General features: G+C 39.7%; 6 protein-coding genes across 12 annotated transcripts; 3 read left to right on the plus strand and 3 right to left on the minus strand.

Moving 5' to 3' along the window:
- The first annotated feature begins 2,910 nt into the window (after window positions 1–2,910).
- Window positions 2,911–11,293, plus strand: rab21 (RAB21, member RAS oncogene family). The gene is made up of 7 exons (XM_026362452.1): window positions 2,911–3,390; window positions 7,947–8,006; window positions 8,097–8,204; window positions 8,557–8,620; window positions 8,940–8,994; window positions 9,152–9,240; window positions 10,004–11,293. The coding sequence occupies exons 1-7, from the start codon at window positions 3,244–3,246 to the stop codon at window positions 10,141–10,143; spliced, it is 663 nt and encodes a 220-aa protein (XP_026218237.1). The 5' UTR covers window positions 2,911–3,243; the 3' UTR covers window positions 10,144–11,293.
- Window positions 11,294–11,790: 497 nt separating this feature from the next.
- Window positions 11,791–16,206, minus strand: LOC113163659 (tetraspanin-8-like). Its single transcript, XM_026362451.1, has 9 exons — window positions 15,994–16,206; window positions 15,134–15,205; window positions 14,876–14,983; window positions 14,557–14,631; window positions 14,274–14,369; window positions 13,528–13,632; window positions 13,405–13,440; window positions 13,100–13,183; window positions 11,791–12,864 (listed from the first exon to the last, which is right to left on the minus strand). The coding sequence occupies exons 1-9, from the start codon at window positions 16,051–16,053 to the stop codon at window positions 12,721–12,723; spliced, it is 780 nt and encodes a 259-aa protein (XP_026218236.1). The 5' UTR covers window positions 16,054–16,206; the 3' UTR covers window positions 11,791–12,720.
- Window positions 16,207–17,170: 964 nt separating this feature from the next.
- Window positions 17,171–20,374, minus strand: LOC113163658 (zinc finger protein OZF-like). Of its 3 annotated transcripts, none has more exons than XM_026362449.1 (3): window positions 20,092–20,374; window positions 18,711–19,337; window positions 17,171–18,542 (listed from the first exon to the last, which is right to left on the minus strand). In XM_026362449.1, the coding sequence occupies exons 1-3, from the start codon at window positions 20,261–20,263 to the stop codon at window positions 17,935–17,937; spliced, it is 1,407 nt and encodes a 468-aa protein (XP_026218234.1). In that variant the 5' UTR covers window positions 20,264–20,374; the 3' UTR covers window positions 17,171–17,934. The 3 variants fall into 3 exon arrangements, with proteins under 3 accessions (XP_026218234.1, XP_026218235.1, XP_026218233.1); XM_026362450.1 differs by having other exon boundaries at window positions 17,171–18,220; window positions 18,557–19,337; XM_026362448.1 differs by having other exon boundaries at window positions 17,171–19,337.
- A 149-nt stretch (window positions 20,375–20,523) lies between these two features.
- Window positions 20,524–25,742, minus strand: LOC113163657 (zinc finger protein OZF-like). Of its 3 annotated transcripts, XM_026362447.2 has the most exons (3): window positions 25,467–25,742; window positions 23,475–23,750; window positions 20,524–20,980 (listed from the first exon to the last, which is right to left on the minus strand). In XM_026362447.2, the coding sequence occupies exons 1-3, from the start codon at window positions 25,636–25,638 to the stop codon at window positions 20,832–20,834; spliced, it is 597 nt and encodes a 198-aa protein (XP_026218232.1). In that variant the 5' UTR covers window positions 25,639–25,742; the 3' UTR covers window positions 20,524–20,831. The 3 variants fall into 3 exon arrangements, 2 of the variants coding, with proteins under 2 accessions (XP_026218232.1, XP_026218231.1); XM_026362446.1 differs by lacking the exon at window positions 20,524–20,980 and having other exon boundaries at window positions 21,007–23,750; XR_004463366.1 differs by lacking the exon at window positions 20,524–20,980 and having other exon boundaries at window positions 23,636–23,750; window positions 25,387–25,569.
- Window positions 25,743–26,039: 297 nt separating this feature from the next.
- ptprr (protein tyrosine phosphatase receptor type R) lies at window positions 26,040–59,024 on the plus strand. The gene is made up of 18 exons (XM_026361223.1): window positions 26,040–26,193; window positions 27,632–27,727; window positions 29,406–29,813; window positions 33,434–33,753; window positions 42,505–42,618; window positions 42,709–42,858; window positions 47,025–47,132; window positions 48,107–48,229; window positions 48,320–48,441; window positions 48,733–48,852; window positions 52,361–52,550; window positions 52,823–52,907; window positions 54,108–54,187; window positions 55,470–55,607; window positions 55,988–56,098; window positions 56,188–56,345; window positions 56,448–56,561; window positions 57,544–59,024. The coding sequence occupies exons 3-18, from the start codon at window positions 29,648–29,650 to the stop codon at window positions 57,635–57,637; spliced, it is 2,193 nt and encodes a 730-aa protein (XP_026217008.1). The 5' UTR covers window positions 26,040–26,193; window positions 27,632–27,727; window positions 29,406–29,647; the 3' UTR covers window positions 57,638–59,024.
- Window positions 59,025–64,601: 5,577 nt separating this feature from the next.
- Window positions 64,602–92,795, plus strand: ptprb (protein tyrosine phosphatase receptor type b). 3 transcript variants are annotated; one of them, XM_026361676.1, is made up of 40 exons: window positions 64,602–65,050; window positions 67,642–68,011; window positions 70,261–70,398; window positions 70,678–70,818; window positions 70,899–71,156; window positions 71,232–71,498; window positions 71,803–71,919; window positions 72,042–72,188; window positions 72,390–72,507; window positions 72,939–73,084; window positions 75,339–75,605; window positions 75,836–75,894; window positions 76,343–76,547; window positions 76,620–76,717; window positions 76,822–76,987; window positions 77,093–77,223; window positions 77,336–77,483; window positions 77,572–77,841; window positions 77,958–78,097; window positions 78,285–78,435; window positions 78,689–78,789; window positions 79,171–79,336; window positions 79,434–79,715; window positions 81,051–81,329; window positions 82,384–82,533; window positions 82,957–83,111; window positions 83,388–83,521; window positions 83,609–83,715; window positions 85,108–85,213; window positions 85,949–86,029; window positions 86,545–86,562; window positions 86,661–86,742; window positions 87,056–87,146; window positions 88,103–88,179; window positions 88,251–88,385; window positions 88,527–88,649; window positions 88,740–88,903; window positions 89,235–89,370; window positions 90,883–91,003; window positions 91,688–92,795. In XM_026361676.1, exons 1-40 carry the CDS (start codon window positions 64,985–64,987, stop codon window positions 91,708–91,710), a joined length of 5,934 nt encoding a protein of 1,977 aa, XP_026217461.1. In that variant the 5' UTR covers window positions 64,602–64,984; the 3' UTR covers window positions 91,711–92,795. The 3 variants fall into 3 exon arrangements, with proteins under 3 accessions (XP_026217461.1, XP_026217462.1, XP_026217463.1); XM_026361677.1 differs by having other exon boundaries at window positions 64,603–65,050; window positions 82,969–83,111; XM_026361678.1 differs by having other exon boundaries at window positions 64,603–65,050; window positions 82,972–83,111.
- The last annotated feature ends 10,420 nt before the right edge of the window (window positions 92,796–103,215 follow it).

The following is a 103,215-nucleotide window of genomic DNA, read 5'->3' on the forward strand; positions in this document are numbered from 1 at the left end:
GTTTAAAACACTGTGTTTTTATTAGTAACTCACTTGTTACTGAAGTACTGATACCTGTGTACATTCCACAGCAAACACTTGGTACCTCAACTTGAGTAAAGAATTTGAAGTGGTACTAGAAAAGTACTTCAGACTGTGTGTTTTCTATTAATGAGCTCTTGAAGTGTGATCACGGAAAACACAAAGTGCAAACTAATGTTTACAAAATGTATGTAATAGATTTATAAAAATGTTTTTTTTACAAACACCTTCATAAAGAGTTTCTACTGGTTATTATAATATGTACATATCATCATATATGATTTGTATGATGATATGTACGGTGCTGCCTTCATTAATCGTTCTTTCACTCAGACACTTTTAAGACTGTGACCCACAAAACACGGGATGTTCGTTAAAGAACTTGATGATGACTTTAGTTTAGTTTCAGGCCACTTTATGCACAGACATCAACAATATGACAGGTTTTAACATCAGTTCTGTGTTTAATCGAACTATAGATTAAACATCTGGAAACGACGTACATTAAGTTTACAGGGTTTTTTGGGTCCTTAAAATGTCTAAAAAGCTCAAAAATCTAAATAAAAAAAAAGTCTCAAACTTGATTTTGATGTCTTCAAATTCTGCACGTTGCTGGACATCAGGCAGGTTTTAATAAAAGCTGTGATGCTGTGAACTTTACAAACCGACCAAAACATACCTGTGAAATGATTCATATTCTAAAAGACAACACAACTTTAATTCTTCTACATATTCTTCATACTTGTTTCCCTGTGGGTATGAAATAGGTCTTAAATTGCATTTGTCATAGTCTAAAAAGTCTTAAAGTCTTAAATTGGACTTGTTGGAACCTGCAGAAAATTGTTTCACTCTCTGCGTTTTCTCATATTAACATTGGGAATTAAATCTGATAAATCACATTTTCTTTTAGGATTTAAGTCATTTTTTAGAAAAAATAAAAATAAGACAACACCTGAAACAAATCTATACGGAGAGGCTCAAAAGTTCTGTACAGCTGAACATGAACACGCACTGAGCTGTGGTTAATGTTTAAGTGCTGCGGTGGGCAGGTAAAGGTGAGATATGATGATGATTAGCACGCTGCACTGGGCCATGATGCAACAGTTGACACTATGAGGCAATCTGTCTTCTTTACTTCAAGGAACAGTTCAACATAAAACTACTACACTGACAGACGGATGTACTGCAAAGAGATGTAGAGGTACTTCAGAGAGATGCAAACCACCACAATATACACAAAAGTACTACAAATAGATAAAACAACAAGAAACAGAAGTAGTACACTGAGAAATAAAGTACTACAAGTACACAGACTACAAATAAACAAAGAAGTACTACAGAGAGCACACACTACAGATACCTTTAAAATATTTATTAATTAATAACGTGATTAATACAACTACATGTGAATAACTCCAAACAGACACAGAGTTACTGCAAAGAGATGTAATATTACAACAGAAGAGACAAACTACTATAGAAACACGGGAATATTACAAGAGTACTACAAGAGTACTGCAGTAGGACTGCAGGAGTACAAAAAACTCTAAAGAGACACGTAAGTACTACAATTACACGGAAGAACTACAGAGATTATGACCCCTACAGGAAACCAGACGTACTACGTCCTTTCTAAACTCCTTCACATGTGAACTGCAGAACTGAGGCATGCTGGTCTTTGTAGTTTGAAACGCTGCTTGTTTAATGTTCTGTCCGGCTCTGACCTCTAGAGGCCGCTCAGCTGTACTGCAGCCACAGATTTATTAATTAACTAATTAACTAATTAACCAGCTGCTTTTTACACTTCAGAAAATCAACAGCTAAACCTGGGATGTTTTATACTTTAACTTAACTCTTAATTTATAGATTCACATTAATTAGACCAACACTAATTATAAGTGTGGGTCCTGGGTTTAGTCCCAGGAGAAAAACACAAACTACTTTTTATTTCACTTATTCGAAGTAAATGAAGTAACTTTTAATGTTCTAAAGTAAACATAAAAACTCCAAAGAGAAACAGAAAGACTACAAACAGACAAACAGACCCCCCCCCCCCCCCAATAAAAAAATGAACATGATGCTGCGTCATTCAGTATCATAATAAATCATATGTACTAAAATACCATTACTTAAGTAACACTGCAATCCAGAGTATTTCTACACTGTGGTACTTTATCTAAAATAAATATCATATCTACATCACCCCCCCCCCCCCCCCCGTGACAGGTTTTCATCATGTGATGCTGCAGGAAGGAACAAAACAGAGCTCTCACTCTGCGGCTGCTTCCGAGTACTAACTGCAAAATGAAAACTAACTTAACGTAACTTAAAGAAAAGAACAAATATATTATCTGCAAACTATATATAAGAAATATAACTAATAATAATCTGTGACATATACTACCACTACTATTAATAATAATAATAATATAATTACAATAATAATGATGAATCATATTTCAAAAGTAGGATTCATCTTTGCCAATTAACAGTTTTACAGTGTTTAGTACTTGTACTTGTTCTACTTTCATTTTAAACGTATTTTATTATATAACAGTGCCGAGGCCTTAACCTTTTAGTGCAGTATTTTACTTGTAAAAGGTTATTTTTACAGTACTGTGTCATTTTTAGTCAATGGGTCCATGTGTTTCTTCCAACAGCACTAAATTAAACTACATTAGAAGCACTTTAAGTAGAAGGGTAGAAGAATACTTCTACTTTATCTATTTAGCAATTAGCGTGATTTTCCTACACTTTACATTTCAGAGTGACTGATACAGAATATTTAAGTATTTTATGATGATAACTGATGACTTTATTTATCACAGCAGTAAGTAGCTGCATCAGTGACGTCTCTCCAAATAATCGCGTGATCCATCTCTCTCAACACAGACGATCTTCGGTGGTGCTAGCCGGCTAACTGTTAGCTCAAACAGACGCCATTAGTTGGGTGAAAAGCAGGCATCGCATCGGTTTGAAGGGGGAATTAGCTCAGTGTCTGGACTCATATTTCTCAAATCTGTTGGTTAATTCCGATAAAAGTCGAACTCTCTTATGCTGTCGAGGTGGTTTTCTCTTGAATTTTAGCCCTTTTCTAAAGTCGGAAGCCGATGTGAGCTACGCAGGACTTCAGTTCCGACGGGGGTTAGCATTAGCATTAGCAGCGCTAGCTTGGCACCGCTTGTCTTGATAAAGGAGGATTTCTTTAATAAACTCTCAGCCATGGCGGCCGGAGGGTCGGGCGGCAACAGTGGCAGAACCTACTCCTTCAAGGTGGTGTTGTTGGGGGAAGGCTGTGTGGGGAAGACGTCGCTGGTGCTGAGATACTGCGAAAACAAATTCAACGACAAACACATCACAACGCTACAGGTAAGCTGCTGCTAACCCGCGCTAGCTGCCGGGCTAATCTGCCCCAGAGCCCCGACACCGAGGGAGGTGTTGGTTTTAGTGGAAATCAAAGCACAGGCTGGTGGTGCTGCTGTTTTCTCGGGGTGGGGGCATTTTGTTGCTGTCACTTGTGTGTGGACGCGTGTCGCTTAGCCCGAGTCGTCCCGGGAGAGCGGAGCGATTGCGAAACTGAGGTTGCACTGTGGCTACAACAGGAGCGTCCCGCCCATCCGGGATGACGGAGGTGAAAACCAAGCGTACGGTGATGTGCCAACACCGAAATACCTGTCGAGACAAACAGCAGCCTGGAGACGACACCGACACCGGGTGATAAAAGACAGAAAGAGGGGTTTAAAACCAGATCAGAGCATCTCAGGGCTAATGTAGTCTGTGATCTGTGATCTGCACCGAGTCTGTGATGGAGAAAACATCAAAATCTCTCTTAAATATGGTAAAATATTTACAATCTGAGTTTTAGTTTCTTTATTATAATCTAGTCCAGATCTGATGGGTATAGTGGGGATCTGGTGTGATGTGGTCTGGAAAAGGAAAAACGCATTGAAATAGACATTGTTTTGTTAAATAAAAAGTGTTACTGAGTTGAAACTTCCTTTTAAATCAGGCAGCATGTTCTCTGGGTTAATGAAGTCCACATTAGATCAGTCTGAAGATGGATCAATGCCAAATTAAAGTCAAGTTTCAGTTTCACTTCAGTCATATCTCGTCCTCCCACCCGCAGGTGTGAACTTGTTTTTCTGAGTGTTGGCTGCTTTTCTTTGGTTTAATTTGTGGTAGACTGAATATTTGTAGTTTGTTTTTCTAGTCAGACAAAAAGGAGGCATCTGAAGGTCACACTGTTTTTTTTTAATGATGATACGACGCATTAGACTCAACATTTAATTGAAAAACGATTAATCAACAGCAGTTATTAGTCACAGCTCTGACACTAGTCTGTCGCTTCTTCACTTTGCTTCATTTGAAGATGGAAAACAACACGTCACGCGCCGTCAGCTATAGCTGGAGGTAAATGGAGGCAAACGTTTTCAGCTTTTTCAGGTGGTTCCTGCTGTCGTTGGCTCAAATAAAGCTCCACTTGGTTCAGTTTGGACGCTGTGGGTAATGTTACAGGTGCAGGTGTGTTTATGATTCACTCAGCCGGGAGGACACCAGCGTCAGTGTCATTACACTTATCGACAATGGATAATTCTGAGCAAAAACAACCACGTTCTCATACGTTCCAGCTTTTTATAGGTGAAAATTATGTTTTTATAATTTCCTTATGTGTCATATGTGACAGCTGATTGTGTTTGTTTGTTGTTCTAAAAAGGATCAGAAAATAGGAACAAATGATTTATAAACCTGAGTAATATTAAGATACAAGTGTCAAAAGTGAAGTAACTGTTTTAAAGGTTTATTTTTGTTTATTTTTATTTTTGTTTCAACCTTTCTAGAATGGCCCACAAGTGTTGATGGAAACTTTTGAAATGTAAAATAGTTTAGTTTTGAATTTATCCAAATAAAAGCATAAAAGGCTGATAAAAAGCTCTTTGCATATCATATTTCATTCGTCTGCTCCGCTGCTCTGACTCGGCTCCGCTCAGGTTACAGAAACTCTCGCTGACTGTAGAAGAGGAGAGAGGAGGAAAACTGGGAAAATCCACCACGTATGATGCAGCGTTTCCATCCGAGCAGCCAGAGATGGAGCATCAGTAATGACTTACAGCAGCTGTCCGTGACTCTTTGTGCTGTTCAGTCAGAGAGAGTCTGGGCTTCGTGTTTACATTTGATCACCTCCGACTGCATCGACGACTCAGCTCGCAGCACTTGTGGCTTCTTGTGTTGAAGCTCGAACCTGAAGCCGAACTCGATCCAGAAATAATGGCGATAACTAAAACAGAATAAATAAAAGTTCCTGGAATAGTTGAACTTAACACAAATACTTTTACAGCTCTTTATCATGAGATGTTGGACCAAAGATGATTTAATCTGCAGATTATTTCTTCTGTTATTCAGATAATTGTTTTATAAACTGTTAGAAAGTCTAAACGTGTTTTCATATCACATTTCAGAAGTTGTGAGTAAAACATTTGATCTGCGAAAAACAGATAATGTCCATGGTTTCAGTAAAGCTCATAAAGTGTGTATGAGCTCACATTAGGTCAAATAAACTGTACTATGTATACTATTAATATAATACTACTAATTAATTTCATTATTACTTCATCTGTCAGTTATTTTGTCAGTAGTTTTCTATAAAATCTTAAAGTAGTGAAAAGTATCATCATGATAATATTCAGAACAAATTAAATTGACCACACAATGTAGTATTTCTGCTTGAAAAAGAATTAATCTTAAAGTAGTTGCACAGTAATTTTCTGTGACTCATATTTATTCTTATTGTTGATTTAGTTTGAACGGTATTATGGGAATTGTAGGAAATCACCAGTTGTTGTAGTAAGAGATGGGACAGACTGAGAAGCCAAAACACGATTAACCTTCCTCTGTAACTAAGGAATGAGTCGTAAAATTAGAAGAGGAGGAGGATTCATGCTTGAATTTAATTAATGAGTAATTTGTAAAACCCAGGACACAGAAGGAGCTGATGGGTGTTGAACGTCTCCAGGTCCACTAGACTCCACAGTCCCAGTCACATGGTGCTGACTGCTGCTCGGCCCTGTAGCTGCAGGGATCAGGCCCAGTTTACTGCCTCCCCCATGTGACGTGCACAGTTCTGTTATCGGGACACATCGGGCTGCAGAGACAGTTAAACAACACTTTTACTGTTGGTTAAAGTGAAATTCTCTGCTGTGTTTTTCACAGAAATAGTTGGAGAGGTTCAGTAAGATGCAGTCACGTCATCAGGGGACCAACACGATCTGAATGCTGGTTCTGGTTCAGAGGTGGTTCAACGTGTAAACTGGTTAAACTGGCATCAATCACAAGGGCCAGTGAGTCCACGCTGGCCTCAAACCCGCCTGCTCCAACACATTTGTGCTGCTCTGTGATCGCTTTGGACCCCAGTTACGCTCAATACATTTTGATTCTTGTTACAACTGAATGTGGTGGATACGTGCCCACATCAACACTGTTGAGAAACGTGGGTTCCATGAGTTGATATGTAGAAGTCCTCTGTGATGAAGAGGGTTTGGTCATGTGGCACAGCCATGATTGGGAAACTATGTGTGTGGTTCGTTTTTCTGGAACCTCAGCACGAGACTTTGTGTTAACGCTTCAGTCTCGGTTTCAGAATCGTGGCACCACTCATACGTAATGTGGACGACCCAAAAGAAAAGACGCAAAGCTCGGCTCTATGGACTCTTCTGAACTGTTGGATCCAACAGACGCAGCTGAATTGTCCTGTTTTCAATTCTGTGGAGTGTGTATGACCCTGATCTACTTGATAGTAGCTGTGGTTTGGAGCTGCTCAGTGTTGAGGTTGATAAGAGGTCACAGCAGCACATGTCCAACAACACACCCAGTCACCTGACAGACTTCACACACCCATTCCAGTGTAAAACCACATAGTATTCTATCTGTGCTCTCAGGCGGCCTCTCACTTCCTCACTGATAAATCTGTCTTCATCTGCTGCTTCTCACTCGTTCAGATCTTCCTGATGAATCTCAGTCTGTGGAGACTCACGCTGACTTTCCCACTGAACAGTGCAGTAAATCAGAAAAAAGCTCGGGGAAATAAAATCTCTTTTACCCCGACAGACTTTGAACTTTTGGTTCTTATCAGAGCCGCGTTGGACTGAGGTTAAAATGAAACTAAAGCTTGTTCTGTGGCACAATATGAGAAGTTGCCAAAGTGCCTGGAAACTGTTGCAGAAGAGTGGATTCAACACTGAGCTTTGAGTCTTTACTGTTTCCACATTTTAAATCAAGTTTAACAGCATCTGTACATTTCTTGATCTGGTTTTAGCTGCAGCTGTTTCTATTAGTGAACATTTACCATCAGCTTTCCTCAGAGGAATATTAGCGTTCTTTCACTTCCTCTACAAACCGTCCTGCTAGTGTCTGTAAATATAAATTGTATCTCCACCTTTTCTGCTTCACGGCACAGTGCTTCTGCTGTTAAACAGTGTTTCTTGAGGTTCATTTGTCTGTTTTATACATAATTGTTTAGGCTCAGTCTCGACTTCATCATGAAAAACAAGACGTTGAATATTTTTATTGTAGTTTTTGTTGTTGATGTTTGTCAGACTCAGAGAGGCGACTGTAGGTTTCTCATACACTTAAGAACTCTTCGTCTCAATTCTGGAAAACAAACTAGAGCAATGATCATTTGTCAGTTTCCCTTTTTGTGCAGTTCTACTTATGACATATGTGGTTGAAACCCCCTGTTTTTGTCCTGTGTTTAAATCAAATCTGTTGAAACAAGTCTTTGTTAGACCTGAAATCTTTTGACTTCCTCTGATAGACTTGAATCTTGACCTCCACTTATTTGAAAAGGTACTGAACTGATCACATAAGGTTTCAACCTGACTGATTTTCTCTCCGTCCAGTTATTAATCATCACGTCTCCTCTCCCTCTGCAGGCGTCCTTCCTCACAAAGAAGCTCAACATCACAGGAAAGAGGGTGAACCTGGCCATATGGGTGAGACAGAAGCAGCCTCTCTGTGTTTTCATGCATCATGCTGCACAAACGTCAGCGTTAACATCGGTGTCTGTACGTCTTTGTCTGCAGGACACAGCAGGTCAGGAGCGTTTCCATGCGTTAGGTCCCATCTACTACAGAGACTCCAATGGAGCCATACTAGTGTACGACATTACAGACGAAGACTCCTTTCAGAAGGTAACAGCTCGGTCGGTGTGTGTGATGGAACCTGCAAAGTCATTTAATTAAAACATAAATAATTAGTAAGTAACTGTCTCACATGTTTCCAACAGAACGTTTGATTATTATTCCACACAGAAGATTTTTCTCTGAATTTTTCACCAACACGTTATTTTACAGATACTTTACATGATGGTTTTTCTGTGTAATGTCCTGGAAATGTTTCTCATTTCCTAAAATCTTCTTGTATTTAGTTGTTAATTACTTGGAAAGTCGTACGGAACATGAAAAAACAAGTTCTTTAAGCAAGTTTCTATATTTCCTCATGTCCATCTACAGAACTTCAGTCTGTGTTTTTGTGTCGTTGCAGGTGAAGAACTGGGTGAAAGAGTTGAGGAAAATGTTGGGGAACGAGATTTGTTTATGTATAGTAGGTAAGTGACCACAGATCACTTCCTTTAGCACAAATACGCTGAGAAGAAATCAGCATCTATAGTTCACTGGTACGTTTTCTTTACAGTGAATGAACTTCAGCTACTGAACATTTGTTTCTGTAGCTGATGCAGAAAGTTTATTTGTGTGATAGATCTAAACAACAGGGTGACTTAAATCAAGAGGACGATCAACTCGGTTCTTTGTGTTTTCCCTAGCTTATGTTGGTGCTGAGTCGTTCACACACTTATTAAATGTGCTGTTTTAGGCTTTTAGCTGCAGCAGCGATCGAAACCATGTGACCTTTTCTTTTCTCTGCAGGTAATAAAATTGATTTGGATAAAGACAGACACGTTTCAGTGGAGGAGGCTGAGAGGTACAACGCTGCTGCGGTTACTGCAGAACGAACAAACGAACACACACACAGACGCTGCACATTGATTTTTCCACATGGCGCTGTTCTACAAATAAGAGACGATACTGATGAACTCTGACAGGAAGTGATGACACAGTTTGTCTCTGTTTCCCTCCAGTTATGCAGAGTCAGTGGGAGCCAAACACTACCACACATCAGCCAAGCTAAATAAAGGCATCGAGGAGCTCTTCCTGGATCTGTGTAAAAGTGAGACCCCACAAAAACACCACACACAGACGAAAACCAGACTGGAGTCTGCTGGTGATCACGTTTCCTTTGGCTCTGAGTCCTGGTCCAATACTTAGACCTCCCTGCAGTGAAAGCTGATTAAATCTGTAACAAACACACATCATGTCAAAGTTTATAAGCATTAAAGGTTATCAACCTGAATGAAAGAAAAACGCACAAGGTATGAGACCAGACATAGATATCAGTGACCTTTGGATTTTTCTATGCAGATAGATGAGATTTATTCAAAATGTTCCTCTTGTCATGAAGATTTAAACCTGAATAGTGGAGACGTTATTGAAAGTGTCTGATTAGTGATTAAAACTGCTGCTGTGGCTCAACGTCACACAACATGGGACCAGATGAGTAGGGAAATGCTCACTTAGGCACAGAAATGATGACGTCAGACACGTCCTGCTGTAAATCTTGACTTCACAGGAATCAGCCGGCAGATGCTGTGCAGTATTTCTAAAGCTCCAGTTGTCAACATTGACATGAATAAGAAACACGGGGAGGTGTGTAGAGAGAGAGAGCGTTCACTGATGAACCCTGACACCATCGCAGTTCAGTGCAGACTGATGTGGACCCAGTATCAGAATCACAGGAAGTACGGTTGCTGCAGCTCCTCCGCCGGGTGCTGTGTGACTGTCCAGGGTTAATTACTGTTGAACCACAGGACGAGAAACTCGATTGAAGGAGTTCGGACGTGAGTTTGAACTTTTCTTCTTCTGTGTTTTTTCAGGGATGATGGAAACTGCTCAGGCTGAGGAAAGGTTGAAGGGCAATGGAGCCAGCCAATCAGCATCGGGACGGCGGGGGGTACAGATTGTCGACGACGAACCACAGGCCACACCTGCAGGGGGGTGCTGCTCTTCTGGCTAACACACACACACACACACACACACACACACACACACACACACACACACACACCTTCTCTGTCATACATGCTTGCACACAGATTTATCAGTGTCTCTGTTGTCTGGTTGGTCCGCTCTAAACTCCTGAAATAATCTACTGTGTTCATTCGCCACCGCCTCTGCTGCTAAGGAGCATGGGAAATCATATTTAAATTCCTTTATTCTGTGTACCCTTTCAAAATAAAAGTAACAGAAGTCTTTATAATTGAATTCAGTGTTGTTTCAGTGACTAAATTCTCTAAAAAGCACTTTATTTACTATAATGTCTTATAAAAAAATACTGTAATTAAACAGTAATTTGGAACAAAGCATCAACAGAAGTTAAACTAAAACAACTCTCAACAAACATTCAAGTTAATCATACGTCCAATCTGCAGCTGTCGTAGTTTATGCTAAAATCAGTTAATAAAACTGTTTTGAAGACAGAAAGCTGCAGCTTGATTTAGTTTTTGATTTCAGAGGTAAAAACACACAGTCTGTACAAACGTCCATTAATCTTTATATTTATGTAAAACATCAGCAGAGGAGGGGCAGTTTGTGGTCGAGCAGCTTCACCTGCTGGACTAAAGTCAAACTGCAGGGAAGTAGTCAAACGGATCTGAGCTGCAGAGGGTAGTTGTGATGAAGTTAGAGAGGACTACAGGAGGTTCCCAACTCGCAGCGTGTTTATTCCAACTGTAACAAGGTTCTGGGAAAACAATGAGTGATTAAAAAGATGTAAAACAGATTAAAGCAGCCGTGTGAAACCACATAATTAAAAGAATTTAATTTAATTAACTTTATTAACTAATTGTTTGAGCCCCAAGACGGGATACTGTGCAGCCCAAAGTTCTCAAAGCTCCTTCATCCTCCTCTTCCTCTATGTGATGCTCTGTTAATCAGAAAAAGGAAAACGGTGCATGTTTGATTTCTGTAAAAGCCTTTGTTTGTTGGACTTTTAAAATTAATAAAAAAAAAACAAACTTTTTAGCGATTATTTAATACGTTCTATCCACGTTGGCTGGATGGAGTGTGTACATGAAACCTCTCGGTACTCTACTGTGGACTTTACTGTTGTTTTTCACCGTAGCTCCAGGAATCTCTGTGTCATTGTACAAAAAAAAAAAAAAAAACAGGTGGAGGTTTTATTTAATCTGGCTTCACAGCAGCGTCTTAGTGTCGCAACCAGGAAAGACATCCTGAGAATAAAGTGGGAATATTCTCACCTTGATCTTGGAAAACTGTGAGTGAGGAAAGCTCAGATACTCCAAGCTGAATCTCAGAAATTGGCAAAACAACACCTGAGAAGAGACGCTGAACAGAAAAGGAGGAAAACTGATCGATGTACTGTTGATTTGGAATCATGGGGATAAATCGGCACACTTTTTGGAAATGTAATTTTTTAAACTACTCGTGTGAAAGTGTTTTGTAAAGATAATAGAACAATTATAATGATTTCCACAAAACATGGATGTGTCGCACACTTTTTTAATCACATTTTCACTCTTAAAAAAAGTTTTACAGGAATAGAAGAGCAAATTGTTGTATTTCTGCAGAAATAGAGAAAATTCAAAAACTTTCTATGACTATGAATTTGCATAAAATGTTAAAGAATCAGGAAACAAACACGTCCCCATCACCATTTACTGAACAAGAGGAAACAGAGACGAAACACATTCTTAGTTCAGTCTCAGTTTAGTTTGAGACGTTTCCCTGTTTCTTCGAGTGACTTTAAGGGGACTTGTTTAGACACGGGCACAATTTATTTTCAGCGACATATCTTTTCAGTGACTTGGATCCGAAGTGTGACTTCGCAACATAAGAAACAAACATACAGAGCTTAAAAATCATTCACCATTTCAAGGTACCTTTCCTCAAAAAACATTTTTTGTTTGTTGCGTCGTCAAACGCAGCACTTTCCTATTTTACACTAATAACTAACAAAACGTTCACAATAGTACAAGTAAAAAAAACTAAACTAACGAACTCTGTGTCTCTTTTTGGCACTTAATTGCATTTGCTAAACAAAATGGAAATTAAAGATTATATAAAACTTAGAAAGTGCAACAGTCTTTAGGAAGCTGCGGGAAGAATTTGAAGATCCCGTGAAACTCATAATGAAAAGGAAAAAACAAACAAAAAACAGGAAGTTCAAGATGTTTTTCTTCTTTTTTCATGATCACAAGAAAAACAAGTCAATTCAAATGTTTTACGATGAGTTGGTTTCACAATGTCATGATGACAAACATTTATCTACAACCCTGTCTTCATGGTGTTTTATTCACTTGAACGCCTGCTCTGTGAATTTAAACATCTTTTAATTTTCCATTGTATTCAGCATAAATTATCTTGTGATCATGAACAGATGAAGAACAGCACAGACGATCCTCTTTGGTCGTATGAAACTTAACTTGAAACAAACTCAAAGCAATTCTATATGGAAAATACAGCCAGTGGTGTTTCAGGCTCTTTGTCGTCATGTTACCACTGATGGAAGAATGGAGACAGTCTCACACAGGTGTTAAGTTGCCATCGCCTTAAATTCAAGAGAAGCAACATGCTAACAGTAGGCGGGGGGCTCGTCCTCGAACTTCTGGTACTTCGGTGGTGATATGAAGGTGGTGGGGATCTTCAGCACCACGGTGGGTCTGGTGGTTTGCCGCATCTGGTGGATTATGATGGAGGACAGGATGGTGCCCAGCAGCTGGAAGGAAAACAGAGTAAGGTTAAATCAAAGGTTAGTGTGTTTAGTGTGGAGCAGGTTCAGAAAGACTCTTCATGCTGAGATAAGATTCTGAAAAACTTTAGTCTGTATTTATAGAGGTGTGAACTTGAAGATGACGTCTTTATGCTGAGCTAACCCACAGACGTGAGACCGATGAGCCATCTGAACATCTCTCAGCGTCTTATAAAGACATAGAATATGTTGAAATACTCACTGCCAGTGAAGCCAGAGTGAAGAAGATTCCAATGATGATGTCAATAATCAGCTGGAATTTATCACTGAGGAAATGAAAGCAGGTCTGGAGGTGGGAGGAGAAAAAGAAGATCCCCTTTAATTTCTATTCGCTAGTCTCCAGACAGCAAACGGCGACAACACTGAGTTCATGTTTGGCACCGCCTTCAAACCAGCCCTCAGACTAGTTCGGTGTTACAGAGTAATAAGGAAACTAAGACCTGCATGTGCCCTTTTATAATCTGCTGACAAATCATTCATTGTTGGCTGGTTGGTTGTTTTACTGACCTCGGAATAGACGAACCTCTCCATGAAGCTAAGGTCCTGGAAGAGAAGTACGAATAAAAACGTGATTAACCTGCATTTAAAACCCGGTGTGTAGAGATAAAGTGTTTGTGGGACGACACTTACTGAATAGCTGATACTAAGACACTTGTCCTCTGACGGGTTGCAAGTGCAAGACTCTGGGATGTTGTTCCCCCAGTCGGTGTAACTGAACAGACCACAGCAGTGCATCTAAACACACAGAAGATGAAGAAGAATTAAAACAACAGCTGGGACTCAGTTTCTCATCTGACAGAACCAACAGCAGCGATGAGCTGAACTAATGAAGGTTAATGTTTAAGGATCTAAATGTGAAACCTCAGAATGTTCTTGCATGTTTTAGAAAAGAAGGAAGTGAAACATTGAAATGTTATTAATCTTCTGCACTCAGCTGTTAAATTAGCTCCTGACGAACTTCCTCTTTAAACACTTGACTAATATTAAAAGTTGCAGCGATGACATGATTAATAAAATAAAAAGAATCCACGTCCTCCTGACTGTACCTGACTCTCATATGACTGATTTGCATTTAGCCTGGTAGCACACCGGCCCTTCGAACAGCCAATCAGACGGCACAGGACACACCTGGCTGCCCTTTGAGGAATTATGGTAAACTGGTTTGTCTTCATAGCAACTGTCTGCAGCGAGTTTATCTCCAACAGGACAGCCTAACTAATCTGAATCAGGAGCTAAAAACTAAATTAGTCCTTATTATCCATTTTATTTCCTGATGGTGAAGCAACACAAAACATCACCAAAATAAATTAGTTTTAGAATTAAAGAGCTGTTGAGAATTAAGACCTACTAAATGTAAAACAATCCTTAGATCTTACCTTTGTCTGTATGGTTTCAACTTCATTCCTCAGGTCTTCTGGAGCTTTGTCCAGCGGCAGAGCGGAACGCATGAAGTTCTCAAATATTCCTTCCACCTACAACAATCATAGATTAGGTTCAAGTATAAATGTTGCGTGTGTGCACAAACCACAAACAGGATGAAGTGATAATAAGTATGAAGCTAATTCATCGACTTCATCTGTGTTTTTCCATCTGTCAACAGAATTACAGTATTTTGCCATTTAGTTATCAGAATCCACAACAGAGTGTCAGGTTTGTTACCCTGGGGCGGGAGATGGCAGCAGGGATTCCATATATGAGCATCACCAGAGTTCCAGTCACCATGCAGCCGAGGAACTGCAGAGAGACACGGGAAATTAATCTGATGTGTGCAAACAGCCGTTTTTCACAATCACAAGATTAAACAGATGGATTTTTTATTTTATTTCCTCTTAACACAGATGACCTGGAAGTTTCTTAAAATTGTCATCTGAAGTGAGTAAGATGAATTCAGATGAAGTGATTTGGAAATATCTCATCTCAAAACCTTTAAGTTTCATCATCCTGTGCAGCCCCAGTGTCAGCTGATCTTTGCACTCACCACAGACAGACACACTTTGCTCCCCCTGTGGGCTCCGTAGGCGCCCAGGATGGAGATCACCAATGTGACAGTGCCCACAATGTAGAGGCAATAGATCCCAACCTGGACCTAGAGGCAGAAAAGATGATTGACAGATTCCTGTTTTAGAGATTTTACAGACTGAGTTGTCAGTTTTTCTTGTTAATTCCATGTTTAAACAGCTCTAGTTCCCCTTTAACCCATGGCTGTGTAAAAAGGGCTCGTGTTTGCTGTTCTTACATTTTCATCATCATTGAAGTTGGTGAAGATGTGACGCTGGAAAGTGAGTAAGAGGATGAGCCCACCGATAATCTGAAACCAAAAACTTTGATTAAATTCAGACGGCTGCAAAAAGAACAATTATACAACTAATTAACAACAGTTACACATAAAGCACTAGTTATTACAAATCAAACCTTACAATGGTAACACCATAACCTGCACTATGCAAAACCAAAGCAACTATTCGGATAATATCATCATTAATTATATTATAGGCACTTCGCAGCTTCCTAAATATATCTAATTTAAGTATTAATGTTGTTTTCTATTATAGTCATTTTAAAAGCTCTAATAAATTAATCTGTGTCTCTTTCTTTTACAGAAGCCCTAGAAACATGTTAATTATAAATAATGTGCAAAATAACTAATATGAGAAAAAGACAAAGAGAAGAACAAACAAAAAGACTGAAGCAGAAATTAATTAGTGGTAATTAGACAAAACCTTTCACTGAATTCAGATGAAATATTTGTACTTTTAATCCATTTGTTGGTACTTTTCTAAAGTCTGTTAATTAGCTGCCAGAAGGAAACAGATTGAAATAAATTAAAGTAGCAGCATTAAAATATAGAAGTTAATTAATATATGTACGTAAGTAACCAGTGCTCCAATTAATGAATTAATTAACTACTTCTAAGTATAATTTAGTAAATATACAGCATTTCCATCTGAATGAACATACTTTACATACGTTTCGATGTTAGACTTTAGTTCGGTGACTGTTTTTAAAGTTAAATGTTTAATTAGCTTCCTCTGAACTTTACTGCGCACTTTTCGTTCCTGACAGACGGCGGCCATTTTGAAACGGTTCCAAACTTACCGCGAACAAGATGTTGAAGGCGGTAAAGGTGTGTTTGAGGCAGCTGTTGACGGGAGCCATGTTCCACAAACACTGGACAACACTGGACAATAATGGACTTCTCTTCGGTGCGGGGCCCGTGGAGCGTCGACTGCAGCGAACTTCTTTCCTAAAGAAACCGAAAGGCTGAGCGACTTTAAGGTGAGGGGGAAAGGCCGGGGACGGAGGGCGGAGCGGGGCTTCCAGTAAACCTAACGGAGGAGGAGGCGCCGCCGCCGGGGACAGCGATATAAAGAGTTCCGGTGTGTGTTCGGAGGAAAGCAGAGGGCGGTTCACAAAGACAGTAACTTCCCATCAGTGAGTTCATCTGGAAGACATTTAACTGGAAGAAAGTTTGGGACCAGAGGGAGGGCACGATTTAACACGATTAAAAAAAGCTGAGGTCCGGGAAAGTTGTTATTTCCCGGACCTCAGCTTTTTTACAACTTTCCTACGAGAAAATCTGCAAACATTTAAACATTTGTATTATCAGAGGCCGTGAAACTCTAAAATCTTCGTATTCCAGTAAAGGTGTAAATGCTCCTCTGCAAGAGAAGCACTTTACTCAAGTTGAAGACTTGAGCAGAACTCCATTAAGAAAACGCGGTATTTTAGACCGAAAATGCTGCAGTGTGTATTAGAAACTATTAGACATCAAGACATGAATTGTACCCAGCACCATGGTAATTACAACACTATAGCTCTCACTCTATGATAAAAACAGAAGACAGAACCTGACGGATTTAGATGTTAAAGGTCCCCTATTTTACTAAATCCACCTTTTGGACATGTCAGTACATTTATATGGCTCTAGAGAGTCTGTATGTTAGAAGTGCACTTCCTCCTTCTCTCACATTTGACCCTTTAGTCTGATCCACTTTCTGAACGGTTCTGAATTCTGCCCCTTGTCGACGTAGACTAGGGTCGGACCTCACACAGTCCCACCTCAGGCTCCCTCTATGAAATGGTAACAGCGAGGGCTGCTGGATTCACATCAAGACTGAAGCTCAAAGATGGACTTATTCTGACTGCTACCTAACTTCATTCAGAGTTTGAAGCCGTAAGTGTTGTAAAGATTGACCAACTCACTGTTTCTTTAAGGACAATTGATTAAAAAGTTGGCAGTGAACCAGATAAAAATGTAAAAATACCAAAATGATATGATTTCATACTACAGACTTTATTAGATAAAATAGTAAAGTAACACTGCTGAAGAGAAATATATATAGCGCATAATCTAAGAACAGAGCCATCAATATAGTAAAAAACAAACAAACAATAAAACACTGATGAGGTACAGTAAATAACAGTGTGTTAGATCAGCCTACAATCATCAGAGTGACTTGAGTTTTGTGGGAGCAATGGAAGCCAAAGTCTGATCACAACCCACAGGTGGAACAGCCTAGTTTGACTAGTTGCCATCAGCAGCAGATGAAAACTATCCAGGCGAGCTGGGACTGAGTGCATCAAGCCTCGTCCCAGACTGGTATATGATCAGCAAAGATAAGTCGTCAGTTTTTCTGTGAGAAATCATCTGTTACTCTGGGTGCTTCACTCCAGCTCTGCATTTTTGCCTCCACACATCTTTTGGTGGATCACAGATCTCTGTCTTGAGAGCAGACTTGTTTTCCAGGGCTAACAGCTAACAACAGATTAGCTGTTGCAATGTGTAAACACTAATATATTCATGATAACGTGTCCCTTCTGACACAATCACAAAAGCAACTCGACAGGTGGAATTTGTTTTCCTACAGGTGTTACAAAAGTACAACATCTGAGTTTCCTTCTGCTTTTTAAATAATGATGCATAGGTAAATACTTTCAGGAGCTCATCTTCTCACCTGGGTGAGTTCTTCTATGTTTGTTCATGCTACTGCTACATGTAAAACCTTCCCAACCTGTGTGAAACCTCTTGGGGATGTCCTATGAACATGTTTTCACACCTTTGTGGGTTTTCATGTGGCGCATTAAGTTAGGTCTTGAGCTGAATCTTTTTTCACATTGTTCACAAGAATATGGCTTCTCACTTGTGTGAGTTTTCCTGTGAGCCACCAAGTTCCCTTTTGATCTGAAACATTTGTGACACTGTTCACATGAATACGGCTTTTCGGCTGTGTGGATTCTTGTGTGAGTTGCCAGTGCAGAAGGCTGTTTAAATTTTTTTCCACAAATGTTGCAGGGGAACGGTCTCTCACCTGTGTGAGTTCTCCTGTGGACCACCAAGTTCCCTTTTACTCTGAAACATTTGTTACACTGTTCACATGAATACGGCTTTTCGGCTGTGTGGATTCTTGTGTGAATTGCCAGTGCATGAGGCTGTTTAAATTTTTTTCCACAAATGTTGCAGGGGAACGGTCTCTCACCTGTGTGAGTTCTCTGGTGAGCCAACATATTTCTTTTTGATCTGAATTTGTTTTTACACAGTTCACAAGTATACGGCTTTTCGCCTGTGTGGATTCTTGTGTGACTTACCAGCACAGAATACTGTGTAAATTTAGCTCCACAAATGTTGCAGGAGAACGGTCTCTCACCTGTGTGAGTTCTCTGGTGAGCCAACATATTTCTTTTTGAACTGAATTTGTTTTTACACAGTTCACAAGAATACGGCTTTTCGCCTGTGTGGATTCTTGTGTGATTTGCCAGCACAGAATACTGTGTAAATTTAGCTCCACAAATGTTGCAGGAGAACGGTCTCTCACCTGTGTGAGTTCTTATGTGAACTATCAAGTTTGCTTTTGATCTAAAACATTTTTTACAATGTTCACAAGAAAACAGTTTCTCACCAATGTGAATTTTTTTGTGCTCTCTCAGTGCAGAAAACTGACTAAATTTTGACCCACAAGTGTTGCAGGAGAACGGTTTCTCACCTGGGTGAGTTCCTCTGTGCCGCAATAAAAGACTTTTAGTTTTGAAACATTTGTGACATCGTTCACAAGAATATGGTTTCTGTCTAGTGTGGCTTATTAAATGGTAATTGAAACGTGACCTGTATTTAAAATGTTTTCCACAAATGTCACAAATAAAACATTTTTGACCTGTGTGAATGTTACAGTCAGTCTTTGACCTGGAAAAGTCCACGTGCTTGTTTCCTCTATGGTCTAGTCTCTCATCTTCAGCAGAGATGTTATCCTCAGTGAGAGTCAACGTAAAGGTCTCAGTCTCCTGCTTCAGTACAAGCTGCTCTCCCTCCTGACTGATGCACAGATTCTCTTGATCCTCTTTAAGTACTGGAGGTTCTGGATCTTCTTGGTCTGGGCTGGAGTTCCTGTCCAGCTGCTGGTCAGTGAGAATCTCCTCCTCCTTATACACATGTTGCTGTGGGAGCTCTGCAGGGACACACGTTAAAAACAGATTGATCTAAGAAAAATGAATCAGTGAGATTTTGATATTTAAAAAAAAAGAAAAACTTTTGCAGATTTGTATTTATTGTAATATGACAATGACTAATAGCAGGGGCTGTGTAGAGCATGGAGGAGCGTAGCAGATGGTAGAAGAGCAAGGAGAAAGAGGGCTCGGCAGAGCAGATTTTGTGGTGTAGATTATTATGCTAGAGTTACGTTTAGGTCTCCAAAGATTCTCTGTTGCGTGAGTGATGTGAATCCAAACATTTGAATTTGTTCGCCACTAAACTATGTTTTGAGAAAATAAAATCAAACCTAAATCGTCAAGATACAATTAAATTAACTAACTACGTATTTTATGACGTGTGGGCTTATTGTGTTTCTACTTACAGTAAAGTGAAGACCTATCACGGCAACATTTCTACAGCAATAAAGTAAATAGTAAAGTGAAACGAGCTCTTAAACGAGTCTTCAAACTACTGGCTGCAGGGTTTGGACCCCTAAACAAGGCTCCATCCGACCAACACTACACTGATCATCTCTTTAGTAGCAGCACAGACGACAAAGACAGGACAGCTCGTCGTGTTTAAATCAATAAAAACCTGGTGAACAAACAGCTCGTAGCTGCTGAAAACTGTTGTTGTAGAAGAGTCCAGCTTTAATTACGTACATGGCTGGAAACTGGACAGGATCCTAAAACCATCGTGGTGCTTAATCAGACCGTTCTGCTTGTACCCACCCGTCCTATGTAGTCTTATCTCGGGTCTCCAAACGATCTCCAACAGTCTGTGCTGACGCTTGATCTCTTCTTCGTACTCGACGATAGTTTTTTCAAAGACTCCGAATATTTCTGCAGCAGCAGCAGAGAGTCGTTCGGTGACGAACTCTCTCAGTTGAAGAACTGAAGACATGCTTAGTTTCGTTTACTGAAATCTTTATCAGCGACACGACAGCAGCAAAGTGTTGTGCAGAGCTAAAGCTAATCCGCTCCTTGTTCTTCTGCGGGGGTTGGAACACTGGGAAGTTCCGACAGTAAACAAGAGGGAGACTTTCGTTCCGGCTTCTTCGTTTTAATGTTTGTCGTAACAATTTAATAAAACATTTTTATAACCGACACATTTTTTTTTTACTTCATATTTACTCTGAAACATCTATCAAGTAAATGTAGTGAACTAAAAGTGTGGTAGTGAAAACTAGTAAGGGGGCATGTTATGTCCTGGATAATTGACATTAAATTAAAACGACAATATATTAGAACTGGGTTTAAGGTACATTACACGGGAAATGCTACAGCTAACGTTGAGCTTTTCAGTTTCAGCCTGACATCCATGATATGTTCTATTTTTCTCTTATGACCCATCTCACATCATAACTAAGTTTGCGGATGACACAACAGTGCTGGGTCTTATTTCAGACGGTGATGAAGCAGCATACAGAGAATAGATCCAGAAGCTGTCCACATGGTGTGCTGTAAACGACCTATATCCAAAATCCAGCAAGCCAAAGGAGCTGGTACTGGACTTTCAGAGGCATAGAGGAGAACTTGGCCCTCTTTATATCAATGGGGAATGTGTGGAGAGGGTCTCTTCCTTCATATTCCTGGTTGTCCACCTCAGCCAAGACCTCACCTGGAAAACCAACACGTCTCTGGTTATTAAAAAGGCTCAACAGAGACTCCACTTCCTCAGGTGGAACCACAGCTGCTGACTTCTTTCTATCGTTCCATGATATAAAGTGTCCTTACACACTGCATCACAGCATGGTATGTCTGTTCAACTACTGTGGACAGGAAAACTCTGCAGAGGGTAATGAGTACAGCACAAAGAACCATCGGCTGCTCCCTAACCGCACTAGAAGACATTACAAAGTCTCGGTGTCTGAGTAGAACAAGTAAATTCCACACCCTGATGACCCACACCCTGGCCAGTACCTCTTCACTCTCCTGCCCTCGGAAAAGAGATATAGGAGCAGAAATAGCCGGACAAAAAGGCTGAAATCTGTTTTTACCCTGGGCCATCAGACTTCTAAACACTACAATTTGCCTATAGAGCTAACAGAGCCACAGAAGACGCTGTTGCTCTAGCAGCTACACAGCTCTTAACCACCTGGACAAGAGGAATACAAATATTAGAATGCTCTTCATTGATTACAGCTCAGCATTTAATATGATTATTCCCTCTAAGCTGGTCCTGAAGCACAAAGATCTAAGTCTGGATAACTCCATCTGCAGTTGGATATTCGACTTCTTGACCGACAGGCCACAGGTGGTCAAAATCGGCCCTCACACCTCCTCCACACTGATCTTTTACACCGGGACACCGCAGGGCTGCGTCCTCAGCCCCCTCCTCTACTCCCTGTTCACGCACGATTGCGCAGCCAGGCACAGCTCCAACACCATCTTCAAGAATTTAACTCCAGCATTTAACAATATTTGCATGGTCCATTTCTATTTTATCTATTGCCACTTTATTGAATACTATAGTAAAGTAACATTTGATACCCTGAAGAGAAACACCAGGTGTCACTGCTGCAAAGTAAAAATTACATCAACATCAGAGCAGAATAAATTGATGGTTTAGCACAAAATCTCAGATTTAGTCTCAATCTCAGTATTAGTAGGAACAACAAAACATATTTAGACTGGTGAGATACAGTTTGTTGAGGCAACAGTGACACCAAGTTGACAGTTGCTTTATTCAGTCTCCAGCTCTGCTCTTTTGTCTTCACAGCTCTTGGTGGATCACAGGTCTCTGTCTTGAGAGCAGACCTGTGTTTTCCAGGGCTAACAGCTAACAACAGATTAGCTGTTGCCATGTGTAAACACTAATATATTCATGATAACGTGTCCCTTCTGACACAATCACAAAAGCAACTCGACAGGTGGAATTTGTTTTCCTACAGGTGTTACAAAAGTACAACATCTGACCTTTGTGAGTTTCCTTCTGCTTTTTAAATAATGATGCATAGGTAAATACTTTCAGGAGCTCATCTTCTCACCTGGGTGAGTTCTTCTATGTTTGTTCATGCTACTGCTACATGTAAAACCTTCCCAACCTGTGTGAAACCTTTTGTGGATGTCCCAAGAACATGTTTTCACACCTGTGTGGGTTTTCATGTGGCGCATGAAGTTAGGTCTTGATCTGAATCTTTTTTCACATTGTTCACAAGAATATGGCTTCTCACCTGTGTGAGTTCTCCTGTGGACCACCAAGTTCCCTTTTGATCTGAAACATTTGTGACACTGTTCACAAGAATACGGCTTTTCTCCAGTGTGGATTGTTTTGTGGTTTGTCAGTGTAGAAAGCTGTCTAAATTTAGTTCCACAAATGTTGCAGGAGAACGGTTTCTCGCCTGTGTGAGTTCTCATGTGAACCACCAAGTTTGTTTTTGATCTGAAAATTTTTTTACAGTGTTCACAAGAATACGGCTTCTCGCCTGTGTGGATTCTTGTGTGGACTCTTAATTCAGAGCTACTTGAAAAACATTTCTCACATTTATAGCAAGAAAACGGTCTCTCGCCTGTGTGAGTTCTTATGTGCCGGACCAAAAGAGGTTTACATCTGAAACATTTTTCACATTGTTCACAAGAATACGGCTTTTCACCAGTGTGAATTGTTTTGTGCTGTGCCAGAGTAGAAAACTGTCTAAATTTAGTTTCGCAAATGTTGCAGGAGAACGGTTTCTCACCTGTGTGAGTTCTCATGTGAACCATCAAGTTTGCTTTTGATCTGAAACATTTTTCACATTGTTCACAAGAATACGGTTTCTCACCAGTGTGAATTGTTTTGTGCTCTTTCAGGGCTGAAAACTGACTAAATTTTGACCCACAAGTGTTGCAGGAGAACGGTTTCTCACCTGTGTGAGTTCTTCTGTGCCGTACTAAGTGAGCTTTTGATCTGAAACATTTGTGACATTGTTCACAACAATATGGTTTCTCACCTGTGTGAATTGTCATGTGGATCAATAAGTTACTTTTAGTTCTGAAACATTTGTGACATTGTTCACAACAATATGGTTTCTGACTAGTGTGGATTATGAAATGGTGATTGAAAAGCGACTTATATTTAAAATGTTTTCCACAAATGTCACAAATAAAACATTTTTGACCTTTGTGAATCTTACAGTCAGTCTTTGACCTGGAAAAGTCCACGTGCTTGTTTCCTCTATGGTCTAGTCTCTCATCTTCAGCAGAGATGTTATCCTCAGTGAGAGTCAACGTAAAGGTCTCAGTCTCCTGCTTCAGTACAAGCTGCTCTCCCTCCTGACTGATGCACAGATTCTCTTGATCCTCTTTAAGTACTGGAGGTTCTGGATCTTCTTGGTCTGGGCTGGAGTTCCTGTCCAGCTGCTGGTCAGTGAGAATCTCCTCCTCCTTATACACATGTTGCTGTGGGAGCTCTGCAGGGACACACGTTAAAAACAGATTGATCTAAGAAAAATGAAGATGCTGTAATTGGCTTCAGTGAGATTTTGATATTTTAAAAATGAAACACTTACTTTTGCAGATTTTTATTTACTGTATCAAATATTGACATGACATACAAGAGTGGAGGTAGGAGTACGCAGGTGGACTACATACTATGTATACAAGGTCATTTGAGAGAAGTTAGTGACTGCAAAGTGGTGGTAGGAGAGAGTGTAGCCAGACAGCACCGCATGGTGGTGTGTAAGATGACTCTGGAGGTCAGGAAGAAGAAGAGAGAGAAGACAGAAAAGAAGACCAAGTGGTGGAAGCTAAAGAATGAAGAAACTTGTGAGGAATTCAGGCAGAAGTTGAGACAGGTTCTGGGTGGTCAGGATGAGCTTCCAGATGACTGGGAAACTACAGCAGAGGTTATCAGGGAAGAGGTGTGTCATCTGGAAAGAGGAAAGAAGGTGAAGACACTTGGTGGTGGAATGAGGAAGTACAGGAATGCATCCAGAGGAAGAGGTTAGCTAGAAGGAAGTGGGATGTAGAAAGGACTGAGGAAAGTAGACAGGAGTACAAGGAAGCGCAGCGTAGAGTGAAGAGGGAGGTGGCAAAGGCCAAACAGAAAGCTTACGATGAGCTGTATGACAGGTTAGACACAAAGGAAGGAGAGAAGGACTTGTACAGGCTAGCCAGACAGAGAGATAGAGATGGGAAGGATGTGCAACAGGTAAGGGTGATTAAGGACAGAGATGGAAAGGTACTAACAACCCAGGAGAGTGTGCAGAAAATATGGAAGGAGTATTTTGAGACAGAGGAGTTCAAGGTGGAGGTGGGACTACACCAAGGGTCAGCTTTGAGTCCCTTCTTGTTTGCTATACTGATGGACAGGCTGTCAGATGATGACATTGTGATTTGCAGTGAGAGTAGAGAGCAGATGGAGGAACAGCTGGAGAGGTGGAGGTTTGCTCTCGAAAGAAGAGGCATGAAGGTCAGTCGTAGTAAGACAGAATACATGTGTCTGAACGAGAGGGATCAAGGTAGAAGCGTGAGGTTACAGGGGGCGGAGGTGAAGAAGGTGCAGGAGTTTAAGTACTTGGGGTCAACAGTTCAGTGTGATGGAGAGTGTGGAAGAGAGGCGAAGAGGAGATTGCAGGCAGGTTGGAGCGGGTGGAGGAAAGTGTCAGGAGTGTTGTGTGACAAAAGAGTGTCAGCAAGACTCAAAGGAAAGGTGTACAAGACAGTGGTGAGACCAGCTCTGCTCTATGGGTTAGAGACGGTAGCAGTGAGACAGAGACAAGAGGCTGAGATGGAGGTAGCAGAGATGAAGATGTTGAGGTTCTCCTTAGGAGTGACCAGGTTAGACAGAATAAGGAACGAGTACATCACAGGGACGGCTCACGTTGTCTGAGTTAGCGACAAAGTCAGAGAGGCCAGACTGAGATGGTTTGGACCCCTAAACAAGGCTCCATCCTACCAACACTACACTGATCATCTCTTTAGTAGCAGCACAGATGACAAAGACAGGACAGCTCGTCGTGTTTAAATCAATAAAAACCTGGTGAACAAACAGCTCGTAGCTGCTGAAAACTGTTGTTGTAGAAGAGTCCAGCTTTAAATACGTACATGGATGGAAACTGGACAGGATCCTAGAACCATCGCAGTCCTCTATTAGAGCTTAATCAGACCGTTCTGCTTGTACCCACCGATCCTGTGTAGTTTGATCTCGGGTCTCCAAACGATCTCCAGCAGTCCCCGCTGACGCTTGATCTCTTCTTCGTACTCGACGATAGTTTTTTCAAAGACTCCGAATATTTCTGCAGCAGCAGCAGAGAGTCGTTCGGTGACGAACTCTCTCAGTTGAAGAACTGAAGACATGCTTAGTTTCGTTTACTGAAATCTTTATCAGCGACACGACAGCAGCAAAGTTTCGTGCAGAGCTAAAGCTAATCCGCTCCTCGTTCACCTGCAGGGGTTGTAACACTGGGAAGTTCCGACAGTAAAAAAGAGGGAGACTTTCGTTCCGGCTTTAGTCCAATGTTCTTTCTTCGTTTTAATGTTTGTCGTATTCTAATAACAATTTAACAAAACATGTTTTATGACCGACACATTTTTCACTTTATGTTTACTCTGAAAACATCTGTCAAGTAAATGTAGTGAACTAATGTGATGTGATTGCTGGAGACGTGGAGCTGAGTGACAAACTGTGATATTTCATCCAAACTGTTGTCGTTTACTGTCGGAACTTCCCAGTGTTACAACCCCTGCAGGTGAACGAGGAGCGGATTAGCTTTAGCTCTGCACGAAACTTTGCTGCTGTCGTGTCGCTGATAAAGATTTCAGGGAAACGTTTTGCAGATAAAGAATTAGTCTTCACACAGATGAGGAAGGTTTTATAACAGTAGCATGAACAAATTCAAATAATTCATCCAGGTGAGAAGCTGGTGAAAGCTCCTGAAAGTATTTACCTATGCATCATTGTTAAAAAGCAGAAGGAAACTCATTGTAACTGAGTGTGTACACATTCTGCACATTTCTACTTTTGTTTTGTTGTTTGTTCCCCTAAATGTTGCATTATGTGCTGAAAGTGTGGTGATGATCTGTTTTCACAGTAAAATACTTTTGCACAAAGATGAATGAATTGATGGATACGGGTTCACAGTTCACTGTCAGCCTGTACCTGTAGAAATGAGTGGTTGTCTTGTTGCTAACAGCAGACAATAAAACTGACAGAAGAGAACACTAACCAATTAAGACAACTAAATTTCCTTGAATTAATCCTACAGTACATTTGTTTTCTTACTGGATTTAGTGCAGCACATGCTTTGATGAATTCTCCAAATACATATCTCATCTTATTTATGTTAGTGTTATTGATGCTTCTATATTCTGTCTACATTTCAATTTTATTTAATTTATTTTAATTTCTTCTCATAATACTTACTATATATAAAATCTAAAGATTCTGTTAGATTAAATTATTTTCTTAAGATAAAAAGGGTGACGTGGCTGGTTGAAATTTTTAATGAAGCTGGATGACAGTAACATTTAATGCAACACTTGTAGACAAATGTATTACCCAGGTTTCTTTGATTTTTACTGCCACACTAAAGCTGTTAAAGTTGGATCTTTGAAGGTTGTTAAGCATTTTAAAAACCACCAGATGTCACTGCACTTGCAGAATCTGGCTATACATGTAGAGCGTTACCTCGTCTTTTACTCTGGAGTTGCCCGTTGTGAGAGTCAGCAGGCTGGAGCGACTTGCTTAAAGCTCCCAAGCTCAGCCGCCATGTGTTGGGATCCTTTCTTGTAAAAGAAAGCATTCTAATTCTGATTCAGCAGTCCCACAATATCTCTCCCTCTGTGAAGCATCTTATGTTCTGTTATTTAGAGAATTCAGCTCATGCTGTTGTTACACTATGTTACAGAATGGTTATCTACTTCAGTTTCTCTCTCTCTCTGAGGGCAGACTGAACAGACACCTTTGCTATTATATCATAAATAACTGTTATGATGGAGTTCAGCAGCAGTACAGCAGTGATATATGATAATTATAACTATTCATTCAATTAATGGGGTTTTACAGACATGGCACAAACATGGTCATTACTAACACACGTTATCTTCTCCTTTTTAGTTTGTTGTGTTCAACAAAATGCTGACAAAACGATAAATTTTTTGATTTGTTTTATATTTACTACAATTGAAGACTTCCCTATGTTACAATAGCAATGACCATAAGCCAAACCATCAGGTGGAGATCCTTCCTTCAAAGACTAGGAAGGAAGAATGCCAAGCCAACTGAGCTGTGACTTTATAGGTTTTTTATATTCCTTTATTTTTCATCAACAACTCCTTTGTAATTTACAAGGTCATCGCCACCCGAGTTTCCTGGTCCAGGGCGGTGGTCTTGCTTGCTGCAACTCTGAGAATCACACCGGCAGGAATAACAGCTTATTTCCTACAGGTAGGGAGGCACCAGCACCACAGGTGCATAAAAGATATTAAATATTGTTAAATACATTTTAATTTTAGGTCATGTTAAGATCTCTCAAATGTGTGTCACCAACTCTTAGTCTCCAGCTCTTTACTACTACTGTTTTATTTCACATTTAGCTGATTTATGTCATGTTATTTTCATGCCACGTTTTAATGACCATTGATATGAAAAACAATTGTTACATGATAAAGCAAACCACACTTAATGCTGTACAGTCCAGGTCAGTGGGATTGGTCCTATGGCCACTTTTGACCTAGTGTGAATTAGACAGGGTAAGTGTCATGGTATAATACGTGAATAATGTTAGCTAAATTAAAATTATATATACATCTGAAACTCTAAACCAGGCATTGTGTAACTGTGTTATCATTACTGTGAAAAATATGTAACCTTATGTTAACGTAATGTCCCACTAGTACATAATTGTGTCATTATGAACCAAAGCAGAGGAGAAGCTAACAAAGTTAGCCTGCTAGCGTTAGCCACGCCATGTGTCAGTGCGGTTATATAAAGAAACTTGTTCCCTAAATGTTATGTTTGTTGGTCTGTGTTAAAATTATTTACAGACGTCCTACGACACATTTTTGGGTCGTCAGGGTCCAATATTCTTTATCCTAAAAAGAAAACACAGAGAGCTTTAAGTTGTAGTTTTTTAAATTAACTCAACGCAACATTTCTTCCTAATATTCAAGCTATTTCCGGTGTGGTTAGCTCTGTTGCTAGCATCGCATCGACTTTTTATCTGAAAGTGGAAATTTGTTATAGTGAAGTGACATCAAATATAAATTAACATAATTAACGTTAATAATAAGTTTGGTATTGGCACATTATCATTATAAAGTGATGTTTCAACAGCTTCCGGAACAACACGTCCAACTGTCCTAAGTGTAAATGTTGACGTCTGCAGGTAAACAGCCTAAATGAGCTTATTTTAGGTGCTGTAAGGTAATTATAGCATTTCTAATGAAATGTAAAATTAGTTGACTAGATTGTGTTGGTGTCAAAGATGTTAGTAGTGATATTTAACACGTGTTCAGGTGGACTAGCTAAACGCTGCCTGATAGTGGCGTTACATACTCATTAGCATGCTACTTGTCATACACCTGTAGATTTAGCTAGCCGTTAGCTGGAGTCTGGATCACTTGAGAATTGAGCTAAATTAATTTTTTTTAGCTAAAATGACTAAACTAACAGTATTACTTTTGTAGTCGAGAGATTATTTCTTTTGATAAATGAAGGGGAATTGACTCACTTTATTGTTCTGCCCAACATTTTTTAATCTCTGGAAAATTGTGTTTGTTATTAGCTTGACGTTGGTATTAGCAAGTTAGTGCAACATGCTAACATACTTTTAGCACATTGCTTCTTTAATGCATCAGATATTGTTTACTATGATATAAAATCCTTACATAAAAATTCAGACAGCTTATTTAAGTTCACCTTTCAATGTCGGTTAATCATAGCTCAATTAACTGGAAAGGTTTTGACGTTATTAGTAATTATAAGTAAGCACACATTTAGGTAAGTTATTTATTTCGTCTTACTGAAACCAGTGTTAACACATTTTCAGTCTCAGCACTAATTTCAATGACGAGTCCTCCTCTTCCTCCTCTCTTCTCCTCCCCTTCCCTTTATTCATCAGCAGCCTTCACCTGAAGCACATCTCCTCACACTCCCCTCTTTCGTCTCTGCATGTCCGATGGGAAAAGTCTCTGCTCTTTCCCGGAGCTGCTGCAGCAGAGCGGCTGTTCCTGCTTCAGTCAAGCCGCTGTAGGGCACCGCAGGACGGGAAAGGCGCGTCGAGGGGGACCGGTGGTGGTGGTTTTAGCTGATGTCAGCTGATGTCTGGAGCTCTGGCAGCGTCTCCTCCCTCATGCTCCATGATAGATGTTCAGAAATACACACCAGCTGCTTCCCATGATGCTTAATTACAGCACTAAGAGAAGCTGCAGCGAATACAAGCTGCAGAAAGGAAAGATGAGCCGCCGAAGAGGAACGTTTCTCAGCACATTTCTTTACTTGTGTCTGATGTGGACACAGCTGCCAGTCACAGGTAAGCGTCTGTGTTTTGTAAGAAGCTTCCAATCAAAACAGTAGTGTTGAATTAAACACGTTTTATCAATGGCACCGTCCTCTCCCTCAGTCACTGCTCCTCACATGGAGCGTTTGCTGTTTGCAAACCAGTATCTCCGCAGCTCAGATACAGTATTTAAGCAAAGTGGCGTCAATTACACGAGGCACGGATGTGTACACTACATTTACAGATATTATGTAACACCTGTCATTGATTAATGTTTGTTGCGTCCTTTTCTGTCGGGTTCAGCATTTAAACGGTCATAGCTAAAGCTCGGACCAGTATGGGAGGACAATAATAATATACAATAAGATATTAATGTGATATATTTATTTTCCTTTTAAAGGAAAAAGAAATAGTTGAAATCTTCTTATTGTGCAGACCCATTTTCACTGGGATATTTTGATATATAATTTAGTAGGTCCTGTACAGTTTGTTGAGACTGGAATATGTTACAATGGCTCAGTTGGCTGTATGTGTATATGACATACTCAAAACCTACTGAGATGATGGCCATGGTGGCCGTTTTCAACCTATAATAGCCTATAATAACATACATTGATTATTTAGTGTAAATTAAAAATTATTTTCTCAGTGGTTCAACATTCAAATACCTTCAATTCAGTTTCTGCTTACAACTAGATAAATGAGTTTTATTATAACACCAGGGTCATTTTTATCTGAACAGGATGTTTTAAGGCCAGTATTTTAAGACAAATGCTTACTTATGCTTACAGTGAATATTTTATATTTAACTGTGACCTGTTTGTGAACGTTTGCATTCTTTCCAAACTCCCTTTCCATATGTGACCAGCATTTAAAACTGCAGCCCAAAATGCAAGGAGACTGGAACAAGTTCAAGTTCATGTGAAGGAATCCACTAAGGATTCAACTATTGATTTGTTTCTTTAGAAATTAATTTGACAAATAGTTTTAGAAATAAATGATAAATGCTTTTGTCAGACACTAATCAAATTATTTAGTCAACAGTTACAGCTCTACAGTTGTGAACTTTTAACACAGGTAATGGTATTAGGGTTCCAGGTATCTTCCTCCTACCCCCTACGGTGTGTTCCTCATTTGTAGTTTTGCTCATACCCTTGCTTTGATTGCATATCCAGGCCTTTTTGGGAATGGGCTTCAAATATGCAGTCCTAAATGTATGACGCTATACTGCAGAGAAAGGATCTGTTCCTTTTGAATGATATTTTCCTCTAAAACACTTTAGGTTTTGCCATGTTTATTTAAAAACACTTTTCCCCGTTGTGTTTACAAAAATTATCAATGTAAACATCAGGAGGATGTCTGGTTTCAGAGATGGCTGCTGGCAGCGTTTTGTTTGTTTTCTCTTAAAACAGAAGTTTTGCAAATTGCTAATGAATGCTGATTACATGAGAGGAACAAACTCTAATTAGCTATGAAACACATTTTGTTTCCAAGCTGCTGTTTTCTCTTTAGAACACTTTAACATTTCTGTGGCTGGAAATATGAAGTCAAAATGTTTTCTCATTTGTGCTAATTTAAGGATATTTATACATTTTTCCAGTCTTTGTTTTAGTGGTGCTGTTGGAGCAGTCTCCCCTCAGAGTTAATGGGTCAGCCCCCTCTGACGCAGCCTCTAATTATCTGATGCTCCTGTCCAATCAGAGCTCAGCTCTGCTCAGCATCATGCCTAGCAACCAGGACGCTGTTGCTAGGGAGAAAAGAGGCCAGAGAGAGGCAGGATGAGGAGCTGTGTCAGCTCTGCAGTCTCTCTCAGGACTGGTTGAGGTTTATTTCTTCTCCAGCTGCTGTTTTCCTCTTCTCTAAATTTTACACAGCCAAATATAAATCTAGTTTTTTACTGATCACCTGATCTGCCACTGCTTAAATTTAACTGGGTTCAGTTAACATGTTCAAGACCAACTAAAAACACTAAGCACATAAGAAACAAGCCTATACTGTAATCTGCCTTAAAAATCTGTCTTCAATTAAAATGTTTCATGCAGGTTTAAGACTGCACAATAAAAGCATGATAGCAACTTAACCCAGCTGATGTAGTGCATTGGGAGGCTCCAGGTTAGCATTTTGATAAGCAACATCAATCAAAAAACTGACAACACAGTCTTCACTTCACAGCATCAGTTTTTATTAAGTTCAGCAGCGGTGATATTTTATCTGCAACAGGGAAACGCTCTTTAATTCTCTGCTACTGTGTTGCCGGAGGCTCGTAGTGTTGTAGTGTTTCTACACCTGCCACCAAAATGGCAGCCAGAGCATGACTTCTGCGAGTACTGATGGAGACAGGTGAGAAAAGTCTTCAGGAACTAGAATCCCTTCACAATCTACAACTCTATTCAGGTTTGCTGTCTGCAGTTGTGGACTTACACAACAGTGTTCTGGCACAGATACAGCCTGGAAAAGTAGTCTTGTTTTTGACAGCCAGACAGGCTGGCAGACAGGAGTCAGAGGACACTGTCAGATATTTTCATCTCTCTTCTTTGCAGTGTATTTTCTGCTAGAATGAACAGCCCACTCTGTAACAGACGTCTGTCAGCTCAGACTGTGTGTTTGACATTGTAGGAGAAACTTAAAGCATCAGCTCCACCTTGAGTCCCATTCAAATCCATTTTGTGTCTGCATATAATTTTGAGATGAATCAAAAAATAGTCTGGTAACATAAACTCACAACACAGGAAGTAACAGAAATGAAAGTTTTCATGTGTGATAGATACATTAATGAGGATGGTCTAGTCATGAATATATGAATCTTTTCCATCTCGCTGCTATAATCTGTAGTAAACAGTTACAGTTGTTTAAAAACAGACTTTGCATTTGGTGTGGCTGGCACATATTTTTTTGATCACTGAATAAAAGGGTTTACCTTTTTATTTATTTTTATCTGCAGCCAGCAGGCAGACTGGGCTCAGGTCTGTTCTATTTTCTTTAAATAGGCAGGTCCGGCTCAGGATGTTTAAGTTCCCAGAATGAACTGCTGTAGGGGAAAGAGTGCTTCACTCATCGATTTTTTTTTTTCTTCAGGATAAATAAAGACTGAGAATGAATTATGCAGCGTTCATATTCATCATGGTTGGGTGACTTCGGCTGGTGCAAAGGGGTTTCCTCTCGGCCTGCCTCCAGACTGATGAAAGCCTCCATCCTGACCAAAGAGGCTTTCACAGCGGAGAGACAGATGGGGATCTCCTGCTGTCTTGTCTTTTGCTGCTGAATATGGAGTCACTACACATTTAAGAGATCAGAAGATTTAGCCAAAGAGGCAAATTTCTACAGTCATTAATTAAAGAATAAAAACTCTTCCTCTTACTGCATTCTTTTGCAAGTCTTAAATGTCTGCTGATGAATCCCTGAAATGTGTGATAGTGACATTTTTTACATTCCTAAATGAAAAATACTTTTATTGAATCTGATGAATCAGTTGACATTTTAATCTCTATAAACAAATGATTAAAATAGCAACATCACGGTTACTCTTTTGATGTGAGTTATCAGAGCCATGGCTCTGACACAACATGAGTCATGATGAAGATATTTGGAGTTTTCCACTACATGTTAATAGTACTGAGTCACTTTTACATGTTTGACAAATTTGTTCTCCTCAGAATCGTCCTCTGGTGATCGCGAGCTGCGGCTCTTCCCTTCTCGTCGCTCCAGTCATCTCCCTCCTCCTGTGCACCCTCAACACAACTTGAACTTGCGGCATGATGCGGATGACTCCAACCCCCACCTCCTCCACCACCACCACCATCATCATCACCGTGAGCGTCCTGCTCGCTTGGCCAAAGTGATGCCAGCCGCCCTCTTAGAGTCTCAGTTTCGCCAGGAGCCCGGTGGTCAGCTCTCCGCCAATCTGCTGGCACAACCACATAACGAGGTGCAGCCAGAGCATGTCGTGGTCTCTTCACGACATCTAGTTACTGTGGTGAGTAATTTGCTCTCTGAATGGGTGCGCAGAAGAAGGGAAGTGGGAGGGAGGTTTGTTTTTTTTTTGGCCATTTATTTTTTTATATAAACATACCTGTTCAGAAAGAGGAGCCTTCCTATGTTGCTTTTCTTGAAGTTTCTTTCATTTGTTGTCTTGTTGTAGAGAATTTAAAGCTTAGGTCATTTCTGATTGATTTCTTGTGTTTCCAGGCTATGGAAATTAAGCCTGATTTAATTAAATTAGTTAAGAAAATAATCACTTAGGCATTGTAAATAGTTCATAGCCCTATTCAGCATTTGAAAAAGTTCTTTATATTAAACTATTAAATATCATCGAAAAAATAAAATTCCTCTGTTTGACGTCCAACAAAACTCTGCAGATTAGAAATTCCTAGAAGCTGAGCTGAGTCAGCACTCCTGCATTCCTATCGAGGTTCCTAGATGTGGCTGTTAAGGAGTTCTGTCCTCCTTCATAAAGGTTACATCTTTTTTGTATGAAGAATCAGAGGTCACAGAAAACGGAGACAGTAAGTGATAGATGAGGAGCTGCAGAGTGCTATCTGCAGCTCTGGGGGAGAGATGCTGCACTCCCCGTTGCCATGGAAACACTAATCATGAGTGTGCTAGACCCACTTACCTACACAATGGGTGGTTGCATAACTCTAAACAGCAGCGACCTTCAGAGTGACATTGAGCCAGAGAAACCTACAGAGAGAGAGAGAGAGAGAGAGAGAGACAGGTTGATAATAAGAGAGATCCAAAGATCGAAGTGGTAGAATGAGACAGGAAGAGAAAAAGGGACGTGTTCGGAGTAAAAATTGGTGGTGACTGTCAAAAAGGAAAAGACCAGAAGCTCAACAGCTACAACATTTGATTCTGTTGTACACAAACATGGATTGTCTGTAGCTTCACACTGCAGGTGTCTGTTGTTTTCACCACAACACAACATCAGCTAAAAGCTTTTTGGAGTCGTTTTGATGGATTCTTTCATAATGCATTGTGACATTCAACAGACATAGAGCAGCTCCTCACAGCTGAGAAAAAACCCTAAAATGTGAATGGTGCCACTGCCCAGAAAGAAAAGTTTATTTTTTTCATGGTATTGACATCCTTGTTTTCAGACTTTGAAAAATTCAGCTTTAATTTACTTATTCGTATGTTTTAGCTGAGACCCATGTGCCTTCCTTCTAGTCAGCACGATATATCTTGTTTTTCCTCCTTGACTTAGATTTTGTTTTCTTACCTTGTTCCACACTTGTAAGTCGCTTTGGATAAAAGTGTCTGCTAAATGACTAAATGTAAATCTTATTTGGCACAAATGTCCACTCGAGACTGAAGTGGTTTGATTGACCTTTTAAACTCTGATCACTACAGAGGGCACTGTGACCTCAGGCCCGCCCAGTCTGTCGTGACATCTCCGGAAAGCCTTGATAGAAGTCCTCAAATTTAACACATTAATAAACTTCTAATTTGATGTCTTGTGCACCAGCGTCAGCGTAGTAGACGTTGATAGTATCACAGCAAAGACTGTTTCTCACATTTATTTTTAGAAGAAATGTAACATGATTATTAATTTAACAGAATATCTGCAGACGTCAACTGTCTCACCACCACCACCAACAATCCCACAGTCCTCTGCCAAAACATTCAGAGGTGTCATCACCACAGATGCATTGTGGGATATGAGAAAATCTGGAGGAACTTCCAGTGGAAGCCAATTGACAGATGGGAGATTTTACAGATAGGGTATCTGTCTCTGTGTCCGTGTGTTCAGTTTAATTAGACTGTGTGGTTAGTTGGTTTGTTAGTCTGTTTGGTTCTGGTTCTGTCTTCACAGCAGTCTGTGTCCAGGGGTCCTGGTAGTGGCATATAGACCACTCTGCTCCGTGCCTGATGCATGAAACACTTGGCCCACAGGACCCACATACACTAGTTGTTGCGGTGAAAACCTATATGAAATCTGAATTTGTACTTCAAATAGTGTTTGTGTTCTGGCTACCTGGGCATGCTGTGGCTGGAAAATCGGTTAAAATAAACTACAATTTAGTTAAAGGACAAATATTCAAACAGAACTTGTTTTGTACATCAAGCAGAATTTGTGTTGTTCACCTCATGTTTTAGCTGTTAAGCTTTTGTTGGATTGAAAACTAGGAGCATCCTAAACCTGCCTGTTGTAGGTAGACTGTCCTCCCCAAAAACAGCCTGTAGGTCATCTGTGCAAGCAGCTTATTATAACCCACAGTTAATTTTTATTACATTAACATTTAGTCCTTTGTCAAATGCTTTTGTCCAAAGTAGCTTAAATGTGAGGCGGAAAGCAGCAACACAACTTTCAACACTTTGTGTTAGTTCAAGATCCTAAAGCTACGGAGTGGGCTGGGGGGGAAGTGAGTTTTCACGTAGATATGTTTCCCCATACCCACGGTTAACCTAACCAGTTAAGGGTTAGTTCCCAGGGGGAACCTGCATTTACTGTAATGTTGTTTGTCTGCTCTCCCCCGATTGAGTAAAGTGCAGGAAGCAAACGACGCACTCGCTGCACCCGTTAAACATCATCCAACAAGGTTTATTATTTCCGTTAATTAGTTGTTAAGTAGTTCTAGATACGAGCCTCTCTGCTTGGATTCTGTTTGGATTTATGTTTTTTATTTTCTTACTGTTTTTAATGTTTTTTTTTTTTTATGTATTTGACAACAAGCTGCAAGCAGTAAGAAAAGGGCAGTTTTCAAGACACTGGCTTCATTTTTATCCCTCTCCTCCTTCTGCTGCATCTTTCTGCTTTTATCAATGAGAAACCGCCGTGAGGCTCGGCTCTGCCTTACATAACCTTATTCTGTGTTAATTGACTTCCTGTGTGGTCACATGACCCATCACTGCAGGCTGGATCACTTTGAAAACCACATCAGTCAGAGATGGAGATGGGGAGACACATTTTGTTTTTTTTCATTACTGTTGTTTTACTATTTTGTGATGTGGGATATGTTACACATATTTTTGGTTTTCATTTAATAATTAATTCATAATAAAACTATTCATTAATAATAAAAATCTCTAATGTACAATATTATAATAGTTGGCATAAATGTATTTAGATGCAAGCTGAGAGAGGATTCTCTCAGATATCGCCTCCTATCTCTGCATCACACCACATGCCTGCAAGATAAAACTGTTTGTGCGTGCGTGCGTGTGCGCGCTGTTGCATTCTCACAACACGTGGCTGCACTACTGTGAGTTTTCGCTTCCAGCACGACAAGTTTGTGGTGTTGGTGACACTGAATGCTGAATTCGACTGACTTTAGATTCCATGCTTTGAAACTTCATTTAAATTGATCAGATGGTGCAGCTGCACCGCTGACTTTGTAAAAGTTTTCTTTTGTTAGTGACCTAGAAGGTTGCTGCTGTTGCCGTTGTCGATCACAAACTGCAGGGACACGGTGTGGAGCTGAGACTTTCAAATGCAGACTTTTAGCAGCAGGGATCCATGTATGAATGACAGGCAACATGACATGATCAGCAGGTAGTTAATGTTGGATCTTTAATTTAGCTTAAAGCCACTTTTGAGCTGTTGAATGTGGATATTTTCTCTGAAAATTGATTTTTATTAACCTTATTAAGGTTTACTTGTCTGTTGAGTGTTTAAATCCCAGCCTACACACATCGCTGTTGGAGACCAGCCTGTATATGTGTGTGTTGACTTATTAAATAATTCTTGTCAGAGGTGTGTGTTACGTCTGGTTGTGGAGGAAACTTTGACGCCACTTGAAACCCACAGAGAGAAACATGATTCATCCAGGACTCTGTTAGTTCAGTTCACTTCCAAAAGCTGCAGCTTTGTGTGTTTTCTGTGTGTACTGCAGAAACGGGAGCTTTAAAGATAGTTCCCATATTTTTAAAGCCTCTAACAGAGACGATGTGCTTAAATGAAATCACTAATTATTGTGACTGTATTATTTAGAGATTAAGAGATGCAGTTAATATCACAATACAATAAGCCCTTTTTATTATTTCTATTAAAGACCTATTCTAAATGATCTGTTATCTGCATTTCAAATGGGAATATTTTCAAATTTCTTCAGTCTTCTAGGGGAGAAAACTGAATTGTTTGAAGACCTCATCTCAGAGCTGTGGGATGAGACCAAAACGTCATGTCCTGAAATGCATCATTTCATAATCGGTTAACAATATGATTTAGCACAACTTCTGTAAATTCAGTGATTATATAAAGTGATTACGTATGTATCATTAAATGTTCAGAATATTTATTATGTGCAGAATTCATGTAGTAGCACTTGGTTTATTAGTCTGCATCTCATCACTGTATTGGCGATAAACGGCAGTGTAGGATGTAAATGACTAAAACGATTAGTCATCAAAACAAATTGATTATTTTTCTATGCAATAAATAATTTCTTTTGTAGTGTTTTACAGCAGATTAGAGTAGATGCAACAAAAAACTAGTTTATAGTCAGAAAATTAATCTTTTACATGTGAGATAATTTTAATTTTTATAAAAATATCAGTAACATTTTCTGCTGTCAGCTGTTAAAGATATCTATAGATTAAGAATGTTTAAGGTCAGATCAGCCCTTCTGTGCTGACGCCTTTTTTTTTTTTTTTTTCTCAAAGAAAACAACACAAGCGTGAATAATCTAACCTCAAGTCAACCCACTCATTCAGCCGTGTGTGTGTGTGATCTCATTGAGCTGCATGCTACACGTGCCGCTCACGTTTTTCCCGTCAGCACTTTGCAGCTGCACGAGTAACATGCTGCAAAAAGACGACCCCTCTACAACAGTTTTGTTAGTAAAGCTGATAGATGGAAACATGCATTTATATGTGCATCAGTGATCATGATCAAGTGTGGGACAATTATTGATTCACAACAGCCACATCTTCAACTCCTCTGGAACTAATATTAAATAAATAGAATAAAATAAAATCCCCGTTGACATTTAATAATCTGAGAACAGCTCAGAAATGGTTAAATGGTGCTTGTAGTTCATGTAACATATTTAAAGATTCAGATTGAAAAGAAACAAACAAACCTGCTATTGTGTAAATGCAGCGATAGGTAACATGTAATCATTTATTTAAAATGTGCCTAAATTTGCATTTCTAATTTCCATTTTCAATTGATCTTAAAATAATTTCTTTTTTTTTTTTATCTGATACCGATGGATCTCTAAAAATGTGCTGTGTAAAATCTACATAACAGAATGCACTGATTTGCAGGAACATTAGTGATGCAGGCTCTTAAACACCAGATCAAAACACCCATTGTTTCCAAAAGAGGCTCAAATTCAGATTCATCCGACCACAGAACAGTTTCCCACTCTGCTGCAGACCATTTTAAATGAGCTTTGGTCCAGAGAAGACAGCGGATTTGGATCATGCTCGTGTTTGGCTTCTTTTTATGACGGCGCTTTAACTCACATTTTTGGATGGAATGGTGAACTATGTTCAGCGATTTCAGGAAGTCCTCCTGAGCCCATGCAGTGATGTCTGAGGCCAAAGATTCTCTGAATCCTTTGATGGTGTTATGAACTGCAAATAATGATCTGTACAAAGTCCTTTTTATTGTAAGTTGAGAAACTACTTTTCACAGATTGGTGAACGTCTGCACATTTTTTTTTTTTTTTCTTTTCTTCCATTTTCTCAGTTCGAACATTTGATACGTTTTCTACTGTGAATAAAACATGGGTTTATGCTAATCATTGCATTTTTTTTTTTTAAATATATATTTTAGTGTCAGGATTAAAGGATTGTAGTTAATTGTCTATTAATTATTTACTGAGGTTCTAATTTCAATGCCTGATCTTATTTTTTCTTCTAAAACACAATGGGAAGATGTATCTTACAAATCTTTCCTTCCTTCAGTAAATCTTTAATTCCCCCCCATCCCCCCCACCTCCCATTCACTCCTCCCTCTGATATCTCATTGGTCCAAATCCCCCGAGCTGCCCCGAGGGTTATCTGCTAATTAGTGGTTATTACTGAGTGTGTGTGGGACAGAAATAGTCTCTGATCCTGACAGGAAACTCAGCAGTATAATGGCATTACCTGGACGACAGCCAGTCAGGTGGCAGTTGGAGCTCCTTCCCCCACCTCTCACTAAGCCAATCAGAGATCATGGCATGTGTCAGGAATTGGAGCGAGAAGTCCCTGAGCTGTGACTGACAGGCAGGTGGCTCTCTCTGTGTCTGCTGTTGTCGACAGGGAGGATGAACTGTGTTTCCATGTTTACTTGGTAAGGTTGGTTAGTGGGTTGTTTAGATGTTTGGGTTCTTATTCTGTGGTGAACTAGTTTCTTTATTCTGTTGTTAAACTTTATAAATATTTTGCTCATTTGTCTGGTTAACTTTTTTGTTTATGTAAAGGTTTAGAGCTGTAGATAATCAGATAATCAACCATTTAGTCTGTGAAACGTGAAATCATTTCTGCCAGTGCCCATCACAACTTTCACAGAGAAAAATGAAGATTTGGAGACTTTTGACAGCTGGTTGGGTGAAAAAAGGGAAAAATCAGGCATTTTTTACAACTTTCTCACACTTGGATGAAATATTGAATTGACAATACTCTAAATATTAATCGATTATATGAATCTGACGCGTCTCTCGTTGCATGTTGTTTATTTGGTGTTTGTTTTTTGGTTCAGTGTTTTAGAGTTTAACAGAACCCATTGCAGCTAAACACAGGCTGGTAATCACATCAGCTGTGTATGTGTGTGTTGTGCCTGTCGGGCTGTGGTTATTGTTCCTGATATTAAATTAAGTGGCACCAGAACATGTTGTTTTAGCCATTAGCAAACAGCCGCCCACACACACAAACACAGCCTCATTGTTAGAGCTGCTGCAGTCGATGGTTTGAAGCTGATGGAGGGAGAACTGCAGAGGTCAGACTTTGTTTTCTTATCTTCTTGTTTAACCTAGCTTAGCAGTAAGAATGGGAGCAGGTGGAGTATTGAGCTCTTGTATGCACAACAATGCCAAACATGTCTGATTTACATGACATCTACTAACAAGTTAGTCAGAGATTCAGTTTACTCTTATAAAATAAAATGGGGAATACTTGCATTCAAAGCTGGTGGAGGTCCATATTTTTCTTTTTGTGGTCAAGTTCCCCCTAAAGCAGTGTATAGTGACTGTTAGTCACACTTGTTCCAAGTCTTAAGGTAATTCTGAATTTTGCTAGTGCCGGTTTAGAATTAGATCAGCTTGCAAACATTAGAAGAACCAGTTTGCAGCCTCACAGGTTACAGAGTCACCATAGTCATAGTAATATATCACTGTGTGTGTGTGTGTGTGTGTGTGTGTGTGTGTGTGTGTGTGTGTGTGTGTGTGTGTGTGTGTAACGAGCATGACACTGTCTCTGCTCTTGAGTTTTTGAGCACTTCCCAACATTAATGGACCATCGAGTTTGCGCTGCTTCTTGTGATCACTGTGGTTATGCACAATAAGAAATTCATTTGGTTTTTAGTATTGAATGTAGGATGTTAATGTCAGTCTTTTGTTAGTTTTATTCTATAGCTAGCAATTCATCCTTTCTCTTTGTTTTTGTGAAGAAGAAAAAAATTTAAATTATGTTTTTCAAAGACAAAATTGGATGTGTTTGACCATGTAGAAGAATCAGTGATGATTTGGGAAATATTGTGGAATCTTGGGTGAATGTTGTAAAAAAGAACCAATGGATTCGGGACCAGGAAACTGAAACTGTCATGCTGCTTTACGGGGTATCTAGAGAGTTGGCACTGGGACTTAAATGTATATAATACATGAGACCCAAGCAGAGGACATTACCCGCAGACCTAATGTCTGAGTGTTTGCACCCATACATGCTGAGAGTTTTCATCCAAACATGTGTTTCCTGTTTTCACTCCACAGTCAGAGATGGATTGCAGTGGATTCCAGCATGAGTCATCAATGTGTGTGTTTCACCTGTCTCCAATATCACTTTTGCTGGAACAGTTGGGAAAATCTGAGGAGCCAACAAAGAGGAGGGGGATAGAGATGAGGGGCATTGGGGGGGGTAAAAAGAGATGGACTGTAGCCGAGAGAGAGATAAAATAACACAGTGGGAGATGGAGGGATGGTGTTATGAATCGATCAGTTTGCTAATGAAGCTAGAGACGGTAAAATTCATCCAGGGTCACGTTACTTCTTCAGTCATTATTGAAGTAGTGTAGCTACAAATGTGAAGCAACAACTGAGCTTTATGTCCAGTAAATCTGCCCAGCACTTATTTAGAAATCTGTGAGGCATAACGTCTGACGGAGAATCAGGAATCACTTGCATAGAATAGAACCACTTCTGTAAAACCCATTTGCATCTGGGGTCCGGTATTGGATAAAGTGTTTGGTTACAGTGAATGCTGCAAAACCACGATGTGGCTGGTTGGAGTCCAGATGAGGACCTTTTTATATCCTATCTCCATCTTTCCTGTCTCTTTTCACTGATGCAGTGGAAAGTTTAAAAAAAAAAAAAAAAAAAAAGTAAACTATTTGCAATTTCCTGCCATCCTGGCACAGTCAGAGCCTCAACCTCAACCAACCAGAGATACTGTGGAATGACCTCGAGCGTCTGTCTCTTTGTGCGTTTCATTTTCCTCCCCAGTTTCTGAAGTCTACAACAGGCTCACCTGTGCATAAATAAAAAGCTGAGAAGTCAGTGTCTTCATAATAAAATAAAATCTAATATGATAGTAAACGGGAGTTTTTGGAAACAAAATGTAATTTGTGTTTACTCACATTCAGTACTTGGCTGTGGATGTGAAGAGGTTAAACAACAGTCTTCTTCGTTGGTTTCGGGAAGGTGTAGCGGCAGCGCTAGGTGTTCCTGCAGGACGTGTTCACATCAACCGGCTAAATGTAAGACACACACACACACCACATGATCAGTATTTCACCTTACTGACTAATTGGTGGTTTAATTGATTGACTGATGAACTTACCTCACAGGAGAAGAAGAATGGCATCGAGCTGTTTGTGTCCTCTGATAGGCTGGGGATCTCTGAGCCCCGCCCTGCTGAAGAGGTCATTCAGTCACTGAACATTGGGGTCCTCCACCGCCACCTGGGACACTTTGGCATCACTGAGGTCTCGACTGAGGTGTGTTTGAAAACTGCCAGTGTGCCTGCTCTTTTGTTTCCTAGGTAACCACAGCTCATTAGGCAGCCTCTGTGGAGACAGATGAATGGATTTGGATTATTAGAGAGCAAAGTGATGCTGCTAAAGGTTTAATGGAAGTATTAAAGTCCCATAGATCAGCCTGAGGATGAACAGAGAAGCTTTATAGATGATATTAATATTTTCACATCAGAAGTGAGAAATGTGACGGCTGTACTGTAATAGTATTACAGTAATCAGAGACTCCCTATACATAGGAGCGATAAGCAGACAGAATAAATTGTGTTTCTCCGCTTTCTTTAAAGCCTGGATAATGTTGTAAAGATACAAATATTTTGCATCTCAGAGAACAGAGCAGCAAAACAAACAAAAAAAAAACCTTGTTAGTTTTTCTACAATCAACAAAATGAATGTGAACCAGTAAAGCTCGAGCAACATCGGTGTTACCATTAAAATAACTTCTTCTGAAGTTATTGCTTCTTTTTACAAAGTTAATTTCCCTCCAAGTCACTCTACAGTCTATGTTGTCCTTCGGTGTGCTTTTTATCTACTGACGGAACATCCAGTCCTTGAGTCTCATGTCCACACTCGTCTGTTCTCGCGTACTTTCTTCTTACGGATGCTGAAAGACAGAAATTTTATGACGGTTGGTGTCAACAATCCTTACGTGCATTTCTTTACCCAATGACCTCAATAGATTTGATTATGATTAGACCTAGTCCATAGTGTGGTCAACCTGCGAACAGAGAAGCTGTGAACAGAGAGCTATCCAACATTGTTGAGGACTTTAAAAATCCCCGACAAGATCAGAAGGACCATGAGGGGATGCAAACATCGAGGAGGAAATAAAGAATGGAGCAGAACGATGTGCAGAGAAAAGGTGAGAAGATTTAAGCTGCATCTCCCTCCTCTGATTATGGGCAATGTGAGATCACTGGACAATAAGATGGATGAACGGACAGCTCTGGTGAAGACGGAGAAAATCTTTAGAGAGTGTAGTCTTTTACAGAGACATGGCTGCACTCCAGTGTTAATATAGACGGTTTGAGCTTTAATCACGTCACCCTCACCAAGACACTTCCTACCTTTACCCAGTTTGTGAGCTGTCCCACCATGGGGGGAGAGGACACTGGACCTGTTGTAAATTAATGTTAAAGATGCCTACAGCTCCACTGCCCTCCCCCGAAACATGGTGGTAGCAGCATCATGCTGTGGGGATGCTTCTCGACAGCCAGCCCTGGACGGCCCTTATTCAGTCGGCAAGACAACAATGACTTGGGAGAAGATTTGTTTTCCAGCAAAACAATGACCCGAAAGCTACAAAGAAAATATTTACTGATAACAAGGTGAATGTTCTGGAGTCAAAGCCCAGACCGCAATCCAATAGAGACATTGTGGATTGGACTTAAAAGACTGTTCACACCCGATCTCCACGCAACCTGACAGAGCTTGAGCAGAAGAATGGCATAAAATTCCAGTTTCCTGATGTACAAGCCTAATTGACACCTATCCACACAGACTTCATGCTGTGATTGCAGCCAAAGGTGCATCTACTAAATACTGACATGAAGGGGGTGAATATTAATGCAATCACTGATTTCACCTTAAATATTTTTATTTAATTGACATTACTTTGTAGAAACCTGTTTTCACTTTGACATTAAGTATTTTCTGATTTTTTTTATTTTATTTTTATTTTCTTTTGTTGTCAAAGTCCCTGCCTTTTATTGACCCTGGTTGATTTATAATGTCAATAAAAGGATGAAACATTTAAGGGGGTGAATACTTTTTATAAGCACTGTATACAAAGTTATTCTGTATTTGTTGTGTGGATCTTTTCTGGTTGTGTTTACTTTTCTTTCTTTCTGAGTTGATAGCACTATTAATACATTTTTTTGAATCTTGAACACAAACATTGGAAGCGTTGATACTGGTGTGTTGGTTTTACCTGTTAATTTTCCTAGAATTTGTTACGTACGTGTGCCAAAACACCTCATTTTCATTTTAGCATGCTCTTTAAAACTCTTTAATTTCTCCAGCGGTGATGGATTACTACAGCTTCAAGTTAATTCTCTAAATGCTTTAGCATCGGAAGAAGCCATCAGCAAATCTCACATTGTGCTTGTGGATACTCACCATTTTAGGTTGGACTGAATTCTTACTTTTTATTTGTATGTTGTCTTTTTTTTTTTTTTTCTCATTGTATTATTTGTTTGTTTTTTCTTTCAGCATCATGTCTTTTGCGCTCCAGCTGATTACAAATTTCTTTAGATCTCTTAACTCCAGCTACACTGACTAAATAATGTGCACAATCAGGAGTCTCAGGAGTCGGTGTGTTTCTGGAATTATGCTCCAGAGTGTGCTGAACTTTAATTACTGGATCAAGAAGAGACACTGTGGGTACTGCAACTGCATTTATCCTGCAGGATGACTTTTACTACTGATGTGTGTGCTGAAGTATTAAGTATGAGAAGTTTGATGTTGATTTTACAAAAAGGTAAGCAATGGAAAGTGTTAATTAAAACCCAATGTGGGTATTAGGTAAAACTTACATTGGTTTATTTCATTTTTGTCAACACCAGTCTACTTGATCAGTAACCCAGTGCCTGTCAGATCAGATGAAGTAAAAGATGTTACAACAGGAGATAGAGGTTTGTTCAGTTTTGTATGAATTGGTCATAAAATGTGCTCCGATCTTCTAAGTCACAACAATACAAAAACAGTCTGCTTAAAATAATAGAACACAAACATGTTTTTATTAAACATAACATGTAAACATTCACAGTGCAGAGTGGAAAAAGTATGTGAACCCCTAGCCTAATGACTTCTCCAAGAGCTAATTGGAGCTAGGAGTGAGCCAACCTTGAGTCCAATCAGTATGATGATATTGAATGTGTTGCTAAAAGCTGTCCTGCCCTTTAAAAACACACACCAGTCTTGGGTTTACTGGTTTCAAGAAGCAATGCCTGATGTGAACTTTGCCTCACAGAAAAGAGCTCTCAGAAGACCTACGATCAAGAATTGTTGACTTGCATGAAGCTGGGATAGGTTACAAAAGTATCTCCAAATGATGTTTATGTGTCCACAGTAAGACAGACTGTCTACAAATGGAGAAAGTTCAGCACTGTTGTCACTCTCCCTAGGCGTGGTCGTCCTGTAAAGATGACTGCAAGAGCACAGTGCAGAATGCTGAACGAGGTAAAGAAGAATCCTAGAGTGTCAGCCAAAGACTTACAGAAATCTCTGGCACATGCTAACATTTTTGTTGACACATCTATAATAAAGAAAACATCAAACAAGACTGGAGTACATTGCTGTCCAAAAAAAATATTGCAGCACGTTTGGAGTTTGCAAAAGAGCATCTGGAAGTTCCACAGCACTACTGGCAAAATATTTTGTGGAGAGATGAAACCAAAATTGAGTTGTTTGGAAAAAACACACAACACTACGGATTATTGTCATTGATGGAAAAATGAAATCCAGAGTTTATCAAGACATTTTGCAGGAAAACGTAAGACCATCTGTCCCCAACTGAAGCTCCACAGAGGATGGGTGATGCAACAGGACAATGATCCAAAGCATACAAGTAATTCAACAAAAGAATAGCTTCAACAGAACAAAATACACCTTCTGGAGTCCCGACACCAGATATCCCAAGAATATTACTACACTGAAACAGTTTTGTGAAGAGGAGTGGTCCAAAATGACTCCAGATCATTGTGCAGGTCTGATCTGCAACTATAGGAAACATTTGGTTGAGGTTATTGCTGCCAAAGAAGGGTCAACCAGTTAAGTCCGAAGGTTCACATACTTTTTCCACCCTGCACTGTGAATGTTTACATGTTATGTTCAATAAAAACATGAAAACATATGTTTGTGTACTATTATTTTCAGCAGACTGTGTTTTTGTATTGTTGTGAGTTAGATGAAGATCAGAGCACATTTGATGACCAATTCATGGAAAACTCCACATAATCCCAAAGGGTTCATTTACTTTTTCTTGCCACTGTATAATGTTGAGATGAGAGTATATACATCGTAAAACTAATGTTGAATCACACATGGTTAATAAGTAAGAGACAATGAAAATCTGATCAATTTCTGAGATGTTGAAAGTTCATGAAGTTATTCTTTTTGTTTCTCTGTAGAAGAACGTCTTGCAGGGCGAGCAGAGGGATCACGTGTGGAACAGAGAAGGTTTCTACGCTGTCGTCCTCTTCTTCACCATCTTTGTCATTGTCATAACCTGCTTGATGGTACAGTATTACAAAAATATATAAAATATTACTCAAACCAAACACTTAACGTCCTACTAATGAATTTACTTTAAAGACGGATGTCATGCCATGCAGACAGGAGGAGCTTTTAATTGTAATTCGAACAGTATCCAAGAGAAGTTGTATGACCATAGTTTAGAATTAATTTTCTAACACATCGGGCGAAGGGAGAGAAACATAAGTGTATTTAGCATCATTAACTACATAAAACTCAAATATTAGCGTCAGTTCTTTTTGTTTTGCAATGTGACATCTAATCCACATGAGGGTGCCCTGCTACACAGAAACCACCTGGTGAATTATGTTCATTTGGTGCGTTTTTATCTGCCTTTACTCTGGTTTTCTCTCCAATCAAAGCTTAGCTGTTTTTCTCTAATATCAAGGAAACGGCTTTGTGCTTTTTTCTTCCTTGAGTGTGATGAAGTGACTGTAGAGACATTATCATTTCCAGAGGTTTGGATTTTTCTGTCCCAGTCCTAGTGACAGAAACATTAAGCTGTAACCGTTAAATCCTTAAATATGCTTCAAGTGACTCTGTGTTGCAGATTTGTTTACTACTGTGCAGAAAGTGTGTCATTCCTAATTTGTTCTTTACGAACATGATTTTAGGAGGTGGGGATGAATTGGAGCAGAGTTCAGTTGCAGCAGCTAAATTACAACAACAGCCTTTATTAATTCAGCTCATTTTAACGTTATAGATTATATTACGGTGTGATACATGTCACACTGTTTGTCAGATCTCATCTCGCAACTGCAGTAAATGATTAATCAAATATGCAGAGCTGTGTTTTCTGTATTAAACATTCATCTGAAAATGATTATGCACCCCTATTAAGTCAAATTTATACAAGCACAATAATCACGACATTGTATGTTAGCTTTTATTACTACTTAATGCTACAGATTTTTACTCAGCATCTCGATTTAAAAAGATAATTTTATTCGATCTCCAGGTTTTGTATCGACTTAAGGAGAAGGTCCAGATTTCTGACAGACAGCTCAAAGCTCCACCACCTGACTTCCACTTGACCCCAACTGTCCCTCCAGACTCTGTCCAGAGGTCAAAGGGCAGCAAGGTCAACAACCGACACCCACAGTTGTAGACCACTGTGTACAATTTCATAAAAAATTACTGTAAAGACTCAATAATGCATCTTCTTGTTCAGGTGGTTACGTCGGGAAGCATGGTCCAAGCTGAGCTAGCTCCATCTGTAGCCACGACCATTCCACAGCAGCAGCCAATCCCAGCCTGCCACTGCCTTGCGACACCTGTTGTCCCTCTGCCCAGGTAATTGAGCAAACGTTGGTGTACTTCCTACTCATGTTTTCACAGTTTGGATGCAAATCAAACCTGTGGAAAATACTTCTCTATCATATAGAAGAGCGTTGTTGACATAGGACAGTTCTGCACGATGGAAAAAATAGGAGCAAATATTATGGGAAACTTTTTTGAGACTGCTGCTTAGTTAGTACTAATTAATACTTAGAATATTAACCTCCACCCTAAGTGGAGACAGTTTAACTTTGAGAAGTTTTCTGCAGATTTCTCACTACGGTTATTATAATTTTCTCTTCATAGCTCTGCCCCTGTTCCTGTGGTCAACAGCAACAGTCACACCCCTGTCGCCCCAGCCAATAACGAGCTGAAGCCCTGCCCCTCCCCTTTCAGGATGAAACCTGCTGCAGGTCTACAAGAAAGGTGAGTTAGCTTACAGGTGACTAAGAGTGTTTACCTGTCTGATTAAAGCAGTTGTTAAAATCAACTAAGAATACTTTTTCTTTAAATTAAATGTTATTTATATTGCGCCAAATCTCAACAGATGTCATCTCAAGGCACTTTACAGAGATTAATGTTTAAGACCTTACAAGTTAAATTTATGTATATTAATGCTCAATTATAGTATCTATAGGTAGGTCATTAATTATTTAGTTTTTCATAGGTCTGTTTTGAATCCTCTGACCAATGTGGGGTCTGCTCCGCAAATTAACAGGGTTTTTAAATTTTGCTGCATTAGAAGACAGGAACACATAATGAGCACTCGGATTCAGAACAGAAGAACACATTGTGCTCTTTTCTCTTTAGGAAACTGACCTCTAACCTGTGACTGTTAAATGTAGGTGCAGCCTATGTGCTTCAGACATTCACAGTATATAGTTCAAATAAATCAGTGCTGAGAATTAAATTCAGATAACAGAGCAGGTTTCCTCCATGAACAGTGTTTGCTCATATATTATCTATCAAAGGTTCTGTACATATCCTCCGGCCCTGCTCATATGAAGGCCGGTGTCATACTGGACACGTTTCCTCTGTTTTCCTGACACAGTCAAAAGAAACACATTAAAGTCTGTCCTACAGGACCCCTTAGTCAGCCACTCAAAGGACACGTCCCATGTTTTTATGTTTGCCTTGTCAATTAATCCTTTGCTAAACTTACCATAAATATTTTTTTAATCAGTAAAACTAGTTAGTTAGTTACATATTTTAACATTAAACCTATGAGTGAAGGAACTATTTCAAAGTTGAAATTAAAATTTCTTCATGTGGATACAATAGCTAGTGCAGAGTGTAACCAGTATTTAGCATTTTCTTTATCTACCAAAAGTTTCTTACCCCAACTTACTGCACTGAAGTGACAGGCTCCTTCAGCCATGACTCAGCACTTCCCTTCTGCTCCACAACTCCACCTCCTCAGTTGATGGATTTCATGTCTTCTTCCTGAGGTCAGACCTGTGTTCTGCAGGGCTAATAGCAAGTATATAATTGAAGGCTAGCTGTTGCTATATACAAACATGGAAATAATATATATCCATGGAAACATGTACCTCCTGACAAAGTTGCCAGAGCTTTGTGGCAGTAGCAAATATTCAAACGAGAACTTTGGAGGCTGAAGTGTAGAAAGGTTCCATGTGAACAGCCGTTAAACATGGGTCACAAACACAGGAGATCAGAAAGACCCCAGTAAGTTTACCTCTGGCCATCACCTCAGAAGAATGCACAACACGAGTCAGACAGACTGCTGTAACTGGCGACCACCCAACAGACGCTGTTCTAAAACTCTGAATTATATAATCTTTATATCTATATTTTATATAATCATATTTACAGTTGTGCTGATTGATTAATTATCTGGTTTATTGGTGAGACTGCTCGTAGCTGTCAGTAAGTGTAAATGTGTGTGAGAGTCTGAATATCAGCCCTGAGACAGACTGACAAACCGTCAGCGCTGGAATCTCTAACACCTCCACGATTGGATGAACGATTTAGGTGCTGGATGGATGAATTTGATTTAGCAGAACTTATAATAACTTGATAAACCTCAGAGTGTGGACTAACACATATGAGCAACATACATCAATATGTCATTAGACCTAAATAACTGTGAGTGTTTGTGCTATAGATTTTGCTCCATCTCATTCAGACAGTAATTATTAATTTCTAAAGACCGTGAAACATGTTGCAAGAAGCCTGCAACAAACTTTCCATCCCTGTCAATGTGCCTTTGAACTAGACATTGTACAACAAAATCATTTGTACCCACCAGTGAACTCTGACCCATGTAATGAGCTGTTTACCTGTTAGAAATAGATGATATGAAACTAGTTCCTGATTATATTGTGAAACAAAATGATTTATTCCAAGCCAAAAAGGAAAACAAATCTTGGAGGAGACTGATTAAAGGAACTGTTGATATAAACAGTCCCTGTGTCACACCATGACCTGTGATGAATGTTTGGTTTTATTTGGCCAGTTTTGGAGACAGCGGGCAACTTAAAGGGAAATTAGTGGCGAAACCTAATGAACGAATGAAGATGCTTTTACACCTGTGGGAAATGTTTAAAATGCAGACCTGCAGTTGAGTCAGTGCATTTAGTATTCTGTCAAGTCACGTTTTGGTGTGAAAAGCTTGTACCTGGTTTATGCAGACTCACTTCATGCATCTTGGGTGTAAATGCATCCACAGAGCTTAGAAGAAGAATCCAATTTTCTACCCACATCTGCCGGAGGTTTGGGATACATTCGACTTCTGTGTTGAAAATGTCTAAAGGCCTCCATCATCTTATGGTTAATTGAGTGCCTGTACTTTTGTGCAGCCATTGTTACTTTAAGAGCTCTTTCAGATTTGGCTGCAGTTCATTTCCCCCTTAAAGTGTTTCATAACTAAAAAGAAAACATCTTTATGTTCTGCTCAGCTCAGTTTTGAGCACTTTAGCCTTTATCTGCTGCTCGTGAGTTTTCCGTTACCTTAGTGCTTCCGTAGTTTCCAACCTCAGAGGCCATTTTGTTCTAGTTAGTGTTTAGAGTGAGGGAGTTAAAGTACGGAGAACACGGTGTGTTTCTTAAGGTAAGACAAGGAAGGAAGATTTCAGGCTAAGAGTGAGAACAGGATGTTTTTCTTGGTGTCTGTGTCTCTGCTCTGTGTGCATGTTGTCCACTTTGGATGTCTGCCAATCAGCAATCAGACGAATAGGAAGAAATGGCATCCTGGAAAGGAAACTGCCGACACGTAGCTAGACAGTCCACACACACGCCCCCATCAAAGCACACCTTATCTTCTCTTCTTGGTCATCATCTTCTGTCCCGACACCTTATACCCCTACACCCTACTGTTATACTGGCAAAGGTTCAGCCGTTAACTAGTGCAGCACGAATATGTTGACATTATCTGACCTTGTTTAGAAACTGTGAATGCTTTTTGACAGAAAAGAAACAAAGAATTAAATTATAATATGGTTAAAAACCTGTGAAACACTAAAAACTTTTGGTTGGATAGCAAATTCCTTTTAAACCTTTCTTTTTTACTTTGACAAGCTGCAGTGTTTGGTTAATTTATTGTTCCTAGTCTTGATGAACTCACACACATTTTTCTCACTTGTCATCTTCTACTTATCCTGGGTCATGTCAGGACATACACGAATCCTTATCAAAAAGGTGGGAAAAATCCCATTCAAAGACCAATCATTGCATTTGTACCATCAATTATAGCTGCAAAAATATACAGCGTCATGCCCGTGCTTGTCTGCAAAATCCAAATCATATTTTCCTGAACGTCAGCAAAGCACATGTAAAAATCAATACAATAAAACACAGGAAGGAAGAGGAACTTGGTTTAATGACTGCTGTCCTGTACAGTTAAAATTTCTCCTTTTATCTTTCTTCTGTTTTTCCCTTCCCTTCACTTCCTTACCTTCCCATCCTTCCCCTCCAGACGTGGCTCTAATGTCTCTCTGGTGCTGGACATGTCGGCCCTCGGCTCTGTGGAGCCACTTAACGTTGCAGTAGTAACCCCCAGAGAGGCAGCGGCGAGGGAATACCTGCTGTGTGCTGGCCGGCCACTGACAAGACTGCAGCTACAAGATGTTGTCAACAACACGCACAAGCTGCATGCAGAGTTTGCTGTAAGTAAATAAACAGAGTTCTGTGACAAAAACACTGCGATGCAGTGCCAAATGGTATTCTCATTATTACTTTTGTAATGGTTGTTGTGAAGTTATTACTTTTCTCTTCCTTCTCTCTTGTGTTGTTTCTTCGCTCTTTGTTTCGTCCTTCTCTCTTGTGTTGTTTCTTCGCTCTTTGTTTCGTCATGTAAAGTGCTGTGTGTTTTCTCCTGGATATGCCATGTATTGTATAAATAAAACTTAATTTTAAACTTTTTTTCCTTCCATCTCAGGAAATTCCGATGAATTTCATTGATCCCAAGGAGCTGGACATACCAAACCATGGAACCAAGAACAGATACAAGACCATACTTCCCAGTGAGTACTCCAAAAAGTTGCTGATGTCCTATTTCCTGTTGAACCAGGAAGCTCTTTTATTATCAGGGAGGGGTCCAAGGTAAAAGGTCATCAACCCCAAGGACCGCTATAATTGCACCTCCCTCTTCCCTAAACACACACACACGAACAATACATTGTCCTTAGAGCACAGTTTGTTCTCACACTTCCAGCCAACCGCTGAGGCTGATGAACACATTATGTAACGCGCAGCCACAGTGATGGTTTTTTGGTTTGTGCACTTATGCTTTGGAGAGATGGTGGGGGTTATCAATACAGCAGCCAGCGAGGGGAGTTCCTTCCTTCCGTTTAGCCAATTAAGGATAAGGAATGTTCACCTAGAGCTGCTGTCAATCAAACTCCACCCTGTGTTCCAGTTTCTGTGTTGTTTTTACTGCTCTGTGCAGGGCTGTGGTGGAATCAGAGCAAAGCATTCAAGATAAAAAAGGCAGACGCAGGCTAAGTGCTGGTCAGAATAAAGTCAGAACTGGGTCTAAAAGCATGTCAGACGCCAGTACTAACTCAGGACAGAGAGAGCCTGAGTCGAAAGTTTGATTTAAATCCACGACAAGGATTGTGTTTTAAATAGGTTAAAGTCAAAGTTATAATTAACTTAACTGAGCCTAAAATTCAAAGTACGGGGAAAAGATTGACTAGGAAAGTAGGTCCATCAACAAACTTGAATGCATCTGATGGAGGTGGATAGGAGAATACTGAGGTGATGCAGTGAAATGCTTTATGTAAATGTCTCGTTCTCTGTAGTGATATTATAATACTGTGCATTCACACTTGTGATGAGTTCAAATTAAAAACATACAACAAATATTAAAAGAAAGAAAGTTTGATCTCAAGTCAAAGAAGGTGGAGTTCAAGTTTAGATTGAGTTTGAAAGCAGGTTTGGATGAATTAAAAACTAATATGATCATAAAATCAAATTAAGTTTGAAACGGAATTGAAACTTGGTGTAGAACGAGGTAACGACCAGGTCCAAAGAGTCTAAAATGGACAAAACCAAGTTTGAAAAGTCCAGGGCAGATCAGACCGAAGCTAAAAGGTCGTTACTAAGTGCAGAGCCGAAAACAAGAATAGAATAGAATGGGATTTTATTCTTCTCTTCCTAATTCTTTACGTTTTGCCTTTTTTCCTTCCTCCACCTCTCTTGCTTCCTCCCTTGTGTTCTAGACCCTCATTCCAGAGTGATCCTGAAGTCGAAGAGCTGCAACGACCTGCTGAGTTCCTACATTAATGCCAACTACATACGGGTGGGTGTTACCAGTTATTCCCGTTATTCTTTTTGCAGATACAGTCCCACGTAATTTTAAGTTTCTGCTGTATATGAAGGGTTGCAGAAAACCAGACATTTTGTGTGTTGATCACCTCATTGACTCAGTAGTTTACTGTTAAGGCTACAGAAGTAAAGGTTTTGTAGTGGAAGTGTAGTCTTTTGTCTTTGGGACATGTAAATCTTTAGGTATGTTAACAGCTTATTATACTTAAAGTACAGATTATAGTCTGGCCCAGAATTTACCATGGCTTACTTTAATTCAGTCCTTTAATTTATTTTTTATTTTATTTTTTTATTTCCCTGTCAACTCAAACACAGAGTGAAACTCTTTTTACAGACTTCTGCTATAGAGGTCTGTAATGTCGCTCTCAGGCTCTGACACAATAGATTTTCTTCCTTGCTGAACCGACCAGAGCACATGAGAAAACAAAAGCTGTTTAAGTACTTAGTTCTACTGTACATACAATCACTGTGAATCAATGAACAATTGGCACGTTAAGAATACTCCCCTCCCATATTTGCAGTAGTGTACAACATATTTGATGTACTGTATATCGCTATCAAATGAGCACTATAGAGGGACAAAGATAATATAAAGCCACTGTCTGGAATTACGTCAGTGCCTATTTTTTTGCAAAGGAAGCTGAGCATCATTTGAACAGCAACTCTGTAGTGGTCAGTCCAGATTATACAGGTGGTCAGTCCAGATTATACAGGTGGTCAGTCCAGATTATACAGGTGGACAGTACAGATTATACAGGTAGCCTGCATTGGGTAGAAAATATCAACAAGATGTATTAGACTCAGCAGAGTTATTGGATGTCTTAGAATTTTGTCATTAGAGACTGAAATAACAGAGAGCAAAATGTGCCAATGAATCCTATTCAGAAAAAGGAAATGATAAAAGATCTGCACTTGGAGCACTTTTCTACCTTATTGTTAATCAACACGCTTTTTCTTTACCCAGACACACACTTAAACAGGGCTACACAGAGAGGCTGGGTTGTGGCAGGCAGGCAGGCAGGAAGACAGGCATATAGGCACCATGCAATAAAGACAAAACACTAGGGGAAAATCACAAGATAAAAAAATAAAAATTAAGGGGTGGAAAGTGCGTATTTACAAAACTAAAAAACTGCTGTAGGCTGATACGTATAAACAATACATTTACATATTTAGATGTATTGACAATAAAAGCTTATGTCAACACTACAGTCAACTTTACTCATGACACTGTTGTGTAATTGGCTCTTTCCCAGGGTTACCTTGGCCACGAGAAGGCGTTCATTGCCACCCAGGGTCCCATGGTGAACACAGTGAATGACTTTTGGCAGATGGCCTGGCAGGAGGAGTCACCAGTCATCGTCATGATCACCAAACTGAAGGAAAAGAACGAGGTAATGTAATAGGGTTTAACTAAAGCAGCAGAGACAATAAGGAAATAGATGTTAATGCTGAGTTAGGAAGAAAAGTTTACATATGACCACCAGACATTATTTTATTAGGAGGATTTCAGTCCAACATTTTCTCATTTACAGTTTTCATGCTTGGCCAAAGTGGAAAAGTTGGAGCATCTCAACAAAAGTCGTGGCTAATTCAATATGTTGTATATATTTCTTATACTTTGATATCTCTGAAATATTTACTTAGTGTTAACGGATGGAGACATGTTAGGTATTGTTTCTTTTGCATAGTCATAGTAGTAGCCTCTTATTTAACAGGTTAAAAAAGCAAAGCCAACAGTGTGGTCCTGAGGTGTTTTCTTTCTCTCCTGTAGAAGTGTGTTCTTTATTGGCCGGAGAAGAGAGGGATTTATGGGAAGGTTGAAGTGTTGGTCAACAGCATCAGAGAGTGTGAACACTACACCACTCGCAGCCTCACGCTGAAGGTACTCTACGTTCTTTTTCTGGTATTGTGTTCAGAGATCAACATGGATTTGGGGCTGAGAACTTTTGTGTTTGTGTGTTTTCTGTGCAGTGTGGGAATCAAACCCGCATGCTGCAGCATTACTGGTACACGTCATGGCCCGACCATAAAACTCCAGACTCTGCGATGCCGCTGCTACAGCTGATGGCTGACGTTGAAACGGACAGACGATCATCCGCTGCCATGGGACCAGTTATTGTTCACTGCAGGTGCTGAGAGGAAAATTAAGAAGCAGACTTTTCTGCTGGTACTAAAATAACTATAACTAAAATAACTACTAAACTCCATTGCCCACACTCCTCCTCTTGCAGTGCTGGGATTGGCCGGACAGGCTGCTTTATCGCCACAACAATAGGCTGTCAGCAGTTGCAGTTGGAGGGAGTGGTGGATGTGCTGAGCATTACTTGCCGGCTCAGAGCCGACAGGTAAGACACACTGAAAATGTTGAAATACTTAAACTTCAACAATTTTTAACTAATCAATAACTATTCTGTTCATTGTCTTGGAGAAACGGGTTTCCTGTGATTTACATATGTTTTAAAGATGGTATATCATGTTTAACTTTGTCTTAAATTAGTAATACTAATAATTAGTAAAGTATTATTCCTTGAGTTTCTTTCATTTACCTGTATGTTTCTTAAATTGTGAAATAGTAACTTTCCGCATAATTTCCGCATAATTTTCAGCAAATTTGTGTGTAAATGCATCTGCGGTAGCATTTTTTCATTTGTGAGTCTGCACACAACAGAAAATAAAATGTAACTTTAAAAATCATTTAAATAAAACTAAAAAGTAAATGGTTCTTCTGTTGGTGACTAGTTTCTGCCAACAGATGTCTACACAACACACATACACAGATTAGTTTTTTCTATTTTTCTTCCATCTTCAGTGGTTTTGTATTTTATTTTATAGCTATGTTTATTTTTCAGATGCCTTAGATGTTTGCACAATGTCACATTTTGGATCCCCCAACATTTGATTTTTTCTTTTCTTTGTGTTGCCACTTTCATGTGTCCAGCTCTAAAGTATATTCTGTTGTTTTCATTTCTTTGAGAACCTACTTTTTGTCTTCAGATTTTCTGATGTATAAACAAATCGTACTCATGCTATTGCCACAATTTCCTTTTGTTTTCACTTCATTTTGTTTAGCATGTTTTGTAGTTGGGATGACATTTTTATTTTCATATTTCCCAACAATGTCAGTGAAAACAATGGTGTTATGTCCCAACTCAACTACCACAAAATGTTTGGGCTATAATGTTTTTGGTTGTTGTGTAAAACTGTGTTTGACCCACAGTACTGCAGTGTTTGGTCGTTTCTGTTCTAATCCTTATTTCAAAGTAATGTTTTAGTTTCTGTTATTATGATTAGTACAGTAACTTATCATTTCTGTCTGTTCCTGTGCAGAGGTGGTATGATTCAGACAGGTGAGCAGTACGAGTTTGTCCACCACGCCTTGAGCCTGTACGAGACCCGTCTCTCTGCAGAAACCGGCCAGTGAACATCCTCCACAGCAGGAGACGTTTGCTTTGTCCTTGAAGTGTCCTACTTAGGAAAGCTGAGTGAGTGTGACCCCTGGGATTTGGAGTTCTCTGAGATTAGGTGACTCTGGAGGAGGTCTCTAAGTTTGATGAACAACACAGAGAACCAGTGAGGAATGTTTTGTGCCGAACCTGTTGAAGGAAAGAGGAAAGGTAAATTTCTGAAAATGGAATGTATCTATCCTTCTTCTTCTTCTTCTCCTCTGTAGTTTCTTCTTCATGTATTGTTGGCAGTTCTTCATAGGAAGTTGAGAGACCTGCTTACTTTGCTTCTCTTAACCGACTGTCGGATTGTGACGTTTTTAACTTATCAGATTGTCCTATTACCTGTTTTCTGTCATGGAAACATAGAAATAGTTTGACTGAAATTGGTGGTATACTGTTCAATAACACTGTTGTGTTTCTGTGTCTTATAGGATTTTAAATATTTTGTTACGTGGTGTTCTTTTATAAAAGGCTACTGGAAAACGACTGTTAGCTGGTTGCACCTTTGGTTAAGCTACTAAACCACTGTTGAACCAACCTTTCTAGTTTTGCCCTGTTTGACCCCTCAGCACTCTGTATGTTATATTATAATTTGGTCACACTGGATTCCCTGCACTAACTTTACTGCAAAGCTGCTTTTTAACTTTTACAAGGACAAAGCATATGACTGACAGATCAAAAATAAATAATGAAAAAACTGTAATAATAATATAAAAAGAAGAGAATAAACACATCAAGGTGCTTGTAATCCTAGATGCCTGGGTATGGCAAAGCCACAACATGTGGTGCTCTCCATAAACATTTCTATTTCCGTTTAAAGCTGTGATTTTTCTCCATGACATTCACCACATTTTTTCAGCATTTCTTAATTACACTGCCCGACCAAAAAAAAGACACCACCGTGATGACTAAGCACATAGGTGAGAGCCTCTTACTGTATAATTACTGCATGGATGCTTATGTTTCAGCTAGTAACAAGTTATTGAACCCTAACTGATGCAGTGAGGAGCTTCTCATTTCTTAAACAACCATGAAGACATATCCTGTGCTTGTGGAAAAGATTTTAATCTGTTTCAGAAGAGTCAAATTAAGAACTATCCAATGGAAGAAGGTCATGTGGTCTGAGTCCAGATTGACCCTGTTCCAGAGTGATGGGAGCATCAGGGTAAGAAGAGAGGAGGATGAAGTGATGCACCCATCATGTCTAGTGTCTACTGTAGTCTGTGGGGGCAGTGCTATGATCTGGGCTTGCTGCAGTTGGTCAGGTCAAGCTTCAGTAATGTTATGAGCCCAAAGAATGAGGTCAACTGACTACCTGAATATACTGAAGGACCAGGTTATTCCCTCAGTGGATTTTTTCTTTCCTGATAGTCACGGGTATTTTTAAATATGATAATACTAGAATTTCATCGGGCTCAAATTGTGAAAGAGGAGTTCAGGAAGCATGACACATAATTTTCACCTTAACCCATTGATAATCTTTGGGATGTGCTGGAGAAGACTTTGTGCAGCGTCTGACTCTCCATCATGAAAAATGAATGCAACTCTAGACGAGAATAAATGTTGAGAAATTGCAGAAGCTTATTGAAACGATGCCACAGTGAATTTGCTGTAATCAAAGCCAAAGGCAACAAAATATTAGAGTGAGAGTTGTTTTTGGTTTTTGGACGGGCAGTATATTTGGGAGTTGTGACTTTAACCATGAGACCCTAATAGTTCTTTAGTACAAGGAGCTAATTACATAAAATGGCATATCTCAGAATTCAATCACTTATATTTAAGATAAGTGCTGGATTCAGTCAATTGAGTTCAAATCAAATATAATAACTGTTATTGACCAGTGGGGCATCCTGAAACAATTTTCATAACTAGTATATTATAACAGAGACTAAATACATCACTGATCTTTCAGCTAAATTTACATTAATAAGTCGCATAATTTAAAATACAAATGCAAAATGTTTGCATAGTATCTATATAATATTAATGATACATTAATCAGTCTGCTGTTCTATTAAACCTGACAGTGTTGCTTAAAGGATCCAATATTAATGTGAACAAACTAACACCATCTATTAATGCATTCATTTCAAACAGATTAATCAGGATAATTTTTATTTTATTTAATTTTATTTATTTATTTTTTATTTTTTCCCCCACAGACTTCTCATTTGTTCTGAATTTACATCTCATTCATGTCTTAGTAACTTATGGAGTACTGAGGTCACAAATGGGGCTACCTTTAGCCATACACATGCTAAAAGCTAATAAACCAATATGATGGTAAATAAGCTCATGCTAAGCTAGCTCTTGTAGAACAGCAATCACTTAGAGGCTAATTTTAGCTTTAGTAGTTCCTTGTTAATCTGCATGCTTTAATGTCAATAAATAGATGCTAACCTGTGAACTTATGCTATTACTAGCACGCTATGCTAAAGCAATATTTAGTTAAACTAAGCCAACCATATTCTACTGCAGAACCACGCTTTTAAAATAACAATTTGGGTGTTACGTTTATTTTTATCTTATTCAACAAGTACAGCTCCCATGAAGCTTTGCCTACCGTCTTAGAATTATGGGAGATGTTGTTTATACCCTTATTAAATTGATGATGAATTCAAACTTTTTTTTTGTTTGATACAGTGATAAGATAATAAATAATTAGATTTACCTAATATGCAATATTGTGCTAAATCTAACTTTAACGATTTGTTTTTGATTAATTTGCCATTTGTGTATAAAAGTTATATAAGTTATACAATTTGTGACATTGCTTGTTCAGATGTGTTGGTTTTTCTGATCAACAACTGTATAATCAGTTTACTGTCATGTTTGTCAAAGAAAAGCCTGCCATCTCAAATTTGATTAGTAGAACTACTGTTGCAACAATTGACATTTTTGCTCTAAAAGTTAAGAATAATATAAAATGGCTGACGGTGGTAAAATGGTAATTTTCTGTTGATCAGTTAATTAATCAAATAATTGTTGCGGCCCAGTTAAAACTAGACAACCCAAATTAATTACATCGGTGAATAAAATAATACACAAACAAAATGGCCCAAATCCACTTTGGTTGGTTGTTTTCATAAAAACATGTGCCGCTTGGCCTCAAGAGTTTACACTCGGTGTAGTAGTTAACCGTGTTTCTTGCTTTGACAATATCCTGATCATGTGACATTGCTTTATACCAAAAATGTGAAACGATTTAGGTCACAATGGTGCGGTCATCTCATCAATGTGCTGTTGTAAATGATGTTATCTACTGAGTATGTTATTTTGGTGTATCAAAGTAATAACTTTATTTTTATACTGTTTTTTACATGATTTTGATGTGTTTAGCAGCCATTTGCCAACGCATGAAAGCTCACTACACTGTTACCGGACAAGTTGACTTAAAGTATCTGAGGCACTTTGCTATATTGGCCTTTACATTGACAATATTTAATGCACCCTTTCCATCACAACCAAATATTTTTGTATATTTTATCTGGGCAGCCCCTCGTTTTAGATTTTTAAATACCCAGGTTCAACACTCAGGTGCTGTTCAGAAATTAGGACAAAAAGGAGGCACATTATCGGTGGTGGGTTCTTCAGTTCATCAGTGACAACACTCCAGGGTTTTCAGGTGAGGAAAAGCCAAGATTTGGACCTCATTTTGCTGAAAAAAAAACTGCATCTTCTGAAAGAAGTTAGAAATACCTTCCCCAAAAAATGACCAGAACTGAAAATCGGAGAATACTGAGTTCTTTTAAAGATACAATCTGTTTAACACACATTTCCCTCTAGTAGTGCCTTGGCAGTTATGGATAAACATTGAAGTATTTCAATGCAAAGATACCAGTAACAAACAGGTCCCTCCATAATAGTGCTATATACTAAGAAATGCAGTCAAGCCTAATATTCTTAAGTAATATTTCCTTAATCTTTACAGATAAACATGTTTCAGACTAATAGTGTATCTGTGGTACAAACCTCAGTGTCTCTGTATCAACAACTTAACTGAAACTGGATGGAATAAATAAACGTAAAGCTGAAGTCCCAGGGAATAGACACAAAACGTGTCCTATTTGTTGTTAAAGGAGCAATAACTTGATTAGGTTTTCACCAAACAGAGAAGCTGGACAATGAGAACTAAAGTTGAAATCAAACACACACAAAACATATTCTATTGATAAAGAAGTTTGTCATTCAAAATACTTGGCCCAGTAAATGTCAAAATGGATGCAACAAAAGGTCACTCATCCAGAACATGTTCTATATGCCCCATAAATTAAAAGTATTGCTCTGTCGAGTTATAGAGCAAAATGCGACGGTAAAAGTAGTGAAGTGGTTTTGTCTGTACTTGGAGGGTTGACTTGTTTTAGAGGTCTGAGGTTTCTACAGTAATGCCAGTAATGAAGAACATATAGATCTGATCTGTCTCTGTGTGGATGGGAGAACATTGTACAGTACATATTTAAGTGCTATTAAACCTAATATGGGCAGTTGCTATTAAATCTACAAACGCAGAGATTTTGCTGCTAAAACTGGAAGTATTGGGACTGATTAACAATAAACGAGAGGAACTTTTAAGACTCTTCTTTTTCTATGTACTAATAATTTTATTTATTCATTTACTTGTTATACAATCAAGGGACTTTGGACCTTAAACTCTCTGTCTACATATTTAACTTGCCTCCTGGGATTATCATAGACCCACATTTCACTTCAGTCAATTAAAATCAGATTAATTTCAAAACTCAAAATGGTGACAAATCTGCATAAGTGTAAGTGATGTAATTTTCTGTTTGAACTGACTAAAGTGAAAGTGAATTGAGCCCAGGCCACCATACCTACTACAACACACACTGCCTCTGATGTAGTATTGTGTATGTACAGTAGTTGGTTCGTGTCCTGTACATTATTGTTCTTTACTGTTGATGGAGTTTAAAGGGACACTAAACATTTTCAATTTTCCATGTTTAAATAATTTCCTGAAAGGTAAAAATTCAGTTATTGGCTGTGTTAATTATTGGCCAATGAGGTTTTTTATTTTGAGTTAATAGTATATAGGATAACTAGCGAGACAACGTAAGCCCATGTTAATTCAGATTTTTGCTACCATTAATTGGTGAGAGAGCAAAATATCCAGTGATAGAAAAAAACTTAGCATATAAAGTTAGCTTGATAAGAAAAGTAATGTGGTTGTAAGTTAGCAAAACAGTCGACTAGCTTGGTCATAACTGACATGTAGGTGTGCTACTTGTTAGCATTATGTAGTTGATATCCAGACAGTGTTGGCTAGCTGACATCAATTTTAATTTCTTATTAAGGGTAATCAATGAGAATTTTAGGAGATATTTTTTTAAAGAAACAAAACAACCACATTGAAATGATAAAATGTTAGAGTCCCTTTAAACTTATAACGTATGGGCATTACACCTCAGAGCTCACCTGATGCTAAATGGTGTACGTAAAGTACTTTTTTTATGTATTACTAATCAACTTGAATGTTGTAATAGCCAGAATATTAGCCACTGAATAGTGCTGTAATCTCTTTATCTACTCTTATGGACATACAGTATATATTGTTACCTGTAATCTGTACATAAAACACTGGACATAAAGACGATATAGCTCTGACTCATGTCTTCTTTGACTGACTGTCTCTTCAGACTGAATCTGACAACTGGGAACGTGGCTGCTGGTTGTATGGTCTCTAGATCCTATCGTCACAAACCTGAGGCCCAGAAACTGGACTCAACACATTAGGCCAGGTTTTTTTTTTGTTTGTTTCTTTGTTTCTAGCGATATTAATTAATTTAATCATTTTTAACAGCTGTCATTATATGTCTGCATTGACAATGTAGGCTTTTAAAGCTGTGAAATCACTATATGAGCAAACAGAAAAATCCACATCCCCAGTGGGTTGACTTATTATTTAACTGTAATGTTTTTATCTTTGATGAGCATGAAGCATGTCTGACAGTGATTTAGAGAACTTAGACAATTACATGGCATATTTATTTTATAGGAGGGTGATGTACTGACTGCACATGATGAGCTATTTAAAAAAACAAATTTATTAGAGCTGTAACCGTTTTTCCTAGAAATTATCAGAAGTGTGATATAATGAGGGAGAGAGAGTGAGACAAAGAGAAAGAGGAGGGAAACAGGAAGGAAGGAAAGAGGTGTGGATGACTAAATGTAGCTCAGACCAAATGAACACAAAGAGTTTGGCCTTTAACTTCAAGCACTTCATAATAGAAGAGTCCACGCCAGCTCCGTAGGGCAGATGCAATCGGGAATGTTATGATTTGATTAGATAAATTATCTCAAGATAATGTTTTATAAAATATTGTGCAGCCATGCCATGTTCCCTGTATCACGTCATGATTTTTCCAACCCGTTGTCCAAAACCCAAAGAGATCCTGTCACATAAAATAGAGAAAACAAACGGATCCTCAAACTGGAGAAGCTGCAACAAGAACACTTTTGGTTAAGAAGTGACTAAAATCAATTATCAATATAGTCGATTAATTTTCTGTTGATTTAATTCATCGTCAGATTGTTTCTCACACGCTTAGAAGCTTTGTTTACTTTAGTTATCAACCATAAGTCAAATGAGGGATTCAATGTGAAGTCAAAACTAAATTTACTCTGCAGAAGTGGTGAAAGCACAGATAGAGGCACATCAAGACTGTCACAACAGAGAGACTGAGCAAACTTTAAACTCCCCAGTGGGAATGAATCCAACACTTTTCACTATTTTTAACATCTACCTTTGTTGTTTGTGCGGCTAGGTGTGCTGCTATTGTAGTTACAAACCTATTTATAGCCTTCATCCAGACGGGTTTGTAGTCGTGCCTTAGCAGTAACTCAGAGCTTTTGGCTTGATTGAGGAAGTCTGTTAGTGACTCCCAACCTCAACAATATAGAGTCTGACAGACAGAGAGAGAGAGAGACAGACAGGAAGAGAGACACACAGCTGGTGAGACAGGCAGCGATTCCAGAGAAAAGAGAGGAAACATTTGAAGAGTTTGAGGTCTGGGAGGTTTGAGTTGAGGTTGGACGTAGGACAGAACAAAATGAATACAGTTTTTGTCAAATAAGGATTAGTTCGATCTTTTGGTGAAATTAAAAAGACATTTAACATTTTTCCAGCTGTTTTCTTTCCAACTTAAAATTTTCGCAGAAGGACTTTGTCTCCGCTGACGACCACCCAGATAAAGGGATACTGTCTAAAATTTACTTTGAAGAGTGAATATAAACCATCATCTTCTACCTCAGCCTCAGGATTATGGTGGTGTTTGGTCTCTCTGAGGATCTGAAGGAGGATCAAAATGCTGAAATGTAAAGTTCACACTTATCTCTGCTCCCTGTGGTTCACCTCACTACTCCTGCTCCAGGTCAGTCTATTTCTGTTCATTTTGTGTTTTTATCTATGTTGAAAATTGACAAATGATGAAGTGGTTTAACATGCAAACAAAGCATGTAATGTCTTTTTGTACAACACATAAGAAATTATGTAATTCATCTAGGTACAGCCTCTTTAACTATGGTGAGCCTGAGCGAAAGTAAATTTGTATTAATGTGAAAATAAAAGTTTGTTCCTGTCTTTCAAAAGTAGAAATCAATCGATCAAATCAACTCAAATCTAAATAAATGTTGTTCCTTTAGTCCAGATCACACATTCAGTCAAATATTTGTTTGTGTTGTGTTGCAAGAGTTTCTCAATTTTAAAAACAAAGCCACAACTTTATGTGGAGAATTGAGCTGCTGTATTTTTTATTATTTTTTTATTTTTTTTGTATTTTATTTTTAAGTTGTACTATTAACTACTGATTTTATCGAGTTTTACTTTTCGCTGAAAACGGAATTGGCTTTTGTTACAGCACATATGCAAATTCAACTGAAGTTATGTAACATTATATTTTTTTAATGTCCAATGTTAGGTCCTGAAATGTTCTAGGTGAATGTAACTGCTCATTATTCTGATTTAGCAGCAGCTCTAAACTCTATGAACAGAACAGTATATGTAACGCTCATATTTCCCTCAATCACCATTTCCTTCTCTTCCTCTCTGTCAGAATCTCCTCCCTGCAGCATTGTTTTTTTCTGAACTCACTGAACTTCATTATCAGTGACAAATGATTCTATTTTCTGTGTTTTATTGTATTTAAGGTCATAGACTGTATTTTTACCAATTGCATGCACATCAAGGACATGCACAGACCTAGAGGTCAGATGATCAAACCCAAAACACACAAACGTTGTAGTTACGCTTCTTCATACAGCTGCAACTAACACAACTATTGATATTTTTACAGTTACACTACTTCTTCATCAACAAATTTGTTTATTAAATGTTTAAAAAAAAAATAACAAAGCAAAAAACAAAACCAAAAAACCAACAACTTTAAGTTTAGAGCATTAAATATTTATTTGCTATTTCCAGGTGAAACTGTTTTGTAGTTTACAAGCTTCTGGAGTAAATCCCAATAAGCCTACAGTTAAAATTATAAGGTTTTTTTATTCATGTTATTATTCTAGTTTATGTCAGTGCAGAGCTTCAGAGACTAAAGTTAACTCAGCAGAAATATGTGAAATAAGTTTTGTTTTACATGGGCCCAAACAGTTTCTTAGCCACAATTTGAAATGGTTGAAGATATTGACCCATTTCAACCTCTAACTTTCTCCTGAAGGAGTGGGTAGTTGGAGTTTAATCTAAGTCTTCTAACAAAGCCATGCTTTCTGTTAGATAAATACAAAATAAGTGAGGAGATTAAGCCATTCGAGTTGGTGCTACTTATTCAGCCAGCAGAAACAAATTGAGGGAAATCGAGGATCCAGTATCATTTGATCGTTTGATTAAACATGCCAGGATTTGAGTCCTTAGCTGCAACAGTTTTAACAGTTACCTCCTTTTAACCCTTTTTTTGTTCATTTGTCTTTTTAAAAAAAGCCTAATCTTATTTTACACCTTTGCTCAAAAATGACATATCCAAATTGAAATAAGTATATCTCTGCAGCTACAACGTCTATTTGAATAAGGGAAGACTTAAGATGTGTAAATATGAGTATATGTGTTACTGGTATAGAGTAAATGAAGATTTCAGACTTTGGGTTCGCCAAAAATAAAAAAGAAAGCCCTTTAGGTTGAGAAGTCCTGTGTAATGATGGAGCTGTAGCTCTAAAACTAAACTATGGCCTTTTTTGCTGCTCTAACAGATTTATCTAGGGAAATAAACAAAGGTAATAAAAGAATTACAACTATTGTTTATCAAGGCAATTTCTGCTGCTGTTCTTTGGTTTCTTTCTCCCTGATGCTTTGGTGTAGCGCATTTTGGCACATCTATGGAATCTGTGGAGTCTCTGCTTTAGTTTGAGCTGTGTTTCGTGTGTCCTGCACAAAGTGTGTGGTATGAAGTTTGATACCTATTTATTTATTTAGTTTTAGGTATTTGAGTTATGTTTGGGGCATGTATCAAACTTTTAAATGGTCTTTTAGCCCAAGTACTGATGTTTAATTTGATGTACGGCATCAATATTTTTTTGTGATTAGTGCATTGTTTCACACTGTGTTTGCAAAATGCTTCTCTAGGGTGCAATAGCCTCCCAACTCTGTGAAGGAACAATACAACTTACCGCACATTCATAACACTTACAATTTGAGTTATTATGCTGTAGTTATTTCTTTAAGAGTACAAAATGTGGGAGCCAGTTTACAAACTCGAGTGTGCATGAGCATGGAGAGGGGAGCTGTACATTTAGACATAATTTGGTGAACATACTGTTGGCAAACGCAGCATACAAATAGACGTCTGACAAATTTAAAGCATTCAGTGAAAACTGGGCATATAATAAATCATCAAACATGCTAACAAGAATGCTGGGCGATTGTAGCTGTGGTTTTAACTTTTATCAGAGGACACAACCCAGAACCTAAGATGAAAATAACAATTTAATTTAATAATCCTTCATCTTTCCAACATTTCAGTGTTATATCTCCTGTCAGGATCTGAGCAGCTCGGCTCCCACAGAGGACCAATCATGTAGTATCGCTGTGTCTAAATCAGAATCAGGACTGGACTCTATTTCAGTGACTGTTAGCACGCCTGGGCAGAACTGTTCCTTCAATGTGACGTCTCTTGACGCCGAAGCAGACAGCACCGAGTGCAGGAGAAGAGATGGGGAGGGAGAAAGCACCTCTGCTGCAATCAGCCAGTTAGAAGTCGAGGATAGAGGAAACAAAGAAGCAAGTGATGTTTTCACCTGTGTGCTGGATCACCTGGAGCCTGGAACCGCCTACCAGCTGCAGATTCAGTCCCAGACAGACAACAAGACCACCAACCTCACTCTGCACACTAGTAAGTCATCATCCACACAACTGATTTTCAACTCAAGGACCACTTCCTTGCTTGCCAGAGCTTTCATCAGAATCATGTGATCTTCATGCACAGATTGTTTTCTTGCGAACATTAAATACATCTAATTACACTTTTTGGAAAATATTAGTTCCATGACAACTGCTGATGAAGATCATGTTATAGGTTTGAAAGCTCCAGATAAAGTGAATAAGTGTACATTCTCTACAGCACCTTCATTTCCACCACAGCAACCCGAACCTAAAGTTAGTAGTGGGGTTAGTACTTTTCCTGCTTAATGTTCCTTTGCCCTGCTGCGTAAATGCAAATCACAATCACATTGTCTGGGGGTCTGGTGTTTGAGTTGTCTGAACATCCAACATGAGATTGTTCGGAGTAACTGCACAACATGATGTAAATTTGTGTATTAATCCCTCATTAAAGGCTCAGTGTAAAACAGGCTGATATTAAGAATTTGTATAAACCTAGTAGATTTGTTCCTAATGTTAAGTGTTGCAGACATTTCAAATGAAAGACCAAGGAGTATGCACCAATATTCACATTTAGTCAAATATTCAGTTGCATTCTACTTTGTTGTATTGTTTCCATCTCCTCTGACCTCTTGTTGTTTGAAGTGAAAGAGCACAATGTGACCTCTATGTTTTGTGTGTGTGTGTGTGTGTGTGTGTGTGTGTGTGTGTGTGTCTCAGAGTTAATGTCATGTAGCTTCCCCTCTCTGGAGCTCTGTGATTAGCTACAGGAACCACTGCCCTGCTGAGAGAGAGTGATAGAGCAGTAAAAGTACATGTAAGAGGGAGTGTGTGAGTGTGTGTCCATGCTGGCCAGCGTCCAGAACAGAAGTTGGACCCTCAGTGTGTATTTCCATCGTGGGCAGAGCTCTCAGGGCTCAGTTATTTCCTGCCTCCATTGTTTCTTTGTTCTGTGGGAAGCACTGGGAAAGGGTGTGAGTGTGTGCATAAGTGTGAGTGTTTGTGTAGGTGTGTGTAGTCGGAGGAAACAGGGTGTTACTGCACCCAGTCGAGTCCTGATGGTAACCTTCTCAGCAATGCAAAACACTTCTACTCTGTCGTTTGTGCTTCCTTATCTTTCACGGCACCCTCACTGTTGGATTCCTCTGATCTTTAGTGGCCACGAAACCTCTCCATATTTAGTTTAGCCTGTTTTAGCTGTTCACTAGTTTCCTTCAAGCTTTAATAATTAATTTACTTTTTACCTCTTCTTGTTCAGCATAGAAAAACGAAAGATGACAAATACGTATTGTCATCCTGTAGAGCGATCATGAGTCTTCTATGACTCCTCTTATGTATCCCCTAATATCCCCTGTTTTAACTCCTAACTGTTCCCCAGCTGATCTCTGGACAGTAGATTTATTAGAAAGAACTACCTGCTGCTGCTGGAAGTGAAAACACTTTCTCAAAGTGTTGGTCGTCTTTCACGTTACATGATACATTTAAAATATCAGAAGATACTCATTTGTTTGGCTTTAATACATGAATTTTTGCTCACCTTAAAACGCCTTTGTCAGCAACTCTGAGGAACCAGGGTCTTGGGCTGGACTTTTATTATTTAGTATTATTATGTATAACTGGATTTTTGATATCGTAATGCACATAGGGAAAGGAGACATCAGAATAAATCAAAGAAAGCTTCATTCAACAGATCACTGTATGATCCTGTTCCACCACCTCCAGGCTCATTTATCACCTGCACAATAAAGGAAAGCAGCAGCAAACGTAGTCGCTCGGTGCTGTGTTCGTGTTTACATTTTCTGTATATCGTCAGTATTTGTTTCTAAATGCTGCAGTTGTGTCGGTAAATTGATGTTTTCAGTTGTGTTGAGCTCATTGTAGAGTCGCTGCTCCTTCAGCTTCTCAGGATGCCACTGGGGTTCCTCCCAGTTCTGGAATTCTTAAATTGACATGCTGTATCCAGAACAGTGGGGCTTTCCCTTTACTGTGATTTATCTGTTATGAACATGTAGTTCAGTCGGACAGCAGGAAGGGACCATGTTCTACTAAAACCAGTTTTCAAATGCAAACAGTGCATTTTATTTTTTTTTTTTATAGGGTAATATGTCCACATAATACGGTGGTGACATCCAGGGGACAGTGCAGCATCACACTGATTTCCTAATTTCAATCTGGATCTGGATCCACCGTGATGAAAACTCTCTCCTGTGTTCGTAACATGAAGTGAACTGAATCAACCTGTGTGTTGTGTGTGTGTATCAGGTCCGTCAGCAGTGAGCGGCCTGGCTGTGACCTCCAGGACCTGCAGCAGCCTGGGTCTGTCTTGGCAGGCCGGCCCCGGCAGGACGCAGCGCTTCAGGCTGCAGCTGTGGGAACGACCTCAGAGTCCGGCTCAGTCAGGTACGTCTGCCTCCAACAAAAAAAACATGACACAGCAGGTTTTATCAGAGTTTGTGATTATCAAAGGCTGCAGAGACCTTTCTCTTTTGCTTTATCAAGTTCATGAGTCGTTTATGAATCAGACTTATTTCTGGAGTCAATCAGGATGAAGTGGACGTTACATTGAGTACAAGTCTCCAACTGAAGCGCCCTTCTCTGGGTTTCGCTGTTCTTGTACCTTTAAACTGAAATTCTGTCCAATAGACGTTTTGTTTACCCTGCTCCTTCCTTTGTCTGCAGGTTTGCTGAAGAACGAGACATTAGAGAGCACAACAACACAACACACCCTCCTCAACCTGACGCCAGGGCGCCTGTACAACGTTACCGTGGTAACAGAGGCCGGCGATCTGCAGAACAGCAGGACGATTGAGGCTCAGACAGGTAGAGATATAGAGCAACAAAGGGAGGGAGGAAAGATGGAAAGAAGTTTTATACCTGAGTCTCTCTCTGTTTTTCTTTAGTACCCTCTGCCGTTTCCAATCTGACCGTCGACTACAACAGGACAAGCGTGTGGTTGTCATGGCAACGACCCGAAGGCGACCTGGATGCGGTTACCATCACCCTGTCAACCAATGGCATGAGCCTCTGGGAGACGACGCTTCCACCAAATGTGACGGAGGTCACGGTGGATCAGCTGACTCCTGGCTCGGCCTATCAGGTCACAGTGATGTCCAAGAGTGGCGAGCTGAAGAACCAATCAAAAATCACCGTCAGGACAGGTGAGTAGTTTTCTTTAAAGTCATATCGTCTTCATTTCTTCTCTTCTCTTCATCATCTCTTGATCCTGTCTTCAGCTCCAGCACCGGTGTCCCTCCTCTCTCTGTCTCCATCCTCCAACGGCAGCCTCCTCCTGTCTTGGTCGCCCCCGGCTGGTCGCTGGGAGAACTACCGGCTTTTCTTGTTTGACGGCTCCAAGCAGATAGTCAGCACCACCCTGGACCGGGAGGCAGTAAACTTCTCCTTCCCTGTGACGTCACTAACACCTGGGAGGTTATACAGAGCTGTGCTGAGAGTGGAGAGTGAAGAACTGATGGCTGAGAGCAGCTGTGAGGGAGCAACAGGTCAGACAACAACAGAAAACAGAAAACTGTTCAGATATTAGACACAAGTAAAGTAAGTGAGTAAAAATAAAAGAGGGAAATATGAAACACTAGAGATAAAAGACAAAATAACTAGAGAAAAGAGCTGTAATCATTACAAAAAACTGCATTATCACTCGTCAAATAGAAATATCACAGTAATACTGCAGTACTGCATATATCAGAAAATTCTGTCTGTCGCTGCAGCAAAGATAATATTTAGAGGAAAACTTAGAAGAAGTCGTTACAGCGACTGTAACCGTAACACTTCAGTGCTCGTCTGCAGCTCCTGCTACCGTGATGGATCTCCACATCCGACATGCAGACGAGACCTCACTCAGCGCCATGTGGAGCCACGCCCCCTCTGGGTCACGTGACAACTACTTCCTGTCCATTCGCCACGGTAACCATCCAGACTTACTGAAACTTCTGTCTACTTTGACAATCAGTAAAAATCCCAGATGCAGGTTGTGTTTTTACCACCTCAGGTTTTTTTACACACTTGCTGTGTTCTGTATCTCATAGGTAACGTTACAATAGATACCAGGGAGGTGGAGCCCAACATGAGAGAGTGCACGTTCAACGTGCTCACACCTGGGAGGTTGTATACCATCACTGTGACGACCAGGAGTGGGAAACTGAACAACTCTGTGTCTTTGACAGGAAGGACAGGTGCGTATCTGTAAATCCACCACAGTGACGTCTAAATGTCCGAAAACAGGAAACGAGTGAACAAAATCGGTGAAGATCCAGAGACTTGACTCAGGAAGATGTTCAGTAAATGTTCTAATGCCAACAGGCTTTAGAGCCTCTTTATCATCCAAACCCCCGATGATGTAGGTGTATGAAGTAACTAGAAAGTGTGTGTTCTAGTTCCCATGGCGTTACGTACCATCAGTCTGAGGAGCTCCGGAGTCAGCAGCCTCCAGGCATCATGGGAAAAACCTCCAGGAGACGTGGACTCGTACACACTGACCCTGCTGAGAGACAGGTGTGTGTGTTTGTTCACGTGTTATTTTTCCAAAGTTGTGTTGACCTTTAACCAACGTGTCCACAAACAACAAAAAAAGATCATCTCTCAGATATGAACAGAGTTGGACCAGGAAGTGCTCAGGAGAGCGAACGGAGTGTTGCACGATGCAACAACAGGTCAAAACTAAAAACTATCGCCACAAGAAAAAACTATCACTCAGTCCAAAGTGATTTGGCTCCATCTTTGTGTATTTTTGCTGCTTTAGGAAGTGTTTAAATATCAAAATCATCACAGCTGAAGATTCTGTTTTCTTTGTCAGTAACCATGTGATCTCAGTTAAACCAAGTGATTAAGTCGAGCTTCTCTTTGAAGAACTAACAAAACCAGATCCAGTATTACTCATTGATCCTGGATCAACTCTACTTTACTTTATCAACTTTACTTCACAGTACTGTGGTTCAGAACTTCAGCGTTCCCGTCGGTTCTTCTTCTTTGCTGATGTCCGGTTTAACACCCGGCGCCCTCTACAGGCTGCAGGTCGCCACTGTCAGCGGAGGGCTTCATTCTGAAACCACCGGTCTGGAGGGACGCACCGGTGAGTCGTTTCAACTTGAGGCTGACTTGAAATTGTATTGTTCTGCAATTAAAGAGTATTTTAATTTGTATTTACCCAAGTTCTATTTTTATTTCAGTTTAATATTAATTTATTTTTGGAAACTTTTATGTATGAGTTGAATTATTATTACACAGGTCTAGTGTAAAGCATTTAATTCATATACTGTACATGCACATTTATACACTGCTGATAAATCCTATAAATAATAGAGAATTAAATGTGAATAGCTCCAAATTACACACTGTAGTTCTCAAGAAACAGGTAAAGTCTTCATTCTTACTTAGTTTTCTCAATTATCTCAATGTGCAAAGGAAACTTAACACTGAGAACATTTCATATAGTTCTTTTAAATGTTCACACTTGTGCTGCCGTGTTCTGTCGGTTTCAGGAACATTTCTATCTGTTGATGACCCAAATGTCTTGAAACAAACCACCTTTGTTTCACTAAATACCCAAATGTTCACAGCTCCTCAATTTCTCACACTACAGACGTCATTGTGTCGCTGATGCTAATAAACAAAATCTGAGTTTCTACTTCTTTAAAAAAAAAAAAAAAATAGATTTATGAAGAAAAAAGCACAAAAATCTGAAAAGTTGAAATTTGTTTTCTAAAGCTGTCGTTATTGTTGAAGAACCCAGAGTTCTCACACACACGATCTCTGTTATGCAACAGTGTTTGATTGCATGTCAGTCTGGATCATATTGTGTAGAGACAATATCCCTCTGCAGGATTTGTGTTTCCCATCAAACTCATTCAACTGTTGTTGACAGGAAAAACTCAGCGACCCTCTGGACCAAACAACCAACAGTTCTCAGACAGAAAACAGGAATCTTGACAGATGTTTTCCACGGTATTCCTGCCATTAGATGTCATTATAACCCAGGCTCTATGAGTGCAGGTGTAGTGGCATTGGAAACCTAGACATATTTGACACGTTTGCCCATTTTCTGTAGAAATTAAATGGGACAGAAAGGGGAGCTTTTTATGCAACAATTTGCTTTGAGCTGCATTAAGACACATGAGAGATTAAATTAGAGAGTTTCTAGAAACTTTGGCGTCGAGCTTCTGATGATCTGAGAGGAGAACAAGATTTTGATATTTTTAAACGTAGACATGATTTCAAGTGTTTCAAGTAATAATTTTTTTGTGTTAATGTTACAAGACTGAAACTGTGAACAAGAACAAATATTTATAAATGTTTCATCATCTTCTACAGAACTTATGAGTTAAATAAGAACAGCGTCAGGTTAACGTGTGTCCCAGTAGAAGTTTATGTGATAAGATCAGAGAGTTTTTAGAACAATGGCTGAAATACCAGAAACAAGTTTAGGAATGTTCCACACAAAGACGCCCTGCTCAAAGGCTTCCTGCACACAAACACACACACACAGCTGATTTTTTATCTTTGTGAGGGCAGCCATGGACTTAACCATGACTGCTGCAGCTACGTTCACATTCAGCCTTAAGGCTCAATTTGTCCAATCGGATCTTGTGTTGATTTCTGATTGTTCATTTATTCAGCTCCTAAACTGCCACATGTGCACAGACTTGGCTAAAATGTGAGCTGCATGTGAACGAGAACAAAATGTCAAATCTCAGTTTTTCTTAAACTGCTGTTATATTGTTCAGTTTTACATTTAGTCATTTGGAAGAGGCTTTTATCCAAAGCGACTTACAAGAGTAGGCATGGTTAGGTAGGTTTTGTCTCCAGAAAGCGTTTCCAGGACCAACAATCGGACAAAAGCAGACTGATGATGAAAATTCTTTCACAGTTTTGATGTAAACTTTGTCCACACATCATGAAACGACGTGTAGCCTCACACTCACACCTTCCTGCTCAGAGCACCTATTGTGTTTCTACAGTTAGTGTCCCAGTTATTTTCAGGTCTGTGTGTCTGTCCACCTGCCAACAAATCAGCACATGAAAACAAATCAGTTAACCTCAGAAGGTTTCTGAATATAGTTTGGAGCTGTTTACACCAGCTGCACCAACTTCACCTGTGAATGTACTTGGAGATGGAGTTCTCCCTGTGGTTACTGATGGGAGTAGTGGTTTCATCGAGTGGGTTCACCTGAGTTTAACGGGTTAAAAAATAATTAGCAAAGTTTTGCTGTAACTTGATGGTAGTTTATTTGTTTTACTTGTGTTGGATTCATTTCTATTAAAGGAATTTTGATACTGAGTTAAAAAAAAAAACAGACGTACTAAAATCACTTTCATCTTTATTTCAGCCCCAGCATCCGTCTCTGAGGTAACCGTTGCTAATGGTGGCAGGTCGGATGCCCTGCAGGTGTCATGGCGACCGGCAGTGGGTGTGGTGAACAGTTACCTGGTTCGTCTTCAGGATGGAAGTCGAACCGTCCACACGCTCTCTGTGTCGCACTCCTCACCGCCTGAGTGCTCCTTCAGCTCGCTGGTCGCCGGGCGGCTATACTCAGTTGTCATAGTGACGAGAAGCGGTAGCTTGGAGAACGCCACCATGACTCAAGCACGAACACGTAAGGACAGATTATATTTTCTAGAATTTTTGAATTTCTATTTTGCTCCATTTGTATTTAATATTAGTCGGTGGTGATTAAATATAACACATTAAATAACACAACATAGAAATACTGCTTAAATACTGCATTTAACAACGTAAAGTACTGTTTCTCCCGATTCACTGTTTAACAAAATAAACTTAGATGGTAAAACTTTGTGTTTTGTTCTCCGTGTTCTTGTCTTGTAGAACCTGCCACTGTGCAGAACCCGACAGCGACTCACTCTGCACGAGACGACTTCCTCAAGGTCTGTTTGAGAACTAGCTCTTTAAGTTTGTTATAAGATTTGAGTGTTGAGTGATTTAGTGATCTTTAATTCAATTCAATTCAATTTTATTTGTAGAGCGCTTTTTACAATTGACATTGTCACAAAGCAGCTTTACACAACCAAAGAACAGTACATGAACAGTGTATGTGTATGAGTCATAATAATGTGATTGTCCCGGACAATCTTTAGACATCTGCAGTTAGGTTTTGACCTGTGTGGGAAACTAAACATCCGTATCTACAGTCCAGTTGATCTTATTGATGAATGAGCCAGAACAACCAATAGATAAACTCGAACCACCTCACAGTTCAACGCTGTAAATGTTATTTCAGTAAATAATCTCCTTGAAAAACTCATTCCGGGTGTTGTTACTAGAAACCTCACCCTTTCTATTTCAGTAGTATCATTTCTTGAGTTGTGTGTTCAGGTTTACTGGCGACATGCAGCGGGAGATCTGGACCGGTATGTGGTTCTGATCAGCTACAATCACAGCGTGCTGCAGAACAAGAGTGTCTCTGCTGGTCACAACGAGTGTGTCTTCTTGTCCCTGACGCCGGGGAGACTTTACACCGTCACCGTGGAAACATGGAGCGGGGACTACGTCAGCAGCGTCTCCACCGACGGACGCACCTGTGAGTCAAAGTTCAGAGAAATGACATAATGTGTTTGATGTCTTGTACTTTGATTGACGAGTTTTTCTGCAGTTCCAGGAGCTGTGGGCAATTTGTCGCTAGGCACCGCCGGAACAGGTGATCTGACAGTCACCTGGACCCCCGCCCCTGGAGATGTGGACCGCTATGAGGTGAGCCTAATATTAAAGCAACATGCAGTTTTACCTTTCTTACTACTGCGTTCACCAGAAGGTTTTCGACTGTGTGGTGAAAAGGTGTTTGGTCCTGTCCTCAGGTCACTCTCCTCTTCAACGACACACGGATTTTCCCTCCGGTCACATTGGGCAGTGAGATGCGACATCACCAGCTGACCTCTCTGACCCCCGGGCGTCTTTATAAGATCGTGGTGTCGACATTCAGCGGACCGAACCAGAGGCCTCAGTTCATCGAGGGACGGACAGGTAGAACTGACTTTGAAATCTCTCAACTCCACATATGTGTGGTCAGGGTGTCAGGAGTCCAGCTGTGGTTGATCCATCCACTCAGTCCTTGTTTCTTATCTCCAGTTCCCAGTGCAGTGGGGAACCTCCACCTGGCTCCTCAACCTGGCTTGATGGACTCAACCAGTGGACTTTTGGCTACCTGGACACATGGAGATGGAGACCTGGACCTGTACGCCATCTCCTTGTCAACCACGGTGAGTCCGACTGCACATACCAGCATCTCTCTGGAAGATAAAGAGTGTTTGACGTAGCAAGACAAAGGGACCCCCCCACATTTAAAATCATGGAACTACTTCTTGTCCCCAGGACGGTTCCATCATTGAAACTCGTCCTGTCCCCAAGCACGTCACCTCCCTGGAGTTCCTGGGCCTGATCCCAGGCCATGTTTATGTCATCACTGTCCAGTCAATGAGCGGGAAACTGATCAATAGCAACACAGCTACCGGCCGCACAGGTGAGGCCTGAATGAACTCGATTCAGTTATTCTGAAATGTGAATCAAACCGTTTGTTTCGATCATAACCGATTACTGATCATCTCCAGCACCGGCCAGAGTCACGGCCCTGCAGGCAGACAATGACCACACCACACACAGCCTGACCGTCAGCTGGGAGAGGCCGGGGGGTGTTTACGATGGCTACACTCTGCAGCTACTGGATGAAGCCGGTGCGCTCGTGGCCAACCGCTCGGTGCCTGTGGAGAGACGAAGTGAGCTGCTGGAGGGTTTGACCTCAGGGAAGCGGTATCGTGTCAGGTTGGTGACGCTGAGTGGAGGCGTCCCATCACTGGAGGCGACAGCGGAGGGACAAACACGTGAGTCACTGCTCGTAAAGAAACAAGGGACATTTATCCAGAGTAGATATGTTTTTACGCTGCAGAGTTTTTCATGGTACATTACAAGAACTAAGATGAATCCGTCTGTCCTCCAGGTCCCGCTGCAGTCAGTAATCTCACGGTCACTTCGACCAACACCTCCTCTCTGTCCTTCTCCTGGCGTCCTTCAGACGGCCACGTTGACATCTATGACCTGTCTCTGTACAGTGTCATCGAGGGCAAGGAGCATCACCAGGTAGGATGATAGAGATACACCATCCCTACAAACATATCACTTAATATTACTAGATTACTTCATAACACCATATAATGTACTGTTTTATTCACTCCACACACACTGATCGTAATCAGCTTCAGGAATGAGAATTTGTTGCAGGACTTTTCCTAATAATCGTAACAAACTGCCTTCATGTGGGTTTCAGGCTGCTGCAGAGATGGTGGACCTGCAGAAAGTCGTTCCAGCTGCAGACAGCTGTGTTTTCTCCGGCCTGAGAGCAGGAAGTCTGTACAGACTGCAGGTGGTGAGCTGGAGCCGAGGCATGAGCAGCGACTCGTCTGTCCTCGCCAGGACCGGTCAGTTATTAGTATCAGTTATTTCTGACAGAAGTACTGACGACTACATCACCTCATCTTCCTCTTCCCATCCTACAAAGACACATTCACGTCCTTTTCTCTGTATTTCACTGTTCTTTTCAACAGCATCATTATTTATGTTTGCTTAAATCTCTTTGTTTTGCTTTTATTTTTCTTCTGCGTCATATTTCTTCCACTTAGTTATTTTCTTTGTTCACCTCATAACACTTAATTTTCTCTCTCTGTTCTCCAGTCCCGTCTCCAGTTTCATCTCTTCAGGTTCAGAGTTCAGGAAGGACGGACACACTGGCAGTGAGCTGGCAGCATGGAGAGGGCAGCTGGAGCAGCTATGAGGTAAACAGACAGATGGCTGACAGCTTTCCCAGTTCTCCTGGAGAATCTCGGAAACATTAAACATTAGTTTCCTATCCAGAGGGAAAATATGATGAGTCCCTCAGCCCCAACAGAATTCTCCTCAGTCTTTTTTATCTTCACCAAAATGTTAACATAACGAATACAAGAGTACAGACACAAAAAACGTTATTCTTTGGACACAGAAGCTCAGAGCTATTGTCCAAAAGTTACTGTTCTCCACCTAGAGGGATGCTGCTGATAGCTTTCTTTCAGTCAACTCCATGTTGGGTCAAACCAGCTCTCTCCTCTAGAACTGTTACAAACAGCGTTTGTAGTTGTTGTAGATAGAAGCTGGATTAAAACGTTAAATCTTGATTTAAGGTGGTGCTGTACGACGTTTCTGGAGCCACTCTGGCAACTCAGATGCTGGGGGCGGATCACATGAGTCACACGTTCCCTGGGCTGGTCCCTGGTAGGCTGTATCGTGCTAAAGTCATCACACACAGTGGGGAACTGACCAATCACATCTCAGCTTTGGGACGCACCTGTAAGTTCAGTAGAACTAGTTAAACTCAGCTGTTTGTTGTTCTTCCTGGAACTTTTAGGACTTTACCAAATTCTTTTATTTCTAATTTCTCTCCCAGCTCCAGAACCACCGACCCACCTGTCTGTCAAACAGGGTCCAACCAATGAGACCATAGAACTGTCCTGGTCTGGCCCCGCCTCTGGAGACTATGACAACTTCAGCCTTCAGTGGACCCCCCCAGACCACCTGTCAGTTACACAGCTTCACCTGACCAGGTGTCTCGTGGGGGGAATGTTTCCAGGGCGACAGTACAACTTCACCTTGATGACTGTCAGTGGGGGCGTGTCCAGGGGCGGGATCATGGTCAGGAGTCAGCCAATCCAGAGAAGTGTCAGAACCAGTAGGTTGAATAAGTTTTAAACGTTGTTAAATGTTTTTAGTTTGAGTAAATGAAGAGAAGTTCATGCTAAGATAACCAGGTAGTATTTGATATTATATATACTTTAACATGTGGAGTTGAAAACCAAACAAGATGAACAGTTTTCACTCACCTTTAAATTCTCCTGAGAGCTGCTGTGTCCTCTGTGATGCAGGTTTATCAGGTTTCTACTGTGCAGACGAGTTTATTAAAACAGCTCCAACATCTCTCCGTGTTTGTCTTCAGTGGGTTTTGTCCTAGTTTAACTGATCAGGTCTGGAAACGCTGCTGTCCAAACTATCAGACTGTAGCATTAAAACCTCCTTTGCAGCCTGTTTATAACCAGTAGATGGCCACCAAACAGAGGCCCTGGATATAGAATGAGAACACGAGCCCTCGTCTGTCTGTCGTTCTCTCTGGTTCTGAATCCATTTTTAATCACAGTCTGCTTGTCTCTGAGGTTTTTGGCTGCAGGGATCAAAACTGATCGCCAAAGGAAAAATCAAGTCCAGAGCCTCAACACACATTTATAAATATGCATAAACTGACCTAGTTTCTTGTTTCTTTCAGCTGAGGTCAGCTGCATATAGACACTGACATGTTGGGACTTTTGCAGCAGTAGCAGCGGATTATGAAAATATCAGTGGAGATACTTTGACCTAATTACTCAAGAAATATCCCAATATAGGATTTCAGTAGATAAATGGTTTCCTCCAAACAGCACCAAGATTTACATTATTGTCCATAAAATTTGATCTGATCTTCTGCTAAGTCACAAGTGAAGCCAACTCTGGATTTAATAACAACCTCAAAGCGGTTTCAGTAGCTGTGGATTAGATCTGAACAACATCCAGGACAACGTTTGGAGGATTTATTGTAGTTTGAAGTCATTCTGTAGTGGACGTACTTCAGTGTTTTATCTTCAGTCTGCTGAATGAAAACAACCTTTAGGGGAAAGAGAAAGCGGCAGAAGCGTCCGACTAGCTGACCTTTCTTTTCCCTTCTCCCTTTGTTTCTTTTACATTTCTCTTTCTTCTCTACTTTTCTCGCCTCCTATCCTTTTCTACTCTCCTTCCTCCACCATTGCTCATTGTTTCCTCCTCGTCTCCTACCCTTTGTCACCTTATCTTCTATCAATTCCTTCTACCCTCTTATCCTTTCCTTTACTCACTCCTCTCTCCTTTTCCCTTCTCTCCTTATATCCTTACTTATCTCTTCTCCTTTCATGTTTTCCTCGTCATATTTTTGTTTTCCTTCTGTCCTCTTATTCTCTCGTAACCTCCCCTCCTTCACTCCTTGTTTCCTTTCCTCCTTCAGGTCCATCTCCTCTGAAATCCATCCACTGTTTCCCAGTCTCGTCGTCCTCCATCTCCTGCTCCTGGTTGCCCCCTTTCTCTGACTTTGATTCCTACGAGATTGAGTGTCGTCGCTATGACAACGGGGAGCTGACCTCTGCACTTAGACTGGTGGAGGGTGTCACCGCGGTAACGCTGGACCACCTAGAGGCATTCAGAAAATACTCTGTGACGGTCAGAGTGTCATCAGCTGGACAGACGAGTCCACCAGCAACACACAGCACTGTTACCATGATTGACCGTGAGTTCAACACACACACCCTCAAGTGAAGTAGTGGAGTCTGGTGTTTAAATAAAGCCTCTGTTTAAATAGGACTGGCCACCTGGGAGACTCAGAACATTTATTCATAAATTCATTTCTGTCTCAAACAAACAAACAAACCACAACCTAGTTTCAAACTACACATTTATTATGTTGTAACATTTTACTGTGAACTATTATAATCATTTTTATCAACACAGGTCTCTCCACCAGGTTCTTACCACAAACATCATGGACAAACATGAACTAAACACAGTCACATATCCCACAGTTATTAGACCCCTGAACTAAACCCAGATGTTAAATTGTACTTTTACTGTTTTTACAAGTCGAAAGATACACAGGAAATTATTATTACTATTAGAGCTGTTAGCATGTAAATCATAATTATAACTTTGCTAAGAAAAAATGTCGTCTCCTGCTACAAAAAGGAGCAAAAGACAATGAGGAACTTTTAGTATGTTCACACACTCCGTCTCTCTCAGTGTCACTTCATATTTTTCCTGTGTGCCCTTTTTCCAGAAGTCACTGTGACCTGAAACACTCTGAAAAGTTTTCCTCTCTGACTCGTTCACTGCCTTTTTCTTCTTTATTTGTTCCACTCGGTTCACGTCTGTCTTCACTTGTGTTGCGTTATAAATCATCCTGACACAACTGGACTGCAGAAAGAAAGAGGCAACTTTTTTTTTCTACTATTAGTCACCGACTTTTTTTTTTGTATTTGCCAGTTTGTACATACAGGTACCATGATGTTATTAAATGTAAACGTTGACTTACTGAGCAAAACATTTCATCTGGTGTCATTTTTACGTCTTGAGCTACAGTGAATATGTTCTGAAAATAGAAATCACAGTAGAAAGTAGTAATAATATCAAGAACGTACTAACATTATATGTTAGTATAAATGAAAGTTAAGGAGCAGAAACACTGAGTTCATTATGGTTTAGGTCTGTTCCTGAATTTAAGTACAAAGACTCAGAACGGTGCGATGAGCCGTTACTTAAAATGTGTCAAATCTCTGTGTGTATTCCAGGTCCACCAGTGCCACCTCCCAGTGTCAGAGTCGGTGAGAAGTCGTCGAAGGTCAAGTCGTCTTCCATCTTGTTCCGTTTCAACTGCTCCTGGTTCAGCGACGCCAACGGAGCTGTGAGATACTTCGCTGTGATCGTGTCTGAGTCTGACGGTACAAAAATAATTCAGTGAAGTACTTTATACTTCTCCATGTATCTGACAGTGGCTGTTAAAAACTGAATCTAATGAAGTAATAACTGATGTTTTATTGTGGATGAAGCAGCAAAGCTCCACCTTTACCTGCTGCTACATCAACCACGTTCACATATTAATACAGTAAAACTTATAATTCATCTATATAACACATTATGAAACGGGCCCTTTACACTGTTTATTGTTAGATACACAGGCTTAAAGGTTAAAGGACACTGATTAGGACCAAACGTTATGAAAACACGTCTATGAATGACTAATATTAACCAGTTGTTGAAAATCCATAAATGCTAAACATCAGTTGTAGGTTGTTGATTAATACATTCAGGTGGAGCAGGACGACAATTAACAGTCAAAGTACCAAGTCCAACCTGAATGTCAGTTTCTCTTCCAGCAGCCAACGAGCTGGTGCAGCCGGAGCAGCGCCACCCTCTGCCCTCGTACCGCGACTACATCCACAACTCCTCAGTGAGGACGTATCAGACCGCGTACTTCCCCAGCCGCTGTCCGCAAGACGCTGAGAGCTCTGCAGGACAGGTAGGACGGGGGCAGCTGTTGTTTATGGAAGTATTCTGGCCAGGAGAGGGGAAATAGTCCTAAATACAAATTTAAAGGATTCCAACTACATTTAGTTTAGTGTTTAAGTTTCATACAGGTGGGGCTGAATGTTTTTACTAAACACAACAACTTTCTTTAAAGAACAAATTGAAACTGACAAAAATAAATCAAATTAATAACCCCCCCCCCCCCCCCCCGACTGTTTTTAATATTTGTTGTTGTTGTACGACTTGATTAATTCCAATAACTGATCAGGTGGTGGAGGTGAACCTGGGGGCAGGAGGAGACCGGCTGGGCGGGGCCTGTGATCATTACCATGATGATGACCTCTACTTGAGTGACAGCTATGGTTTCTGTGATGGGCCGCTGAAAGCCAAGACATCCTACAGGTAACATCCGAGATGCCTCCTGCAGCAGGTGACGAACATGAAGCTGATGATCGGACTGCAGAATAAAGTGTGTGTGTGTGTTTTTAGGCTGAGTGTTCGAGCCTTCACCAAACTGTTAGATGACAACAACAGAGAGTTTCTTCAGCCGCTCTTTGCAGACACTTACTTCTCTGCACCGATCAGGACACATGCAGGTGATTAACACACACACACACACCTGATGTGGTTAGAATATTTGAGACAGGAATAAACATTATTGATTCTTTCTATACAGTTACAAAACATCAAATGTCCCAGTCTAGAAAAGTAGTTTGATATAATGTAATGTTTATGTAAAGTCATAGATCAAATAACATGTAGTCATTTATGAGATGCTTTATCCAAAACAATGTACAAGTGAGGAACAAGGCAAGCAAACAAAATCTAAGTCAAGGAGACAACACAGCAAAGCAGAGTGCTGTGAAAAACGTGTTTGTGATTCAAGAGATACGAGTAGACAAGTCATTGTTTCCCAAAGGAAGATGTGGCGTCCTTGCTGGTTGTAGAAGTGTGGTTGACCTCTGTTGTTGTTGCTGCTGGGACTGATAGTGTACTAGTTACCTGACTATGTGTCATTTGTTTTAAGAATGTTAATGTATGACAGGCAGTCACACACTGTGAAACGTAACTTATATTGTACTGGAAACAGTCAGTTGGTTTCAGTCGGATTTAGGAATCAGACAGTGTTAATGACAAGAGTTGGTGTTGCTCTGTTTGATGATCTGTCCTTTGATTCAGCTGCACTTCACAGCTGTTGGTGGTAGGGTGTTGTATCAGCAGTCTAATTGGTGTGCTCCAGGAGGACTCTACCTCTGGAGGTCAGGTTTCTCTAATGCACTCTCCTGATTGTGGTCACCAGAATTTCTGTGGACACACACCTTTAGAGATTCAGCTGTCTAGAGGAATCTGACTGTAACCTGTTTACTTCAGTGACAGGCTGAGAAGGTGCAGTAGAGAGTACCGGTTAGCTGTTTGGACGTTGGTGTGGTGTCTTACGGTGTCCTTGCTCGGTGGACTCGCGCAGGTAGACTCGCAGGTCTTTACCCAAATAGGTCTTCACACAAAGAGGGCTGAACATGGGCTGACGCTTCCGCTGACGCTCCAGCACCCATGCTGTGTCATAAAGGACCCTAATTGGCCACAGCTGCCTCCACCCCTCGTCGATCACAGCTGAGAACGCTCTGTCATCACCACACTCTCTACCTACAGATCCCACAACGTAATGAAACAGACTAACAAACAGGCTCAATCAGCCGACTCAAGAAATGAAAGAAACACTGCCAACAATAACAAACACATTCCAAACTACCCCGACTCATTCTGTAGATCTCCCGCCCTAGTTTGGTACTTGTCAACTTCCACATTTCATAAACACAACGTCATGTCCACAGTCTTTTCTAATCAGCATTTTAATAACACGCAAATGTTTGTTCAAATCCCATCACAGAAGGAACCTTTCTAGACAGGGTGGTGAGTTCGGATCCTAATGAAGGCAGCAGACATGTTTGTGTCTCTACTTCACTCCCTCTCGTGTTGTTCTTCTCCAGAGCCTCTGAGTGGCGTCGTCGAGGGCTTGAGTGCTGGGATGTTTCTCCTCGGTATCATGGTGGCCGTCGTCTCGCTGCTCGTCTACAGACAAAGGCTACGGAAAGTGTGAGTGCACAGACACGTCATCGCCCCTTGTGACAACACATTACCACACTGGATTTCTTAATTATTACGTCTGTGGCACTGATCCACAGCATGACGCCCCCAGTAGGTTTTCAGGGAGGCTCAGACAGATTCTCAACATTCCCACAGCAATGGTAAAGATCACATAAAAGCTCATGACCAACACAAGCTGACAAATCAGATATGAGCGTGTCCTCACCAGTAGAGGTCAGAATCATCAACAAGCTTCTTAGCTCAGTATTTTAGGGTTGTGACTGACAATCACTCTCAAATATCACTGGTGCTGGTTCTCCTGAATACTTCCTATGGTTTCTGACCATTCAAGACTAAATTTGCTGATATAACGTAGCAAAAAGCATAAAGTCATTAGTGAATAGGAAAATTCAATTGGCTGACAAATCCTTGCTGATTTACTGTAACAATAACTCATTACTCATAAGTTATCAGTGGTCAGTTCCAACTTCATGAACTGTTGTTCAGAGTCACTCCAACATTCTGACACAAACAATATTAGTCATGTGAGGTACGGTTGAACTCCGTACATTTCTTGTGTAAACAACAAGACAGAATTAGAAGCTACATCAGAACAGAGACACTGAAGAGGATCAAACACAGTGAAAGTGTATTGGGGTGAACAAATACTGTGCTGCTGCCCTGTGTAGTTTGGCTGCACATATTGTCTAATGGATGGTTGTGTGTGTGCGCGCACTTCAACAGGGCTGTGCAGGAGAACCCAGTGATGAGGATGAGTATGTGGAAAGAGGTTCCAGCTTCAGGGATTTATATGGGCGTCAGGAGGTGAGTGTTTCATCATTCTCCTTCCGTATGACAGACAAAGACACAGATTAGTTTCCAGTGTGTCAGTGTGAAGTATTAGTTTCCAATAATGTGTTTTCTCCCTCTGAGTACTTCATCATTCACCCACCGTCGTCCACAGCATCCAGTCATTACTGTTTGTGCTTTAAAAAGGAAACAACATAAAACATGCTGAATTGTGTTATTTACGTGCTGTTAATTTTGGCTGGAAATCCCAAATGGGCCCTGTTGTAATTTAAATTAGCTGCATGTTGTACCTGCTCACCTTAGTTACATCAGGTGATTTGTCCTTTTTACACTTAAACCAGAAATGGTTTAGTGGACATAATAATACAACTACAAGTTTTGATCAACAGTTTAGTTTCCTAAATTCATTGGGAATTATCAAGTAAAGTAATTATGACTCATTCCAACTGTTTCTATGAACTACACTCAAACTGAACTTTGCTGTAATGCTCGTATGAACAATAATAACTCTGTCTCTCTTCCTGCTGCAGTAATCGTCGGGTCACCAGGTACGAGTCTTTGTTCTCCTCTCACACTGTTTCATTAAATTATACATTTAATAATTTGTAAACGTTTTCATGGCCAACACCTGTCTGTTTCTGTCCAGTCCCATCAAATTGTGCCACTTTGAGTCCCATCTGACCAAACTACAGGCCGACTCCAACTACCTGCTGTCTGAGGAGTTTGAGGTAAACGATGCTTTATCAGTAGGAGCTGGGCAACTGGACCAGAACACAGCAGCCTTTAGGTTCATTCATGAATCACCTGTGATTTAACTGATTTGATTGTAAGTTCACAGCCTAAGTCATTTGGTTGTTTGTCTTCTATCTGATTCAGAGATTCTGATTTAACTTTGCAGCGTGACCAACCTCACTGTTTGTTTTATGGCAAATGTATCAGGCCATGAAGGTTGTGCAGCTGTTTTGTGGAAATCTGCTGCTCTCTGACCAACTACATGACAATAATTTGTCTCAAGACGGCGCTAATTTTGGTGTTTTCCAGGATCTGAAAGACGTCGGCCGTACGCAGACGATGGATGTCGCACGACTGCCAGAAAACAGAGGAAAGAACCGCTACAACAACATCCTGCCATGTTAGTACCACTGTGTGTGAGACAGATGGAGAAAATGTGACACTTAAAATTCTATTTATGAAAACTGTCAGTTATTCCTTCCGTCAAGTGATGATGTGTGGGGGGGGCAGTCAGGATGAAAAGCATTATGATAACATCGTTAACAGCTTTAATTAACTAGATGGCACCTGTTCCCATGGTGACAGTGATGTTGGCTCAAGGCGATCAAGACATGAATTAAATATTCTGAATATGAAGTAAAGTCCCAGCAGCAGTTAAATATTCATATTTACGATGGTCTGTCCTTTCCTACCACTATTTATTTTTCTGTCACCGTCACCCTCCAGACTGTTTAATTCTGCCCCCCCCCCTTTACTCAGCCTGGTGTGTTTCAGTTTGTTTGACGAATCCTTACAGAAAGCATTATTTACTAATGTTGTCTTTGAAAATCAAATTAAGTTTGCAGTTTTATTTTTAATTGAGAGTCAGTCATGTGGAACTGAAACCAGTTTTCTTTAGGAACAGAAAAGAAGGTGACATTAAAATCAGCAGCTCCATTATTAACAGAGGAGAGACAGAAACCTCACTTATAGTAAAACTAATCATTGTTTCTGCCTCTTCCGTTGAGTCACAGCTGAACCTCTTCACCTCCTCGTTTTAACAACTATTCTCTTATACCCAGAAATGAACAACTAATAAATCTGAGCTAAAAATATCTGCTTCAGTCATCAGAACGGTAAACTCAGTATCTGTGGGTTTGTAGTAACGTTGATAAGAGGCGACATCTTTAGATTTATACTCGTGGCTGTGTAAAGTCTAAATGGTTGTCTGATAGTAATTGTCTATTTTCAGTTGGGTTTATATTAAATTCCAATTTCACATTTTGCAACAGGAACTAAGCTGAAACAAACTTGTTAAAATCATAATATGTCACAGTTTATCCAGTGAATTATTAAATTAATGTTTTTTTCTTCTAGATGATTCTACCAGAGTCAAACTGTCGTACCTAGAGGACGACCCCTGCTCCGACTACATCAACGCCAGCTACATACCAGTACGTACACACACGTTCCACACAGACACCCTGAAACAAACTGTAGTAAAACCTCTCTCCTCCGTGTGCAGGGTAATAACTACCGCAGGGAGTACATCGCCACCCAGGGCCCACTGCCCGGCACTAAAGACGACTTCTGGCGGATGGTGTGGGAGCACAGCGTCTACAACGTGGTCATGGTGACTCAGTGTGTGGAGAAAGGACGCGTAAGTGGATCCTAATAAGTGAAATAGCTGTAGCCGATCACCATGAATCTATAATTTATCAATATGAATCTAATCACAAGCTGTAACGTTAGAAGAAAAGTTTCAACAAAGCCTTTACATGTGTAAACGGGGTGTTTACAGGTGAAGTGTGATCAGTACTGGCCTGCAGACAGAGAACCTCTGTACTATGGTGACCTGGTTATTCAGATGCTGTCTGAGTCCGTGCTGCCGGAGTGGACCATCAGAGAGTTCAAGATCACATCGGTACCTAGTCCATTTGTCACCAGTTCAACTATAGTAAAGAAGTTATTAGTTTATTAGTCAATGATCGATTTATTTTGTTTGTTCTCACAGGAGAACAGCTGTAGTTACCCTCGGGTGCTGCGTCACTTCCACTACACTGTGTGGCCTGATCACGGAGTGCCAGAGAGCACACAGTCCCTGATCCAGTTTGTCAGGACGGTCCGAGACTACATGGACCGATCACCCAGCACTGGAGCCACAGTTGTGCACTGCAGGTAGGACTGTGTGTGTTTATTCTTAACTCCTGAAGCACTGCTATAAGAACAAATAAGCAAATCAGAAGAAGCAACAACAACAACAACAACCACCCTGCTAAAACTTACACTGCTAACTTTGGACCAAACCGGGGATAAAACACATGCACAGAGTTTTTCATTTGAAATGTAAAGACTAATCAAATAGAACAGACTTGAACTCACGATTGCTGAATAACAATAATAATGACAAAGTTAAAAATAACTGAAATCCAAATCACAGGATTCATTCAAATGCTGTTGTACATTAATCTGGAAGATAAGTGCAGTTTCTCTCTGACTGTGTGTTCAGTGCTGGTGTCGGGCGCACAGGAACATTTATCGCCTTGGATCGGGTTTTGCAGCAGCTGGACTCTAAAGGAACCATCGACCTGTACGGCTGTGTGTTTGACCTCCGTCTGCACCGTCAGCACATGGTCCAGACTGAGGTACACCACCCACACTGTGCAGTAACCTTCTGCCTTTTCAACTAAGTTGTCACAAAATTGGAGCCACATTTACGTCCACGTGATTAATGTCTTTACACTAAAACCAGGGCTCAGACACCAGAAGATACTGAATAGAAACATCACTTTAAACATGCTGCATTTACTGTAGAGTAGTCAACAACAGTATCAATTATAAAGTACGATTTCTGTTTAAGGTAACACACATAACCTCATCTACACAGTAAAATCTGGAAGTTGAGTCACGACAAGTGGACTTCCTCTTTGTCAGGTCGAAACGTTTCACTGCTCATCAAGTAGCTTCTTCAGTCTGAAGACAGTTGGTCAGAGACACTAATTAATGCTGCAGGTTGGTTCACTCCACCCCTCCTGAATAGACTCGTTAGATGAAACTAAGGATGTGATGGTCCCACCTCTGTCCAACCCCTCTTATCCCCTAAAATGGGTCGTTAGGTGAGTCCAACCTGGTGCAGCTGTAAATCGGGTGTTTCTGGGGATGGATGAAAGGGCAGCGCGATAAACAGAACACAGGTTGTGTCCAAGTCCTCCATGTCTGTTGATTTGCACATGCAAGGCTCCCCCCTCTCTCTCTCTCTCTCTCTCTCTCAAACTGCTGGTCTTCTCTGTCCAATATGTGAACATCACTGTCCTCATCTTTAAGATGAAGGTCCACAGCTGATCCAGGTCCTGAGGTGTTACTCCAGCTGTTTGGTTTCTCCAGTTTACAGCTCAGAGCATGTGTTTTGGAGTCTCTGCCTGAATGTGTTGGTGGCTTTGAAGTAGACAAGCGTGTTCTTCTGAAAATCCTTTTCAGCTTCTCTGAAACCCCAGCCATGTATGGAGGGACCAGGTTTTGCAGATGACTTGTTGGGGTCCACAGGTCTTAGGAGCCATCTTCAGATGCCCATCTCTCTTCCTTCTTAGGGAGGGGGAGGTTTTGCGCTCTATGGTTCAGGGTCCTAACCCCACCTCCACAGAAGCCCAATTGAAGAGAGAGAGGCATCTACTTCAAACCCACCAACACATTCAGGCAGAGACTCCAAAACACAAGATGAGCAGTATAGTGTCTTTGGTCCAGTGAAGACGCTCTGAAACGTTTCGACCTGACAAGGAGGAAGTCCACTTGTCGTGACTCAACTTCCAGATACTTCACTAGTCCAAAAAACGGTTTACACAGATACATTAAAATACAGTGAAGCCAGAACCAATACTGGTCATGATCAAAGCTAAACACAGACCAAACTACATCTAGAACCCCAACTAGTATTAGATAAAACTAGGACTACAAATCCTGACAAACTCAGCATCACTGACACAGATACAATTAGATCTACAACCACGGTTACAATCAGGTGAACCAGTTCTGTCCAGGAATAAACGTCACTAAAAACAACACAGTGTTGAAATAAGTATCTTATCTACTTACTCAAGTCAAATAAGAAAAACAAATGCACGTCTAAACTCACCCTTCAAACTGATTTCTGTGTGTTGCAGTGTCAGTATGCCTTCCTGTACCAGTGTGTTCGAGACGTCCTGAGAGCCAGAAAGCATCGCAGTGAACAGGAGAATCCTCTGTACCCCATCTATGAAAACTTCAACCCTGGCTACTGTCGTGGTGAGACTAGCACAAACACACAATCCTAAACCTTTACATCTGAAAAATCCTAAATACTTCTGGGCTGTGAGCTGTAGTTCCAGGATATTTAGGCCAAACATGCTGAATCTCAGGAACTACAGCTTACAGCCCAGAACTATTTAGGAATTTTCATATTTGTGGATAAAAAGGCAAACTTGGAGCATGGACCGCTGGGTGATAGAATGACCTCATTAACAAATAAGGATTCAGGGTCACGGTGAGGTGACCATCTCTACACAGACGGGACCGAAAAATCAAAGTCTGCTCACAGTTTGTGTCAACACGAGTCGGTGACTGTCACCGTATCTGTTTTTTAAAACTGAAGTAAACACGTCGTAATAACCTGATCTACATTAAATCCACTGCAAACAGAATATTTAACTCAGTTTGCTAATGATCAATTTATATTACATCAGTGGTTCTAAAAGTCAGTCCCCCTGTCCTGTTAGTTTCCTAACAGCTGATGACCTGGACCACATGCATCTTACAGCTTCTGACTGAATACACCCGATCCAAGTCATCAGCTGGGACTGTTAGGAAACAATCAGGACAGGGGGACTGACTTTTAGAACCACTGTAGTAAACAAAACACCACATTAATCAAGATGTTTTAATCTTTACACAAAGTAAAACATTAAACTAATTTTACATTTATCTCTTCAGATTTCATCTACACTGGACGCTGAACAGACGATGACACTTCCTGATCGACAGAAACTTCTCCGTTAACCTTCGTCTAGCTACACGTCAGAAAACGGACGAACCAGCAACAAAAGCACAAATGAAGAGATACTGGTTAATATTTACCATTTCTCTCCAGTCCTTTAATTTTTGCTTTCTACATAAAGTTCTTGATATTTTCCAGTATGTTATGAAAACTACAGAAAAGAAATTAAAACTAAAAATACTTTGAGTGTAAACGGAGAACATTCTATATTTGATATAAGAACAAACTAACAGGTAAATTAGTATTTTAGTGACCTGTTGTCCACATTTCAGAATTAGGTGTCACAAAAATTGGAAAATAATTTGGAATAACCTGAAGATATTGATAAGTGTTGTTCTCAGATTAAAAATATCTGATCTGATGTTTGCAGCTCATCAGTTATCAACATCTTCAGAAGGAAAGAGCCATCTATTTTTATACAGTCTGTTAATTTTGTATGTTCTCACTCACTGCTCCATATAAGCTGTTTATTTAAAGACTTACACATGTTGCTGTATGTAAATATTGATGTAATACTTTTTTATATGATAATGAATAAATGTTGAATTTCTTGCGTCATGTAGCTGCAAGAAATTATAACCTGCTGTATTCAGACATAAGCTGCGACTACTGCTTTTAGAGTTTGTTTCTAAAAATAAATTCTATATGACACCATCTAATATAGTCATAAGTTGCTTAATCTTAAATGAATTTAAATAATTGTCCGTATACTAAACACTATTTTTAAAATTAAGTGGAGTTCTGTTATATAATTTAGAGGATATCAATTTTTGCTTTATTGTTACTATACCTGAGTAGTTTATTTTAAAAAGTATGAACAAAATAAATCAGCTTTTTTATTTTATAAGTGGGAAAATCCACATCTAATTTGAGAACTATTTGGTAAACCCTGTGTGACTCAACTGCTGGATCATTTTATGAATTATATTTTATTAAATATTTTGAATATATTAGGTGCAGTTGACCAGTCCTGACAGATTGTATAAAGCAGTTTTTTTTTACCTTGCTGTAAACTGGATCACAATTAAAAATGCTGCCAAATTATTTCTGTGTTTTTTGTAAATTTTTTCACAATAATTATTCTACGCTTTTCTAAACATATTTACTGGATTTCTTACTGCATCTTTACATTTAAACTTTTCCATAATTTATTATAATAAACATGAGAATTTCATAGTTTTAAACCATTAGAAGAATTTCTACATAACTTATATACATTATGTGGAGATTAGATTAGATTAACATTTATAGCCTTTACAGAATATTTCACTCTACCTGTGATATATCCATACATTTACAATTTCATTCTTTTTAGCTTCATAATTATAACTTTGATAGTGTTTAAGCTTTTTAGATAAATTTCAAATTGATCACTTCAAACCTTTGTATTAGTTTTGCTTTTCTTAAAAACATTAATAGATTTCTGTACAGTTCCAAATAAATCCTGAGAATTTCAGAAGTTAATTACAACAGAGATTTTGTTTCTTTGACCTTTATAGTTTGTTTACTTTAAAAAAACTAATGACAGACATTCTTTAGTTCCAGTTACTTCAGAGTTAGAATTAAACACTTTTCTTTTGTTTTCTATTATTGTTGAACATCTCTAGGTTTTGGGCTGTTTGTTGGACAATTTTAAAAACATCAGCTTGAATTATTTTTCACTTTTTACTGGACTGTTATAGAGAAAAAATATTATTACTATTATAAATATTATTGCTGGTGAAACAATAATTAAAACTGATCATTTAATTTTCAAAATAGTTTCAGATAATTCTTCCGTTGATTAATTAATTGTTAAAAGTCTTGTAGAAGATTAACAATCAGCAGCACGATGGATTTGATTAAAAAAGGAAACAAAGGAGATCTATTCTTGTACTTTTCTTTCTGCCACTCCTCACTCTATCCTGTGTGTCTAATCAAAAAGTCTGAATCTTCCACAACACTGATCAGTTTGACGACTTCCACTAACGACCACTTTTTCTGAGATAAAACAACACAACCACTAAGAACTTTATCCGTTTCTACTCTGCATTTGTGGAGCTGATTTTCAAACTTCTGATTTCCATATTGAGCTAGGGCCGGAGCAGAACTGGGTCACCCAGATACAGCAGCTATCAGTAGCTTAAAAGAGGCGAGGAGCCCTGATCCAAAATCCCTCAGGACCCAACATCCAGCTCATCCTCCAATCTGTCCTGACTCAGGTTTACACAGAAGCAAAGTTAAAAAACAACCCAACATCCCGAGAGCTTCGTGTCAGTCCTGACAATGCACTCAAAGACGAACGACAGATCCAGACGTTGACTCCTCACATCCTCACCTGGTTTTTTGTTAAGCCTGACCTATTCTGAACCATAACTAATTTTCCCGTTGATATCAACATTACACCTAATATTTTCTAACTCAATACCTAGTAACACTGCAGCAGTGAGTAAAAGTAAAATAGTACTGTAGTACTACACCACTTATAATTGTTTCATAAAAATTTAACTGCTGTCACAAAAATTTTATTTTCTGTACTATTTGTGTTGGCAATGACATTTTTCTTCTTAGCTGTCGCCGGGAACATTACATTTATTTTTTTATTGCTTTTGTTGGTTCACTGCTGATAAAGTTGATCAAACAATAGTGTTTCTGTTTCAATCCTTTGGTTTTATCTTATTGCTGCTAAAAAGAAATTTCCCACAATTGTCAGTATATATAGCATTTTTAACATAAAACCTTCTTTAAATTTTACCTTGAACATTTTTAATTTTTACATAAATAAGTAGTTTTACACCAACCAGGTTGTTTTTGTTTCCACTAAGGATCAGATTAAAAGCATTTATTAGATCTGTCTAAATTAAAAAACTCTACTTTTATACATGTTTTTAAGGGTGTGCTGTGTTTCCTGTCTTACCTGTCCAGCAGAGGTCTCAGTGCGTTGGTTTGATGCTCTGATGGTTGTGGATCTATGTGTGGGTGTAGTTGAAGGGTGGTGCTTCTCCGGCTGCAGGACGTCACCGGCTGTCGAGAGAGAACAAGGAGAAAACCTGTGGTTAAAATTCTGATACCCAATCAGAATCTGTTCTATTCGCCTGGTTTGCAAACACACAATCTGGACTTGATGAATAAAAACAGGGCGAAAGTTGAGAATAAATAATGAAACACAACAAAACTAAAAATGTATTTACAAGCAGTTATGGTAGTGAACGAAAAAGTAAAAGTTAATTTCCCTCTACAGCTGATAAAACTGTTTCTGTGAGACACATCGACCTCTGAGCGTAACACGAACACACTACTACATAAAAGTATTTATGCTACATCACAACATTAAAAGCTGAATATGAGCCTTTAAGTCCGACTTTGTCCTCTGACTATCGTTACTCATCTTACTGCTCAACTTTACAGTTGTTACACTAACTGATTTTAAACGATCAGTTAGTGTAACAGACGTTTTACAATGTTCTCACTGGTTGTTGCAGCTTCTCTCTGTATGATTTTAACTTCCAACTGAAGGAGGATTTAATGACAGTCACAATCAGCCCAATGATCCAAACGTCTGCCTTCACAGAACTCAGCCTCTTTCTTGCCGTTGACCTGAAGCTGAACTTGGCCTAATAAAACTATTTTTTTAAGGGAAACTCGTTCTCATTCCAGTCGGCGCTTCCTGGCAGTGATTTATTGCTCTGAGATAGTGGTCGAGTCTGGTCTGAGTTTTAATGGTGGTGCAGAACATTACAGAGCTGACCTTTCAACAGCACCAGGATCAGAAACACTGACATTTTATATTTCTTACTTTTCACACACACTGTTACCTGGATATTACAGAGACATTACCAGAGAAGATCATTTGAGCTCAATCCCCTCGTCTTTTGTCAAATAGAGGAGCTTAAATGCGCAATAGCACTAATAATGTAATATAAGCTGAGCCAACATCTAAAAAATGCTGTAATTCAGTCTGCAAATAAAAAAAGTGATTTAGTGTGTCAGGTTTAAAGTCTGGTATTGATTAAGAGTCAACAGTTTCTTTTCAGCCAGGCTGACAAAGAGTCATCATTCTGTTGAGCCTCAACTCTCTTTACTGCTAAAATTATAATTATAACTATGCGATCAAAAAGCTGTGCTCGGACTGATTCTTTTCACTTTATATATGTCCCCCTTAGGCAATATTATTAGGAAACACTCTAAATTTCCATTGTTATCCAGATGATACCCAGCTATACTTATCTATGAAACCAGAAGAAACTAATCAATTAGCAACTAATCAACTTCAAGCTGCTTAAAAGACAAAGACCTGGATGTCCTCCAATTTCTTTCTCCTAAATCCAGACAAGACAGAGGTTATACTGTTAGGGCCTAAAAATCTCAGAGACACTATGTCTAATCACGTTCTCACCCTAGATGACATAAAGTTGGACTGAAGAATCTCAGAGTTATAGAACTACCACCTGAGGAATATTGTTAAAAGTAGGAGTGGACTATTGTAATTCATTATTAATAGGATGTCCCAATAACTCATTAAAGAGCCTCCAGTTAATCCAAAATGCTGCAGCCAGAGTTCTGACTGGAATTAGTAAGAGAGATCATATTTCTCCTACCTTAGCTTCTCTCCATTGGCTCCCTGTTAAATCCAGAATTGAATTTAAAATTCTTCTCCTCAATTATAAATCCCTTAATAATCAGGCTCCATCTTATCTTAAAGAACTCATAGTTCCATATCTTCCAAGCAGAACTCTACGTTCTCAGACTGCAGGTTTACTTGTGGTTCCTAGAGTTTCCAAATGTAGAATGGGAGGCAGAGCCTTTAGCTACCAAGCCCCTCTCCTGTGGAACCAGCTCCCAGTTCAGGTTCGGGAGGCAGACACCCTCTCCACATTTAAGACTAGACTTAAAACCTTTGCATAGTAGTAGCAAAATTGAACAGTAACAGAAAAAGACATTTGATCCTACTGTGATTTAGTGTAGTACTAATAACTATATTTTTCAAAAGACTAAATTAAGATTGGAATAAAATATGATAAAGTTTGACTAAATTGAAGTGAAATGTATATATCTATATACTAGTTTACACATATTAATAATAAAAAAAATGTTGGCACTGGATCCAATTCTCACAATACACCCTGATGTTCACAATTTAAATTAATCTAATTGTAATTGACATAATTTACTAAAAGCCGCAAATGTGAGTCATTTTCAATATCTTTTTTTTAGTTTAAATCTTTTATTTAAAATTATATCACAAGTAGCATTTTCTCACAGAGAAAAAAGGACTAAAATTATACATCGGTTCTCAAAAAAGCAACAACTAGGCCTGTAAATAACTACACTTTTCCTTATTGAATAATGTGCAGATTATTATCTCAGCTGCATGATTATTTTGTCAAAATGAAAGAAACAACCAAGCTTTTAACAGCTCAAGTTGACGTCATCGTGTCGTTTAATTTGTCAGTCCATCAGTCCAAACATCTCTGGTATAAACTAACACGCACTGAAAAGGGGCAGATTTTCACATTTGATAAACTCTGATAACTTATCACGAAACAAATGTTTGACAGCTCTGTGTGTAAAACAGCAGACACAACATGTTTTTATTCTCTCCTGTGTATCATGCCTCCGTTTGGGAACCACTACTAAGCGCAGCTCTTGTTTAAAAGACAGTTTAAGGTTATTTTAGGTGTTTCTGTTCTATGTCAGCACTGAGGAGAGGATAGCTCTAGCTGATGTACTGCTCTTAATTAAGTTCTCGTTCTGCTGATGGCAGTGTTGTTCATATTTATGGGCTGGAGAGAAGAGTAAACGGCCTCAGAGGAGAAAGAGTCTTCAGTCCATCCAAACACTACATCAGCTGCTCCCACTGATCGATGTTTGTTAAAATGAGAGACGATTAAAGCTGAAGGAAGACGGCGTCAGTAAGACACCACTGTTGTAGAGGGATTAAATTTTATTCATCCTGAGATGAGTGCTCAGTTTAGCAGATGCATGTGGGTATGGTGTTAAAAAACAACTGTTAGAAAATGAAAGTAGTGACTATGGCTGTGTGATGTATCGTCTATGATAATATCTTCAGTGTTGTTTATCACTCACTTTCCAAAAAACAAACAAAACACACTTTGAGAGTCGAAACATTCACCCTCTCGTGTACTTTAGCAGAACAGTTTAGTTATAGCTGCAGTGAGCTGGTATAACATGGACGTACAGGGTCACAAGCACAAGCTAAGCTAAGCTACTGTAGCTGGATAAAACAGCAAGACTGACGTTACAAATGAAAACCAAACATCACTAGGAGACAAAATCCAGACACCATCAGCCTTATAGTCTACTGCTTCATTACATTTAATTACCATCCTCACTCACATGGAGCTGGTTTGGCTTCAAAAACACGAGATGACAGCTTGTTTCACCGAATGGGAACCAACACTGCACGGGAATGGTAAGAATATGAAAATCTTCTATACGAGGCTTAACCAGCCAATGTACCAACGTGAAAACATGGCAAACAAATCCTAGTATCTATCGGTACAGTCTTGTAGCAATAGATACTCAGACAGGCAAAAAGTCTTATTGGTGTGTATTGAGCCCATGATTCAGCAGATGATACAACTGTAAAGTCCACATACGTCAAAGTTCATTAGATTCATAGTGTTACTAGAGTAAACTTAGCTAAAATAGAGATAAGGATGCTGTCGGTGTTTAAATCTTAAAAGACATGATGCAGATTCAAGCTGGTCACAGAGCTTTTGAATAACTGAGACCTAAGATAAAAAATGCCAGACAAAAAACATTTCATTTGTCCAAATGCTGACACATAAACTGCAGAAGAAAAATGCCCAGATCATTTTTTAATCAATCTCACACACTACAACGTTCATCTTCACTTTTTGTGATTAAGGCTAACATTTAATGTTGTGTGTCATAAGAAACACGTTTTACATTTGATCCTTTGCTTTTCCAGCACACAGTAAGATCACCTGCACTTTAGGTGATGTCTGTCTTATATCTTAACACAGTTTCACCACTTTTTACATGACAAAAACACAAAAACACCTAAATATGGAGCAAATCTTCTAAACTAAAACAACAGCAGCAGATTTTCTGCAGTCTGGAGGTTGTTTTTCCAGCAGGAAGCAGAAATATTTTATACAAACAGATCCAAACAGAAAACTCGTCCAAAAACTAATGAAAACCTCCAACAGACACCGAATTAATGTTTCAGTAACAAATGACAGCAGCTCACAAAAAGTGTTTTAAAGCAGCAGAAACCTCTGAAAACAGCTGCTGAGCAGATTAAACATCCGCCAGCGTCACAGAGCGGAACGTTTAAGCTAACGTTAGCTAACGTTACCCAAATAAACTACATATTAATAAATACATAAATAAATAAACAAACAAATCTTATTTATATTACTCACTGTTTTTCGACGTGAAGCCAGCTCTTTCCTACCGTCTGAAGCCGAAATGGGCCATGTCCAAGTCCAAAACCATCACGAACACCTGCTGCTGTCTTGTCCGTCATTTCCCGCTAGCTACCAGCTAACGTTAGCTAGCTCAGCTTCCACTCGACCAAACACGTAACGAGCGACCATTAGCAGTAAATACTGGAGAATTCTCTGAAAAGTGACATAAAATGCATATTTCCAGTTCTTTCATTTGAGTGTCAATGTTTCTGGAAGTCGTCTATTCGTCAGCGACATGTCTCTTATTAACAACCGTCAACTTCCACCTGGCTTCTAATCAACGCTGCTAAACAACTGCGTTGAGTTGCCAGGTTTGACCAACAGCTAACGTTAGCACAACAGTGTTGAGCCTGTAGTTGTTTATCTTTTTGGAGCAATAACTAAGCCGAATTCGTTATTAGTAGGCGCTGATTGCAAAACACCATTTAATGTTAAGAGAAGTTTAAATCATTCATTGGAATAAATCAGAAAACTTAAAAACCTGCAACTCTTCAAGGTAAATTCCTGAATTATGTGGAGCGACTTGTTCTGTTTTCTTACTTTATGCACTTGACCTCAGTTTTGTACCACCTTAATGGTAAAATAGTGATAAAAACAATCGAACAATAAATGAATAAATAAGTAAATGTATGATTTAACAAAAAGTAGCCCGTTTAAGACATTAGGAGTGCAGTACCCTGTTTCACCACGCAGACTTACCTATGTTCCCACCTATTGAAATCCAGGGGGCGCTGTTTCAGCACAGGCCCAGTATAAGGCTGCCCTGCTTCTACCTCGTCCTGTGTTTGAGGAGCTTTGGGAGGAGTTGTGGTATAAACACCTGTTCAAGGTGAGACAGGGTCAATGTGGGATTGTATGAGTCAATAAATATTCATTGATTAGAAAGAACAAGTGGTCGGACTAAGACAATATAAGTGTGTGTGTCCTTCCCTAATCTGGTAGGAGACCATTCAACTCTCGGGTCTGAGTAGTGAATAAAAGAATAGATGAGAATAAAGCAGAGGGAGGACATGAAAGGACAGACGAACTCAGAAAAAACAATAATCCTGTGTCATTAGAAAATCTGTGAGGTGTCTCTCAGCATTTTAGTTATGTCTTCAGTCTTCTTTTGCCCCCTCCTGTCTTTTTCATTTTTATTCATCTTTCTCCTTCCTCTTTTCCATCTTTTGTTCAGAGTTGTTTGATTATTTTCCAATGACTTGAGCTGCAATGTATTTCACTGGGCAGGTTAAACATTTACATTAACACCAACACTCATCTAGCAGCTGAACATTTGGTTGTTCTGCATTCACTCAAGAACATATTGAGGAGGTTGTGGTCAAATCATGTTCCAGCAACTTTAAAGAGACAATTTATTTGATCTATAGGAGTCAATGGACACCATGGTTTGGGCCAGTATGTAATTAAATTCTATAGGACACATGAATGAATCCAGAAGTGAGAAAAAGTTGCAGTGCGACATTGAGTTTGAAGACAAAATGTGTTTTTATTTAAAGATAAAGTCTATCAGGCACTATAGTTATCAATAAAACACGGGCGAAGCGGCTACCTGGGTCACGTGGTACTGTACACAGCCGAGGTTAAAAAGAGATGAAAGACAACAAAGTACCTGCAGACGACACAGTGCAAAGTGCAAAGGTATGAACGTAAAAAGTAAGATACATAAAAATAATACTAACACAGTAAATGAAGGACCGAACAGTAACTAACAGACGTTTCTTATGTCAGCTGTCAGAATAAAATCTAATTCTTTCTACTGTTGTAAAGAAGCAAAATACAGTGTTTCGTTGCTACTGCAGTTCACAGCTTAGCTTATGGCTTCAGATAGGAAATCTAACATGATTCATCTGTGACAGAAACACACGACAGGTCTCGTAAAAATACACAGAAATGCTACGGTGAAGCTACATTTTCTTTGGAGAGGACAGATGATTCTGGGTAAGAAAGGACAATGTGATGGCTTTATATTCACGTTACACAGCTGAACCCTTGATTGGAATGAAGCTTTCTATAATTTCACTTTGTTGTTTGTGTCACTGATTTGTCAGAACAGTTGTTTTCAATCTGACATGATTTTAACTTTGAAGCACAAAAACTGTACAAGGACAAGAAAGGAAGAACAAAGGAAAAGAGAAGAAAGAGGAAGAGAAAAGTTGAGAAAGATGTGACAGAAGAAAGGAAATGGAATAATCAGGACGAAGGGAGGAAACGCTTGGTTTGGTTCTTCAGGCACTGACAGTGTTTTCATGAAGCTACATCAGTAGTTCCTGCTCTGGTCTTTCTACATTCATGGAGTCAAACAAGTCATTTCAACTCAACCAGTCCAGTTTGTGTTTCACTGACACCTTTAAAAGTTTCATCATGTTGTAAAACGCAACCAAAGGCGGACGTTAGGGCCTGATTTGAATCCCCTAACACGACGTGAGCCTTCACTTCTACACTGAGTAAACATTTACCCACAGGTACCAGGTATAAGAACAGGACACTATGAGCAGGGAGAGAACATGAACATGAACAATCTCCACAATTTACATGTGCACCAGTTATTTCTCATTTTGTTTTGTATGTAACAGACCCATGTGCAGTCAACACCACACGCGTGGAGTCTCTCTGGTTTCTCATGTTTCTGCTTCCTTCAAGTGTCTGACAACAGCTCTACATGTAAAACGAGCTGATTTGTTTGAGGACAACTCGGTTTTGCACAAAAACTACAAACTCCAGTAAAGACTGAGAATAATGACACTTGAAAACACAGTTTATACAACGTATGAGGTAAAAATGACTGTCTTCCATACAGTTGGTTTTTCAGCCCATCCTTGTTCACCACAGGCTGCATGTTAGCACTCCTGCTCAGGTTAAAGTCAAACTGCTCACAAATCAGAGACACAGTTTTCAACAGGAGCTGCACAAACAGAATGAGCTACGAACAGTTTACCACAGAACACGGTGATGAAACACAGTCCCACAGCTGAACCTGAGGAGGAAAAGATGTATTTACATCAACAGTCAGTTCACAGAGAGACGAGGCTGAAGTTCGGCTGCTTCATTTATCACTGGCAGCGACACTGCTCGGTCTTGTGGCTGTTGCTAAGCAACATGTAGTTTCACGCCAGGTAATTTTTAGCCTGTCAGGCGTGTTGGAAAGGCGGCGGTAGAAATTTGGAGACAGTAGTTGAGGATGAAAACTCCCTCTGATACAGGATGAATCATGTTTCGTGATAGCAGGTCTATTGTTAACTTAGCTGAAGGGCAAAATGTCAGTTAGACTCAAATTCAGCCTTTGAAAGTTATTTTACTTAAAAAATAACTCCACGTTCACTCAGTGCTGCTTCACTTGTTCTAGAAACACGACATACGAAGACAAAGATTAAAAAAGACAAGAACTGATTACATTTATACACTGATACTAACAAACGGAGCTCACACGGCTCGTTAGGACCACGTTACACTGACAGTGATGCTGTTTTAGAGATAGAGATTCTGATCTGCTGCCAGGTTGGACGAGTGCAGGAAGAGTTTCCACCTCCATGACGCTGTCATGACTTCATTAATGGATAATACATAATTTAATAATGTTAAACTGTGGGACATGAGGAAGAATTTCATACCCTATAGATTTATTAATGTTAGTACATCTGAATTTATATATCATTTATAAATTGAGTCTGCAGCTTTAAAAGTTAATAATCAGGATTCAGGTCCAGATGTGCAGCAGTTTTTCATGATTATTCTGCACATCTGCCAACTCCAAAGCTGTTGTTATTAATACCTTTTAAATCTATATAGTGCATTAAATCATTTGTCACCATGAATAAAGTCTTTGTAAGTTTTAATTAAAGACTTTTTTAATACTCGTACTCATTATAAACGGTGCCATCAATCGAATGTAGTTTCCCTGTTAGTTTAACCACAGAACTCTGACTATGTGTGTTCTACAGGAACAGATGTTAGATCATTATGGTTTGATTATGATGTTATATTATTATAGAACAGCACTGAAATCACAGGTGGGCTCCTGCTTTCTGCAA

Source organism: Anabas testudineus, chromosome 23, assembly GCF_900324465.2.
Source record: "Anabas testudineus chromosome 23, fAnaTes1.2, whole genome shotgun sequence".
NCBI lineage: Eukaryota > Metazoa > Chordata > Actinopteri > Anabantiformes > Anabantidae > Anabas > Anabas testudineus.

Coding starts and splice junctions, on each gene's coding strand:
- rab21 (XM_026362452.1), top strand. CDS start 3,244: ATGGCGGCCGGAGGGTCGGGCGGCAACAGTGGCAGAACCTACTCCTTC. Junction 8,205..8,556: donor ACGAAGACTCCTTTCAGAAG/GTAACAGCTCGG, acceptor GTGTCGTTGCAG/GTGAAGAACTGGGTGAAAGA. Junction 9,241..10,003: donor CTTCCTGGATCTGTGTAAAA/GTGAGACCCCAC, acceptor GTGTTTTTTCAG/GGATGATGGAAACTGCTCAG.
- LOC113163659 (XM_026362451.1), bottom strand. CDS start 16,053: ATGGCTCCCGTCAACAGCTGCCTCAAACACACCTTTACCGCCTTCAAC. Junction 13,633..14,273: donor TTGAAACCATACAGACAAAG/GTAAGATCTAAG, acceptor CTGTGTGTTTAG/ATGCACTGCTGTGGTCTGTT. Junction 13,184..13,404: donor AGAGGTTCGTCTATTCCGAG/GTCAGTAAAACA, acceptor TCCCACCTCCAG/ACCTGCTTTCATTTCCTCAG.
- LOC113163658 (XM_026362448.1), bottom strand. CDS start 20,263: ATGTCTTCAGTTCTTCAACTGAGAGAGTTCGTCACCGAACGACTCTCT. Junction 19,338..20,091: donor GATAAGACTACATAGGACGG/GTGGGTACAAGC, acceptor GTGTCCCTGCAG/AGCTCCCACAGCAACATGTG.
- LOC113163657 (XM_026362446.1), bottom strand. CDS start 25,638: ATGTCTTCAGTTCTTCAACTGAGAGAGTTCGTCACCGAACGACTCTCT. Junction 23,751..25,466: donor GATCAAACTACACAGGATCG/GTGGGTACAAGC, acceptor GTGTCCCTGCAG/AGCTCCCACAGCAACATGTG.
- ptprr (XM_026361223.1), top strand. CDS start 29,648: ATGTTCAGAAATACACACCAGCTGCTTCCCATGATGCTTAATTACAGC. Junction 48,853..52,360: donor GCTGCAGGTCTACAAGAAAG/GTGAGTTAGCTT, acceptor CTTCCCCTCCAG/ACGTGGCTCTAATGTCTCTC. Junction 56,346..56,447: donor CCAGTTATTGTTCACTGCAG/GTGCTGAGAGGA, acceptor CTCCTCTTGCAG/TGCTGGGATTGGCCGGACAG.
- ptprb (XM_026361676.1), top strand. CDS start 64,985: ATGCTGAAATGTAAAGTTCACACTTATCTCTGCTCCCTGTGGTTCACC. Junction 88,386..88,526: donor AGTGTGTGGAGAAAGGACGC/GTAAGTGGATCC, acceptor GGGTGTTTACAG/GTGAAGTGTGATCAGTACTG. Junction 88,650..88,739: donor GAGAGTTCAAGATCACATCG/GTACCTAGTCCA, acceptor TTGTTCTCACAG/GAGAACAGCTGTAGTTACCC.